Source organism: Eretmochelys imbricata, chromosome 2 (genome assembly GCF_965152235.1).
Source record: "Eretmochelys imbricata isolate rEreImb1 chromosome 2, rEreImb1.hap1, whole genome shotgun sequence".
Taxonomy (NCBI): Eukaryota; Metazoa; Chordata; order Testudines; family Cheloniidae; genus Eretmochelys; species Eretmochelys imbricata.
This window is the reverse complement of record NC_135573.1, coordinates 46,276,038-46,409,991: the sequence shown is the minus strand read 5'-3', so window position 1 is coordinate 46,409,991 and position 133,954 is coordinate 46,276,038. Positions and strand designations below refer to the sequence as shown.

Here is a 133,954-nt window from a genome sequence, read left to right as displayed (position 1 = left end):
ATTGTGACCCTAGGGGAAGCCAAGAGGAAGGTTCTGGTTGTGGACACTGGCTGAAAGAAGTTTGGGCTGTATGCAAAGAAGTTGTCCCCTGGTTTCAGTTCCTCCTGTGTTTGGAGGAACAGGACTTTGTACATTCCTTGTAAATAAACAAGACTGCACCAAATAAAATACCAGCCTCCACTATCAATTTCTACTCCCAAATGGAACATCCCCAGGGCCATGAAAATTTGACTTGCACTCAGGTTGAAAAGGGGTAATATTATTATAGGCATTACAGTTGCCTGAGGCTTCCAATTCGAAGACCCTGTTTTCAGTTGCTTATAGGTTTGCCATTTTAAATTTTTCAAGTTGAGTTTCGGTTTCAGGCCTAATTGATTTGGGAAATTTCAGCAAAAGCTGTTTCTGAGAACAAGGCTAGGGAAAATACATTTTGCCCATGTTCAAGTCTGGTGACCTTTTATTTGGCAAGCCCTAACACAGCCATACTTTGAAGCATATAGTTGATATTTGACAGAGAAATGGCGTTTGCTACAGGGATGTGTCTTTTGCAGTCCCCATGAAAATCTATCCAATTTTGGCCAAGTTATAAGCATTCAAAAATCACTGTTTGCACATGCTCAGTGGAGAGCTTTAAATTGTAGCATATTTCCCAGTACATTCCATCTGTACTGGGCATGCTCCAGCCTACGGTTGAACAGGACATTCTCTGTAATTGCAGCTCTGGGCTGCTGTGAACTATGCTATGGTCTGGGCAGCTGAACTGTGAGGAGGGAGAACATCTCTTTTGTGCTCTCAGGGACCAACTTGCTGGGACCAGGCAGCATGGAGGAGATAGCTGCTTGAATCAGACACAGAGGGGGCAAAAGTTCGACTTGTGGGGTGAGGGAAGTCCGTTGGGACATGAAGATAGTTGGGGGAGAGATGGGTACTGGAGTCTGGTGAAAGGGAGAGAAGGAGACTGTGACAGACAGGAAGATAAAAGGAAGAGGGAACTGGTAACCATTCTTTAGGAGACTATTTGAGATTGGATGGGGGGGGGCACTGGGACTGGGCATCAGTGGGGTGAGAGCAGAGGGGAGACAGATCTGATGGAGGAGGTGAGGGAAAGAACTAGGATTGACTGGGCAAAGACTGGGACAAGGAGTATTAGGAGTGGGATGACCCAGACTGGATCCCGGGGAGGAAATTTGGCCTTGGAGTCAGTGTGGATGGGAACGTGGGTAAGTGGAGCTACTAAAGGCCAGGGTGGGGAAGAGAGACAAATCTGATGAAAAGCCAAGAGGGGGGAAACTTGTACTGGCTGGGCAAAGAGACTGGGACTAGGAGTTGGGGAAGACTGGAATGAGAAATCTGGAGTGGTGAGACTAGGAGTTACTGGGCATGGAGACTGGAGCTGGGTAGGTGAGGAGAATGGGACTGGGTAGAGGAAAGACAAAACTGAGATAATGACAGTTTTGGGGGGATGTGCAGAAGGGATCATGCTTGGGAGGCAGGGAACAGGTAGAAGTCTATGCCCACTGGAGTATACTCCCTTCCATAACCTGGGATGGAACCCAAGAATTTTGAGTCTCACCATTCCTCCGATGTCAGCAAGTATCTGTGAAAGCCACTGGCAAAGCATCCCCTCCCCTTCTAGTGCTGGTCAATCTAAAGGATGACAACCTACTACCGCTAGCAGTTATTCCATTAGCTCACGTGGCAGAAGTCTGTGTGGGAGATTTAAAGGTTGTAACCCTGTGGATGAACCATGTGGAGATTAATACACTGCCATATGATAGATTTTCTTTATGGTTTACTTTTTGGCCGAGTGAAATGAGATCTGTCTGCAACAAAGTAACTTTTGAAGAATATGCCCTATCAAATTAGATGGGGGGTAATTTTTGGCTTGATAGCTAGGAGGGGTTTTTTTAAACTCCTTCTTGATTCTTGCTGGTTTATCCTGCCAGCAATATTACCTTGTGCTATACTATTAGTAAGTCAATGCCAAAATTCCTATCACTATAGTTATTAGAAAGATTGGGTCAAATTCTCAGCTGGTGAAAATCTGCATAGCTCCATTGAGTTTCAGTGAAGTTATGTTGATTTTTACACCAGCTGAAGACTTGTCTCTTTGTTTCTTAGCTGACAACACGCTGGATTTTTGATCAAATTACTGTGTAAGTAAAGATAAAATATCTAGAAAAGTATTCATAGAATATAGAATCATAGAATATCAGGGTTGGAAGGGACCTCAGGAGGTCATCCAGTCCAACCCCCTGCTCAAAGCAGGACCAATCCCCAACTAAATCATCCCAGCCAAGGCTTTCTCAAGCCTGACCTTAAAGACTTCTAAGGAAGGAGATTCCACCACCTCCCTAGGTAACGCATTCCAGTGTTTCACCACCCTCCTAGTGAAAAAGTTTTTCCTAATATCCAACCTAAACCTCCCCCACTGCAACTTGAGACCATTACTCCTCGTTCTGTCATCTGCTACCACTGAGAACAGCCTAGATCCATCCTCTTTGGAACCCCCTTTCAGGTAGTAGAAAGCAGCTATCAAATCCCCCTTCATTCTTCTCTTCCGCAGACTAAACAATCCCAGTTCCCTCAGCCTCTCCTCATAACTCATGTGTTCCAGCCCCCTAATCATTTTTGTTGCCCTCCACTGGACTCTTTCCAACTTGTCCACATCCTTCTTGTAGTGTGGGGCCCAAAACTGGACACAGTACTCCAGATGAGGCCTCACCAATGTTGAATAGAGGGGAATGATCACGTCCCTCGATCTGCTGGCAATGCCCCTACTTATACATCCCAAAATGCCATTGGCCTTCCTGGCAACAACGGCACACTGTTGACTCATATCCAGCTTCTCGTCCACTGTAACCCCTAGGTCCTCTTCTGCAGAACTGCTGCCTAGCCATTCGGTCCCTAGTCTGTAGCAGTGCATGCGATTCTTCCGTCCTAAGTCCAGGACTCTGCACTTGTCCTTCTTGAACCTCATCAGATTTCTTTTGGCTCAATCCTCTAATTGTCTAGGTCCCTCTGTATCCTATCCCTACCCTCCAACGTATCTACCTCTCCTCCCAGTTTAGTGTCATCTGCAAACTTGCTGAGGGTGCAATCCACACCATCCTCCAGATCATTAAGGAAGATATTGAACAAAACCAGCCTGAGGACCGACCCTTGGGGCACTCCACTTGATACCGGCTGCCAACTAGACATGGAGCCATTGATCACTACCTGTTGAGCCCGACAATCTAGCCAGCTTTCTATCCACCTTATAGTCCATTCATCCAGCCCATACTTCTTTAACTTGCTGGCAAGAATACTGTGGGAGACGGTGTCAAAAGCTTTGCTAAAGTCAAGGAACAACATGTCCACTGCTTTCCCCTCCTCCACAGAGCCAGTTATCTCGTCATAGAAGGCAATTAGATTAGTCAGGCATGACTTGCCCTTGGTGAATCCATGCTGACTGTTCCTGATCACTTTCCTCTCCTCTAAGTGCTTCAGAATTGATTCCTTGAGGACCTGCTCCATGATTTTTCCAGGGACTGAGGCGAGGCTGACTGGCCTGTAGTTCCCAGGATCCTCCTCCTTCCCTTTTTTAAAGATGGGCACTACATTAGCCTTTTTCCAGTCGTCAGGGACCTCCCCCGATCACCATGAGTTTTCAAAGATAACGGCCAATGGCTCTGCAATCACATCCGCCAATTCCTTTAGTACTCTCGGATGCAGCACATCCGACCCCATGGACTTGTGCTAGTCCAGTTTTTCTAAATAGTCCCGAACCACTTCTCTCTCCACAGAGGGCTGGTCACCTCCTCCCCATGCTGTGCTGCCCAGTGCAGCAGTCTGGGAGCTGACCTTGTTTGTGAAGACAGAGGCAAAAAAAGCATTGACTACATTAGCTTTTTCCACATCCTCTGTCTCTAGGTTGCCTCCCTCATTCAGTAAGGGGCCCACACTTTCCTTGACTTTCTTCTTGTTGCTAACATACCTGAAGAAACCCTTCTTGTTACTTTTAACATCTCTTGCTAGCTGCAACTCCAGGTGTGATTTGGCCTTCCTGATTTCACTCCTGCTTGCCCAAGCAATATTTTTGTATTCTTCCCTGGTCATTTGTCCAATCTTCCACTTCTTGTAAGCTTCTTTTTTGTGTTTAAGATCAGCAAGGATTTCACTGTTAAGCCAAGCTGGTCGCCTGCCATATTTACTATTCTTTCTACACATCGGGATGGTTTGTCCCTGTAACCTCAATAAGGATTCTTTAAAATACAGCCAGCTCTCCTGGACTCCTTTCCCCCTCATGTTATTCTCCCAGGGGATCTTGCCCATCAGTTCCCTGAGGTTGTCAAAGTCTGCTTTTCTGAAGTCCAGGGTCCGTATTCTGCTGCTCTCCTTTCTTCCTTGTGTCAGGATCCTGAACTTGATCATCTCATGGTCACTGCCTCCCAAGTTCCCATCCACTTTAGCTTCCCCTACTAATTCTTCCTGGTTTGTGAGCAGTAGGTCAAGAAGAGCTCTGCCCCTAGTTGGTTCCTCCAGCACTTGCACCAGGAAATTGTCCTCTTCACTTTCAAAAAACTTCCTATATTGTCTCTGCACTGCTGTATTGCTCTCCCAACAGATATCAGGGTGATTGAAGTCTCCCATAAGAACCAGGCCTGCGATCTAGTAACTTCCGTTAGTTGCCGGAAAAAAGCCTCGTCCACCTCATCCCCCTGGTCCGGAGGTCTATAGCAGACTCCCACCACGACATCACCCTTGTTGTTCACACTTCTAAACTTAATCCAGAGGCTCTCAGGTTTTTCTGCAGTTTCATACTTGAGCTCTGAGCAGTCATACTGCTCTCTTACATACAATGCAACTCCCCCACCTTTTCTGCCCTGCCTGTCCTTCCTCAACAGTTTATATCCATCCATGACAGTACTCCAGTCATGTGAGTTATCCCACCAAGTCTCTGTTATTCCAATCACATCATAATTCCTTGACTGTGCCAGGACTTCCAGTTCTCCCTGCTTGTTTCCCAGGCTTCTTGCATTTGTGTATAGGCACTTGAGATAACTTGCTGTTTGTCTTGCTTTCTTAGTATGAGGCAGGAGCCCTCCCCTTTCGCGCTCTCCTGCTCGTGCTTCCTCCCGGTATCCCACGTCTCCACTTACCTCAGGGCTTTGGTCTCCTTTCCCCGGTGAACCTAGTTTAAAGCCCTCCTCACTAGGTTAGCCAGTCTGCTTGTGAAGATGCTCTTCCCTCTCTTCGCTGGGTGGAGCCCATCTCTGCCTAGCACTCCTCTTGAAACACCATCCCATGGTCAAAGAATCCAACGCCTTCTCTCCGACACCACCTACATAGCCATTTGTTGACTTCCACAATTCGATGGTCTCTACCCAGGCCTTTTCCTTCCACGCAAAGGATGGATGAGAAGACCACTTGCACCTCAAACTCCTTTATCCTTCTTCCCAGAGCCATGTAGTCTGCAGTGATCCGCTCAAGGTCATTCTTGGCAATATCTTTGGTGCCCACGTGGAGAAGCAGGAAGGGGTAGCGATCCGAGGGCTTGATGAGTCTCGGCAGTCTCTCCGTCACATCGTGAATCCTAGCTCCTGGCAAGCAGCAGACTTCTCAGTTTTCCTGGTCGGGGAGGCAGATAGATGACTCAGTCCGCCTGAGGAGAGAGTCCCCGACCACCACCACTCACCTCCTCCTCTTGGGAGCGGTGGTCGTGGAACCCCCATCCCTAGGACAGTGCATCTCATGCCTTCCAATCAGCGGAGTCTCCTTCTGTTCCCTTCCCTCAGATGTATCATCTAGTCCATTCTCCACATTAGTACCTGTGGCGAGAACATGAAAACGGTTGATTACCTGTATCTGCGTTGCTGGTACATGGACGCTCCCCTTTCTTCTTCTGGAGGTCACATGCTGCCAAATTTCTTCACTATCCTCCTGTCCCCGCTGCGCAGCCTGCTCTGAATCGTCAGAACATTCTGCCCTTAGAAGCATATCCTGACATTTGTCCTGTAAAGGAAAACAAAACCTGGTACTTGCTTGAATCAGAAATACCATTCACTAAAAAATGCTTCTTCTCATGAAGAGAATGTGAAATTTATCTTGAGGGGTAGGGGAATCTATGAATATACAGCCATTTCCTGGCCTGGGCTTGTGCGGCTCTTGTTGGGAGGTGGTTGGGAATACTCGGGGTTATGTGACCTGGGTAGGGATGCTGGTGGTTCCTGTCTGGTGGATGTGGTGCATTGTGGGGTGGCTGCTGGATGGAGAGGGCATGTAGTTTTCACCATTTTCTCTGAGCTGAATATTGCCCATCAACTGCTATAACTATATTGAATCAGTGAATAAGTTAAATTGTGTAAATAAACTGCCCAGAATAAAGCAAACTTAGGCAACAATAAGAAAATGGTTGATTTGAATGGCTACATATTAATTATTTATTTTGTTGCTGTCCTCTCTCATTTAGAGAGATATTTGACCCTCTATCTGTAAGAGCATATGATGATAAGGTCTTGGTATAAGTGATAGAAATGGATGTACTGAAAAAAGTAGGGACCAACACAGCTATAACAACACTGAAAACAATATTGAAAAGTTGGAATTTCACAGAAGTAACTTGAATGCAGATCAGTTGAGTGAGTTTTATTGGATAGGTAAGACAGGTTTTAAGGCAGAGGGAGGACATATGGCTGATTTCCTAAGTTAGAACAATGAAATAAATATATTCAAGTACTCAACCAAAATCATGAACAGCTGACATTAAGTGGAAATTTACTCTGAGGAACGTATTAAGGAAGTCAGTTTAGGAACCACAGTAAGTCAGAACAGGTCAGATTGAGCAACTTTTGGAAGATAAAATTGCAAATATCTATAATAGCTTAAAAGTGACAAGAAAAAGTGAAGAAGTACTTGTGGCACCTTAGAGACTAACAAATTTATTTGAGCATAAGCTTTCGTGAGCTACAGCTCACTTCATCGGATGCATGAAAAGTGCATATTAACAATCAGCAAGAATGAGTAATCTAAATTGTAATTAATGACTCAGTTGTAATCAAATAAGTGAAATTCTAAACGGGACAATCAAGCAGAGTAACAAAAATAAAAATAAAAGGAGTACTTGTGGCACCTTAGAGACTAACCAGTTTATTTGAGCATGAGCTTTCGTGAGCTACAGCTCACTTCATCAGATACATACCGTGGAAACTGCAGCAGACTTTATATATACACAGAGAATATGAAACAATACCTCCTCCCACCCCACTGTCCTGCTGGTAATAGCTTATCTAAAGTAATCGTCAGGTTAGGCCATTTCCAGCACAAATCCAGGTTTTCTCACCCTCCACCCCCCCACACAAATTCACTCTCCTGCTGGTGATAGCCCATCCAAAGTGACAACTCTTTACACAATGTGCATGATAATGAAGTTAGGCCATTTCCTGCACAAATCCAAAATGGCCTAACTTCATTATCATGCACATTGTGTAAAGAGTTGTCACTTTGGATGGGCTATCACCAGCAGGAGAGTGAATTTGTGTGGGGGGGTGGAGGGTGAGAAAACCTGGATTTGTGCTGGAAATGGCCTAACCTGACGATTACTTTAGATAAGCTATTACCAGCAGGACAGTGGGGTGGGAGGAGGTATTGTTTCATATTCTCTGTGTATATATAAAGTCTGCTGCAGTTTCCACGGTATGTATCTGATGAAGTGAGCTGTAGCTCACGAAAGCTCATGCTCAAATAAACTGGTTAGTCTCTAAGGTGCCACAAGTACTCCTTTTCTTTTTGCGAATACAGACTAACACGGCTGTTACTCTGAAACCTGTCAAAAATAAAAATATTGCTTTTCTCCTTCCCTGCCATAGGGATTAGTTGCATCAGTTTTTAAATGTAGACTTGATAAAACAAGAGTGTCCAGTTCTGTGCTATGCCTGTGCTCACCTAATTCTGAGCTGCTCTAGTAGCCAAAATGGCCCACAGCATAAGTGAGAGCAGCCTCTGGCCACTCTAACTTACCTCAGCCCATCCGGAGCTGCCTTTGGGCTACAGTATAGCATGGAATTCACATCGTGCCATTCACTATAAGCTTCCCACTATCTCCCACAGTCTTGCTCCTTGCATATCACTCCACACTCAGCCCGCTCCACTAGCTGCAGCAGACTGGGATGTAATCATGGACCCACCTCCTTTCCACTTCTTCAGAGTGACTTACTCCCTCTGAGGGAGTAGCGGGCTTCACTCTGATCCCAGAATTCCTAGTAGTCAGGCCAAGCCAAATAGTGTCTCCAAGTCTTGGGATGGCTCATCCACGCAATCCATGGGGCCCAGCAACAAGACATAGTTCCTTGCTCCTCCCACAAAGTCCTCCAGGATCTCTCAGGGAGCTGGTGGGGTTCAGGGGGAGGAAGAGGAGGAAATGCTAGGGGGACCCATGCACTCCATCTCTACCAGGTCCCATCCCAGGGGTCATGGAGAGAGAGGCAAGAAATGGCTCATCTCTTCTGCCTGCAGTTACAGATCAGCCTCCACTATGCCACTCCCTCCTTTCCCTGTTTTCCTTTCAGTTTGGGGCACAGCCCCAACCTTCTCCTTGTACAGTCTCAGTGATTCAGAGCCCCAGCTCGGTGGGGGGGAGGGGAGGGAGGGCTGAAGGAGGGAGCTTTCCAGCTTACTCCTGGAGTCCAGTTGTTCCCCCTGGTCAGGGGGAACGGAAGCAGGGGCAGGCCGCCAGTCTCCCAGCTGAGTCTTCCCCTGTAAATTGCTCTGGTTCAGCAGTTACCACCTGCCTGCCTTCTTGCAGCCCATCTCTCCTTCACTCTTCTCCCCCCAAGCAGGTCCTCCATAGGGAGCACAGAATCATAGAAGTGTAGGACTGGAAGGGACCTCAAAAGGTGATCTAGTCCAGTCCCCTACACTCAAGGTAGGACTACATAATAACTGGACCATTCCTCACAGGTGTTTGTCTAACCTGTTCTTAAAACCTCTAATGATGGAGGTTCCACAACCTCCCTAGGCAATTTGTTCTAGTGCTTAACCACCCGGACAGTTAGGAAATCTTTTCTAATGTCCAAACTAAACATCCCCTGCTGCAATTTAAGCCCATTGCTTCTTGTCCTGTCCTCAGAGGTTAACGAGAACAATTTTTCACCCTCCTTCTTGTAACAACCTTTATTTACTTGAAAACTCTTATCATGCCCCGCCCCTCAATCTTTTCTTCTCCAGACAAAACAAACCCAATTTCTTCAATCTTTCCTCATAGGTCATGCTTTCTAGACCTTTAATCACTTTTGTTGCTCTCCTCTGGACTTTCTCCATTTTGTCCATCTTTCCTGAAATGTAGCGCCCAGAACTAGAAACAACATTGCAGCTGAGTCCTTATCAGCATGGAAGAGAGTGGAAGAATTACTTCTCATGTCTTGCTTACAACACTCCTGCTAATACATCCCAGAATGATGTTCTCTTTTTTTTTTTTTTTTTGCAACAGTGTTAAACTGTTGACACATTTAGCTTGTGATCCATTCTGAACACAGATCCCATTCCACAGTACTCCTTCCTAGGCAGTCATTTCCCATTTTGTACGTGTGCACCTGTTTGTTCCTTCTTAAATGGAGTACTTTGCATTTGTCCTTATTGAATTTCATCCTGTTTACTTTAGACCATTTCTCCAGTTTGTCCAGATCATTTTGAACTTTAATCCTATCCTTCAAAGCACTTGCAAACCCCTCCCAGCTTGGTATTGTCTGTAAACTTTATAAGTGTACTCTCTATGCCATTATCTAAATCATTTATGAAAATATTGAACAGAACTGGACGCATGACCAGTCCCTGTGGGACCCCACTCGATATGCTTAACTGCAAACCACTTCCAGCTTAACTGTAAACCACTGATAACTACTCTCTGGGAATGGTTTTTCAACCAGTTATGCACCCACCTTACAATAGCTCCATCTAGGTTGTACTTCCCTAATTTGTTTATGAGAAGGTCATGCAAGACAGTATCAAAAGCCTTATTAAAGTCAAAATATGTCATATCTACTGCTTCTCTCCTCCTCCCCCCCACCCCCCATCCTCAAGGCTTGTTTCCCTGTCAAATAAAGCTATTAGGTTGATTTGACATTATTTGTTTGTGACAAATTCATATTGACTGTTACTTATTGACCTTATTATCTTCTATATGTTTGCAAATTGATTGCTTGGTTCCTTGCTCCATTAGCATTGCAGGTACTGAAGTTAAGCTGTAATTCCCCGGGTTGTCTTTATTCCTCTTTTTATAGATGGGCACTATATTTGCTCTCATCCAGACCTCTGGAATCTCCTGTTTTCCTTGAGTTTTCAAATATAGTTGCTAATGGCTCAGATATCTCCTCAGGTCTCTAGCTAGTTTAATCTCATTTTGTGCCTTGGCCTTTCTTAATTTTGTCCCTACATGCTTGTGGTGTTTGCTTATAAGCATCCTTCATAATTTGACCTAGTTTCCACTTTTTGTAGGACTCCTTTTGGCGTTGGAGATCACTGAAGATCTCCTGGTTAAGTCAGGGTGGTCTCTTGCCATACTTCCTATGCTGCTGAGGGGCAGGGACCTTCTTGAGCCAATACCATTCCACCACTACTTTAACGTTAGTCTGGGGTCTGTAAAACCCATCACAGGGGTGCTAAAGGGAGCAGACCCTATGCTATCCTTAGTGTCGGTCTTGAAATTGTGCCTGACACTTGCATTCAGAGTCAAGTTGGGGAAAGGAAACTTCTTGCAATTTTTGCTGTCCCTACATACCCATGCAAGGACCTTGTCCAAAGTGAGCAAGCATGAGCTGTTTCAAACATTGGGTTTTCTGAGATTATGAAGCACTCAGTCCATTTATCTCCTCCAATTGCTCACTAACTAAATTAAAATTATAGTATGTAGTATTCAAAATGTGAGATTGCTTTTCAGAAAGAAAGGAATTAGTGTACTACCATTCCATTAACAATTTGGAGATATTGTGAGTATGTGTCCAGACTCCTGTAAACTTTATACCTACATTCCACATTTGCGCTATCTTATAGGTATGTATTGTTTTTTACTTATCCTCCTTGAAAAGCTAAAAGAAAAGGAGTACTTGTGGCACCTTAGAGACTAACCAATTTATTTGAGCATAAGCTTTCGTGAGCTACAGCTCACTTCATCGGATGCATACTGTGGAAAATACAAAAGACGTTTTTATACACACAAACCATGAAAAAATGGGTGATTATCACTACAAAAGGTTTTCTCTCCCCCCACCCCACTCTCCTGCTGGTAGCTTATGTAAAGTGATCACTCTCCTTACAATTTTCAGAGTAACAGCCGTGTTAGTCTGTATTCGCAAAAAGAAAAGGAGTCCTTGTGGCACCTTAGAGACTAACCAATTTATTTGAGCATGAGCTTTCGTGAGCTACAGCTCACTTCATCATCTGATGAAGTGAGCTGTAGCTCACGAAAGCTCATGCTCAAATAAATTGGTTAGTCTCTAAGGTGCCACAAGGACTCCTTTTCTTTCTCCTTACAATGTGTTTGATAATCAAGGTGGGCCATTTCCAGCACAATTAACTTAAGCTTGAATAGAGACTGGGAGTGGCTAAGTCATTATGCAAGGTAACCTATTTCCCCTTGTTTTTTCCTACTCCCCCCTTCCTCAGACGTTCTTGTTAAACCCTGGATTTGTGCTTAAAATGGCCCACCTTGATTATCATACACATTGTAAGGAGAGTGATCACTTTAGATAAGTTTCAGAGTAACAGCTGTGTTAGTCTGTATTCGCAAAAAGAAAAGGAGTACTTGTGGCACCTTAGAGACTAACCAATTTATTTAAGCACGAGCTTTCGTGAGCTACAGCTCACTTCATCGGATGCATCTGCATCCGATGAAGTGAGCTGTAGCTCACGAAAGCTCATGCTCAAATAAATTGGTTAGTCTCTAAGGTGCCACAAGTACTCCTTCACTTTAGATTAGCTATTACCAACAGGAGAGTGGGTTTTTTGGGGGGTGTGTGTGGGGGGCAGATGGCAAAAAAAAAATGAAAAATAAGCTGCTTAATAACGTGCAAAAAGAAAGAGTTCTTTGCGGGGATCAACAAACATGTAGACAAGGGGGATCCAGTGGACATAGTGCACTTAAATTTCCAGAAAGCCTTTGACAAGGTCCCTCATCAAAGGCTCTTATGTAAATTAAGTTGTCATGGGATAAAAGGGAAGATCCTTTCATGGATTGAGAACTGGTTAAAAGACAGGGAACAAAGAGTAGGAATAAATGGTAAATTTCAGAATGGAGAGGGTAAGTAGTGGTGTTCCCCAAGGGTCAGTTCTAGGACCAATCCTATTCAACTTATTCATAAATGGAGAAAGGGGTAAACAGGGAGGTGGCAAAGTTTGCAGATGATACTAAACTGCTCAAGATAGTTAAGACCAAAGCAGACTGTGAAGAACTTCAAAAAGATCTCACAAAACTAAGCGATTGGGCAACAAAATGGCAAATGAAATTTAATGTGGATAAATCTAAAGTAGTGCACATTGGAAAAAATAACCCCAACTATACATACAATATAGTGGGGGCTAATTTAGCTACAACTAATCAGGAGAAAGATCTTGGAGTCATCATGGATAGTTCTCTGAAGACGTCCACACAGTGTGCAGTGGCAGTCCAAAAAGCAAACGGGATGTTAGGAATCATTAAAAAAGGGATAGAGAATAAGATGGAGAATATCTTATTGCCCTTATATAAGTCCATGGTACATCCACATCTTGAATACTGCATATAGATGTGGTCCCCTCATCTAAAAAAAGTTATACTGGCATTAGAAAAGGTTCAGAAAGGGGCAACTAAAATGACTAGGGGTTTGGAACGGATCCCATATAAGGAGAGATTAAAGAGGCTAGGACTTTTCAGCTTGGAAAAGAGGAGACTAAGGGGGGATATGATAGAGGTATATATATAAAGTCATGAGTGGAGAAAGTGGAGAAAGTGAATAAGGAAAAGTTATTTACATGTTCCCATAATATAAGAACTAGGGGCCACCAAATGAAATTAATGGGCAGCAGGTTTAAAATAAATAAAAGGAAGTTCTTCTTCACACAGCGCACAGTCAACCTGTGGAACTCCTTGCCTGAGGAGGTTGTGAAGGCTAGAACTATAACAGGGTTTAAAAGAGAACTGGATAAATTCATGGAGGTTAAGTCCATTAATGGCTATTATCCAGGATGGATAAGGAATGGTGTCCCCAGCCTCTGTCAGAGGGTGGAGATGGATGGCAGGAGAGAGATCACTTGATCATTACCTGTTAGGTTCACTCCCTCTGGGGCACCTGGCATTGGCCACTGTTGGTAGACAGGATACTGGGGTGGATGAACCTTTGGTCTGACCCAGTATGGCCTTTCTTATATTCTTATGACAGAAGCAAAATAGAGATGTCTCAGATGCCTTTTATATCCTTTGCCATCAGCCTGGAAATTTACTGGCCCAAACAAAGCCCACAGACACAGTGTATGGAAAGTTACTGGCCCAAGATGGAGTCCAGGATCACATGAGCATATTACAAGTCCTTACTTGCTTTGCTGACTCATAGGGGCAGTCATCATCCATATTCTTTCTGAGGTGTCCACAGGAAAGGCTTACTGGATGGGATGAATTTCTTCAATTGCCCATTGTGAGATGACTGTCCTTAATGGGCCATCAACACATCGATTTACATCAGGGCTAGGCAGCTATCTACCTGGGGATATCACCCAGGCATAAAACACAGATATAGATACATAGCCAATATTCATAACTTCAGATACAAAGATGATACATGCATATAAACAAGATAATCATACTTAGAAATTCATAACTTTTCTATTGATACCTGACATGACATACTTTGTACAAGATTTATGGTCACCTTTCTTATACACAGCATCCCATTAGTCATCAAGGGTTCTAGTAAAAATCACATGCACCATCTGTTAGTGAGGCAAATCAGGAACTCATTGGTTTTGGTGGTGTTTTTCAGTGAAATAGACCTACTTTGACTATCTCCATGCTTCAACTTGATCCTTTCACTTTTGTTTATCTAATTTCACTGTCACTATATTACCCAAGCAGATATATTCCAAGAGTCATTTCGTGCTATCAGATCTTTTTTATTATTTCTCTTCAAGTTCTTCCAAATCTGCTTCTAGTTCCACAAAGTGAGACTCCCAAAATCCAGAAAAGCCACACACATAATGGACCAAAACTTGTTCATGTAACTAAACACAAAGGTTACAGTCACATAAAATGAGCAAGAAGTGGCACAGTACTTATTTTGCTCTGCAGTCTTCTGAACTATCTAGAGGATTTTCTGCAGGTGATAGGGTGAGAAATTACCTGTGATTCCAGATAGCTCCATATTGAATTCGCAAGTAATTGTGCAAAGATCTTATATGACAGTGACCATCAGCTAATGTGTCTGCAATGACTGAGGTTCTTCATGTTTCCATCTTCAAAATTATCACTACTCTTGCAGTGTACTGGTTTCATGTTATTTCAAAAAACATCTTCTGAGCTTAGTAAAGGTTTTCCTCCTTGGGTCTTATGTCTTATAGATTATCTATCTTAACTACACCCAGGTGCAGGAATTCTCCACCAGTGGAAGAAATTACATTCTGAAGTCTGATATTAAATGGTCCTGGTGAGAAAATATACAGTATTACAATAACACTTGAGCAGAAAATTTGACAGGGTTTTTTTTGTTTTTTAATGCAGCTCATAACATTTCCTTATAATAAACTGGCTGTAATGCAGAGGTAATAAAAGAGGAAAAGCACCTCTGCTAGAATGCATCAAATATCCTCTTAATGCAACAGAAAAGCTAATAGGACTCTTCTTTCGAAGGAATGACAGTGTTGGTGCCTGTTGGAATATTTTATTATATGGACCAAGGGAGGGAAATGAAGCAGTGGAGTCCTGTATCCAAATTTTGCTAAGAAGTTCATACACATAATCCCTAGTGCATAAAGTTGCATGAGGTATAACTGGAAAGAGATTGTGGTTCCTGGCTTCTACTACTGAAAAGTCTGCACTTGTTTCCAAAATCTAATACTTTGAAGTCACAATACACTGTATTTTGTCTCAAATATGATGTAAAGATGAGCAACTACATAGGAATCCACTGAACACAGCACATCCCATAGGATCTGCATTGCAAACTAATAGACACTGCTATTCTATTTACAGCAGTGAGAAAGGAACAATCAGACGTTCAGACTAATAATCCTTTAACACATGTGCCAGGAAATCAAACACACACACAGATTAAAAAAAGGATAAACTGTACTTTCGTGGACTGTGGAATAATCCTTTTATTTTCAGCCAGGAAAACATGTGCTGTACGTATTTATTTGTATCTAGTTTCTCAAAATTAACTTTTAAAAACATCTGACCAATGTTCTAAGTGCTTTGTAAAAAACATAACATTCTTGCTGTCATCACTGGACAAAAATGTTCAATAGGAATGTTGCTAAGCATATCAGCTCCATATCAAGCTCTGCTTCCTCTCCCAAAACACCTGTAAAAATAGGTGTGTAATTTGCAGCATGCCTAGAAGATCAACAAAGCTGTGCTATGCAAACTAGGGGAGAGGCAAAACAAAATAGTAGGTTCTAAAAGTGTACGAGTAAGGATATATGCAATAGCACTCAAGGGGCCAGCTACTGCCATCACTGCATAACAGCAGCTCCTATTGTCTTTTATTCAAAGATGCAAGCAATATAGGATTATTTTTAAATGTATACAGTGTTAAACTACAAACATGCAAGTAACCAACTTCAGTTACCATGTGGACTTGTTATTGTAATCTATGTAACCTCCTCCTTTGTTTATTGGTCTCACTTATTGTGTTACAGTTAGACATCAAGCTCTTTGCAGCAGGGGACATGTCTGTATTATTTGTTTGTGAAGCACCTAAAATACTTGGTCACTCAAATAATAATGTAGTAGTAACTAAGGTAATAAAGGTTTGTATAATATAGCAGCTGCAAAATCTGGCAAAGGTGGGTGACTACCACTCAAGAAGTGCAGGTATCTGGTATAATTAAACTCCTGGAGGGTAGTAATACTTTATTTGAATTTTAAAATTCCTTAAATCAAAGAAATACAATATTTTTAAAAAACTCTTTTGTGGCTGGCTGTCATTCTGGCTCCTGTTGACGTCTATTTGGCGAAAAAATAAGGTAAGGGTTTAAATAAATATTTACAGTTTTTAAAGCACTATAAAATATGCTTCCCCTTAACTTCATATCATTGATCCAATCTTCAGTTCTGTGAAATGGCTGCAGGTGGATGGCAGCTGAGAATGAGCAACTTTCATTTACCACTTTCCATTGTTGTTGTCTGGCACTCTCAATTCTCCCAGCTAGTTTGCAAAAATCATCTTTAGCTTAGCTTTAGAATCAGCTTAGCTTTGGGAACTAAAAGGCACCTAAAGTCCGCATTACTTTACCAGCGATTTTAAAACATGGGAATATCCTATTTCATTTCCCTTTTGGCTGGGTATAATGATTACTGGAAAAGCAAACTAACAAGTGCAGTTATTGCCAGTCCACTAGATCGTCCATTCAGATTTTCATTATTATTTTTCGCTGTATTTGTACTGCAGTAGTGCCTACAAGTCCCACTCAGAATCAGGACTCCAATAGGTTAGGAGCTGCACAGACACTAGGGTAGACATGGTTCCTGCTCCAAAGAACTTACCATTTAATTTGAAATGAAATGCTAACAATAGGTGTGAAGAAGGGGGAAAGGAGGAATAGTGTAATGACAAGAAGACCCCACAGATACTTTGGTAAACTACTGTGCAACTTGATTATTTCAAGTCTGAACGGTTATTTTAAAAGTAAATATATAAAACTAGTTATTCCTAACTGCCATATCATTTACTCATATTGCCTGGGTGATTTTTTTTCCTTTAGACTCAGTACAGCAGAGGTGCATATAAAAGAAATGAGTGGGACAAGAACTAGGGGCCAGGAAGATGTACTCTGAATGGATTAGAGGGGATGAAGAGTGGACGTGGGATGGCTAGAGATGAGGGAGGATGTTGTATATCATGATGCAATGTACTATAATAATAGGTAACAATATCTACGGTGTCCAGTTCCAGGTTCTTGTCCTCGTCTTCATGAGTGTATCCTCTTTGTCTTTTTCTATGACATTCCCTATGCTCCATCATATATGCCAGCCTTGACATGTTTATTTGTTTCTCAGTATGCTCTCTGTGCCTTCTTCCACTTTGTCCTCTGTGACAGGGTGGGGTGCAATCCAGACTAATGAGTAGCTGTGTCACCTCGCCCTGTAACCTGGGTGCCCTTTACGATGCCTTGCTGCTGTAGCCTCCAACCTGGACTGCTCACAAACAGCCTCCTGCATGTAAGTCACTCTCAGCTATGTCTGCGTGTGCTGCAGCCAGCCAGCCACACCTTGACTCTTACCAGCCTTGCTTATGCTGCAGGGTAACCCCAACACACACACACAATCCCAGATCTTCCCCCCAAAGTACCTGTGCTGCCCAGCTCTCTCCTGAGCATTACAACTATATTAAGTCCATTATTCCTTTAGTTATCCAGACACGTCAGTTTAAACACACTGGATTAGATCAAACAAATTTATTAACTACAAAGATTTTAAGTGAATAAGCATAAAAGTTGGAAATGGTTACAAGAAAAATAAAGATAAACTGCTTGCGGGTGCCTAGCTTAATAAACTGTATTAGATTCGGAGCAAAGTTTTCTCAGCACATGCTTTCAGCAGTCTTACTGACCAAATGAGTTAAGTCAAGATCCCTTTCCCCAAGTTCAAGGGCTGCTTCCTTTGTCTTTTCAGGTGCAGAGAATCCAGTGGGCAGAGGGGGTTGTGTGTCTGTCTCTACTTTTTATAATATTGTTCCCCTCTGAGAAGCATTTCCATCTCTCCCGCCGCCCCGCGCCCACAGCAGCAGAAAGCAGGAGCAGTCTGGCCAAGGGGCTGCTGAGAGCAAACACACATTGAGTTCCGGGAGATGTCTGAAGGCCCCTCCCCCAGCCTAAGGGGAGAAGTGACTAAACCCAAGGTTCAAATGATTTTGGGGGACAACTAATAAGAAAACAGGGACAGGAGTGAGGTCATAGGGCCATAAGCAGGGAACTGGATGGGGACACCAAGCAGAGAACCTCGGACAGTGCCCACTGCTACTCAAAGGTTCTAGGAAGCCAGCGGTCATGGCCCAGAGGAACTCTGCCTGGATGCATGATTGAAGGGAGGAGCAGAAATAAGCCCCACAGTCAGAGAGCATCTCCCCACCCAGCATCCTCCTCCTGGTCTTATAGATGGACACTTTGGAGGAAGTTGACAGCAACTATGTGGGGCGATAGATAGGGTGTGCATAAATCAGGAGGTGTGGGGCAAAGTTCAGCCAGAACCTAAGGAGATGGTTCTGGAGGAGCTGAAAAGGAGTTGCAACCTGGCATACTCCAGGTGGATGTGTGCCAGGGTCTCCTTGCTGCTGCAGATGGAGCAGATAATAAGGCCACAGGCAGGCTGCGTGGAAGGGAACTCCATGCTGTTTCTGTGCTAAAATGTGGATTTTTGCGCCTGCCCTTTTGCCTGCCAAAGAATGGCCACTTAGTAGGTGATGGTCCATCAGCCTTGTTTACACCTTGCTGGGGCATCATCTTGCCCTTTGTCTCTGAGGAACTGATTTGGCCAATCCCCAGACTTATCTGGAAAACATATTTTTAGTCATGATCTCAGCTTATGTTTATAACTTCACATATAACAGTGCTATGTGCATTGCGCCATGATATTACTGATGCGCAAATTGAGTTTTTAAGTGGTATCTTACAAGGCATACCTTGTAGAAACATTATTACAATAGGGTGTGAACATAGAGGTATATTCTGTCACACAACCCTGGAACACCTGAGTCAGTCCATAACCTGACCCAGAAAAAGAGAGTGAGACCCTGGGGGCAAGAAACTGAAGGAGGGGGCATGAGACTGGCTGTGAGCTAATCCCCAGGTGGGTGACAAGGAGGCACCACAGCAGTGAGCAGTGAATCCCATGATATACCCCACCTTTCCTCTCTGTTTTTTGTTTGTTTGTTTGTTTTTTGGTTAGGTTTCCACCCTGTAAATGTTTATGCATAGGATTAACCTTAAGGACAAGGACAATGTCGTCTTTTTTTGCGTGTGTCTGAGCAGAGCCTAGCATATTGTGGGCACTGAGAGAAACAAGTAATACATGATGATATTATAATAACCTCATTGGTATCATTCTGTAACATTTAAATACATTTAAGGAAAATCATTATTAGCAACCTCAAACACTGAAAAATAATGAACCCCAAGCCCCTGAAATTGACTTTAAAATCTCAAGACTTTTTTAAAAAAAAAAAACTAGAGTTTTTTATTTGCCTTATGATTTTTGAGCATTTGACTTGCACTTCAATAACTCTTTCAAGCTTTTCTCAGCAACCAGGAGGGCTAGAAACTGACTGTTACTTTTGAATGAAAGCTGAGATTCTCATGTAATCACTTTGTCTCAAGCAGCTGGGGCTTTAAGTAAAACTTCAAGATTCATGATAAAATAACAAGTGTTAGCAATAGTGGTAAAAGAAGGTCCTGCTGCTTAAAAGATATTCAATTTATAGGACTCATTTATTTTCAAATAAAAATAACTTAAAAATAGAGGGCCAAATCCTGAAGTCCTTATTTGGACAAAACTCTGAAGTCCACAGTAAAGATTTCAGGAATTGGCCCATAAAATAATGTATATTTGTACATTAATGTATAAACTAACACACTTCTGGCTATTACTATTTTACTACTAAAGGCTTTTAATTTTTTTTTACTATTTTTATATACTATTTAAATGATTGTTTAGAGGATAAGACCTTTTTCTGCATAAGCAATCAAAGACATGTGTCAGGTGTATAAAATGAGGGCTTTATCCTTGTTCTATTAAAGTCAAAGGGAATTTTCCCATTAATTTCAGGTAGATCAGGATTTGGCCCTTGGGCCCAGATCCAGCACTACGCTCTACATGGGTGGACCTCTGCACTTGGACAGACTTCCATTGATTCCAAGGCGTTTCCCTGAGGACACATGGTGACACCAGTGCAGAGTGAAGGTGGTTTATGGATTCCTGTTGTTTTAAAACTCATGACATTGGCTTATTTTTAATCAGTTCACCCTCAAATAAATTGTAAAATGTCATGTTTACAAAAATAGGAAGCTTGTGAAGCTTGTAGGTGTAGGCCTTCACCTCAGACGATCCCTCTCTATGAAACTGGAAAACTCAGGAGATCTTATCTCAAGGTCTTGGTCTCACCAAAATGTCTTCAAGTAGTTTATATATAGTAAATACATCTGCCTCTCATTCGACAGCTATTCTTGCTCTCTCTCTTGTCTATAGTACGTATACAGTGTGTTCCACTTTGTTCCCAGGGCAGGGATGATACTAAATGACCATCCTTGAGCATCAAGATTTATCAAGATAAAACATGCATTTAATGGGATCATACCCTAAGAGAGTTATAAACTGTCCCAGTTTTAAAAGTAGGGGACATGTAACTTGTTACAGTGTGATTCTGTAACAATTACTTTATTATATCCACTATATTGTGACTGGATATGACACAGTTTCTTGTCTCACTCTGATAGAATACAGGAGCCTGATCCTACTTGTATTTTTGCCAACCAAAGAACTGCATATTGATAAAAGAATACCTTTTAAAGTTATACCATTTATTAGTTTTCCTAATGGCTCAAGATCTAGTTAACATTTAGTTAATCTGATTGATTGGCACACATTCTACTGAATGCAATTCCTTTTTGTTTCATTTTGGAGAGTGATTGCGGCTAATGTGAAAGAGCTGACCATTAAAGTGTTACTTTCACCAAGAAATCAGCGCTTCAACAGCTGGTAAAATGAATTACATTAGTAAGTGCTTCCTTCCCTTAATCCCTCTCCCCTTTACTGTTTCTACATCATTCTTATTTTTGAGGTTGAGTATGTATATAGATAATTAAAAGATGTAGCTATTTTGTTCTCTGTGTACTGTGTACTACATTTTTAAATATAGACACCTAGCTTCCTGACCAGAGAAGCTATAAGGCAGCTGCCATCTTGTATTGCAGTTGACATGCGGAATGTTACAGTGAATCACTGTCTTTCTCATGCATATTGTATATACATTTCTCCCTTAATCTACAATAAAAGTAATTTAGAATGAGAAGCACATATATTGCTCTGTATATAAGAGCATTGAGCTGAATCTATTGTTAGATTTCTCCTACTATGAGAAAACATTAAACAAGACCATATCCTTCATCAAAAGTGATATTAATTTTAACCATACCCTGTGAGGATCCTAGAGTGGGTGGCTAACTGGACAGGGATCTTGCAGTTGGATTAGAGTAATCCAAATATTTAGAGAAATATACTGAACATTCTTTACAAAATATTTATGCTCTATTTATTTCTAAAAATAACCCTGAGCATGATGTCAACTGGCATAGTTTGATGGTAGAGCAATGCAGAAAATATAAATTAAAGATACAAAAAGGTATAGTGACTGACATTGTGAATAACACATCATAATGTTTCACAGGATAAACATAAAGGGAAAATCAGACAGCATGAGGATATAAAATGATTTAAAATGTAAAGGGGCAGACATAGATTTTGAGTGCTCTTATAATCCATTACAAACTACACAAACTCTAAGTATTAAGTGACTTATTGGATTTAAACTATACTCCTAGTATTGATGAAAAAATGATCTGAAGATAATGTTTATAAACTTACAAAGTCTCTTTGTAGAGCAATTTAACGTAACTGGAGAACTATCCAAGCACACATTTCATAACACAGTTAAATGTTTTTATATTGTTGTTTTGATGCAGATAAAGTATGGAAGGTTCTTTTAAAGGTCATATTGGAAAAGTGTGTAATTACAATCTGAAATAAATCTCCCTGGCAAAATATATATCTGAACGTATAATTTGCATATTGTATCTGTATTACACATATAATAATTGGTGAGGAGGTAACAGCTTGAAGAGACAGAGCAAGAATATCCAGAATTTATTCACAAGGCAGATTATAGTTTAGGAAACTGTGTCTATTAAAGATAAAATAGGACATAATCCCTACTTCTCAAAATGCTTATTACTCACATCCATAATGAGGATGACTTTTACATGCCGAAAGATCCCACAGCATTTCACAAGTCTAAATTGCAAAACAAACTACGGACAGGGAATGCTTCCTCCACCACTGAAACGTGGTTATCTTAGGGGCTAAATGAGGCAACTGTTTAACAACTGATGATAACAGTTTAGTATAATGTGAGAATACCACATCCAACTGAAAATGTCAGGAGAAATTTCAATAGGCAGACTTCAACTGTATGACCTCTATGCCTCACTTTTGATCCACCCATTATTGACTGCCTGGAGTCAACTGACTAGCAGACATTTCTAGCTGGGTGGCATACAGGAAACTAACACCAGAGAGAACCTGAAGTGAGGCTGCCAGGTAGGGAGAAGTGTTTTGAGAGCTTGTTGGTGTTTGCCACATACATTATTTGGGTGATACAACCACTACTTGTGGGAATGATGTGGATCGTGATTGTGATCTTTGACTTTTTCCTCAATGTGGAGGTCCATTGACGGTGAAAATTCTGCTGCATTGGGAACCTCACCCATTTCTTTCAGATGATTACCTTGTCACAGTCATCCAAAGTAGTACAGACTCCTAACTGAACTTCTCTTGAAATTGATCTGGTGACTGCTCACTTGCTACTTAGAACAGGAGAAAGGATATCAGTCAGATCCACCTTATCTTTACTAGTATGCCAAAGAATATTATTCAAGGTCTTTATATTATTTTAGAAAGCACTTCATAATCCAATTCCCAAGTATATTCACAGCTACTTCTCACCCTATTTCCCTGCCTGGCAGTTAGCATTGAATGGAGATGGTCCCAGGCAGGACTTCACTTTTATAATATATAAACAACTGGATTCCTTTCTTCATTTTCTGCATTTAACATAGCAAAATTATTAAAACACATTTACTCAGGCCATTTCTCTCTTGGTTCCATTAGAAAGGAAAACCACCCTGATTTCCCAATTTTAAATAACATCAACACTTGCTATCAGCTACATAATTCTGTTATGGACTACATTTTCTTGCTGTGTATTAACTCTGGCAATTAATGGGCTCTGAGACTCCTGCTGTGAGTGTCTTTTGAAATGTAAACATACCCTCTGTCACTTTCATTTTTCTCTGTGTTCTTTCTCACCTTCACCCCTATCTGGTAACAACACCCAGTCAAACCCTCCACCCACCTGGTGCTCGTTTCCGGGCAGACTCTATTAGGACATGTCTACACTACAAAATTAGGTCAACATAATTTAAGTTGATATACAGCCACCCCAGTAATTAATTTGATCTTTAATGTCCACAGTGGCGTGCTTGCACTGATTTAACTGACAGCGTGGGACATTGTGGGGACACCGACAGCCAGAGCTCCAATGCCGAGACTGACAGCTGGAGCCCCACTGCCTAGGCTCTCCTTCCCCCATACCTCAATCCCTCACCGAGAGGCTGCCCAGGCTCTGACTTGGGCTCCCCTTCCCTCAAATCCCTCATTGGGAGGCAGCTCAGGTTTGGGCTCTCCGTCCCCAACTTCAATCCCTCACCAGGAGGTGGCCGCTAAATCCAGCCCTGGGTGCACAGGATAGTGCCACTTTCAGAGACACAATGCTAGATTAGATGCATGAATGGTCTGATTGTTACTATTCATTTCTATAGCAGTAGCGCCCATAAATCCCTATATACATCAGAACCCCATTGTGCTAGGTTCTGTAGTGTGTGAGAAACAAATGGATGGAAAAGTGATTCCTCCATCTGTTGTATCTATCTTAAACTTGGATAGTAAACTCTTTGGACAAATACTCTTTTTTTCTTGTGTGTTTGGACAGCATGTACCACAACGGGGCACTGAGGCTATGTCTATTCTGAAACTGGGAATGTGCCTTTGTGATAAATGAAGTATGTGTGGGGGGGTGGGGGGGTAGCTCCCTTTGATGGACACCCAGCCAGCCAGTTAGCTGTAAAATCCCTCTTAGTAGCTGTTCTCTTCTTGCTTTACCTATAAAGGGTTAAAATGTCCCCCAGGTAAAGAAAAAAAAAGTGGGCAACTGACCAAAAGACTCAGTGGGAAGGCTGGAACTTTTTAAAATTGGGAAAGAAACTTTCCCTTTCTCTGCTGTTCTCTCTGGGCTGAAGAGATGGGCAGCAGGAATGCTGGGTAAAGTTTGAACCAGATATGAAAACCATCAGATCATATCTAGAACTACTTTTAACAACCCAGTGTAAGTATGTAAGTACATTAGGAATGTTTAGGAAGACACGATTAGGTTTATTTCTGTTTATTTGTTATGGCTTGTGGACCCCTCTGTGCTAACACCAGATGCTTTTGTTTGTTTGTTACCTTTAAGCTAACCCCCAAGAAAGCTATTTTGGGTGCTTAATTTTTGGAATTTCTCTTTTAAAATCTAGCAAAAGTCTAAGTTACAGATGTATTTTCTTCCTTTTTGTTTTTAATAAATTTTTGTTTTTAATAACATTTTACCTTTTTTTAAGAACATATATTGGCATTAGAAAAGGGCAACTAAAATGATTAGGGGTTTGGAACGGGTCCCATATGAGGAGAGACTAAAGAGGCTAGGACTTTTCAGCTTGGAAAAGAAGAGATTCAGGGGGGATATGATAGAGGTATATAAAATCATGAGTGGAGAAAGTGAATAAGGAAAAGCTGTTTACTTGTTCCCATAATATAAGAACTAGAGGCCACCAAATGAAATGATGGGCAGCAGGTTTAAAACAAATAAAAGGAAGTTCTTCTTCACGCAGCGTACAGTCAACCTGTGGAACTCCTTGCCTGAGGAGGTTGTGAAGGCTAGGACTATAACAGGGTTTAAAAGAGAACTGGATAAATTCATGGAGTCCATTAATGGCTATTATCCAGGATGGGTAAGGAATGGTGTCCCCAGCCTCTGTTTGTCAGAGGGTGGAGATGGATGGCAGGAGAGAGATCACTTGATCATTACCTGTTAGGTTCACTACCTCTGGGGCACCTGGCATTGGCCACTGTCAGTAGACAGGATACTGGGCTGGATGGACCTTTGGTCTGACCCAGTATGGCCATTCTTATATTCTAACAGGATTGGATTTTTGGTGTCCTAAGAGATTTGTGCATGTTGTTTGATTAGCTGGTAGCAACAGCTAATTTCCTTTGTTTTCTTTCTCAGCTCTTTCCCGGCGTGGGTTGTGTGTGTGTGTGAAAGGGCTTGAGGGTACTCCACAGGGAGGAATTCCCAAGTGCTCCTTCCTGGGTCCAATGGGGTTTTTTGCATTTGGGTGGTGGCAGCATTTACCAAGCCAAGGTCAGAGAAAAGCTGTAATGTTGGGAGTCTAATACAAGCCTGGAGTGACCAGTATTAATTTTTAAAATCCTTGCGGGCCCCCACCTTCTGCACTCAAAGTGACAGAGTGGGGATTCAGCCTTGACAGCCTCCCAGCTCAGGTAGACCAGGTTGTGCTAGCTCTGCTCAAGTTAGCACACTAAAAAATACCAGCATGGACCTTGTGGCTCAGGCTAGCCACCTGAACTATGACCCAGTGTGGTGGGCTCAGAGTTGGTGGCTAGCTCAGGCTGCAGTCTCCACACTGCTATTGTTAGCAGGGCAGCTCAAGCAGAGTAAGAGTGAACCTGTCCGCCCAGGCTATGACGCACATTCCCAGCTGCCGTGCACACATACCCTGCTAAGGATCCTGAACTCTACCATGCTACTAATAATAGAGAGAACCAGAGGACTAATAAGATCACATGGTTACATAGGTTAACCCTGTGCAAAACATTTTGGTTCAGAAATGGTTCCAAATGATATGGGACAAAATCCAGTAGTTAAAAGTGTGGGTTCCACTCAAGACAGTCCAACAGGACCATGGTTGCCAACCCTCCAGGATTGTCCTGGAGTCTCCAGGAATTAAAGATTATGTCATGGGATGAAACCTCCTGAAATACATCCAACCATAACTGGCAACCCTAAGCAGGGCCCAAAGAATTGGTCAGCCATGCACAGGCCAGGAATACAGACTTTCTGTAGCCCCATCACAGCTCACAGAAATCTGGTGGGTCACACATTAGGCACTGTAATTTCAATGTTTTTATATCAACATTGGTGTTTCACGACATAAGCGTTTGGTTGTAGGAAGAAACTTCTCCCATAGGTGGGATATTTCATAACTGTGCATTATGCAGTGTCTTGCATCCTTCTCTCAAGTAACTGATGCAGGCCGCTGGTGGAAGCAGAATGCTGGACTACCTGGGTTCCTGGCCTGATGAGGTACAGTCATTGCAATGCTCCTATCTTTGGATGCCAAGGTCCTAACAAAGTTACTATCTGTGGGCTGTGTGAAGAAGGGTATTCCTGCTGGTGACAGGATATGGGGGTGTTACAACCTGTGTGGTGCGGGGAGCAATGGGGGAATTGTCTATTTTGGGGGGGGACAGGGCTGTTAATGGTGTTACCGTCTATGGGAAAAAGGCAATGGAGGTGCTGTCTAGGGGAGGGTGGGATAAGAGTTAGGGGGTGCTGCTGTCTCTGAGGGGTCACAGAGGGGTTGTTTTCTAGGGGCAGGAGTTGCTCTGTGGGGGATGAGAGGGGTGTTGCTGTTTGGCGGAAGGAAGAAGGAAGGTGCTATGGGGGTGTTGTGTTTGGGGGCAGGGCGGGAGAAGGGGCTATGGGGGTGTTGCTGTTTGGGGTCAGGGCAGGAGAAGGGGCTATGGGGTGTTGCTGTTTGGGTCAGGGTGGAAGAAGGGGCTACAGGGGTGTTGCTATTTGGGGGTGGGGCAGAAGAAGGGGCTACAGGGGTGTTACTATTTGGGAGTGGGGCAGAAAAAGGGGCTACAGGGGTGTTACTATTTGGGGGTGGGGCAGAAGAAGGGGCTATGGGGTTGTTGCTGTTTTGGGGTAGGGTGTAATAAGGGGCTGTGGGGGTGTTGCTGTTTGGGAGCGGGGTGGAAGAAGGGGCTATGGAGGTGTTGCTATTTGGGGGCGGGACGGAAGAAGGGGCCACGGGGGTGTTGCTATTTGGGGGTGGGGCAGAAGAAGGGGCTACAGGGGTGTTGCTATTTGGGGGTGGGGCAGAAGAAGGGGCTATGGGGGTGTTGCTGTTTTGGGGTAGGGTGTAATAAGGGGCTGTGAGGGTGTTGCTGTTTGGGGGCGGGGTGGAAGAAGGGGCTATTAAGGTGTTGCTGTTTGGGGGCGGGGCGGAAGAAGGGGCTATGGAGGTGTTGCTGTTTGGCTGCGGGGCGGAAGAAGGGGCCACGGGGGTGTTGCTATTTGGGGGTGGGGCGGAAGAGGGGGCCATAGGGGTGTTGCTGTTTGGGGGCGGGGTGCAAAAGAAGGGGCTAGGGGGGAGTTGCTCCCAAGGGGGTTGGCAGGGAGAGGGCCTGGGGCGTGTTGCTGTCTGGAGCCAAGGTGGGAGAAGGGCTGGGGCTGTGACGGGTCGTAAGGACGAGCTCGCCCGGGGCTGTGGGACCGGGGCCGTTCACACGCACAGGCCGGGATGCTCAATACCCATGTTCCGGGTCTCCATCACTTCTCCCATCCTGACCCCGCTCCGCCGCTGCGGCCCGGGATCAGGCTCTGTCTCCCCGCCCGGCGGCCCGGACCTGCTCCCGCTCCGCAGCGTGTCCCTAGCGGAGACGGCGGCAGTCCCCGCCCCCGCCGAAGCGTGCCCCCTTCCCCCGCGGGTTCCGGCTCCTCCCCCGCGTGACCTGAGGCCGCCGGGTGGGGAGGAGGCACCGAGCCAGCCGGGCCCCAGTGCGGCGGCGGCGGCAGCGGGAGGAGGCGAAGCAGCGCCGCGCAGCCCGGACCCGCCGCCGCTCGGCTCAGCCGCCAGCCGGCTCCCCGCGCCCGCCCGCTCATGCCGGTGTGGTGCTGCCGCTGCTCCCTGGCCCGCCACTTCAGGTGAATCCCCACCGTGGGGTGGGGGGGGCCCGCCGGTCTGTGGGGCAGGGCGCCCGCCCCCGCGCGGAAGCCGCCCGCTGAGCCCCGCTGCTGGGTGAGAGAGAGGCCGGCGGGATGGCGGGGGCGCGGTGATGGGGAGCGTGAGGGGGACACGCGGGGAGAGATGTTGAGGTCGCGAGGGCAGTGGCCGTGGTGGGGGGTGGGGAAGTGGGATCCCCGGGGAAATGGCCGTGATGTGGGTAGGGGTGCACGGGCGGGGGGTTGCGAAGGGAATGGCCGTGGTGGGGGTAGGGATGTGGGTGGGGGGGTCACCAGGGGAACAGCTATGATGGTGATGGAGGGGTGGGACGTTGGGGTCAGGATGGGCTGTGATGAGAGTAGTGGTGGGGGGGCAGGATGGTGGGGTCATGAAGAGAATGGCTCTGATGGGGGTAGTCTGGGGGGGGGGAAGGTGAGGTTGCGAAGGGAATGACCGTCTCGCAGGTAGGGGACAGGGAGATGGGGTTGTGACAGGAATGGCTGTGATGTGGGTAGGGGCAGGGAGGTGAAGGAACAGGGATGGAGTATGAGCCAAATAGGGGTGGGAGGAGACAGGAATAGGGGGCAATGGAAGAATGTTGGGGAGATAGGATTTGGGAACCATGGCTGTGTCTGGGTGTGGTTCGGGGTGGGGCAGAGACAGGTGTGTATTAATGGGGGTAAAAGGCCATCTGTCCAGTAGCCAGCCTATGTTAGTACTGACTCCATCCTCTGGCTCTTCTGGTTGTGGAATCACACATGCTTATATGTGCACAAAAATGGGGATGGCTAAGATTGTGTGCAGAAAATAATTGCATGCTATTTTTAAGGATGCAAATTCAGAGTATTTTGCTGAATATTTGGATCTCTTTGTAATTTTTTAACCATAAAATGTTTTTGGTTTTTTTAGGGAGCTATTATTTGTATGTCCACCCCCACTCCTATTTTGTCTTGTATATATGGAAAAATATATCTAGTAGTTAAAGCATAGGACTGGGAGTCAGGAGATCTAGTTTCTGTTCCTGAATGTGCCACAGAAATTGTGTGATTGGACAAATCACTTAAACTCACTAGCTCTGTTTGCACTGAACTTTATTCTCAAGCTTCTCTCCATTGTAACTTCACTGGTGCTAGCAGTGGTGAGCGCATTAGTGTAGACTGACTGCTGATGTTTATACAGCCCTGTCATTTAACCTTGTTCAAGAGCATGTCTAGACGGTGAGAGATTGTAAGAAAAAGCTCGATTTAGACAAGGCTGTAGTGCCTTTGGCTCAGTGTGCTCAAGGTTTTGGTGCATTTACTTAACTGTAAAGTAGGTATTATAATAATTACTGTGGGTGTTGGAAAAATTAATGTACGGTATGCTTGTAATCTTTAAATTTTGAATAGACTGAGACATTTAGAAATCCTGCTATAAATAAACATTTGTTTACTTATTACTTTAGCACTTTAGATTAAAAGTAAAAGAATGGAAAGGTGGAAAAAAATTATACTAGTCACTACTTATGCTGTTTGTATACTTCTATTTCAACTTGGACAGTGAAAATCAGTGAAGTAGTTTTCACATTTGTTGATTCTCCCTTTTATTTCTGGGTTTTTAGTACTGCAGTGTCTGGGTTTCAAACACTGGATGGGATTTTTTTTTAATAACTATTTTCAGTGGATGTTTGTTTAAAAACATTTTTATTGGTGCTAAAGTTTTTAAAAGCTTGTTTTTACAAAATTTAAATTTGAGCCTATATTTAAGTGGAGAATAAAACCTGTATTTTATCTCCCACCCAAGGTTGGGCTTAGCAGAAGTATTTTTCTAAAAATTGTACTGGAATAGGAATAATTTAAAACTGGAAATTATCTATTGAAGAAAGGGGTGGCTTAAATTAAGTTTTCACTATTTTAAAATTTATAGCGATGTGTAAGACATCCTTCTGACAAAACCATGCCGTGTCCAGTTAAATGATAGATGTTACAGAAGAATTTGATATTATTTGGTCTGGAAAAAAATCTTGATTTATATTTTATATTATTTATATGTAATCTAACTTTTTCCTTGACTACTTTTCTGCATTAATAACTAAAAAATAAAAAAAAAACCCTAAAAGTATTAGCTTTCAATAAATAAGGAAACTAATTTTAAATTTGATTATCTGAAAAAAACATACTACTGGTTGCCTTTGTTATGAACATGATAACATTATTTGGCCCTGACTCTGTAACTGACAAACCATTGTGCCCACTTGTAGTTATGCAGGATAAGAGCCATAGTCATGTTAGCAAATCCCCCTCACCCCCGAAGTTGTCTACCAAGGCTACAATGATATATGTAAACCTTGTTACAGAAAAATTGTTTTGGGATTTGCGTTCATATTTTGCCTAAGATTAGAAAGGAGATGGCATTAGTTACTCCGTAGTTAAGATCTCATTGAGATTTGCACTTAAAGTAGAACTAAATTTGCTGTTTCACATTGTAATGGTTAAACTTAGTCTCCAGACCTGACACGATAACTCTTCAGAGAACAAAGTAATTTTCTATGTAATATTTTAGTCAAATATACTAACTTAAGTAGAGGATACACTTTTAATTGGTCCACTTTTGAATTTATCATGTTTTCTTCACATTTCTTTTGGTACCTCTAGCTAAACATTCATAGTCCCTACAAACTCCAAATGTGTCTTTTATGTTCAAATAACACGACAGACCAGTCACAGATCACTTTTGAAATTTTATAATTAATCACATCATTAATTTCTTTTAATCAGGCTTTTGAGCCTTTGGAGTTGACTGATCATATCCATCAGCTACTTCTGATATCTGAGGTAGGGCTGAAAGGGAGAGAGAGGAAGCTGGGTGTGAGTGGGGATGTGAGGAGACAGGCATAGCAAGAAAGGCTTTGGGGATTCTAAGGGGTTGAATGAAATTTTGCAGAGAGAAGGTCAGCAGGAATGCTTTGAATTTGGTTTTATTTGTTAGGTCGGAATTGGAGTTTCTGCATATTATGTGTGTGTGTAGGTTTATTATGTGTATGGTTGGCATTAGGGCTACATGTTGGTTGCTCGAGATGTGGATGGAGATGTATGGAGTGTGGTTGGCTGCAGTTAGCTGAGCAGGGGGACTGATGAGTGGAGTATAGGTAATAAGTTGTTTAGCTGCTTTCTTTTTCTTTTCATGGTTTGTGCTGGTGCACTCCTACAGTCTTAACTCAAAGTTAACAAAGATTTTTTCTATAGGATATAAATTAAAAGTTGGATTCAGTTAAATATTTAAAGAACAGTGCTTTTAGTTTAATTTTAATGTACTGTTCTGTGTTACCTGGCTGATAAAGGACCAAGAAAAAACACATCTTAAATAGTTTCTATCATGGGATAAACACAGTGAATATATGGTGTTGCATCCTACTAATGAAGAATCCACATCATCAAGGACACCGCAGTCCTTCTGTTTTGGCTGGGAACTTAGAACTTCAACCCAAATGGTATAGTGCAGTATATTTGAATCTTAGAGAAGAGTATCTGTATACAAGATACTGCTGCCTAACTAAGGAATATGTTATGCACTTCACATGCGCACAAACACATCTTGGTAACACCTTATTACTTCTAACATTATGGATGCCAAAAACATAATAGGGGAGACAAAGGATAGTTAGATTTAAAGAGACACTGCTGGCTGATTTAGGCCCACAATTTAGATGCGTGAAAACAAGTTCTTGCATCATTTAAAATAAGTAAAATATTCTCATGGTTTTCCTTTTAAATATTCCAATGTAAAGTTATTTTTTAAACTGAGTCTGCAACAGTGCTTGGAAATCAAACTTTGCAGCACTATGCAAGTTCATTTGAGAACAAATATGCCCTTGGAGGAGGAGTGGGATGAAACTAATCTATTTTTATGTTCCAAGCTGAATGAAATGCAAAAAAGCATTTTTTTTTTAAGGAAGCAAATAACTATCATCACGGTAGGCTAGTGATACTATAACAGTAATTGTCAATTATAGTAGACTCAGTAAGACAGTGAAGCTCTTTACTCTAGGTTTCTGGGGAAAATAGGTGGAGAGGCATTTACTAGCATTGTTCAGCCATGCTGGAAGAAAGACAGGAGACAATGGATATGGTTTAATTAGTCAGCAACTTCATTCACTTAAAATATCTGGGAGTACCCACCTGATTGGGAACAGGTATCATGTTTATAGATGATAAATGTCTGACCCTAAGCTTTGGCATTGCTGAAAGCCTAGTAGGCAGTCATTGCCAAGAAGCAAATATTTATTACATTTGAGGTATTAAAACGGTGTGGGGAAAGCAATAGTTTAAATCACTAGATTTATTATCAGACACTGAATTTGAATGAGACACACATTAGATTATATTCTGCAGGTCCTTTTCTTTTGCTGCCTGTATCCTTTTGTGGGCTTTTTTGGAGGAAATGGTTTTTTTGCCCATTATTGTAGCAAAGAAGCAATATTCAGTGTGGGAAAAGCTATACTGAAGAATAAAATTCTGTAAATGAACTGATTAGTGTTTGTTTTACTTTTGCGTAATGCAATCAGAGTTTTTTTTATCAATTTGACAGTTTTAAGGCAATGATCCAATAGTGACTTAATTTTTGAAGAATGTGATATAATGCTCAACTGATGTTTTTTCTCCAATAGAAATTACAGTGGCCCTGAAAGCGAGGGACAACTGTTGAGCTCCTTAGTGCAGCATTTTGGTGACAGCCTTGGGAGGAAAGATAAAAGAATGCCCTTACTAGAAGAAACCACTCTGACTGGGGACCCGCTCCTGACTGTGCCAATAGTGATAATAGGTGAGTTATTTCCAGAGATTATTTTGTGTTCTCTGGCACTACCATTACTTTTTAAGAACCAGGAATGCAAATCCATTTATAATTAAATAACTTGGTGTTGCCGAATGATAACCCATCTCCAAGGTGAAGGCGTTTATTATATGGATACAATTAGTACAGTTTACTGTATTACCATCAAGTTGTCTTTAAGTCAAATGACTGGTTATCATTGAAATGTATTTGAACTGAAAATGCTTATTTTACTGGAAGATGTTGAGACAGCAGTGTTTGGGAGTGGATGATGAATTTGTTGGCAGATATCAGATTTGAGTGCAAGTAGAGATTTAGGCCCCAATTCTGCAATCTGATATACTTGAGCACACACTTATGTCTGCATGAAGTCCTGCTTATGTCATTAGAACCGGACATGGGGAAGGCTTTGTTTGAAAGGATTAGACTGGAAGATGCAAACATTACAGTTAGGCAATTTGTGTACAGTACAGTTAGACTTACAATGTCTCAGTAACTGTATCAGGGTGGATTAATTTAAATCAAAATCAATTATTTAACTCACTGTAATCATCATTTAAATCAGCAAGCAGGAATCAATTAAAATTGATTTTTAATTATCTTTTGCATTTTACTTTTTACTTATTTTCCTAAACAAATAGGATTTTGATTTTGATTTTCATTGGTTAATAACCATAAAACATGGTTTTGCAACTAAAAATTGCCGCTACACTAAATGTGATCTTTCTTTTTGCAAGGAAGATATACTATATCTATAGACCTCTATAGACATTTAAATAATTATATAGCTTAACTTACATTTATTCAGATTCCTCATTTTTACATTTTTTATTATATTAGAAAATGGTGAATAATGCATTTCTTATTTACTAGCTGATTAATTTTTTTTACTTGTGATTTATGTCACACTCTAGGGTGGAAATTTGAATTCAATTAAAAATGCCAAAACAACATTTTAAGTTAGTTAAAATAACTACTTTACACGTGCTGTATACATAAGAAAAAAGCTATCAAAAAGCTTATCAAAACATGTTTTGCATTTAAAACTAACTGATTTATTAAACCAGGAAAGTAATATCTGCAGTTAGTGAATTCAGCTGTTTCTTGTCATCATGTCCTTTGATACTTCAGAACTAGTAGAACTCATCCTCTCACACCTAGTTTTTATTACTAGATTGGAAGAGAAAACCAGCTTTCCTGTTTTGTCAACATCTGTTGGTTTTTAGCTTTGAACTATCATGGAACTCAACTAGCTGAAAGAAATGAAATGAAGAAAATATTCTCTCTGCACCTACAGAAGAGTCTACAGCTATCAAAAGCTGTTTTAGCACTTCAGCAGACTGTGGTTCCATGTGCTTAGCCAGTAACTTCAACCTGTTGGTTTGACTTTCTTCAAAACTTTGGCAGAAAACATATACTGCGTAGTTTTTTGTATCTAGTTTAAATTTTAAAAATTCAATATGTGTTTGGATTAAAAACAATTCAGTGATTTAAAATATTCTGAACTGTATTTATTCATATGTTTTTATGAAACAGCAATCACTGTAGTGTCTGGGGTGCCGTAGCAATTAAAATCATCACACCATAAAACTGATTCTTCACCAAGATAATCAGTTAAAGTTGTTAAACTGTTTTATCAAGTCTACAGTTTATTAAAGGGTTGTACTATAAAGATTGCCGAATGACAAACTGCCAGAGGAAATAAATTCTTCAGGAGTGGATCCTGTGGATATGACCACACTGCAATAAAACACCTGTGGCTGGCCTGTGTCAGCTGACTCGGGCTATGGGGTTGTACAGTTGCAGTGTAGATGTCCGAGCTCGGGCTGTAGCTTGGGTTCTGGGATCCTCCCCACCTGCTGAATTGTCAAAGCAAGGTGCTGAACTCTATTTCATCTGATGCATCATTATTAGGCAAACATAGTGCCCATAATAATATGTTAACCTGGAGATGACAGAGGCATCTGTTGTTGTGGTGAGTTTCATGCCTTACAGGAAGAGATAGTGTCCTGGCATTCTGCCAGTCATGGTCCAGGACTGCCATATGGTTCCCGATTCAAAACTTGCACTGGTTTTCAATAATTGTGTATTTTGAAAGTATCTGTGCTAAGTACTGCTGCTGCCTTCAGAACTCCTCTACTTGCCCACATCAGATGCAGCATCCATGACTTCTTCTAGTGAAAAATAAACGTTTTTATCCCAAATATGTCCGAACACTTCTTTTAATCATATATTTTAGAACTGGAAATCTTATAACTTGATCCCCTCAGTGGACAGCCTATTATCTCTAATATGCACCTGTTGCAAGTAAGATTTCTTAAAATAAATAAATAAATAAATAATACTTTGGTAAGACAGAATAAAAGAATGGCAAGTTTGTTCACTGCATTTCATCTTGATCTTTCTCCAAGTGCCTTTATGCTTTCTCCCATGCTGCCTCTTGTGACTGAAATGATGTCCCTCATCATGTATGCCGTGTAATCTCCCTGTTTTCCTTCCCATCCCTCATTCATTGCCCATCTTTCTATTAGCTTCCCAATGTTAGGACATGTCTACACTTGCCATTTAAAGTGCAAAAAGTCCCTTTTTTGCGCAAAAACCATGGGAGTGTCTACACTTGCCAATGACTTTTTGCGGTGATACTCAGAAGTTTCACCGCAAACCAAAACCACCTCCACGAGAGGCGTACAGTTCTTACTGGTGATACTTTTGCAGTAATGTGCAATGAAGACATGTTCTTCCTGTTTACAAAGCTTTTAGCCTCCGGAGGATATTCCACAGTGCCTAGGTGACCACTCTGGCCAGCGGCTCTGCTGCTCTGATGCCAGGTAAACAGACATCCACCCCTCCCCCTGTAAAGCCCTGGGAACTTTGAAACTCCACTTCCTGTTTTCTTGGCAAGTGCTCACTTATCTGGCCAGGTGACAATGGCTGTTCCAGGGGGCAAATGATCCCCTGCTTGGAGCAATGCTGAGCTAATGCAGCTGATCAGTATTTGGGGAGAAGAGGCTGTGCAGGGACTCAGGATGCCTCGCAGTCACGCCCCCCTTCCCTCAAGACATATCCTCAAAATGGAGAGAGCTGGACTGTGGGACAGCTGCCCTCCGTACGCTGCTCTCATCCCTGATGGAAGTGCTGCAATCTGATGCCTGTGGAAGTAAGTGAGAACACAAACCAGTGCCTTTCTTTTCCTGAAAGAAAAGGAGTACTTGTGGCACCTTAGAGACTAACCAATTTATTTGAGCATAAGCTTTCGTGAGCTACAGCTCACTCTGAAACTTTTCTTTTACTGGTTCCCTATCACTGGTGAAACTGATTACACTTGCAGAGTTTTTGTGCTGACATAGGCTTAGTGTCTTCCCAGTGCATAAATTTAGTAATAAAACGACTAACATGATGTGTTCGTTATGCAATTATCTTGACCTTATATTGTCCTTTCCTTAACCTACCCTTGCATAATGATAGGTTTCAGAGTAGCAGCCGTGTTAGTCTGTATTCACAAAAAGAAAAGAAGTACTTGTGGCACCTTAGAGACTAACCAATTTATTTGAGCATAAGCTTTCGTGAGCTACAGCTCACTTCTGTAGCTCACGAAAGCTTATGCTCAAATAAATTGGTTAGTCTCTAAGGTGCCACAAGTACTCTTTTCTTTAATCTACCCTGACCTTTGTCTGTCATCTTTCCCTATCTTATGTGTAATTTAGGACTTGATCCTACAAATCCTTATTCATGCAGATAGTCCTTGTTCAGATAAATTGTGCTGTTGGGACTTGGAGAGATATTTTAGGGTAACTTACTTGAAGTTACTAATTTTTTATTCTTTGCTGCCACAGTATTAGCAGTGCTTTGTGTTCACAGTTTTGTATCCAGGAATTGGTTTTTCTATTTGGCATTTATTAAGTAGAAGAAAGGTAAAGAAAAAGGGGAAAACTCAGAAGATGAAACAAAGCTTCATTTACCAAAATCCCTCTTGTTGTAAAAAGTGTTTTACTGGGGAAAAATCTTTCAATAAATGTTTCTAAAATATCGGTAAAGGGACACCATCAATTTGAAAACTTTGCACCTACTTTCATTAAAAGTGACATCAAAGATTACTACTGCTGAGCGATGGACAAAGTCTAAGACAAATACGAAAGAGAATTAATCAGAACAGGTGGGGGTAGGTTTACCTTTTTGATAATTGAATTTAACATACACACCTCTAAAAGCCAATATAAATATAAGTGAGGCAATATTTCTCCTCCTTCAGATTGGCAATAGAGATGGTTCGCCACTCTGAGAGAAGCCAATGTCTATACTCTATCCTATTCTGTTCCCTCCCAATCTCTTGGGGATCAGGAACACTTTTGAATTTGATTTATTTGAACAAGTTTCTGCAAATGCCAAAGTTCAAGATAGTCCTGTCCTCCCCCCAAATCTCAGATACTTTCTGTGCTAAACAAACACCTTAGCTTTTGAACTCAGTCTGTTTTGCCCAGAATGCAGTTCATTCTCCTGTAAACACAAGTTCCCTTAAATTCTGATTCAAAAAACAATTTTTGCAATAAACAGTTTTTACATTCATTGGTTCACAAAGCTGGCTATTTGCACGACAGTGTCTTAATTTATTATAATGAGGGTTCTTTTGTCATAGATTGCTGTTGACCAAGACCCACTTCTGCCATTATGCAATCAGCCAATATTTATATAACTAGACAAAGGGGTGGTTGAAGTTTAAAATTAAAATGTATGTTATTTATTTATACAACAGTAATATCTAGATGCCCCAGTGAGGATCAGGGCCCCATTTTGAAAGGCACTGTACAAAAATGTGATTCCTGCCCTGAAGAGCTTACAATCTAAAAACATATTTTTAAGAAAACATTTGGTCAGAAAATCATCCGAGGCCCATCTATATAACAATGTTAATAAAGTCAGGGGGCCCAGTTGTGTTATGTTGTGCACAGGACTTCGTTTTCCCTGTAATTGGTTAAATCTTTGACCCAGTCATGGGGACATTCTTGTAGTGTAGCTGAAACCTCAGTGTGTCTCTGTAACTAGGTTTATTATTATTATTTATAGGCCTGTACTACTGATCTTCTATTGCTGTCAGTTACTCCATTAGTTTAAGTGGCAGAGGTCTGTGCAGTGGATCTAAATGTGAAGCACTTGAATATTATAATGAGTGTCATATAAATGCCCATGAGGAAACTAATAATTCTGTCTTCAGAGTAAAGTATGAATAATGTGCAGTAAATAAGGCCAATATTGAACAATGAGGATAAAACAAAATATTGAATAGTTGCTCATTAAATGAGCACCATCCATCCTGTATACTAGATGAGGCAGGGATGCTGTGGAAAAAATAATATGTAATCATGTAATTAGAGAATATATCAAATGCATGGGGGACCAAATTAAGGTTGCATAGGCAACTGTAATTCTGGCTTCTCATAACTTTTGAGGGTTGACTTTGCAAACTTAGTAACATTCTTCTAACATATTTCTATGTGTATTATGCTACAGTAATGTTTAGATGACAATCAAATCAAGGTCCTGTAGTGCTGGGCACTGGCGATGCATGTAGTAGATGACTGGCTCTGATGTTTAACTTGGTTACAGAGACACTTAAATCCCATCCACTTTGCAATTTTCTCTCCTATTGTAACCACTTCTCAAACAACTCTGTTCTAATCAGTTCTGCTGATTCTACTAGTTATAGTATTGGCAGGGCAGTAATGTCTTATAAATCAGCTTGAAAGGTGATGCAATTGAACTTGCATTTGAGACCTTTATTTTGATATTGTCACATTTTGTGGTGAGCTCCTTTTCTACTCTTTTTCAAACCAGTTCATATTTGTTGTCACTAAGGGCATGGCTACACTTGCAGATGTAGAGCGCTTTGAGTTAAACCAGCCTTCATAGAGCGCAGTAGGGAAAGTACTGCAGTCTGTCCACACTGACAGCTTCAAGCGCACTGGAGTGGCCACTTTTGTGGCACTTGCAGTGGCATTGGGAGCGGTGCATGATGGGCAGCTATCACAGTATGCAAGTGGCTGCAACGTGCTTTTCAAATGGGGTGGGGTGGAGTGTGACAGGGAGTGTGTTGTGTGTATGGAGGGGGAGAGAGTGGGTTTTTGGGGGGCTGAGAGCATGTCAGCATGCTGTCTTGTAAGTTCAGACAGCAGCAGACCTCCCCTCGCTCCTCTGCCTCTCTCTCTCACACACAGCATTCCGCACTAATGGTTGCTTTGTCTCGGAGCAGATAAGCAGCCAGCTATCAGAAACGGAGCTTTCAAAGGGCATTCCTACAGCCAATTCCAAACAATAACAAGAGTGGCCACTTGACTTACGGGGATTATGGGACGTTTCCGGAGGCTGATCAGAGCGCAGTAAAGCAACACCTCGTTCACACTGGCCCCACGGCACTCCAGCGAGAGCGCAGCAAACGTTATTCCACTCACCGAGGTGGAGTACCAGCAGCACTGTAGCTGCGGAGTCAGAACGCTCTATGTGCCTTGCCAGTGTGGACGGGTAGTGAGCTAGTGCACCCAGGGCTCCTTTATTGCGTTGTAACTTGCAAGTTTGTAGCCAAGCCCTAAATGGCTTTGCTAACCATAGAAAGAAGGGCAAGTAGACAAAATTCACCGTCTATCAAATTCCATTGCCAGATGGGATATATATTGTGTTATAGTTTGAGTGACCGAGTTTTTTATTTTAATCAGTCCTATATTGACCTATGCTGACATACTTCTGGTTTTAGATTTTCATAAGCTTGTGCTTTATCAGGAGTTCCCTCCACCCCAAAAAAAGTTTGAGACTGGCTTAAATATCATGTTTGTACTCCTACTCTTCTCTTTTTAACCAACTATTCTCCCCTACCACCCAAAAAGCATTCTGCTGGGTTGTTTTTGAAAAGGTCCCTAGTGCTAGGATTTATTGTAATGTGAAGATTTTAGACTGTAAGCTTTTCTGAGTAGGGATAGTATGCTATATGCATAGCACATTTTGGGACATTGCTACAATATAATCATTTTGCTACTTCTGTGGTAATAAGACTTCTTAAAATGTTTGTTAAAACGTTTTAACTTTTGTTTTTAATAGGGAATGGACCTTCAGGAATTTGTCTTTCTTACATGCTGTCTGGGTATAGGCCATATTTGTCTCCTGAAGCTGTACATCCAAATCCCATTTTGCATAGTAAATTAGAAGAAGCTAGACCTCTCTCTATTGTTGACCAAGTAAGTTTTCACTAACACTTCATCCAATTGTTTTCCTTTAACAAACCAAACTAGTAAACACTTTGTTTCCTTTTATGAGCTTCTTAAGATACTTTATAATAATTTAAGATATGTAATGTCATTGGCATGCTCTTAACCTGCAAAGAACTCAAGACCTACACTATTACTCCTTGAGGGAGGCATGGTATAAGCATAGTATTTGGAGCCAGCAACTCCCATTGTGGCCTTGAGCAAGTCACCTGATCTCTCTCCCTTCATTTTTCTCACCTGTAAAATGAGGATCATATTTGTAAAGCAGTTTAAATGTGTACAGTGCTAAATAAGTGATAACTATTAATACAGAAATTTAAGAAGGCTACTCTATGGGGATCCAGCATACTTTTTCCAGTCACAGTTAAAATATTTAACAAGTTGTTAATCAACATTCAGCATTTTCACTTGCACAAAAATAACACTGAATTTACTGGGCTAATTTCAGTTATGCTGTAAAATTATTCATCTCAAAGTAGGTGCTGTTTACGTCTTCTAATTTATAGTCTGAGTTTAATTTAATGATGATAAGCACTATGTCCATCAGTAAGTAAGTGACTGGGCTCTTAGTCATGTACTGTTATGTACATTTCACTGTAAGAGTGTATTTAATCATCTAATGTAGGGAGGGAGAAATAATCTGGGTAGAGGAAAGAAAATAGGAAGATTTGAATTATGAAGTAGTTTGTTTTTAGCATCACTCAGGTACCAACTTTGTAGGCCTCAATGACTCCAGGTTTGATTTTGGCAGGAAAGCAATTTGTCTTTGCTGCTGGCTATAAATGCTGCGTATGCATCTGTGACTTTGCACCCCCCTCCCCACCCTGTTCCCCCCCCCCCCCCCCCCCCGAGTTTTGTCCGGATTTTGGAGAATAAAATGTCTCCTTGCCTTGTCAACAAAATTGTGTCTAAAGTCTTAGTTTTTCTTTTTTGGTTAGTTGAAAAGTCCTTTGCTAAGCTGATGTTTCTGGCTTTGAAGACATAGCAGTTAGGTGGATGCTGAAAAAGGAATATAAATATTTGTAGGATGCAGGGGTGAAAGTAACATTAAGTACGTATTGGTACGGGGGCCCGGCCTCAGGTGGAAGGGGTGGGGCCGGGGATCGGCCCAGGCTCCGGCCGCTGCTGTGGTAGCAGTGACGGTGGCCGGGAGCCCCGGGCCCTTTTAAATTGCCAGCCCTGGGGCAGCTGCCCCTATTGCCCCCCCGCACCCCGGCAGCCCGGGGCATGCAAAAGGCGTAAAGACGTTAAAGCACTGCCGTGGTAGCCCTTTAATGCCGGCTGTGTACAGGCTGGTATCGGCGGCAACTTCTTACCAGTAGGAAGTTTTATAAAATGTCTGTTAAAGGAAAACTACATTGTAAAATAGTTTCTAATTAATCTGAAAAGTCTAGTAAAAAAGAATAAATAGTATTGAAATAAATTTGGGAATAGCCATTCATACAGGACGCTGACCTCTTGACGTGATAGAAGTCATCTAGTCCCACCCCTCGACAGCGGGGGAGTAAGTATAACCACACAATGATGGAGTGTGATATAGGGAACCTGTTCATTTTATGGTAACCTCCATTTTTAAAAAATATGGCTGACTTGTCCTTTTACTAATAGGACTTAATTTACAACAACTTTTAAACTTACCAGTTTTCCATATGCTCAAATAATGAGTACAATCCTAATTTATGTTGTTAGAGTCAGACTCTTCCTGGGAATGCAAACCATCTCTAATTAAGAGGAACTGTCCTTTATCTTTTTTAAAAGTATCAATCTATTTTGTCCTGCTAAAAAGTTTTCCTAGTGACATGTATTTCAGTAGAGTTAAAAGGTGTCTCCCTGTTTTTCTTTCTCAAATGTCTGTATTGATAGTTTTCAAATATTGGCAGGTATTGATGTATTAAAAAGTGAGCTCCTATTGAGAGAGACAGTAACACCTTTCACAGTTATGGCGATACTGAAACAGTGACAGGTACTGTATCTAAAATTGCTTTGAATATACCATTATAGTAAATATTTTAACTAAAGTATAACTAATTACTGCAGTTTTCCTTAAGTTTGATATTTCAGTAGTGATTTCCAGTTGAAATTCTGTCTGCACATGAAAACTATACTGTATGATAACAGTTGCAACAACAAGGAAATCTTTCTTCTTAATATAGGATTTAGAATACTTGTCAGAAGGTCTTGAAGGACGTTCTTCCAATCCAGTTGCAGTACTTTTTGATACACTGCTTCATCCAGATGCTGACTTTGGCTATGATTACCCACCTGTTCTGCACTGGAAGCTAGAACAGCATCATTATATCCCACATATAGTGCTTGGCAAAGGACCACCTGGTGGAGCTTGGCATGTGAGTAAACTTTTCATTTATACGGGCATAAGCTTTCATGGGTAAAAAACCCACTTCTTCAGATGCATCTGCCATGCATCTGAAGAAGTGGGTTTTTTACCCATGAAAGCTTATGCCCAAAGAAATCTGTTATTCTTTAAGTTGCCACCGGACTCCTCATTGTTTTTGTGGATACAGACTAACACAGCTACCCCTTTGATACTTTTCATTTATATTCCTCTAACTTGATGGGTTTGTATTTGAGGGTTTTCTTAGGATGGGGTTGGTATGTAGATGTTAATGGGAATTGCAGCTTCAGCCTTTTGACCTATCCAAAGCCCGAATTCTTTGACAAGACCGAAAATGAAGGCCTAAAATATATTCAGGAAATTTAAAATGCTGCGGGATTCATTTGCTAGCATAAATAACTCTGTTACTTCAGTTTCATGATTCTTTTTTTTTTTTTTTGATGTAAATAATGGTCAGCAGTAAAAGTTAGGGGACACTACATTTTTGTGGAACATAGATAAATTTGAGACTGAAATGAGAGCATTTGAGAGGTTTTGTTGCAGGTACACAGCAGCTCTACAGGCCCCATTACACCTGCGTGTGAACGTATTAAAATGGAAGTGTTCCTAGTATGTTTCCATATTTTTATGCTTCACTGCCAGACTACACACAGCATTTTGATTAATAAAAAACAACTACATTGCTGACCTAACTGTTGCAAGTCTGATTCCGAATTTTACTACCAATATCCCGGGATTCTGTATTCTGTCTGCGTCTTGTAATAGACGAGTAATTTACAAAAAAAATTCTGTAATTTTAAAAGGATATAATCCTTTTAGGTTAAATCCCATGTTTGGTGGTTGCTGGTTATTTTTAACTGTTAGAAAAGGCAAGTGGTGTTGGGGTTTTTTTTTCAAATGGTAAACATATCAAATGGATTTTAATGTATCCATGCCCTTGTAGCTTTGTGAACCCAAACAGCATGGTACTAATACATTAGAATCAGAAAGTGAAACTGTCCTTTTAGTTTTCAGTCTTGACAGAATCCTCTTTATGCATTATTAGAATTCAGTTTTGATTCACTATACTTCATGTCCATGACACAGTAGATTAGTCTTGGACTTTTTAATTTTTTTATGTTTAACAGTTAAAAAAAAAAGCTGTTATGAGGATCTTTGAAAACGCCTACTGTAAAGGGCAGCCCTAGCTTTTATGGAGGATGCTTTCTGTGTCATCAGTAAGGCTACATTTTAGTCTCGGGTATTTTTAATAAAAGTCATGGACCGGTCATGGGCAGTAAACAAAAATTCACAGACCATGACCCACCTGTGACTTGTACTATACTCCTGACTAAATCTTGGGCGTGCTGTAGATGCACTTGGGGGGCTGTGGATGCTGGGGGGTGGGGAGAAGGGCAGTTCAGAGTGGGTGGCCCAGGGGTTTGCATGGGGGGGGGCAGCCTGGGAAGCGTTGGCTGGGGTGGCAGCATGGGGCACCACAAGTGCACAGGGGGTGATCAGAGGAGCTAGTGCTGGGGGCAGGGGGAGGAGGGTTGGCAGGGCTGGCAGGTTTCCTACCCAGCTTCTCAAAAGCGGCGATCTGTCCCTCCCTACGCTCCTAGCTCCACGTGCTGCCAGCTCCGCAGCCCCCATTGTCCGGGAACTGCGGCCAATGGAAGCTGTGGAGGCAGTGCCTGCGGGCGGAGGCAGCACGCAGAGCTACCAGTTGAGGGAGGGACATGTTGCTGCTTCCAGGGAGCTCCCCCAAGGTAAGTGCCACCCTGAACCCCCTCCCATACTCCTGCTGCTGTGGGGGTGGTATGGCCTGAGATTGCCCCAGCAGCAGTCAGTGTGATTGGCCCAGGAGCTGCTCGGGCAGCCCCAACTGCTTCAGAAATCATAAAGGAAACGGAAAGTCAAGGAATCCGTGACCTCCCTGACAAAGTCACAGCCTTAGTCATCAGTAGATGGCAAGGACTGCAGCAGATGGAAGAAGCAATATAGGCTACCTAAAGACAAGGCTGTGGCTGATGCTTGTTCCACTACCACTGTCATAATTTCAGGTAGCTGCACCTCTGGCCCCCTCGGTGATCTGCTCAAGGAATGCCCCCTTAGGTGCTGGGCCTCTAACAGTCACCTCTCTCTGGGCAGGGCCCTACATTCCTCTCCCTCCAGACCAGGGCTTTAGATTGAAGCCCCTGGCAATTCAGTGATTATCCCAGCAGGTCTGACCCAGCTGAGCATCTGCAGTTTCACACTTGCTCTCTCAAGGGTGAAGACACTGGTTCACCAGTGACCAAACAGCCTTATGCAGAGCACAGTATGTTTATTTTTAGGACAGAAGCATTACAGAGAAAACCTATCCTAAGCAACAAAAAGTCTAAATGCGTGCTTCAGCTTACTAGGTATCTCTCATCTTTTCTGTAGAGACCTTATCAGTTCTTCAAACCCTTCAGCGGAGTTTTTTCCCCTCTTGGTTAAAAAGTCACGTCAGTTTGCTGGATCAAAATGCACCCCTTCCCCCAGTCAGTTCATGCTGGCTTTTTATACCACAAGGTCTTTCTTTGTTTCCTGGGTCTCTTCAACCTGATCTGTATCAGTATATGCAATTCACCCCACGGGGTGGTACTTCTCTTGATTTATTTACCTGTCCCAGGATCTGCAGTAATTCCCCCTCACCTTGATTCTAGTTCCTAGATCAGGAATGGGCTTTTTGCCCAAGGGCCACATCTGGGTATGGAAATTGTATGGCAGTCCATGAATGCTCCTGAAATTGGGGTTGGGGTGCAGGAGGGGGTGAGAGCTCCGGCTGGGGGTGCGTGCTCTGGGGTGGGGCCAGAAATGAGGAGTTCAGGGTGCGGGAGGGGGCTCCGGGCTAGGGTAGGGGGTTGCGCATGGGGGGAGGGGTGAGAGCTCTGGCTGGGGGTGCGGGCTCTGGGGTGGGGCTGAGGATAAGGCGTTTGGGGTGCAGGAGGGTGCTCTGGGCTGGGACCCAGGGGTTCGAAGGGCGGGAGGGGGATCAGGGCTGGGGCAGAGGGTTGGGGTGCATGGGGGGAGCTCCGGAGTACAGGCTCCTGGCGGCGCTTATCTCAGGTGGTTCCCAGAAGCAGTGGCATGTCCCCCCTCTGACTCCTACTTGGAGGCGCAGCCAGGCAGATCTGCTGCGTGCTGTCCTGTCCGCAGGCACTGCCCCTGCAGCTCCCATTGGCCCCGGTTCCCAGCCAATGGGCGCTGCGGGGGCGGTGCTGGGAGGGGGGGGACAGCTTGCTGAGTGGAGGGCCCCTGGCTGCCCCTACACATAGGAGCTGGAGAGGGGACATGCTGCCGCTTCCGGGAGCCGTGCGGAGCAGTCCCAACCCTGATCGAAGCGAGGCAAGTCCCAGACCCTGCTTCCCAGCGGGAGCTTGAGACCAGATTAAAATGGCTGGCGGCCCGGATGCAGCTCACAGGCCATACTTAGCTCACCCCTGCCCTAGATAGAGCTTGGTAACCCTCCCCAGCCAGCCAGCATGCATTGCCTGGCTTACAGAGGTATAGATAACATTTATAAATTTGATACAGTACTCTCAAACATATACCTATGTTTGTCATATCTGTTAGAGAGATCATCAAAACTTTTTATAACCTAGATCACTAATAGAGTAAATGTCTTGCTGACCACTTCCCTGCTCACGTGCTGTGATATGACCCACTTCCTCTTCCGCTAGCAATTGCAAAACATTCCTAGGTCAGCTATAGCAATTTCTTATTTTACTAACATTACTTTTACATGTATTTCATATACATTTTTTATATCTCTGTAATGCAGTTTAGCAGCTAGAAACAATAAGAGCGTCAGCCCATGCAAACAGCCAGCTCTTCATAAACCACAAGCAGCTCCAGACCACTTGTGTCCACAGATCACAGTTTAGGAACTACTGCTAGCAGCAACCTAATTGCTCAGGGCAGATAAAATTGATGGGCTGATATTTCGTTATCATTGATTGTGGTAACCTGTTCATTATCAGACTTGTAGCACTCTGTTTATTCTGAATTCTGTGCCAGGAAGCAAATTTTAACAGAAGAGGAACAAGAAATGCTCAACTTTAGTTCAACAGGGAACTTGCCTGCTGGCTATATTATTTTGCTAGTAAATATGGCTTGATAACTTTTATTTTATTAAGACTGTTTTCCATATCTCACCTCATTTTTTTTAGAATACTGTAGAACCCATTAACTAATTAATCTGTTGTTTACATTCAGGGATGCGATGGTGTTCTTGTGTCTAAGCAACATAGCAAATTTCATGCATGTGTACACACCACCAACCATCAATTCAGTACTCTCTCCACCCAAGGTGATCTTGTGATCACAGCTAAAATCATGGAATGGTTAACAAAGAATTTGAAGTTAAAAATATAATTCATGCCGGTCAGCATGGTTTTATGGAAGGTAGATCTTGCCAAACAAACCTGTTGTCTTTTTTTTTTTTTTTTTTTTAAAAACAAGATTACAGGTCTTGTTGATATAGTATACTTGGATTTCTCCAAGGCATTTGACTTAATACCATGTGACATTTTGATTTAAAAATATGCATGATATGAAACTAACAGGACACACATTAGATGGATTACAAACTGGCTCACTGATAAATCTCAATGTGTAGTTTTTATTGGAGTCATCAGTGATGGACCCTGTTTCTAACCAGGTTCTCCAGGGAACTGTTCTTAGTTCATAGCTATCTAATATTTTATCAGTGATCTAAACGATGATATAAAATCTTTGGCGGTTAGGTTTGCAGAAGACACACACATTAGTGGAGTACTAAATAATGAGAAGGGCATGTTACTGTTACAGAGTGAGCTGAATTGCCTGGTTAAATAGTCACAATCCAATAAAATAAAATATATGTTAAGGTACTACAAGGTACTACACCTGGGAACAAAGAATGCAGGCTATGCCCAGAGGATGGGAGACTGTGTCTTGGAAAGCAGTGACTTGGAAAAGCTTTTAGGAGGGTCATTGTAGATAATCGCCTCAATATGAGATCTCAGTAAAATGCTCTGGTGAAAAGGGCTAATGTGATTTTTGGACATATAAAAAGGGGGCTATCAAGTACAAAAAGGGAAGCGTTCTTGCCTTTGTGCACAGCATTGGTTAATTCTGGTGTCTGCGCTTCAAGAAGGATGTGGAAATACTGGAAAGAGTTCAAAGAAGGGCCACAAAAATAATCGAGGGACTAGAAAGCGAGATTTAGGATATAAAGTTAAAGGTGTTCAACCTATTCATCTTATCTCACTCTGTCTAGGTACTTATGTGTGGAAAATGTATCTAATAATGTGGGAGGCTTTTCAAACCTGCTGACTAAGGCATAACAAAGATCCAATGGCTGGAAGTTGTAATTAGACAGATTCAGTGTTGAAATAAGATGCATTTTCCTGGCAGTAAAAGTGTTTGAATATCAGGACATCTTACTGGGAAGGTGGTGGACTCAGGATTGCTTGAAGTCTTTAAAATGAGATTAGATATCTTTCTAAAATACATGCTTTAATCCATCTTCTGGGACGAATTCTATGGCCTAAGTATGCAGGGGGTCAGCCTGGACGGTTGTGGTGGTTCCTTCTGGTATTGGAGTCTGAATCCTTCTTTTCATTCTCTCCCTTCATGGGCCATAGGGAGAACGGGAGCTCTGCATTGCCCTTAATATGCTCATAATATTTACAGCTCTATATTAAGACTGAGTATAATCAAGTCCCTGGCTTCAGTCATTCACCTGCAGGGATCAGGAGGGAATTTTCCCCCCCTAATGCACAGTTAGCCAAATTAAATATTCTGGGTTGGGGCTGGTTTTTTTGTTTGCCCCCTCTTAAGCATCAGGGATTGGCTCAAGCTGGGACAGGACATCAAATGGTGTGAACCAGTGCCTTGAACAACAGGGGAGGGGAGGGGCCGGGGACGAGCCTCCCGGGCAAGGAGCTCAGGGGCTGGGCAGGAGCATCCCGTGGGCCATAGTTTGCCCACCTCTGATCTAAACTCTAATGATGGTAGTGCCTTACATTGTTTCTTCTTTGCTTATTTGGGATCTGTTTCTCAAAACACTCATCCTTTTATGGAGGGCACTGTAGAAGTGCAAAAGGTTATTACGCCTAAATGTGGACTCACTTATCTTCATTAGCCACCACTTTAATTAATTTCAACTTTCATGATCTTATTTTTGTAAATAAAGTGGAAATATCTGTTGAAAACGATCTTACAAAATGGTAACCCTTGGCAATAGTATGTATGTAGGAGGAGCAGTGCGGTTGAAAGGGAAGACAAGGTGCTTGTTTTTTCAGGGACATCCTTAAACAGTTTTGTAACACCTTTCTCGCATCCTAACATTATAAAAGTTGCTGTTTCTACCCCGTTGTTTTGATGTATCCGTATATTTATCCATAACGGCCAAGCCACATCTGTCTCATAAATTCATTGCATATATTTCTCCACTGTTCCTCCATTCTAAAACACATTGAGTCCTTGCACACTTCCTGATTAAGGATTGTGCAGGTTAGACACTAAAAAGATGATTTTGCTTCCCAGAGCCATGCAATACACTTTCTTCAATGGGGCAAATAAAAATATATGTAGAACACTTTTCCAACTGAGTAATGCTCTGAAGCTGATCTCTCTCAAGTACGCAGAAGGGAGAGTCCATCTTCCAATGTCATTCTATAAGATTGCCATGTAGAACTGATTTTTATCTCATTCTGTTTATCTGAGAGGTTTCTTATTTTTTAGTATTTGTATTACAGTAGCATCTAGAAGCCCCATCTGATGTTGAGGGCCCCAGCGTGCTACGCATTGTACAAACACATAGTAAAAGACAAGCTCTACCCCCAAGGCGCTTACAACCTTAATACGCAAGATAGATAAATGGTGGGAGGGGAAACAGAGGCTTCTCTGCTAGTCCTCTGTATTTCCACAGTTTCTTCTGAATCTTATCATGTTCAACACATCTAATGCTCCACCCTTTTAGGTAATAGGATCCCTTTTTATACTTGGCCATTATTTTCTGTTGATTTTTTTTGCTGTAATATTTTTTTCCTTGTATGTATATCCTGTACAGAGTCTGATTAGCACCCATTGAAAGTTTTTTTTCTGTTGATTTTGATGGGAGTAGGATGAGGTTTACAGTTTGTAATCCAGTTTCCCTCATCGTTAGGAACCCAAATTTCCCCTTAACTGTGGGACTTCTGACCTTATCCACTGTATTGAGCCTGTTAATTGTCTTAGTCATTAAAGTTTTGAACATGTGATATATTGTAGTGGTGCTCTCTACCACCCCCCTTTTGTTTTCCACCTGTCCTTTGCTTGGTGGATAACAGGCACTACTTACCTAAAGATTTAGGACTTTGTTTTCCATATTTTATTGGCCTCCCAGCACTTGTTGTTTTTCTTACTTTTATTCCATGCTTGCAATACGTTGCTTTTATTTTCCTTTCCAGGTATACTTTCCTCATCTGTAATTCGTCTGCTTTTCTCCATTAAATTTATCAAAGTTTATCACCCCATGATCAGACTGCATACTTTATTTCCTAATTGTACTATGAAATCTTGTTTTATTTGCAGTCCACGTACTGATACATCATCATCCTTTTTATTTCTGGATAAGTGCAGTGGAACCACTTTAATAATGTTTAGAATAAATGTATTCATATAAAAAAATTATTAAAATTGACCTGATTCATTTAGTTTGATTTTTTTTCCCCCCTCCCGTAGACTATGGAAGATTCTATATTGACAATCAGTTTTGGAGACTGGATGGAGTTACCAGGACTGAAGTTTAAGGATTGGGCAGCTAGTAAACGCAGGTAAAGACACTTAAGTTTTTTAAAGTGATAGATGCAGAAAATGTGACTGCAGTAAATAGAACATTTTTTTAAAAAAATTGACAACTGCTAGATAATAGTTTTAATAATTACAGTGGCACTTCTCCTTCCTTGAGTGCCTTAGACAATAGTACACTTTATTTAACAAAGTGGAAACTTGTCATTATAGTTTCGCCTGAAAATTTTTTTCATTATAAACTTGTGTACATAAAGCAAATTGGTAAACTTGCTTTGTATTTAATCTTGTTATTCAAGGTCTCTGACTGAAAGTTTTTAACAAGTGCACTTGTTTTCTCCTGCTATTATGCCAAAAATGAAATTAGTCACTCTTGTCTTTTTCTTTTAAACCTCTCTTTGTCTCAGAAGTTTACATAATGGAATTTCAGGGCCACTTTAAAGTGGATCTGAGCAGTTGTTCCAAACAAATATATTAGTTACTAGTGCCCATTATAAAATATGAGCCAAATGATATATTTAAAAAATGGATTGGATTTTGTAGACATTTCTGAAGCATCAATCATCCCAATGCTTAAGTGATTCATATAGTATTTGGAGTAGTTACACTGTGCTGTTTAAAATCCTCATCTTAAAAATTGAACCTTAATATAGTACTATCTTAAACAACATCTACAGCCTTGTTTTTTAATTAAAGAGCACTTTCTAGCACACTTAATTCATGCTATGCTTATAAACAAGTCCTACAAGTGCTACTGTGTTAAAGTGCTTACTACTATGAAATCAATGCAGTTACTCATGGGAATAAACACTGCACAGTTGTGTTTTCAGGATTGGGCTCATAGATAGAACATGTAAGAATTATTAATTGTGATGATAAATCTGTTTGAAGAGGTTTTAAGGAAAGATTTGAAGAAAGAGAGTGATGAGGAAAAGGAGACTTATAGTTATAGAAGGCAGCATGAAAGAGCACAAAAGAGTGGGAATAAGAACTGAACGTAGGACTAAGAGTTGGAAAGAGCATAAGAAGCAGAAGAGGGAATGGTAGGGGAAGGGGATACCAAGAGAAATTAGATCAGCTGTGTAGGTGGGGGGAAAACTTTGGTGGGGGCTAATAGGTGAGGCTGAGAAGCTTGAATTTAATACACCGTAAGATAGATAGGGCCCTACCAAATTCACGGCCACAAAAAACGCATCACGGACCATGAAGTCTGGTCTCCCCCATGAAATCTGGTCTTTTGTGTGCTTTAACCTTACACTATACCAATTTCACGTTGGAGACCAGAATTTCTCAAATTGAGGGTCCTGACCAAAAAGGGAGTTGCAGGGGAGTCACAGGTTATTTTAGGGGGGATTGTGGCACTGCTGGGCGGCCGGAGAGTGGCGACTGTTGGCTGGGTGCCCACTTCTGAAGGCAGTGCCACGCCAGCAGCTGCGCAGAAGTAAGTGTGGCAATAGCATACCATGCCACCCTTACTTCTGTGCTGCTGCCTTCACAGCTGGGCGGTCGGAGAGTGGCAGCTGCTGACTGAGCAGCACAGAAGTAAGGGTGGCAATACCATACCATGCCATCCTTACTTCTGTGTTGCTGCTGGCGGCAGCTCTGCCTTCAGAGTTCCCGGCCAGCTGCCGCCGCTTTCCATTTGCCCTGCTCTGAAGAAGCGCAGAAGTAAGGGTGGTAGTACCACAACCCCTCCCACAATAACCTTGCAACCCCTCCCCCCACAACTCCTTTTTGAGTCTGGACCCCTATAATTATAACACTGTGAAATTTCAGATTTAAATAGTTGAAATCATTAAATTTACTATTTTAAAAATCTTATGACTGTGAAATTGACCAAAATGTACTGTGACTTTGGTAGGGCCCTAATTATTAAAAACAGCAGCAAAAGGTTGGGTTCACACAGAATGACGAAGATTAAAAAGAAATATTGAACAATTGCCATTCAATGAGCACCATTCATCTTGTATACTGAGTGAGGCAGTGGTTGTGTGGAAAAAATAAAATAATAGAATCTTTAATTACATCATGCAGATGCAGAAGATGACAAATTATGGTTGCTTGAGAAACCTTATTTTTGGCATTTTTAACTTTTGTATGCTTGAGATTGCAACTTTAAAGTTCTTCTAGTGTAGGTGTTCGGGTTTTTTTTTCTTTCCCTTGTAATTAACTATATACATGGATCCTAAGAGAGCCTTCATAAAGATACCTGAATACTTTTTCTTGGATGAGGGAGAAGTTAGTCCTAGAAACCAAATAATCTGAGACAGATTGGTGTGCAAGTGTAGCCTGTGAGTCCACAGTTCTTGAGTTCTAACCTCTGACTTACATAGCTCTGCCCCTGACTTACATAGCCACACACTGAGTAACAATGTCAATTTCCTCATAAAATTGAGCTAATACTTGCCTTCCTACCTACTGCAGGTGTTGTAAGGATTGGTTAGTGTTTGTACGACACTATGAGGAGATAAAATTAACCCTTTCGTAGTGCACTAGTTTTAAGAACTTTTACCAGTGGGGTAAGCGCAGGATTATGTTACACTGACTGAGGGCTCAACACTGCGCAGAGAAAAATGCAGCTTTTGGCCTGAGCCATTATGTTCTTAGTTAAATCAAAATCTCTCAATTTAAATAAACGTGGAAAATAAATATATATATGACAAAAGCAGACTGTGAAGAACTTCAAAAAGATCTCACAAAACTAAGTGATTGGGCAACAAAATGGCAAATGAAATTTAATGTGGATAAATGTAAAGTAATGCACATTGGAAAAAATAACCCCAACTATACATACAATATGATGGGGGCTAATTTAGCTACAATTAATCAAGAGAAAGTTCTTGGAGTCATCGTGAATAGTTCTCTGAAGACGTCAACGCCCTTATATAAATCCATGGTATGCCCACATCTTGAATACTGTATACAGATGTGGTCCCCTCATCTCAAAAAAGTTATACTGGCATTAGAAAAGGTTCAGAAAGGGGCAACTAAAATGATTAGGGGTTTGGAACAGGTCCCATATGAGGAGAGATTAAAGAGGCTAGGACTTTTCATCTTGGAAAAGAGGAGACTAAGGGGGGATATGATAGAGGTATATAAAGTCATGAGTGATGTAGAGAAAATGAATAAGGAAAAGTTTTACTTGTTCCCATAATATAAGAACTAGAGGCCACCAAATGAAATTAATGGGCAGCAGGTTTAAAACAATTAAAAGGAAGTTCTTCTTCACTTAGCGCACAGTCAGCCTGTGGAACTCCTTGCCTGAGGAGGTTGTGAAGGTTAGGACTATAACAGGGTTTAAAAGAGAACTGGATAAATTCATGGAGGTTAAGTCCATTAATGGCTATTAGCCAGGATGGATAAGGGATGGTGTCCCTAGCCTCTGTTTGTCAGAGGGTGGAGATGGATGGCAGGAGAGAGATCACTTGATCATTACCTGTTAGGTTCACTCCCTCTGGGGCACCTGGCATTGGCCACTGTCAGTAGACAGGATACTGGGGTGGATGAACCTTTGATCTGACCCAATATGGCCATTCTTATGGTCTTATGTTCTTTATATATTTTATGCAAAACACTACCCTTAATGCACAGTTAGGGTTGAGAAATCAGGTGCTCAAGTCAGAGTTTAGGTTGAAAGCTTAACCAGCTCTGACATCTGGTATTTAGGCTTTAAAATGTAATCTTATAAATTGTCTTAACATATAACAAACTGGAATTTATATAGTTTTATAGCACAGCCTTCAAATTTGATTTGAAGTCTTAATGAGATCTACAAAACGTACCAAGTTGGAAGAAAATAATTTCAGTGATGTTAAAAATTATGAACTGAGTTTGCTGTTCTCTTGTTTCAGATGATCTAATGACTAATTTTTAATTTACTCAAAAAAAGCCATGAAAATTTCAAGTTGCTGACCATCTTTAAAATTAAAGAACTAATTTTCTTCAAACTTGACTTGTCTTGTATACCAGAAATCAAAAGTTGTATGCAGTGTTGTTGTAGCCATGTCAGTCCCAGGATATTAGAGAGAGAGAGAAGGTGGGTGAGGAAGAAATATTTCCACGGCTACAATTATCAACACCCCCCACAACACACCTTTCAAGATCCATGGGTCCTACACATGCATATCATGGGTGGTATATATCATCCAGTGCAGTCAATGCCTCAATAACAACCATGTGGGTGAAACCAGACAATCACTACACTCTCGAATGAACTCTCACAGGAAAATGATAAAACTACCCTGTCATCTGTGCGTGAACACATTTCACAAGTTGATCATTCTGTCTGACCTGTCAGCCTGCATCCTCAAAGGAAACCTCTACAACACTTTCAAAAGATGATCCTGGGAGGTTAAATTCATAATTTTGCTAAACACTAAAAATCCTGTTCTCAGTAAAGACACTGGATTTATAGCTTTTTACAACAATGTGTAACCCACTAATTCCCCTTTTTGTCCTATGACTACAGGGGTGTTAACAGACAACTTCACATTGAATAGTCCCTTAGAATATGTGCTAACTACTTATGCTAAAGTATCTGTTCAGTCTTGAGACTGGTCTGCATTGCCACTTAAGTCATTGTAAGTTACGTCCCTCGGGGGTGAGAAAAAATCACCCCTCTGCATGACGTAGCTTACGTTGACCCAACGCGGTATCTACACCGTGCTATGTCAGCGGGAGATGCTCTCCTGCTGACTTGCCTTTCAGGGAGGTGGAGTACTGAAGTCAATGGGAGAGCGCTCTACCATTGACTTATTGTGTCTTCACCAGACCCATTAAATTGATGTTGCTGCATCGATCACAGCAGTGCTGATCTAGCGTGCCAGTGTAGAGAAGCCTTTGTATTTAGCTGTGACATTCTCAGTACCTTTCCTAGACATGAAGACGAGCTCTGTATAGCTCAAGAGCTTGTCTCTCTCACCAACAGAAGTGAGTCTAATAAAAGATATTACCTCACCCACTTGTCTCTCAGACATCAAAAGAGCAGTTTACAGTCTTGTCTTCAAACTCCATACAATAAAACATATTGAACTCAGTGTAGTTATGTTGAGAGTGAAGGTCTGAGTCAATCCTGCTTAAATTTGAATGTGTACATTCAATATTTCAAATGTGATGTTTGACCCATCCATTGGAGCATAAATGTTAACTGGAAGCCTTTTGTTTTTGTTTCAGAAGTATAAAGAGTGACAGAGTTATGCCAGAAGAAATAGCTTGTTATTATAAACAGTATGTTAAAGTCATGGGCCTCCAGAAGAACTTCAGAGACAATGCTTACATAACATCTGTTTCAAGACTTTACCGAGAACAGGATGACGAAGATGAAAGCCAAGTGAGTGAAGATATTTCAACACAGCATTTGCAAATGGAAAAGGAAGATGTACAGTCATCACTGATCAAGAGAAATTGGGAAGTCAGAGGTTATCAGAGAACAACAGATGGCTCTCAGGTGCCCTTCTGCCTCTTTGCTGAGAATGTGGCTCTTGCGACTGGAACTTTTGATTCTCCTGGCCGACTACAGGTTGAAGGAGAAGAATTTCCTTTTGTGTTTCATTCCATGTCTGACTTTGGAGCTGCCATCAGCAAAGGAAAACTACGTGGGAAAGTAGACCCTGTCTTAATCGTGGGTGCTGGACTCTCAGCAGCTGACGCAGTACTGTGTGCTTACAACAATAACATCCCTGTAATTCATGTTTTTCGTAGAAGGGTTACTGATCCAAGTTTAATTTTCAAACAGCTGCCTAAAAAGCTTTATCCTGAATACCATAAGGTCTATCATATGATGTGTACTCAGTCACATGCTGTGGACTCTAATCTGCATTCTGCTTACACCAGTTTTCCTGAGCACCGTGTACTTTCCTTCAAGCCAGACATGAAATGTGTCCTACAGAGTGCCTCTGGATTGAAGAAAATCTTCAAGTTCTCCGTAGCCTTAGTACTGATAGGTTCTCACCCTAATTTGTTCTTTCTAAAGGACCATGGTCAGGGGATAGGTCATAGCCCAAACCAGCCAATCACATGCAAGGGTAATCCTATTGAGATTGATCCATATACTTACGAGTGCACTAAGGAAGCCAATCTTTTTGCATTAGGCCCACTGGTTGGAGACAATTTTGTACGGTTTTTAAAAGGAGGTGCACTGGGCATTGCACGATGTTTGGCTACAAGACAAAAGAAGAAACATCAACTAATTGTTGAAAGAGGCGGCGGTGGGGATGGGGTCCCCTAAAACATGCGGTCATATAAACTTTCATATATGGAATTGCAGGCATACTCTAACAAGCAACACATTGACAGCTAAATTCATTAGTAGCCTCTTTTTTGTTATGTATACAAGTCATGCTTGTATTGCCTGGTAGAGGATGCTGACGCTACACTACTTCACCCCTTTCAAAAGACGGAAGTGTGGTCTGCTGTTTTAAGTGCTCTGTCCCCCAACTGGAATTTCTTCCAGATAGACAGCAAATGAGACTAACTTACATTGACTTGCCTGTGGTCTCTTGCTCCAAGGAAAGAGCACACTTACGCTCTGGAAAGAGAATGTCTGCCCAAGCACTGCCTTTTCTTCTTAGTATTTCACCACGCAAAATATACTCATCGTGAAAGTATAAATCAAAGTTAAGTTGTAAGAGCAGAAAGCTTTCCTTATGATGATCTTTGGTCTCAAAGCAAGTGTGTGTATTTTGAACAAGGATTATATTTATTTTGCCATAGTAATACTGGCATTTGTATAAACGTTTATTTAGCCCTTAGTAAAGCAGTCTTTACAAGAAATGAAGAGGATTTCTACAAGTAGAAAAAGATTGGCTTAACAGTTAAACCAGATCCATCATAATTTGGTACTGGGATAAAAGAGAGAACAGCATTCCTTTAAGCTTAGTTGCTAATTTGACAATCCACTAATGTTTTTGTCAAGTGTATGCCTACACTTCCATAAGTGCATAAGGACCATAATATAGGGATTTTATAGAGATCTATTCTCTATTACACTGCTATGTAACTTTCCAAGAATATTCTGGTTTACAGTAAAATAATAAAGTGCTGATGTAAGTGCTCTTACGACAGTGTCAAGATAGTGAATACCTAATTTACTTTTGAAAAAAAATCTGTTTGAAAAGGAAATATTGTTGAGAAGTAACTGTAAAACCTGTAAACAATTTTTCTCACAATACCGCTAAAGAAGACTGAATAGGATCTCTTATCAGGTGGAGATAGAGAGCAGACACTCCCATCTTCCCTTACTAAGTCCAAGCACTGGCTCCTGCTCTTTTCTAAGGTAATGCTTAACATTACAACTAGGATGTCTCTAACCACTCATATTTCTTTTTTAAAAGCCATGGTCTAAAACTGTCACCATACACAAATGACTGAGCCTGTATAGAAATGTTCTTGGAAAATCATCATTCTCTGCTTATGGGAGTGACAAGGATGCAAACTCAAGATTGCAAATGGGCACATACTAAATTTCACACTTCTGGTCTCTCTAAGGTGACACCTAGAGCAGAGGTGGGCAAACTATGGCCCATGGGACCCTCCTGCCCGGCCCTTCAGCTCCCGGCCGGGGAGACTAGCCCCTGGCCTTTCCCCTGCAGCCTCAGCGTGCCGTGCCATGAGTGCTCTGGCCTGCCGCTCTTGTTGGGCAGCGTGGCTGGCTCCGGCTGGGCGGCAGGGCTGTGAGCTCCTGCTGCTCTGAGCAGCATGGTAAGGGGACAGGGAGCGGGGGAGTTGGATAAGGGAAAGGGGTCCCGGGGGCAGTCAGGGAGCAGGGGGCGTCCTGAGGAGGTGGATAGGGGTTGGGGCAGTCAGGAGACAGGGCAGTTGGATGGGTGGAGGTTCAGGGGGTGGTGGTCAGGGGACGGGGAACAGGGCCAGGTTGGCTAGGGCGTGGGAGTCCCGGGGGGCCTGTTTGGGGGTGGGGGTGTGGATAGGGTTCGGGGCAGTTAGGGGACAGGGAGCAGCGGGGTGGGGTCCCATGGGGTGGTTAGGGGCAGGGATCCCGGGACGGGGCGGTCAGGGGACAAGGAGCAGGAGGGGTTAGATGGGTCGGGGGTTCTGAGGGGGGCATTCGGGGGCAGATAGGGGGTGGGACAAGGCTTTTGGGTAGGCACAGCCCTCCATACATTTTCGCAACCCCAATGTGGCACTCAGGCCAAAAAGTTTACCCATCCCTGACCCAGAGTCTCAAGCCCAAGTATTTAGATAAACTGCTATAGACACAACCCAATGTTACTCACTGTAGCTGGGGCAAACAATAAACTGAAAGTTTCTAAATAATAATTTTCAGAACTAGTTAAGTACTCGTGTGTACCCTCTTTGGATAGGTGTTCAGTTTTAGTTTAATCCATTACCAGGCACTTTAACTCAAATCTAATGTGGTAGAAGACATGTTGTCTAATTCAGTTCATTAGTGTCTGCTCTTAAGTGTATTGTGGAGTATATGATGATAGTTTTGGACTAAAAAGGCCTTTATGTACATGAATAAAATGAAGCTCGAACCCCAAAAAGATCACAATGATGGACAAGATATAAGAACCTGACCAGAATACAGAAAAGACCCTTGATAACTTACACTTCAAGACTGTATAATGGGTGATATACATATTCTGTGATCCCAACCATGTGCCTCTTGAGTTGCATTAATTTAGTAATACGCACAAATAGATTGGATAGTGTCCAGTCTGTCTGTGCTTACTAATAAACTTGGGGCTTGATCCTGCAAACCTTTAGGCTTGTTAGTATAGTTACGTAGGATCTGGACTTTTGCGTAAGGGAAGTGAGGGAAAAGTGAGGCACAGGCATTCAAACCATAGTATTTTCAATTGAAGGCTAAGGAATCTACATTTTAAAAACCTAGTTGTGTAGTTTACAAACTTAAGCAATTTATAAAATTCAATAGCATAAACAATGTAAATAAAACAAGGCAAAATTTTTAAATAATTGCTTTTGTTCCCAGTCATGCCCACATGATTTGAATTTAGCCATTTCTTGTTTCATTAGAATTTCCATAAACTATTAACTACTTTTTGTATCTAGAAAACAAAGAGCTATGTGAATAATTGGTTTCAATTGGTGTGTTTTTTGCATAAGCAGACACAGTAGACAAGTATAATCTTTCCCCATCATTTTAGCAGAACTTGTGTAACTATAGTTTAAAACTTATACCTAATTCATAGTTATCTAATTAAGAGATTTTGATTTTATTACATAAGTCGCATACATTAGGTATGAGCTAAAGATTTTATTAAAGAACCTAATTGCGCTTGTAACAAACTTGCAATACTTTTGCATGGCGGTGAGGCAAATCCAAAATTGGAGGTGTTTCAGACATTTATGGTAGATAACTTACAAAATAACATTACAGATTATAAAAAGCATTCCCATCATTCATGCACAAATTTGATTTTTCATGTACTTCTAGTTTAATAATTAAATGGGACAAAGGGACTGACTTAATCACAAAAGCAAAAAAATGTAGAAGACAGACTAGTCCCATCTTTAGCTGCAGCAGCTACTTAGATATTATAAACACTTAATATGATGACAAGAGTTAATTGCAGAGCTTTTTACTGAGGGTCTTATATTGGTATCCATTGCTCTAGGTTTGCAGCACCTCCCAAAGAGTTAGCAGTGATCTCTTCCATTCCTGCCAGTGTTCCTAAGCATTCAACTAAGGTTTGAGTGCAGGTCAATAGGCTGGACAGAGCAGCAGTATTCAGTATGCATGTCTAGAATTTGAAGAATAAATGTTACCTCGCCAGTGTGTAAATAAGCCTTTTTACTGGTTGACGCAGTACTGAGAAATCTTCCCTTTTATGCTAGGAGCTGCTAGTTTTATATTTGCAACTGGCTTTTTTTCACCCGATGAAAAAGCTGTCAACTGTCAATTATGCAGACTAATATTTGGTATTTTCAGAAGACCTGGACTTATTTTACAAATTGATAATAAAATTGCAGTTAACTAAGGTAGCACTAACCTGGATTGTGCAGCAATGCAATTTATATTTTAATGGTTGCCTTTGGTTCAGAAATAGGTTATAATCCAAAGCAATACTGAGTATATCGCCAGGCTAAATTATAGCCATGAAGTTTTTAAAATAATTTGATCCCTGAAAGTATCTTGGAGTTCAACCTCAGAATTGCCATACCAGACCTGACTAATAGTGCACTTACTACGTGCCTGTTTAACAGTGGTAATTGTTTAAAGAAAGGCACTTGTGTAATAATAAACCATGGGGGGAGTTTCTTTTGGGGTCTAGCAGATTGGCTTATAACTTGAAACGTGAGGTCTGACATGTGGCTAAAGCTTTTATACTAGAGAGTAATTGCAGAATTCTTTATTCAGCTACAATACGTAATCTTCTCTTGAATCTTACCAAGGTGTTCACCTAAGGCACTGAGTTCCACAGGTTGGTGTGTTACATTATAAATGTTGTGCCCACTAATCCTGACTGAATTGCACCCTCTTTCTCTACAGACCAGTAGCAGTTCATGTGCTTTGAAGGGAATGCTGGACCTACTCACCTGGCAACCCACTAGAAGAGTTCATCCGAAGTTGTAGAAAATTTAAATCCTAAATGTAATCGTTCAACCCAGCTTTGAGATTAGTTTTGTTTGGTTTTTTTAGACCTGTCACCCTAAGGGGAGATAATGGAATCTATTTACTGGGAACCTGCTCTAAGATAAGTAAACTGAATACAGCTGGATAGGATGATTTAGTGTAATCATAACTGGAAGAAAGACAATTGGCATTCTTCTCGATGGTCTTCACTGATGGCAAGAAATGAGTAGTGAGGAACAATAGGGAGAGAAAGTAGGAAAGATGACCTAGGAAAGATTCCCCTATGACCCTGGAGGGTTTAAATTGGGACCAGAGACTGGAGTATCGCCCTCCTGAAGGAGGTCTCTGCAGATGCTTGCAAACTGAGTTTGTAGATCTGGCAAAAGTGGAGAGACTACTATAGTGCAGCCTTACATCGCTCTCCCTACTAAGGCTGAAGTTCTGACCAGCATGTGGCCATGCTCCATGCAAATAAGCCTAGATGTCTTTGGATGCTGCATTTCTGGAAGCCTTGCATTTTCTATTATGTAACAGTGAATCCATCTGGTTCCTGAAGCTGCAAAAGACTTGTTAAACTTTGTATTTAAAACAAAAAACAACGTGAAAGAGTTTCTCGGTACTACTTGTGGCTGTTTTTGAACTGAGCTGACAAATGGGAGCACATTACCTCAACTGGGGAGAGAAGGAGCATTTGGAATAAAACTGGGAGACTGTTTAAGAACTGTTTTGCCTTCCTGAAAGAGGAAAAAGTGTCTTACTTGAAAGAGCTATACTATCTGGGACTCTAAAGTGATGGCAACTGAAATATGTTTTGACAGAGAAAGCAAGGCTTTGTTGACATTAGCATTCAAATGGAGTCCAAGTAATGGTCTTGAAGATGTCATTCTGGTCCTTGCAGGGGAAATTGTGAGAAGGGCTTTAAGAGGTTTGGCAAGTTTGAGGATGATAGAGGCCAAGGAAGATCTGGATTTAAAACACTGAGGGCAGAAAGTTGCACCTTCAAGGAGTTAAAGCTGAGACCTATGGACAGATCTTCATGCAACAGTTGAATAGTAGCCAGCATCCCTGGGGCTATTCTTTATTCCTCCCCTTAGAAAAATTTCTTTGTGCCAAGACTTTCTTTCTAGATGAGTGCAATGTAAAGATAATTTGTCCAGAATATCTCAAGTCAGATAACAGCTTAGAGACAGAGGGAGAAATATTAAGCCCAGGTCAGAGGGGAAGCGGTGAGACCAAAAAGGAGGCCTACCATAGCTGATATATGCTACTAGAATTACTGTCCCATCCACCTTTATTTTTGTACTGTGTTGTGTCTTGGAGGAATGTGGAAAATGCATAGCAAAGATTGTGACCACTGATGTGACAGAATATGCATCCCAGAGGAATCTGAGTTCTCTCTGGAAAAATATTAATCCCTTTAGCTTTTTGTCAGCTTGCAGACAGGTCTGCCTGGGGCTGCGCTAGCTCTGTCTGGAGTAGAAGACCCATTCCATTTGGCTTATTGATTGCCTATGGAGCCAGTTTGTGTTGATGATGCTTGAGAGTGGTTAAGGACAGAGATGAAAGACGAGGGGTAAAATTTTCAAAAGCACCTACATAGATAAGGGCTTTGAAGGTAAGAACCAAATGTTTGTCTTCGATATAGTGGAAAAAGGGGAGCCAGAGGAAGGATTTGAAGCATAGTGCCAGGATCAACTAGGAAACAGCTTGGCAGCAGTGTTCTGAATGGACCCAAGGTGGGTGTAGTTAGAGTTAGAGAGGAGGTGGTTCCAATAGTCAAGTCATGATATGAGATTAAACAAGAGGTTTGACAATCTGAACAAGGAAAAGGTTGGTTCTTAAAGATATTGAAATGCAGAAATTTCAAGATTTGAATATAGCTTGATTACAAGGGTTCAGAGAGGGAAGTGTCGAAAGTCTTGGATGTTGGCAGGAACAATGGAGCTCGGTCTTTGCCATGTTCAATTTAAGTTACCAGATCAGCCAAGACAGTGATTCTCAATCTTTCCAGACTACTATACCCCTTTAAGAGTCTGATTTGTCTTGCATAACCTCAAGTTTCATCTCACTTAAAAACTACTTGCTTACAAAATCAGACATAAAAATACAAAGTGTCACTGCACACTATTACTGAAAAATTGCTCACTTTCTCATTTCTACCATACAATTATAAACTTGGAATATAAATATTGTACTAACATTTCAGTGTATATTGTACAGAGCAGTATAAACAAATAATTCTGACATTTTAGTTTGTACTGACTTCACTAATGCTTTTTATGTAGCCTGTTGTAAAACTAGGCAAATATCTAGATGAGTTAATGTACCTCCTGCATACCTCTGAGTACCGACAGGGGCACACGTACCGCTGGTTGAGTACTACTGAGCCAAGATGTGGAATAGGTCCTGAGTAGTGAGGCACATATTTGAGTCATAAGCACAAAGATGGTGGTCAGAGCCTATGAAAGTGGGTAAGACTGCCTAGACATTTCATCCAGGCTGTGGAGCACAAAGGACAGATATGTGGAAAACAGCTACTGAAAGAGAGGGGAAGGGGAAGAAAGACCCAGCAAACAACATGCTGAAGGGAATAAACATAGTAGCAAAGGAGAGCCATGGAAGCCAATGGCTAACAGGATTTCAAATACTAGATGGTCATAAAGTGTCAAAAGGAGAGTGAAGCTTCCTTTGTCCAGGAAGAGGACAGTGGAATGAAGAGGGTAGAAGATGGGTATTTCAGGAAATGATTGAAAATGCAGTTGACTCAGTTTGGGAGTTTGGGCAATAATTGGAAAGGCAAGTGAGGTCAAGGTTGTGGTGTTTAAGATGGAGACTAAAGGATGCTTATATTGTGCAGGGAAGAAAAGTGAGAATGGAGCCAAAGAGGGTGAGAAGTGGGATGGGATGGGGTCCCGGGAGCAGATGAAAAGGCTAGAGAACAGCCAAGAAACCTTAGTGGTAGCAAGTGGGTGATAAGGGCCTGCTGGCGATCATGTCTAAGACCTGAGATACCTGCCAGACCGCATGGAGAGGTGGAGGGGAAGTGCAGCACAAGCACTAGACTGCCTGAGGAGGGATGGGGGAGAGCACAAACAGTTTTGAAATTTTTTGATGACGCACTGTCTGCTGGTCATCGAAGCACTCACCTAGGATGTGGGAGAACTGCGTTCAAAAAACTGCTCCAGAGCACATCCCGCTTCCCAGGTGACTGCTGGGCTAGGACTCTCTCCTATTGGAGCAGTTCTACTGTATATGTTATTAAATATTCATTGGAGCAGGGACTTGAATCTGAGTCTCCCACATCCCAAGTGAGTGCCCTTACCAATGGGCTATAGTCAGTCTCTCTCTGTGACCTAATGAATATTTATTTATACAAGAACAGCTCTTGACATGAGAGATTGAGACTCACTTCAGAATAACCTATAGCCTGGTGGTTAGGGCATTCACCTGGCTTCAAGTTCCTGCTCTGAATTATGCATGCTTCCAGTTGTCTTTAGTGACTGGTTAAGTGTGCTCAGAGCCTATGGGATCAGGCCCTGGTAGCAAGATAGCTTTGAGAATCCTGCTTTGGAGCTCAACTTGAGTTAAGAGTCCAATCCACAATGTGGTGTCAGCATTTAGGCTCCTACTAGGTTAGATGGCAGGTGACTGGGGCCTTTGCAGAATACCAATGGTGCCTAAAATTTTGGACTTGGGTATCTAAATGCCTTTGTGAATCTGGGCCATTAGCCCTGTTTCACAGGTAGGGAAACTGAGGCACAGAGCAATGAATGGACTTGACCAAGGTCCCCTAGCAGGTCAGGGGCAGAGCTGAGATATCCTGACTACCACTGTTCCCACTGATAACCTTTTCTTCATCACCTCAACTTTGTCAAGAATAATTATTCTCTCTCTTCCTTGGTTCACAAGCATCCCCCTTCCCATACAGAGAATGAGGTTGTCGTCTTGTGGCTTTTGGAGGACTTCTGCTTATTTTTCTTGGACAGAGCCCCTTTCTGTTTGGACAAGGAGTCAAGAAATGGCATTTCTCCTCATTCGAAGATAAGTAACCTGTGCAGAAGGAAACTTTCCCAGAAGAGGAATAGAAAAAGGGATGAATGCTCATTACAGCCACAAAATAAATCAGTAAAATCAGGCTCCCTGAACATGCAGAGCTACTGGCAGGTTGAGCAATTCTTAGCATTCTCTTCAACGTGCTTGAGCTGTATCTGTCCTGAGGAAGATGTGTGCAAGCCATTTGTAAATGATGGAGATGTGTGTGTAAAAAAAAAAAAAAAAAGCCTTCTCAATTTCATCACGTACCTTTTTCCTCACCATGTGAAAGAGCTGTGTCTTCTTTATAAGCCAAATACTGCGGCCACATATGAGTACATTTACACATGGGAATAGTTCCCTTAACAAGTGCTTTAACTTGAAGCACTAGGGCCTATACATTATATACTTTTAATTTGTTAGTAGTGCTTACTGAGATTATAGAAATAGAGGTGAAGTGGGTTTTGAAAAGATTCCTAGTGCCTATGATGACTTAACACAAATGGTCCCAATAAATAGGTAAGCACGTTTTGATTCTTTGTATTATTTCAAACTCATTGATACAACTCTTATTCCTACTGGAACAGAACAAATGATGAAAGTTTAAAAATGGATATTTGAGGTGATCTGATTTCATTGAAGTTTTGTTTAAAATGAATATTTTCATTATAAAACAGTACAGTAACTTCACTTATTAATTTGGTACATGCCAATACTGAAAAGCTCAGGCTCTCCTCAGCTTTGAAGACACCAACTTTGAAAATAGCAGCAGACTGTTTAACAATTTGAGAAGTCAAGGATTTATGTTAGGCCTTCACCCCAACTAGTGAATGAGAGATCTAAGAGCCAGACTCGTAGGGTATACTGTATTCATAATGGCTCATCACATAACTGCCACTCTTGTGAGAGCACTGACTATTGCTGACAAAGTTATATATTGGAATCTAGATCAAGCCTGTTACGAAAAAGCAGTATCTGGGTGTTTAAAAAAAACCTCTGACTACTTGCCATGTAAAAATAAATGTATGTTTGATAGCTGGCTACATACAACAGCTGTAACGTACATTGATCATTTCAAGGTGGCAGTAACCATCTTGCTAACACATGGAATCTCTCTTATTGGACCAATGTCTGTTGGTGAGAGACAAGGTTTTGAGCTACACAGAACTCTGTGAAAGAAGCAAAACTTTGTGTAGCTCAAAAGCTTGTCTTTTATTGGACCAACTTCTGTTGGTGAAAGAGATTACCTCACCCCCACCTCTCATGGCTACAACAACACTGTAAACTACCTACAGTGGTTTAAAACAAACAAACAAATTCCCCTTAAACTTAAGGTAACTTAACTTCAGCACCTGTATGCATTTCTGCAACAGAACTGGCTCTGTTATTTAAAGTGAAATTTTGTAAGCCTCTTTTAATGTGATGCAAGGTTTTATTTTAAATGTTACCTATGACTCTGTCCATATTAGGTTTGAAATAGTAGCCACAGCAGTAAGTATCATTGTGGAGGGCAGAATTCTAAAACTTTCCTGCCCACTATAGACAGGGATTTTATTCTGACACCTATGTTATCCAACTGGTAAACAGCATTGTTGTTAGTATGCTCAGAATAAAATCTCTCTCCACACCAGGTGAAGGAAAGCTCATCTAGAACGTGCTAGCCATGATTTGACTTGTGGTTAACAGGTCTGGTTAACTTTTTATTCACATGGTGCACAGCATTAGATGTATTCAAAGAAACTTAAGAGGTCTGTGGATGGCAGCAGCATTCTGAAGACTGCCCAACTTATTCAGAGTCAGAAAATGAGGTTACTGCCCCCCACCATGTCTGTTTTATGTAGTTTATGTATTTGTGCTTTGAGCCCTATTGTACAGCAAATTATTACTGTTATACAAAAAGCTAAACAAATTAACCGGGTCTTTTTTCAGAACAATAGAGTAATAGCAGAAGTGTATCTCAAACCAACAGAAGAAAGCTTGAAGTGAAGCCGTAAATATCTAGAAAGTTGTACTATAGCACTGCTTTAAAGCAAATGAGTTTAAAGTCTTGAAACCAGAAATGTGGACTCTCTAAATGCCACAACAATGTAAAACTGGTTCTGTTTTCCTTTAATAAAAGCAGGACTTAAAACTACTCTTACAGGTAATTTAGACTTCCCATATATGTTGTACACTGGAACCAGCAACCAGGGTATCAAGATTTTGCTGTAGGTTCATTGTAAATTCTCTTGAATTTATCTTCTCCTTTTCACATTAGGATCATATCTGCAGTAAGAGGGGGGAAAAATGTTATAAGTAAACAGATACCAACTATTTATTTCAGATATTCAAAGCTAAAATGTTTGATTTAAACAGTTAAAAGTTGACATTTCCTTTTCTGATAGGGTCAGGAGTACCCTCTACTCCCACCTAAGTCAACAGATGTTGAGGACGTTCAGCCTCTTGCAGCACTGTTTTTTATTGCCAGTAAAATAAAGAGAGTTACACCTGAACTGTGTGCCATTTCTAGAATTTGTGAGTAGTTTTTGTTAAAGGTAACTTACTACCTTCTGGGATTTTTAGATGCTTTAATATTGCAATCAAATGAAAATCTGTAGACACATTTCACCATGAAAGCTATTTCTTGCTGCAAGAATTTTCATAGGCTAATACTGAAAGGACTTCCTCTCAATAACAATGAAGTTACTGACAGTGACCATGTCATATGGTACAGCTCAGTTCAGGGAAGCATTTACCAATCCCTTCCACTTCTCCTCCCACACTTGATTCTTCTCCAGCTCCTTCCTACCACTTGATCTTTTAATGAACTTTTTTGATAGGGTACAAAATGATTAACTAGTGCCCAGGAATGTGTTTATACTTTGAATTCAAACCCTGTCCTTTTTTCTCTCCAGGCCTGCCTCCCACCCCCAGCCCAAAACACACACAAAAACCCCTTCTTTGCTTCTAACCTGCTTTGTTTTCACAGATAAATAGGTTACAGCCGCAACCAAATGATCAGACAGTTTTACTTCCCTTAAATCGGATTCTATTTACTCCGCTTTCTTTTCTCTCTCAGACAGGAAAATGTCACAACTTGCGACCCAATTTACATCACCACTTAGCAATGACCTGTAATACATTTCAAGTTGTTTCTTGGCAACTCATTTATCCTTTTTGGGGAAACAATGAACTGTGAATAACTATCACAGAATGCATCCTGTTAATACACTAAAAATTTGGAAAGGCTCCTTACATGTTTGAATATGCTATAATTCTTTACACTGCAAATCACTAGTTCAGCTGGTGAATTACAAATGTGTTCTGTAATAGAGTACAGGCTTTTTTTAAAAAAAAGAAATCACATTTTGTTTAAATTAGACATAACTGATGGCAATTCAAGTCCCACAGCTACTTCTAGTTCCCTCAGATAGGGAAACTAAAGATACTGCATATACCTTCTGGCTGAGTGAAGCAGGATGTTTGACTATTTCTGCACTACGCCACTTTTAGCTACAGGGCTGTTGCTACAGCCATGTTGCCTAAAGGCCCGCAGTGTAGCCGCTGTTTGTCGGCTCCCCTGCCACCAAAGCACTGTTCACACCAGCATTTGTCGTCGACAAAACTTTTGTCTTGGGGGCGGGGGGGGGGGGGGGGGGGGGGAGAGAGGGGTTTAATACCTCTGAAAGACACAAGTTTTGTCATTCAGTTGCCAGTGAAGACATAGCCCTATGCTCAACTTGATGGCATTTCTCTGCTTGTCTGGCTGGCTATAATGCTGTATGCAGGAGTGTTGTAGCTGTGTTGGTCCCAGGATGTTAGAGAGACAAGGTGGGTGACATAATATCTTTTATTTACACGACAGCTAACGTTGGCATGATTTATGGCACTTGAGGGGGTGAATAAATCACCCCCCTGAGCAACATAAGTTACACTGACATAAGCGCTAGTGTGGATAATGCTATGTCAATGGAAGAGCGTCTCCTGCTGACATAACTACCATCGCTCGGCTGGAGTAGTAAAGCTGACAGGAGACCTATTGCCTGTCAGCTTAAGAATGGCTACACTAGTAGAGAGTACAAACTGTCTAGTGCAGCGGTTCTCAAACTATAGGTCAGGACCCCATTTTAATAGGGTCACCAGGGCTGGCATTAGACTTGCTCAGACCCCGGCTGAAGCCCAAGCCCCAGCCCAAGCCCCACTGCCCGGGACTGAAGCTGAAGCCTGAAGGCTTCAGCCCTGGGCAGTGTGGATCAGGCTTCAGCTTCAGCCCTGTGTGGCAGGGCTCAGGTTACAGCTCCCACCATCCAGGGCTGAAAGCCCTCTGGCTTTGGCTTCAACCCCCTTAGGCTTCAGTCCCCCTTCTTGGGATCGTGTAATTTTTGTTGTCAGAAGGCAGTTACAGTGCAATGAAATTTGAGAACCTCTGTTCTAGTGTAGCTGTATGCTGGGACATAAAGAAGGGGGAGGGCCAACCCTCAAATAAGCAACTGAATCAACTGGAAAAAAACAAAAAACCTCCTGCCATTTGGGAGTTCTAAAAGTGAGGCTTAATTTTACTTAGAAATCCTGTCAGCCACGGCCAGGGCAGTTGCTCCCCTACCAGGGGAGAAGGGATCCCACTGCAGCCTCCCAGGCCTTGAGAGGGTGAAGAACCCTGGTGAGGAGGGTGGGGACACTGTATTGATGGTGGGTTCTGAGCAGATGGGGTGAGTGCTGGGAGGGTGAACTGAGGGTGGTGGGGGTCGCTGGGGTACAGGTGCTGAACTGACAGAGGTGGTGTTGATGGGGACTGGAGGACTGAATTGGGGGGGTTGGGTGGGGAGAGTACTGATTGGGGACTGGAGGACAGGATTAACTGCTGAGCAGGAGACAGGCAGATGTGGAGGTGAGAGCTCCTGCAGCAGGGCCAAAATCACCTTATCCCGTACAGGTGGGAGAGTGGACAACACTAATTGTCACATGCACACACCCTGGGGATCAAGAGACTGACTTAAAATATGCAATATAATTTTTTTTTAAAAATAAAGTCATGATTTTTGAAGGTCTGACTCGATGTTTCATCTCTGGAAGTTCGCAATACTACATAGTTGCTATTGGGGAATTTAGTGCTCCTGATGAGGTACACATGAATATAATGCTGTAATTGTTTGACTGCTGCATCCGATCAATTCCAAACTCCCAGGGAATGTTCTAGGCAGCAATGGGCCTATTGAGCATGGTGAAAATTGGGAAGGAAAAATGGGTGACACTCAGAGGCCCTTGCATATGGTTATAGACCCAGCAACTTCAACCACTTCTGTAATTCTCTAGAGATCAAACTGGCTGACTGCAGCCACTGTTCAGCATAACATCAATTGCACCCCTCATCTCTGCCCATCCTCCCAAGAGAGTTTAACATGTTGACATTGTGAATGATCTATTATCTCCTAAGATGGGTACAACACTACAAACTATTAACTCCCAGACAGAAAAAAAAAACAAAACAAAATAAGGGTGAGTGGGAAGAAGGTGCAGAGTCTTTGACAGGGGGACCAGATGTGGTAGCTAGAGAGTACACAGAAACGCTAGCATATGGTATTGGGGTGGGAGGAGCATGCAGAGGCCACAAAATGAGGGAGAGGATTACAGGGAGTCCCTGAAAGAAAGAGATGGAACACAGCGAGCTCCTGGGATGGAATGGAGAGATGCAAGGAGCCCTGGGCATATGCAATGAATTCAGACCACAGAAACTACGAAGTGTGAGACAAGACCTGGCATGCTCTGTGGAGTGGAGCTTTTCTTTCTAGCTAGCCTTGATCTCTGAGTGCTGCTTGACTGATTCTGCTGAACACATCTTCAAATGCTATTCTCACAGAAACCTGCAGCTGCTAATACTACATGACACTGAACCTGCTCCCACTGAAGTCATGCAGGATCAAGGCCATGATCAGGATATGTCCAGTAGCAGCAGGTTGCAGCGTGTCTAAAATTGAAATGTTTGTGTTACAAGTTTCCACCACACAAAAGATTTACATAAATACAGTAAATATTAAAACTAAATATCAAAAGCAGCATGAAAATAAATTGGAGCCTAGGTAGAATTCTATGAAGGGTGTTTTTATAAAGGCAACAACAAATGTATTCCAGCATGTTTGATGATAAAAATGGTGGCATTCTTTGAGATTTGTGCTCTTATTACTACCCCACTTCACAACAAATATTCTATGGTAAGCAGCGTTCTTTAATTCAGTTTTGCAATAATACTTGTAGACTAAGCACAAGATTTAATCTCACATCCTGGGCCCTACCAAATTCAGGGTCCATTTTGGTCAATTTCACAGACAAAGGATTTAAAAAATCGTAAATTTCATGATTTCAGCTATTTAAAACTGAAATTTCACCCTGTTGTAATTGTAGGGGTCCTGACCCAAAAAGGAGGGGGAGGGGGGGTCGCAGTACTGCTACCCTTACCTCTGCACTGCTGCTGATGGTGGTACTGCCTTCAGAGCTGGGCATCTGGAGACCGGCGGCTGCTGGCCAGGAGCCCAGCTCTGAAGGTAGTAGCACCATCAGCAGCAGCGCAGAAGTAAGGAGGGCCTGGTATGGTATTGCCACCCTTACTTCTGCGCTGCTTCTGGCGAGGCGCTGCCTTCGGAGCTTGGTGTCCGTCCAACAGCTGCCTTTCTCCGGCCGCCGAGCTCTAAAGGCAGTGCAGAAGTAAAGGCAGCAACACCGCAAGCCCCTAAAATAATCTTGTGACCCGCCCCCCCCACAACTCCCTTTTGGGTCAGGACCTCAATTTGAGAAACACTGATTTTCCCCATGAAATCTGTATAGTACAGGGTAAAAGCTCACAAAAGACCAGATTTCACGGCTGTGAATTTGTTAGGGCCCCACTCATATCATATTCTACTGCCCTGGCATTTCTATTCTTTTTTACAGAGGAGTTTGGATTCTGCAAACTGTGATTTTTGCATAATTTTTTCAACTGTAGAATTAAACAATCAGAGCTGGAATTTTTCTGGGTTCTTCCACCCCTAGTTAAAAGTTCCAACAGTAGCAGGTTTAAGGAGCAATGAAAAATTAATTCTTTCTAAACAATCAACTTGTTAGAGTGACTCTTGTGATTACTGAAAAAAAGAGCTCTAGCAATAATTACAGAACACTTCATTCCACGTTACAATCTATACATACACATACAAGTAAACTATATAGTTTACAATACATATCATACAATTTGCAAAGGTTGGAACGGCACAGAACAATACAGTGACTTTTAAAGAGAAAAACTGAATAAAGAGAAAGACTGCCTCAGGGTGGGCTTCCATTTTTGTTTATTATTAGAGATTAGGTTAGGAGTCACATGCCTAGGAAAAGAAGATGTAGAGAGGCAGAGAACGAACTGGTCAAGGAATGGTGTGGAAGAAGAATCTAATGTCCTCGCTAAAGAAGGCAGACAGGGAAGGAGAAGTAAAAGTAAAATGAGGTTATCAGCAGAAAACTGGTAAAGAAGGTTTATGAAAGAGAAGGTGTTTTACACAGGGTAGATTTAGAAGTGTACAAGATACAGCAGCATATCAATGTCTTGAGCCAGGATAAGAGGTGTCACCTCACTCCTGTGGCTTGGGCCCTGCCCCAAACAGAGGGATTCTGTGACTTGTAGTCCTGTCAGGAGCCACAGAACCATGGGAACTGTAGGCTTCTAACAGCATGCTGGGTATAAAAAGGCCTGCTTTATTCTGGAGAGAGAGAGAGAGAGCGGGAAGATGGCAGGACCTGCTGAGAGTCTTCTACCAAAAAGGAAACAAGGGAAGCGCAGTACTGATCTTTTCATGGAGAAAGGGCTGAAGCCTGGAAATGAAAGGGGCAAAGGCCCATTTAGGATCCCTGTGTGTAAAGGTGAGAGCCCCTCTGTGAAAAGTGCAGAGGGTCCCCCCCATACTCTGATTACAGCACAATAACCCAAGCAATCTGTTTTTATTTTGGACGAGTTTTGTTTATGCAGGGAAGGGGAGTCTCTGGTTCAGCCAGAGCAAAACCTTCCAACCAATAGGGAGACAGGCACTGGCAAACTCTGATGGCAGGAAGGCAAGCTGCATCCTCACAAATAGGAAAGTGATTCTTGATTCAAACTTAATGCCCCGGTTCCTGGAATTATAGGCTAAAGTGGTGTTTATAAGAGGGAGATGAAGCGGCAGCAATTCTATCTGAGAAGGCTCTAATTACCAATAAGACTAGTAGTTTTGAATGTTACATTAAAAGGAGTTATGTACGGCCCAGGAACTGATGAAGTTTAAGGTATAAAGAGAGTTAGGAAAGAGCAGAAGAGGATGTCAATTTGGACACGTTCTACTCAGAAGTGGTATCAAGAAAGGAGACAGCCAATGGAGCATTAGCCATCATGGTTTAATTAGAAAACTGAAATTTGTCCAGAAAAGAAGTCAGCGATATATAACATATCAGATCTTTTAAAAGCACTAACAAAAAAATTCCTTACCTAAAGAGATCATCAGCAAGTGATTCCTCTCTTGCATGCCGATTCTGTTCCTGACAAAATAAAGTAAATCTCTTCAATATTGTTCATACTAACACAATAGTCCTGTACTGAGACATCTTTCTGTGAATACCTCACATACAATGCGTTTTACAGGATTGTCAGATTATGGTTTTCAATTCTTAAAGTAGGCCACAGTTACAGAAACCAATCTGAAAAATGATCGGACACCTGTGGGTATGTCTTCACTGTAGTTTTAGCCCTTGCTGTTACATGTTTTTGCCCAAACCACTCATCCACATACAAAACCCTCAAGCAAGTGTTTATTTGGACTTTGAATTTATGCTTGCGTGCATGGGTAGAGGTATGGATTAAAGCCAGATTGGTTGTTTAGCTCAAGCTAGAACTTGCCTACTTTGCACTGAAGGTGCAGGCAAGATCAGTTGAGAGCTGAAAGTCCTACAAAACCCTTTCCCACAATTTCCTCCAAAGGACCGAGACGTTCTCCCACAATTTACTGGGAAAGAATATTAGAGAGTTTCTGCATCAAAAGACCATTGGCTATGCCCCCAGACATGTATGGATGAGAGCAGAAATAATGAGGACACAGTAACAGAGGAACAGCTTTGTTGTGGGAATGCTCATACTCAGGCTAGGCTAACTCAAATGCTCAGACCCAGGTGGCAATTACCCCAGCTAACTGCACAGTGTAGCTGTCCTGTGTGTCAGACAAAAATGAAAGGGAGGGGAAAATATCCAGGCCTTTACATTACTTGTCATAACGGAACTTTCAAAAACAGGAATGTCTAACTAAAACTGCAACAAGCAGAAACCTATTAGTTGGTCAAAATTTTGAGTTTTGTCACAATTAGTTTTAAACTCTGGAACTAGTTCAGCAGTGGTGTGAAGGCAGACTCCTTTACACATGTCAAGTAGCTGTGAGTTAACATCACTTATGCCAAGGAGATGCAAGTTAAAGTAATGGATGACCTACTTCAGTTTACAACTACCTATACCTTCCTACTACGGAGCTTTCTCATGCAGTGCTATCATCCTTCAGCAACTGAGTTTGTACTGCACCAACTTTGAATTTGAGTAATTAAGTCTAGTCTAATACAGGTGATGAGTTATAGGGGTGTGTAAGTGGTATGTTGTGAGTCTACGTTAAAATCTATACTGTGTAAGTGTAACATGTACGCTTTGGTGGCGAAAAAGGAAGGGGCAAAAGAAGCTGCAAATTTCACCATTTTAAACTGTCCTCTGAGTTTGATCCCTTGTGTTGCTATAAAATTTTAAGAGTTGAGCCAGAGAAGTGCTGAACATCCACAACTAAAGACAATACAAGCTGCAGATCTTTAGCATCTCTCAGGGTTAGGCCAACACCCTGCACAGTACCTTTTTACGCAAACGATATTCTAAACTACTTTGAAAAATTTGCATAACAGCACACTCTCAAACTGTGGTTTGCTGACCTCTTCTAACCGGAGTTGCTTCTGTCATGGGAGTAAAGCATCTATGTCTGTTTTCAAGCGGCGATACTTTGTTAATTGGAATCTGGGTTATGATTAATTTTAGGTCTTCCAAAGGCTAAAATTAATCATGAGCTAGAGGGTGAGAGGGAAAAAAGAGTCAGAACCTCCCTGCTCTGCAGCTCATGTCCTTCTCATAGAAATTCAACAATGAGTAAATTTGTGGTGGATGCCAAATTAGGATAACAAGCACACAAGATGGCAAATTGCAAAGTGGCCAGGAGAGATTATGCAGTGCTATACTGCAAGATAAGATCTAGTGCTGAAATCAACTGGTAAAATCAAATCAGGCAGAGGAAATAAACAGCAAATACAAAAGTAGGAATGGAGTAAAAAAATCAAGAAGTCCCACCTATCACGTTCTCTCCTTAGTACTGTCTTATTACCTTTCCAATTAACCAAGTAATACTGATACCACAGGAAAGATATGGAACCTGGAGTGGGAGATTGGGATGGGATGTGGCCCATGAGAGGAGCTTTTTTTAAGAAGCAGCACACAAAATTAAAAAGTTGAGAACTGCTACAGCAACATATAAATTTCATAGAAATGGCAGGATGTTCTATAGTGAAAAACACAACCTTCAGTCTCCTGATTACAACATTCACATCTCATACATATTTTTCATCTGAATATCAACTGCATTCTAGTCTGTGAGCAGACCATCAGCAGTGCTGCACTGAGCGCCTTGAAAGCTGAGGTCACTGAGCTTGTTAATGTAAACATTTTCACTGCCATACTCAGAATTCATGCAGGGCTGAGCTTCAATAAAATGTTTATTTCACTCAGTCATGAAAATCACTTTCTCCTAGGTCAGTGCCTTTTACTTTACAGCAGTCTCCTCTGTACTAACAGTCTGAACAGATTTTAAAATGTTATTAAACATTTTATTAATATTACATATCAAATTTATCCAAAAGAATCAGTAGAGTGTCAGCCTTGTCAATGAACCCCTTTCGTTTATTTGGGTCACATCCCTAACATCTTTTTGGATGTGTTAAGTGGCAGATTCATTCCGCACATAGGCTCAACTTTTAGTACAGAGTTGCCCTATTCTTGGGAAGGACCACAGTTGTTTTGTTGCCTGGAAAGAATTCCTTACCTCCATTTCCTGCCTTAACCATTCTTCCAACTGTGAATTCTTTTTGGCATGGTGACCTATTAGATCTGATCCTCCAATAATGTGTGGAAGTTGTCCTGCTCCAGGATAAGGTACCTGTTGGACAAGAAACTTTTGCTGTTATAGTGCAGGCTGACAACCTTGTAAGACCAGAGTAGCCACCTCTAGTAAATTCACAGTGGCAGAACACCTTTCATCCAATCTGTCTAACAGTATCTATGCAATGAACAGTTCTACTTAAATAGCACACCACCTGCAAACTGCCAACTCTCCCCCAAAAGAAAGACTAGTTATATTTTCATTTGTTAAATTAATAAGCTAATACATTTAAAATGCATTTTGAAAACAAGAGAAACTGATATTTTAAGTTTCTAATCCAGTCTGATGTAGAGAAGAATTTGTAATGCAGAACCCAGCAAAACAGAAAGGATGATACTTTCAAAGATACTGCATGTCCTATTAAACAATTTTAAAATGCCACTTGGAACTATGGTAGGTACAATATTTTCATACAAATGTGATTTTCAAGATGACCATGTCCATTTAAAGGCATTTAAATTTTTTACTTAAATGTAATGTATTGCATATCTTAGATTACACTCCACTTTCTCTTTAAATTCTGGGCTGAAGCTATATTCCTACAATGAACACAAAGTTTTGTAAAAGTCACTCTCAGAACCCAATTGATTTTAGTTTTATAAGACATGCATTTTAGTAGTATGTTTTAGACATCCAAATTTTCAAAATGTAAAACTTCAAGCCAATATATGTTCTCAATATGTTATTTGAAAGTGACACAGTAAGCCTAAGAAGAGATACAACCTGACGTTATGATACTGTTCAAGATCACAGTATCATTTAATGAATCAGCCTGAGTAAGAACTGCACAAGCCTCCAGAAAGAACACAGGTCTCTAGGTAATCATGTGGTGGGAGCAGAGATGGCCTGTGCCTGCTGATGGGGGGACAGGGACGCAAGTGAGGGCAGCCAGCTTCAGTACTGCTACTGAGCATGCTCAGTCCATGTGAAGGTGCTCAGTACAAGCCAAGGAGCGAATATGGGGAGCACGTGACACCGCATGCCCCCCCCGGGTTGCCTCTGGGTGGAAGGTAACCTTCTCTGGTATCTGTCTGATAAATTAATACAAAAATAGCCACAGTATTTTGCTCTTCACCACAATGGTGACAGCAAGTTAATAAAATATAAGTGGAAGTAGAATCTCTAAGAATGCCTTTCATCTAATAACATTTCTTTTGTATTATGGCAGCACTTACATAGCTATTTCAAACAGTGCCATCTTGTGGCAGTTTAAAATATGCACTCACCTTTTTGAATTTCTTAAAGTTGTTCAGTTGCTCGTAATCGATTTGTGCAGCAACAAGACTATTTGGCCTTGGATGGCTAACAACCAGTGATCTAAATTCAGTCAACAAGAGTCTGCTGGGCAGATTGCTGGAGACATCTTGAAGTCTGTCAGTGTTCTTGTGAGAGGAAAAAGGGGAAAGGAGAACTTCAAGTTGTTCAGTAAACTAAGAGCCTATTTTAAGAGATCAGAGAATGTACACTTGACGGGTTAGAAATGGAAGGCAGATATTAGCTCAGAACAGTCTAGATAAAGCTTAAAATTTAAAACTAGATTTCTAGTAAAGTAAGGCCTGGTCTAAACTTAAGTGTTATCCCCACTCTGGGGAAACTCAGACCCAGGTGGTTCCTCTCCTTGCCGTGTGGTTTTGGGGGGGAAATTGCAGGAAGGAACCAGGTTTGGGTTTGGGTCTACACTGCAGCTGGAGATGTAGTTCCCAGCTCAGGTAGATGTACAAGCACTAGCTTTGATCAAGCTAGCATGCTAAAAATAACAGCGTAACCACTGCAGTGTGGACAACATCATGGGCTAGGCAAACTGTGGGGCACACCCAGAGGAACATTCGGGGGGCAAGTGGCAATGCCAGGCAGCTTGTGACAGCTCCATGCAGTGGGGCCTGGGCCAGCCCCCATGGAGGGAGGTGGGGAGAGAGAGCCACCTCCACCCAGACTCACCTCAGCGGGCCACCCACCTTGTGAGGAGACGGGGACAAACAGATTCCTCTAATGGTAAGGGGGTGGGCGACTGGAAAAGTTTTCACACCACTGGACTAGTCAACTGAATACGTACTTAGGGTCTCAGATGGGACTGTATTCTGGCACGTACTTTGTGATGCTGGCTGCACTGCTATTTTTAGCAAACTAGCTTGATCTACCCGAGTTTGAAATTAATCTCCAGCTGCTGTGTAGATGTACCCAGAGACTCCAGCCCATAGGAGCAGCTGCAGAAGCAGCCAAATCAGGGACCTTTGGACATTCAGAGAACCATCTACGGTTTGGACTGGACTTTCTCTGCCCTGTGCTGATTGGCTGTTTGCTTCAACCCTCTCAATCTCTTCATGTCATCTTCACTCCATACCTGCTCTCTTAACTTCTTCTCCCCTGCCCTGTCCCCCTTACCCCCTCTTTCTTTCAGTGCCCTTTCTTCCTTCATTCCCCCCGACCCCCATTTAGCTGATCTTCCAACCCCTCAAAATTATGGAACCAATATGACATTTGCTGCCATCATATTTTTACTTTGCTTGTGTGTTATACCCCTTCCCCCACCCTGTGTCTGTCTGGTCTATTCAGATTACAAAACTCTTTGGGACAGGAACTCCACTACTATTTGTACAGTGCCTAGCACAAGGAGGGCTTATTCTTGGCATATGATTACCATAATAAACACGATTAATAATAATATTTTAGTTAAGGGTGTGATTTATTCTACTGTAATAATTTTATGCCAGTGAAAGCCCTATTATGGACACAGTTACAATATATATCCAATATAAAGATGACTTCTACTGGTGTATTTATCTCCCTTCCCCTATGGTAATAATCTATATGGGATAAGCACTTTTATACCAATGTAACTGAATCCACACAAGAGAAGCTGGTGGTGTACCTGTACATCTTTGACTATATACTGATATAGTTAAAGTGGTACAATTTTTATGTTTAAATAAGCCCTCATTCATCAAACCCTCCTATGTCTACTGCACACATATGAACTTAGTTTTAAAAGCAAAAAACTGGTACATTTCCTTCACATTTCTCAGTATTAACTAATGCTAGGTATTCCTTACATTGACTAGTTTCTTACCAAAACTGATGATTCCTGCTTAATCTCAATTTTCTTCTTTGAAGTTGGAACAGTGCCAAGTTCGTTTTCTTGCTGTTTGACCAAACAATTTTAAAGAGCAGTCATTGTAAATGTAAATTATGATCACATGTTTTAAAAAAAATACCCTGGACATATACTTTAACAATGCGTTGTTCTCATAAAACCACTGTCCCTGGTTTGTTCAGATTACTTTTTTTAGTATAAGAAAACAAAGTGTTTTTCCTTACAAATTCATAATTCCTAAAATCCTACCAGTAAGGATTATGAAAATCACTGTAAGTTTTCAGGTATGAATGAAACTATTAGTTTTCTATTTTAAATTATATCCCAGAGCTCATGGTCAGGAAATAACTAGATGTAAGTGTCAATTTGGGAGCAATCTTGATTAGGATCAAGGCTAGTCTCCTCACAGCCTGTAGTTAAAGAAGGGAGAGCAGACTACTACACATCACAATTTTGCTCAATAACTAATAACTTCCTCTAAGGCTTTTCGTTTTCTGCTATAAAGGTGTGTTGACGTCACAAGTGGTGTTTGTTATGAAAAAATCCAGTGGGGAAGGTGCTAGTATCAACTCAGTGTTTTCTAAATTGTTTACTTGCAGTGGCCCAAGTGGTCAGATTAGATTAAAATTTTGTCTTTTATCAGAAGTCCCCTGTCATTTTTGGCTCAATACCAAATATGTTCTTTCACACCAGAAAACTAAAGTCTTGTCTACACTTTTACCTCAGCCACATGACCAGAATCTCAGTACAAATCAGACCTCAGATTCCAGATTTGCAACCTCAGATTCCAGAATGTGTGCAAAAACATTTATCTGACCTCTGAAAAGGGACACAAACAAAGAAGGATTCCAGGCCACAGTTATCAGGCAAGAACTTGTCTACCACATGAAGAATTAAGCTTATAATAAATTCTTTAGTTACTATAAGTGCGTTATGTCTAAAGAGTCTTGAGAAGTGCTCTCTTTCAGGTGAATGTCATCAGCTTCCTTTATTTCAACAAACAAGTAATTTTTGGTTCCACGATATAGGTGAAGTGAGGGGATTCTTTACTGTATAATGTGGAAAGTTATCTGATGCAAAGAAAAAATCCCATTATTATTTTTACCACACTTAGGCCAGGTCTACACTAGGTAATTTTCCCACCAGTGTAAATTAAGCTTCAGCAATTTGTGGTGTTTTTACCACCATGTCAATTAAACCTAATCCTTGCTCCCTTAACACCTCCAAATACACACACTTGTCCCCTATGCTTGTAATAATATCCTTCTCCCAAGCATCTTCTCCTGTCCTCCTCCAAGTAACTTATTTTTAATTAGACCAAACAGCCAGTGCCTTCTAGTCTTCCTCTAGGACTTTACTTCATTCTCAAATTTTAAAGAGTCAGTAATCACAAGCTCATAACCACACAATCAATCATGTCAGCCCTTATTTGTTATAACCCTTATTCCTCCGTTTGCCTGCTGTCATCACTCACATTGTCTAACTTTGATTATACACTCTTTGGGGTAAAAACTAGGGCAACCAGTTTTCCGATATTAGGGGCTGTCTTATATATGCAACTATATTTCCTTCTCCTTCCCCCTGGAGAAAAAAAAAAGTCACGATTTTTCACACTTGCTATCTGGTCACCTAAGAAAGAACAGTTTTATATTTCTACAAGTTTTGTGTAAATTTATGGTGCTGTATAAATGTGAAATAAGAACATTTAAAACTCTGGTTTCTTTCTGCAATCTGAAGATAAAAAAAGTTGTATAACCTGTGTGTCCAATATCTGTTGTTTAGCTAACGGTCACAGCATGCTAATCTGGGACCAGTTTTGTTGACACATTCTTGGCTTTTCCAAGTGGCATGCATTCAAAACTTCAGAATGTACCTCTAGAAAAGGAGTTTTCATTGGCGAGCAACATTAGTTAATTTACTATTGTGAATAAAAGTGTGGCTGATTTACTGTGGCAGCCCAACAAAGACTGATATATGGAGTCAGCATACAGAAGAGCATGTTTGGAAAAAAAATGGGACAGTGCTTTATTTTAGGAAAGAATCTCTGTGGCAAACAGAGGAATATTTCCAAAGGGGGAAAAAGAGAGAAGTCACAATAGCCGTTTACATTCAACCAAAATGTTTCAGACACTCATCACTTACAGTTCATAAACCTTTCTAAACCCATAAGGTTGGCTAAAATATTTAAGCTGCAATATACTTATAGTTTAAGAAAAATATTTAAGAAACTAACCCCATATCAGACCAGACTTCTGTCTATGCAGCCTAGTGTCTCAGTTTCACATATGAGGCTTAGCTATTTGAGAGATATTAGGCAAGAACGCTAAGAACACATAATGATCTGACAATATATCATCTTGCTGACGCCCAACACACAGGTACAGAAATTCTGCAGCTGGAAAGGAGCTTGACACAGTTTCTCCTGGGAATTCAGGAGCATAACAGTTAACAATAACTGCACACTGTACTAAAAAACCTTCTCTTCAGGACAGGAAAAGGTTTGGCTGTTCTGCTTATAAAGGCTATATTTCTTTAACAAGAGCAAATTGACAGCTTCAGAAAGCAAGCATGAAGCGTAAATAACTGATGCTAGTTTAAAGTTATAAAGTGCCTTCATCTGGGGAAATAAACTCTAAAAACACTACAGGATAGTGAAAAGAAAAGGAGTACTTGTGGCACCTTAGAGACTAACCAATTTATTTGAGCATAAGCTTTCGTGAGCTACAGCTCACTTCATCGGAAGCTCACGAAAGCTTACGCTCAAATAAATTGGTTAGTTTCTAAGGTGCCACAAGTACTCCTTTTCTTTTTGCGAATACAGACTAACATGGCTGTTACTCTGATACAGGATAGTGACTTCTAGAGAGCCAGGAAGTCTATATTTTAAGTCATCCATCACAACATTTACATAAAATCCCCAAACTACACCTACTGCTCGTTTATAATGGCATAAGAGCTAATACAATGCATTCAAATTGCTCAAAGCTGGTATCTGGTTCTTAAGCTGTATTTGTCTCTGTGCTAACAGTCTAATCTTGCAAGATGCTGCTGCACAGGCTCCTCCAATGACACTGCAACTTGCAGAATCAGGTCCATAACAAGTGATTAATAAAGAACGTTACTTACCAATATCCTATTGGCTTCTTCTTGAATTACATTTTCTTCTTCAGTCCTTTTCCCCTTGGTTTCCAAACGTCTTTTTTTCTGCATATTGGCTCCAGGCTCCTCATCATGATCCCCCATTTCAGCTTCCCAATCCAGCTCTTTGCTCCCAAACACAAGCTCTAGTGTAGCTGCATCCTCAGCTAAACCACCTAATTCTTTTCTTTTCTTTGATGCAGGCTTTTCACTGGAAACATTTTTAGTAACAGTTTTATCTTTCTCTGATTTGCTACTTTCTATTGCAAGCTTTAGGCTTGTGTCTACAGGTGAAAGGTTTGTTTTCAGGTCCAAGGTATATTGTTCCTTTTGAGTGTGTTCCACTTTACTTTTCCACATCAAGGAAGTTGTGGGTTGGGTTTGACTGGAAAGATGAGATGACTTTTCCTCCATCTTTGCCAGTTTAGGTACAGATGTTTCTCCCTCTTCAATCCTTTCCCTTAGCCAGAAAGAAACAAAGAATTTTTCAACATGATAAACTCAGTAAGTGAACAATGCACAATGACTGAATATGAATCCAAAAATCCACAAGTGATGATTTTCTTCATTTTGATTTTGTAATGTTGCTTAAGTGATTAGAGTACTTGGTTGTGTGCACTGTGCTTGGCTATATGTTGGGTGTCCGTGGGAGTTTGTTACAGAGATGAACCAGCTGTATGAGCGTTGCATAATATAAGTGGGAGTTAAGGCAATCTTTATTTATATACCTCAATTTATGATTTTCTGCATTTTTCATTATTGTGTTGGGATTTGAATCTGAGCAACCTTAGCATACACTTTTCTGTTTGGAGAAACTGATACCTAGAAATGGCCAGTTTAAAATAAAAAAAATGAACAGAGGAATTCAATTTCTTAGGGAGGTAGTAAAATCTACATTGGGAATAAAATGTATGCCCCTTGAACTAAAACAAATTACTTTCTAAAACAAAAATAGCACCATCTGACAATATGAAAAATACCCAGAAAAAAAGAATTTCCGTGAACATACCTTTTCTTTGGAGCTGCCTGGAAATAATTTTTAATGGAGTTAGACTCTTGCTGTGAAGCTCTCTCTCTATTTCTATTAACTCCTAAAATTTTAGAGGGAGAGAGGGGTTGACTTTTTTGGTCAACCCCAGGTGTTTTATGCATCTTGGGTAATACTGTCCCTGTATTTACATTGCCACTAGTGCTGGGAGTCTCCTTCACAGTGGTTATATTCTGTGAATACATTTTGTCTCTGCGATCCATTTTGGGAGTTTTCTCTCTCTTCTCTCCGCTTATCTCCATACTACACAAAAGGGAGAAAAAAATACTCAGTAAACACACAGGCAGTCATTGCAGAAACAGCATACACATTACAGAGCACCACAGTAATACAGCTGTACCTGTGGTATACAATGAACACTTATGGAAGCTATATAAATTAATATTAATACCTGCTATTAATATGACTAAATTATCTAGATAATTATGAAATTGCTTTATAATTCTGAACATGGTTAAAAGAGCCAATCAGATCTGCTGCATCACCAATTGCATCTTCTACTGTCAGACCTGATGCCCCAGCTGGCTTTCTTGCTATACCCTATCACTTCAAGGCAGAAGATGGACCACCGGGATAGTGACCACAGTTTACTATTGCAAGTTAGGGAGTGCCACATAAAATGTTGAGCCCCACTGACTATGGCAAGTCTATAACTGGCTCTAATAGCCTTATTTATAGACATCAACTTAGGAAACTATTTCAATGTGTACTTTACCATGTGTCCATCAGTTCTTCTGCTTCTGTGTCAGCTACATATGCTGTGTTATCACTTGTAGTAACAGGCATTATGGTCTCATCTACAGTCGAACTCTGAGAAAGGGTTGGATGCGGAATAGCTGATCCTGAACTAACCAGCTGTTTAGCTGCAAGTTGAACATACGGAACAATTAAAAAGTTAGCAGTCTTCCTGTGGCTCTGTGTATGTATAAGCCATTATTACAGTACTATTACTGTTAACTGATTTTAATTATAAATTCACAGAGATTCAATAGTTAACATACAACTCCAGGCAGCGTGCTGCTTGCCTGGAGCTAGAATTCAGGATGTGACCGAGCGTCTGAGGAGACTGATCAAGCCTCGCACCATTACCCCTTCCTACTTCTCCACGTGGGCACCAATGATACTACCAAGGATGACCTTCAGTGGTTCAGACTACGTGGCTCTGGGAAGAAGAATAAATGAATTTCAGGCACAAGTCATGTTCTCGTCCAACCTCCCTATTGAAGGAAAAGGCCCAGGTAGGGACCATCGAATTGTGGAAGTAAATGCATGGTTACGCAGGTGGTGTTGGAAAGAGGGCTCTGGATTCTCCAACCCATGGAATGTTGTTCCAGAAAGAAGGATTGCTAGGAAGAGATGGGATCCACCTAACGAAGAGAGAGAAGAGCATCTTCGCAGGCAGACTTGCTAACCTAGTGAGGAGGGCTTTAAACTAGGCTCACCAGGGGATGGTGACCTAAGCCCAGAGGTAAGTGGGGAAGTGGGATACTGGGAGGAAACACAAGGAGGAGGGTGCAACAGGTGAGGCCTCCTGATTCACATTGAGAAAATAGAATAATCGGCTAGCTATCTTAGGTGCCTCTACATGAACGCAAGAAGCCTGGGAAACAAGCAGGAAGAACGGACGTCCTGGCACAGTCAAGGAACTATGATGTGGTTGAATAACAGAGACTTGGTGGGGTAACTCGCATTACTGGAGCACTGTCATGGATGGGTATAAACTGTTCAGGAAGGACAGGCGGGGAGAAAAGGTGGAGGAGTTGCACTGTATGTAAGAGAGCAGTACGATTGCTCAGAGCTCCTGTATGAAACTGCATAAAAGCCTGTTGAGAGTCTTTGGATTAAGTTTAGAGGAGAGAGCATCAAGGGTGATGTCATGGTGGGCATCTGCAATAGACCATCAGACCAGGAGGATGAGGCAGACGAGGCTTTCTTCGGACAACTAACAGAAGTTTCCAGATCACAGGCCCTAGTTCTCATGGGGGACTTCAATCACCCTGACATCTGCTGGGAGAGCAATACAGCAGTGCACAGACAATCCAGGAAGTTTTGGGAGACTGCTGGGGACAACTTCCTGGTGCAAATGCTGGAGGAACCAACTAGGGGCTGTGCTCCTCTTGACCTGCTGCTCACAAACAGGGAAGAGTTGGTAGGGGAAGTAGAATTGGGTGGCAACCTGGGCAACAGTGACCATGAGATGGTTGAGTTCAGGATCCTGACAAAAGGAAGAAAGGAGAGCAGCAGAATACAGACCCTGGACTTCAAAAAAGCAGACTTTGACTCCCGCAGGTAACTGATGGGCAGGATGTCCCAGGAGGCTAATATGAGGGGGAAAAGGAGTCCAGGAGAGCTGGCTGTATTTTACAGAAGCCTTATTGAGGGTGCAGGAACAAACCATCCTGAATTGCGGAAAGAATAGCAAATATGGCAGGCAACCAGCTTGGCTTAACAGAGAAATCTTCAGTGAGCTTAAACATAAAAAGGAAGCTTACAAGAAGTGGAAACTTGGACAGATGACTAGGGAGGAGTATAAAAATACTGCTCGAGCATGCAGGGTGTAATCAGGAAGGCCAAAGCACAATTGGAGTTGCAGCTAGCCAGGGATGTGAAGGGTAACAAGAAGGGTTTCTACAGATATGTTAGCAACAAGAAGGTGGTCAGGGAAAGTGTGGGACCCTTACTGAATGGGGGAGGCAACCTAGTGACAGATGATGTGGAAAAAGCTCAAGTACTCAATACTTTTTTTGCCTCAGTCTTCACAGACAAGGTCAGCTCCCAGACTGCTGCACTGGGCAGCAGAGTATGGGGAGGAGGTGAGCAGCCCTCAGTGGTGAAAGAACAGGTTAAGAACTATTTAGAAAAGCTGGACATGCACAAGTCCATGGGTCTAGATCTAATGTATCTGAGGGTGCTGAGGGAGTCGACTGATGAGATTGCAAAGGCATTGGCCATTATCTTTGAAAACTCATGGCAATCGGGGCAGGTCCTGGACGACTGGAAAAAGGTGAATATATGGCCCATCTTTTAAAAAAGGAAGATGGAGAATCCGGGGAGCTACAGATTGGTCAGCCTCACCTCACCTCAGGCCCTGGAAAAATCATGGAGGAATCCTCAAGGAATCCATTTTGAAGCACTTGGAGGAGAGGAAGATGATCAGGAACAGTCAACATGGATTCACCAACGGCAAGTCATACCTGATATGATGAGATAATGGACTCTGTGGATATGGGGAAAGCGGTGGATGTGATAGATCTTGACTTTAGCAAAGCTTTTGATGCAATCTCCAACAGTTTTCTTGCCAGCAAGTTAAAAAAACGTATGGATTGGATGAATGGACTATAAGGTAGATGGAAAGCTGGCTAGATCATCGGGCTCAACGGGTAGTGATCAACGGCTCAATATCTACTTGGCAGCCAGTATCAAGTGGAGTTTCCCAGGGGTCAGTCCTAGGGCCGGTTTTGTTTAACCTCTTCATTAATGATCTGGATGATGGGATGAATTGCACCCTCAGCAAGATCGTGGATTACACTAAACTGGTGGGGAGAAGTAGATACACTGGAGGATAGGGATAGGGTCCAGCGTGACCTAGACTGATTGGGCCAAAAGAAATCTGATGAAGTTCAACAAGGACAAGTGCAGAGTCTGCACTCAGGAGGGAAGAATCCCAAGCACTACAGGCTGAGGACCGACTGGCTAAGCAGCAGTTCTGCAGAAAAGGACCTGGGGATTACAGTGAACGAGAAGCTGGAAATGAGTCAACAGTGTGCCTTAGTTGCCAAGAAGGTTAATGGCATATTGGGCTGCATTAGTAGGAGCATTGCCAGCAGATGGAGGGAAGTGATTATTCCCCTCTATTCAGCACTGGTGAGGCCACATCTGGAGTATTGCATCCAGTTTTGGGCACCCCAATACGGAAAGGATGTGGAAAAATTAAAGAGAGTCCAGCGGAGGGAAATGAAAATGATTAGGGGGTTGGGGCACATGATTTACAAGGAGAGGCTGAAGGAACTGGGATTATTTAGTCTGCAGAAGAGAAGAATGAGGGGGGATTTGATAGCAGCCTTCAACTACCTGAATACGGGTTCCAAAGAGGATGGAGTTAGGTTGTTCTCAGTGGTGGCAGATGACAAAACAAGAAGCAATGGTCTCAAGTTGCAATGCAGGAGGTCTAGGTTGGATATTAGGAAAAACTAGTTCACTAGGAGGGTGGTGAAGACCTGGAATGGGTTACCTAGAGAGGTGGTGGAATCTCATCCTTAGAGGTTTTTAAGGCCTGGCTGACAAAGCCGTGGCTGGAATGATTTAGTTGGGGTTGGTCCTGCTTTGAGCAGGGAGTTGGACTAGGTGACATCCTGAGGTCTCTTCCAACCCTAATCTTCTATGATTCAATGAACTTCAAGAACGAAATCCTAGGACTCTTTCTTGGTCAAAAATCCCACTGAAATTAAAGTCAATGAAAGTTTTGTTTGAGTAATGATGGACTGTAGGATTCTGGTCCACAGTATTCTCATCAATATAATAAATACTTTAATATTAAACTGTCATTGGTGCAGCACAAGACCCAGCAGTGCATATCATAAAACACAACATTCAAAAAACAAGAAATCTAAACTGATTATATGGTAGTTATTTTTTCAGGGTATTTATGGAACTCAGGATTACTACTATTTAACTTGCATCTAAAGTGCAAGAAGGGATCCTATGACAGAATACACCGGCTAAAGGAGAAATTTATTCCTAACCCCCGTCGATCATTGATTGACTTACACCATGAAGCAGGATGGTTTATAACCCTTAAACATTTTTATGCAAACATAAATGTGGATGTTTACCTTATCCATATAAATATTAAATCCTTTTTTGAATCCTACTAATTGTTTGCCTTTATTTAGTTTTAAATTTTTTGCTTCTCGTTTTGATCAGATGTCCCTTTATTGTTTCACATGAGACAGTAATAAGGAGCACGCAGTTTACATAGTGAATCTCATTTGTTACTTCACTCTATCGTGTCCTCACTTAATCACCTCTTCGGTGAATGAATCAGTACTAATCTTTATAATCTTTTCACATATGCAGTCTTCCAAGTCTCTAAATCATTTTTGTTGCCCACATTTCTGCTGTACCTTTTTTCTGATGAGATAACCAAAATTAAACACAGTACTCAAGGTGGGAGTATATCTTCAATTTTATATAATGGTATTATATTTTCAGTATTTTTTCTTCTATATCCTCCTCTTTTTGTGTGTGGGTGGGGTGGGGTGAGGTGGGGAGGTGGAAGAGAGAGTGGTGATTTGCTGCCATTGCACACTGAGCTATTTATAATCACGCACAGGTCTCTTTAGTGAGTGGCTACACTTTGTTTTGCTTTGTACTGCTGTGAAAAACAAGTTGACTCATGCTTACTTACAGTGCATGGTACTGAATGTTTGGGTAAGATAGCTTTTAGTGACATTTGAATTCTGGAATTGCTTCCTCCATTAGATTGTGAGTGTGATGACCTTCATGGCCTGGAACAAAGTCCATTTATTCAAGCATTTGCCTGATGGGATGAAGACTGTCTCTCTCTACTTACATAATTGACTATGGGACAAGTCTCATTAGGTTTTTTTAATACTAGTCAACTTATTTTGTATGGTTTGTAATATAATTTATGCACATATGTCCAGAGACAGGTGGTTGTTGTTTTTAAAGAAACATTACAATCAACCAACAAATCCTATTGGGCTGTGCCAGTTCTGTGTACCCCGCTTTCCCTCATGAATTTCCTGTTTCATCGTCAAGGAATATTGGTTTGTTTGTTTTTTCTAAAACTAGCTTATTTCTTTAAACTGACTTTTGTGCATTTTTCAACGCATGTAAGAATCAACAAGCCTCATCAGCAGGGGTTACTGATGGACTATCTGGTGCAAGGCAAGTGGGATGAAATCCTTGGCCCCACTGAAGCAAATGACAAAAATCACACTGATTTCAGTGGGGACAGGATTTCACCCTCACCCTTCAGTCTCGTTGCCTGAATGCACTCAAAATATACACCAATGAACCAGAAATACCCATCATTTTAGGACTTATTGCTTAATTTAAAAATTACATAGAAAAGCATGTAATTTAAACCTGTAAATACAGCTTAGGTTATTAACATGATACAAAGCACATACTATTTTAATCCCTTAAACCATGTCCCAGACTTGATGCCCTGCCCCCCACCCCTCCCAAAAAAACAAACACGTTTGGAAAACAGGAAAAACTTAAGATCTGTTCACATAGATTTAGACTCTTATTGCATTGGTGAATACAATGCAATATACGAGAGTATAAATTGGTTCAAAAATAATCAGGTAAATTCATGAAGGATAGGTCCCTCAATGGCTATTAGCTAAGATGGTTAGGGATGAAACCTCATGCTCTGGGTGTTCCTAAACCTCCAATCGCCAAAAGCATGTGACACTGGCGACTGTCAGAGACAGGATACTGGGCTAGATGGACCATTGATCTGACCCAGCATGGCTGTTCTTATGCTAATACTTGGAAACAAAACACCAAAAACCAAACCTGTGAAGTCTAGACCTTTCCCTATTATATTTTCAGGCCAACTAAACTATTACTGTTCTGAATTTTTATTTTAGATTTTTTAAAAGATTAATGCCTTTAAGTGCAAATAAGGAACTGCATTATAAATCCATTCATTTCTTATTATTTTTACTTTCTGCTGTTCATCCTTCATCTGTTTTGCGGTACTGTTCTCATTCCAAGGGTCCAGGATAGCATGGAATAAGCAGATTTACATACATGTTGTTCCTGTGTGCCATTTAAAAATGTGGATTTCAAAACATTCTTTTAATACATTTTTGTATATTCACTGCACAATATATCTGATTTTAAGTCAGTCTCTGCTTTTTTCTTTACATCTATAAATATGATTATCTTCGGTGCAAGAATTATAAAAACATTAAAGCAAAAAATACTATATGGAAAAAAGAAAAGAACATTTTATTTTAAAAACATATGTAGGCCTGAAAAGAGAACGGCCACTAGCTATTACTTGACCCTTTTGTATACAAAGACATATGTTGCCTCCTTTGCTTAAACTAAGATAATCAGCCATGACTAGGACTCTTAGGTTCTATGGTAATACAAATAATAAATACTACTAACAAAAAATAAAATACCTTCCTTCTTCCCCTCCCCCCAGCAGAGTAACAAAGTTTATAAAATTACCTATGCCAGGCTGGTTTTGAGGGTTGCAATATCTTTCCATAGACATGAAGATAACTGCTAATCCAATTTCTGCTTCTGGAATGGCTCTGAGATTATTGCTAGTAAAAATAAAACAGTTTTAGAAAATTAAGTACCAAAGATCATCAGCTTTTATATCCAAATACTCTGTTCTTTTATCCAAACATGTGCTTCTCAAACCATGTTCAAAGATGGAGTGGCAAATGGCAGAAATCCCATCATACAATACAAAATGCTTCATGCACCAACAGCAGGCTTAAGGGAAAGAATGTTAATGTATGAGCCTTGTAGGTGAGAACGTCAATGTCCCACTGCAGGTCCATTTTTAGTCCTAGTAATCTTGACAGTGCGCCTTTCCCTTCCTTACCTCAATCAGTTCAGATTTGGACACTTCGCCAAACTAATGTGCTTCCCCATAAAGTGTCCTCTAATTCACTGGGCAGGAGGAGAGTAGAAAAATAATATGAAAGACAAGTGCTTCTGACAAGATGTGACTTCTATGGAGGCACCTCTCTTCCATGCACACAGCCTCCCGTGAAACAAGACAGGTTCTCTAGTTTTCTTTCCTACGTGGGTGATCTGTGGGCCTAAATACTATTAACCTATTAGGTTCAGTTAAAGTTTTTTTTATCATAATTATTACCAATGTTATCCTCTATAAAACATATGACACAGCCTCTGCTCCTGGGATCTTATTTGTATTCGGTAAGAGTTTATTTGGAAAGTAGTTCCTATTCATCTGTTGAGAAATGCACTTGTGTTTCTTTAACCAATAGATTCTCTCTCCTATTTTTCACAATCCTTTTATTCATAGCTTTTTTTTTTTTAAATGGCAGAACCAAAAAAGGACTTGACTTTCCTTTTTATATTGTAGACAGAAAATAGTTGGTCAAGGGAAAAAGTAAACAGACATTTTAACTGAACAAAGTCCAATTAACTGTGGTACATTTGGATGTTCTTACACAAAATTCTCTATGAAGACCACAATCCTTTCCTCCCCAAAAAGTTTTAGTCAATATTTCATCAAATTATTGTAAGACTCTTGAGCAATATAAATAAACACACTCTCCAAAAAAAAAATCCCATCTTTAATCCGTACACAAAGAATTAACCCAAATTACTATACTAAAATTCTGAAATATCTATTGAAGTAAAAGAATATATTTCACCTTTGTAACACAGTCATAATGGAATTAATCCAATTTCTCACTGAGTCAGATACTGGGACCTGCGAGTTAGTTAATTCTGCATCAATGACACAGACTTCAGGAGCTACCAGTAAAGCAGTTTCTTTTCTTCTTTCTTGCAACACTTTTGCTTCTCCCCCTCCAAGAATAATTGCTGGACTCAGTTTCTTATGCTAAAAATCAAGAAAGAAAATGCAATTTAATGAACAGATTAAATTTAGTCAGATCCATTAGTTTTCTTTTTTACTGAAACAACAGTAATATTGAATATATCAGAACCTATTCTAGAATCAGAACTATATTAATTTGAGTAAATCTAGACCCAGTTGGAAATTTTCTGATGAAGTATTTTGTTGGAAAATGCCTGTTCGTCAAACCCAAATTGTTTCGAGAAAATGGTTCAGTTTGACAAACCATCAGCCCTGGGAGCCAGCTGGCCTGGGAACCCTGAAGCACTGGGGTACCCAGTCCCGAAGCAGTGGGCATGGTCTGTCTGCCCTGGAGCTGCAGACCCTGAGGGTACGTCTACACAGAGATAAGAGACCCATGGCACAGCTGAAGCTGCCCAGGTCATCTGACTCAGGCTCATGGGGCTAAAAATTGATGTGCAGACATCTGGGTTTGGACTGCCAACATCTACACAGCGATTTTTTAGCCCCGGAGCCCAAGCCCAAGTCAGCTGACCCAGGTCAGCTGCAAGTTTTTTAATCCCCTTTTAACCCCCCTTGTAGACATACTCTGGGAGACCTGGCAGCTATTGACTGAAATAGACACTCATGTCAGTTTCACCACTGCTAGTGAATAGTACCCAACAGCGGTGTTGCAACTGTCAAGAAGTTCCTTTCAGTCAGCAGCTGCCAGGCCCCAGGGAACATACCATGTGACAGTGTTCCCAAAATGAATTTTCTTCTGGATCTTCTGTTAGTGAGAGAACAAAACCAAATTTCAAAATTTGCAATTTCTCGCAAATTGGAAATCCTGAGTTTCAGCCAGCTTTAAGTAAAATGCACATGTGCTACTCCTGGGGGTATTCTGCACCAAAAAATTTAAAATTCCGCCCACATTTTAAAATTCTGGAAAATTCTGTAAATTGTATTTGTCAAAATAGCTTTACATAATCACACCAGTTTATATTATTTTGGTAATTTATTTAAAAATACCTGTCAGCAAGTATGACTGTAACAATACAGACACACACAAAAATTCCCCCAGGACTAGAGTTAAGGAAACCCCTATGACAACACAATTCCTGTTTCTCTGCCCCTCCACCCCATCCCCGAGCCTAGTCGGGATCCCAGACACCCACAACCCCTCCCCCGGAAGCCCAGCCACAGTGCCTCCTCCAGCCAATACACCCAAACCCCTCCAGACACCCCGAGCCCAGCTGTGGCCCTCCCAGGCGAGACAGCAGCCTCCTCCCGGCCAGGGATCCAGAGGGAGAAACAGCCTGATGCTTGGTCCCAGGCTCGCATGGAGTTTCCTGCACACCCCATCTCCTTCCCTCAGGGCATGCTGGGAACTGCAGCTGCCAGGAACCCTCTAACTTTCTCCCCCTCCCCTCCGGCAGCGTCTTCTGTGTGCGAGTTGGGCTCTGCTGGGTCCAGCAGCCCCTAATGGCGGCCAGCAAAACTGCAGCCCATTTTTGCAGGGGAAAGGAAATTCTGTGCGCACGTTAATTTCTGCAAAATTCTGCCCTGGGCAGTGGCACAGAATTCCCCCAGGAGTAATGTGCTTATGTACACGAGCTTATGCTACTAGTGCAAGTGATTATTCAAATCTCTATTAAGTATGTTTGGCATCGTAGAGACAATATCAAAAGAGACCATTGCAAGTTTTCTGATTCCTGCGCACCTCCCCGCCAGCTGCCATCATGTGTTCATCAGTATTTCTCTCATTATACCTTGTCTCAAACTGGGCCCTGATCCTGTGAAGAGATCTGCAAATGCAGACTTTTCTTTCCTGTGCAGAATTCAGTTATTTCAGTGAGAATCCACATGGGGTAATGATTTACACTTGCAGATTCCTTTGCAGGACTAGGGTCTCTGACTCTAAGATCCTGAGGTAAAAGGTAGGGTCTTATGTCTGTAAAGTGCCATGAACATTTATATTTCTCATTTGTTTAAAAAAGTAAGAGGCACATATCTACAATAGCACAGGTAGGCAACATCTGGGAGCAATTAAGATATTAGCCTTTAAACTCACTCACCCAGGTTTGCGATACTGTCATAAATATAAAGGGAAGGGTAAACCCCTTTGAAATCCCTCCTGGCCAGGGGAAAGCTCCTCTCACCTGTAAAGGGTTAAGAAGCTAAAGGTAACCTCGCTGGCACCTGACCAAAATGACCAATGAGGAGACAAGATACTTTCAAAAGCTGGGAGGAGGGAGAGAAACAAAGGGTCTGTGTGTCTGTCTGTATGCTGGGTCTTGGCAGGGGATAGACCAGGAATGGCGTCTTAGAACTTTTAGTAAGTAATCTAGCTAGGTATGTGTTAGATTATGATTTCTTTAAATGGCTGAGAAAAGAATTGTGCTGAATAGAATAACTATTTCTGTCTGTGTATCTTTTTTGTAACTTAAGGTTTTGCCTAGAGGGGTTCTCTATGTTTTTGAATCTAATTACCCTGTAAGATATCTACCATCCTGATTTTACAGGGGGGATTTCTTTATTTCTATTTACTTCTATTTTTTATTAAAAGTCTTCTTGTAAAAAACTGAATGCTTTTTCATTGTTCTCAGATCCAAGGGTTTGGGTCTGTGGTCACCTATGCAAATTGGTGAGGCTTTTTATCCAACATTTCCCAGGAAAGGGGGGGTGCAAGTGTTGGGAGGATTGTTCATTGTTCTTAAGATCCAAGGGTCTGGGTCTGTAGTCACCTAGGCAAATTGGTGAGGCTTTTTACCAAACCTTGTCCAGGAAGTGGGGTGCAGGGTTTTGGGAAGTATTTTGGGGGGAAAGACACGTCCAAACAGCTCTTCCCCAGTAACCAGTATTAGTTTGGTGGTGGTAGCGGCCAGTCCAAGGACAACGGGTGGAATATTTTGTACCTTGGGGAAGTTTTGACCTAAGCTGGTAAAGATAAGCTTAGGAGGTTTTTCATGCAGGTCCCCACATCTGTACCCTAGAGTTCAGAGTGGGGGAGGAACCTTGACAGATACAAAACCAAAAAATTAGTTTTTCACACCCAACAGAAGGCATTTTTAGTGACCAACCTAAATGGAATAGGTTAATCCTACTCTTCAAGTACAGATTTCAGCTGTGTATGTATTCAACTAAAACGGTTACAAAATGCAGCTTTTTATCCAGACTTCTGCAAGCAGAGATCCCTCTCTTTAAACAGAGACTGTCCAGTAGTTCATATGGGTAAAGGTGCTATAGTTTTAGGATACTCCACAGCAGATCAACTTGATATAAAACTGGCGAGCACAATTGTTTTTCTAATCTCAGAGGTCTCTGGACTTTCAGAGCATGCCAGTTGGAATCAGACATTCGTGGATTGTTTCCGTAGGTAAGGGAGATGACTCGATGTTTTAAATGAAAGTGAGTAAAATACACAGATTGAAAGGCTGAGGTCCAATTTCTGTTGATGGGGTAGGACAACGTCTCAAAATCAAGATCAGGTTTCACAGATGCTTGAACATCTGTGGCAGGCCCCCACAAAAGTTTCACTCCCTATTACATACCTTCTGAATGAGTGGAGTTTAAATACACTATCAACATACAAGGTGTTACATTTCAGTTCTAACTGGTGCATTATTACAAACAAAACTAATTTCATACATTTTCTGTTTCAAAGTATCTTTTAAATACTTTGATCAATATTGTCTTCTTGTACATCTTTGCAACCTAGAGACCAGTTACCTGTTTAGCACTTAGGAACAGAAAGGTTTTGCCTCTGAAGATCATTTTTCTTTCATGACGCACAGACAGATCCAATTTTTCAGGGCCAATAGCAGGCTCATCAACTGGAGGATAAAAACTACAATGAGGGGGGAAACAAAGTTATAAAATTCACATTTATATGTTTTATGCAGCTTTTACTGCAATTTATTTCTACTTTGTTTATTTCAAAAGAAATCTTTGAAGGCAGGACATCAAAATATATTGTAATTCTTTACTACTGTTATAACTACTTATAAAATGGGGAAAGGAGGGACTGGATCTTTCAAAGGATATATAACCGTATATGGAACCTCTCAATTCTGGATCAGTAGTTTGAGGCAGCAGCAATCTCAGCAGAAGCCCATATCTCAAGGATTCCTGCACAACCTACTCACTACTACAAGTGGTCCTTCTAAACAGGGATAAGGTACATGTATTTGAAGAGATGAAAAGCACGTACTAACACTGACTGTGCTACACATCTTTAAACAGCAATATGTGCATACACACACACACACACATTTTCATTAAGCAAAACAAAAAGAAGGTTATTCACCCTGTGCAGTAACTGAGGTTCTTTGAGATGGGTGTCCATGACGGTGCTCCACTTTAGATGAATCTGCGCCCTCGCACTTGTAATCAGATATTTTTAGTAGCAACACCTGGTTGGGTCACACATGTGCTGTCCCCATCTCGTGCCATCTCCGGGAGTTACATAGAATTGTGTGACCAACCCCCCCTTCTCAATCACAGTTTCTAACATAAAAACTCCAAAGTAGAGGGGAGAAAGATGGGCAGTGGAGCACCCACAGGGACAACCATCTCAAAGAACCTCAGTTACCGCACAGCGTGAGTAACCTTCTCTCTTTCGAGGAGTGTCCATGTGGGTGCTCCACTTTAAGTGACTGTAGAGCAGTGCCCCTCTCTGGAAGGGAGGGGCTTCAGAGTTGCAGTCTGGGCAGATGATAAAAGTCCCAGTATAGCATCTGATGTCGAGTCCAGCTATATGACATAGTGCTGTGTGAATGTATGGGCAGAGGCCCAAGTTGCTACTCTGCAGATGTCCACAATGGGCACATTGTTGAAGAAGGCTATCAATGTAGACAAAGCTCTGGTGGAGTGTGTGTGGGTCTGCCACAGAGTTTGTATCTGTTGTTAGCGATAGCAAAAGCCAATGCAGGTGGAGATCCATTTTGACAGCCTTTGGATATGGTGTCTCCCTTAGATTGTTCCATGATGGAAAGAAATAACTTTGGTGACTTTCTAAAAGACTCTGTCCTTTCAGTGTAAAATGCTAGCGTCCTTTGGACGTCCAGGGTATGAAGCATTGCTTCTTGTTTGTTCCCATGAGGTTTTGGGAAGAATGATGGGATATGGATGGGTTGATTCAAATGGAATGACTAAACTATTTTAGGTAGAAACTTGGGGTGTGGTCATAGGGTAAATTTGTGAAAAATATTGTGTGTGGGGGGTGTACCATGAAGGTCCCAGTTCTCCCACTCTTCAGGTGGATGTGATAATGACAAGGAAGGCATTGAGAAGTGAGCCTGTCACCAGTCATTCAAAAGGGGGCCCCATAATGCACCACAGCACCAGACTGAGGTCCCATGATGGAATGGGGGATCACATTTTAGGGTAGAGGTGGCAGAGACTGTTGAGGAAACCTTTGGTGGTAGGGTGAGCAAAGATTAGAACTCGTCCACTTGATGGTGGAATGCCGTGATTGCCACAAGGTATACTCTGATCCAGCTCATTGAAAGAGCTGATTTCTTGAGTTCCAGTATGTAATCCAATACCATTGGTAGAGGAAAAGTGGTTGCCATTGTTTGCTATTCTGGCACAATGTATGAAATCTTTTCCATTTGTGAAGGTAGGTATATTATGTAGTAGACCTTCTGCTGTTTAAAAGAAAGTTCCTTACCCCTCTAAAAAGGTCATTTCACTGTCTTGGAACCATGGGGTAGCCATGCCTTCAGGTGGAGTCTTGCTAGGTTCAGGTCGTAGACCAGCCTGCACCCTGAGACAGGAGATGAAGTGGAGTGCATGGTGGGCACGAAACAATCTTTAAGAAGTAAGGAAACTACATTTATTTATCTGGACTATGTGGGAGCTATCAAGAGGACTCAGGAGTTGTCAGTCCTTACTGTATGTATGATCCTGGCTAGGAGAGGGATCAGAGGAAAAGCATACAGTAGATGTGTATTTGCATTTGTAGCGACAGGCATTGCCAAGAGAACGGGTCCCAGTCCTGCTCTGGAGCAGAAGTATGGGCACTTCGTGTTCTGGGTTGTTGCAAAGAGGTCTATAGTTGGGAACCCCCAGCATCTGAATATGTTCAGCAGTGTTCATTTCCCTCTCATGGTCTTGTGAAAAGGTTCTGCTCAGTGCATCTGCTATGGTGTTTTGGCATTCTGGTAGGTAGGTGGCTGAGATGTCGACGTTGTGGCAGATGCACCAATACATTGCATAACTTCTGTGCATAGGAAGTGTGACCGTGCCCCTCCTTGGCACTTTATAGAAAACATACAAGCGATGCTATCCATCAGCATCTTTATGGCTTTGTCTCTGATCATGGGTAGGAAGCATGAGCATGCATTGCAGACTGCCCGAAGCGCAAGTAGATTTATGTGTAATGTTGCTTCCAATGGGGACCAATGCCCTTTAATCATATGGTTGCACAGGTGTGCCCCACAACTTAGCAGAGAGGCATCTGTTATAAGTATCACTGATGTGTGCGGGGGACGAAGGGGGTGCGAAGGGAACTCCTGTACAGATATTGTGTGGTTGAGTCCACCAATCTAGACAGTTTTTCACTTTGCTTGGCATTGTAAGACGCGTGTTTGTGTGTGGAATATATACTGTCCTGAGACAGCCTGGCAGGCATCACGTGTAGTCTGGCATGCTTGACAACAAATGTGTTTGCTGACATATGGCCTCATAGTCGGAGGCAGGTCCTGGCCAATGTCTGTATGATAGCTTGCATTATAGCAATTAGGTTGACTAGTGGTAAATCTGTGCTGGGGCAGACAGGCTATAGCTTCCAGAGAGTGGAGGTAGCCCTGATGAATTCCAATCTCTGCACAGGTGTGAATGTTGATTTTTATTGGTTTATCTGTAGATCTAGCTGTGTGAAAGAGAGCTGCTGTGCTTTGGGTAGCTTCTCGGCTCTCTTCTTGAGTCGAGGCTTTGAGAAAGCAGTCATCCAAATAGGGGAATATTATGATCCATTGTCTGCAGAGGTGAGCTGCTATCACTGTGAGGACTTTCAGTACCCATGAAGCCATAGACAAGCCGGAAGGAAGTACTTTGTATTGGTAGTGATCTTTGCCCAGAACAAATCTACCAAAACCTCCTATGTGAGGGATGCATCGTTATGTGGAAATGTGCATCCTGGAGGTCAAGAGCTGAGAACTAGTCCTGTTTCTAGTGCTGGAATTATCACTGCTAGCATGACCATCCTGAATCGCTGGGTCTTCACTAATTTGATGAGTCTTCTTAAGTTAAGAATGGGCCTCCATCCTCTGGTTATTTTCTGGGTTAGAAAGTAATGGGAACAGAAACTATTCCCTCTGTGTTGTGCTGGTACTGGTTCCACATTCCCCAGGCATATGAGACGTTTACCTCCTGTTGTAAATGTAGATGTTTGTGAGAAGTGTCCCTGAAGAGGGATGGGGAAGGAGGGTGGATAGGGGATAGAGGTAAATTGAATGTAATAACCAGTCTTGATAATCTCTAGCAGCCATTTGTCTGACGTGATGTTTTGCTACACTGGGTGGAATAGAGTCAGATGGTCTCTGAATGGGTGAATGGTGTCAGATGGTTCCAGCGACAGAAGATATGGGAGGTCCTCGACCAAACCCTCAAAACTGTTGTTTAGGAGGGAGGTTGTTGGGATGTCGAAGGCTGAGAAGGGAGTAGTCTCCATCTAGTAGGTCTCTGCCTCCACCTTTGCAGGTCATATTGCCTCTGAAGTTGGGTGTAGGGCACGAATCTTGCTCTTTGCACTAAGTAATACTTCCCGTTTTTTCTTTTGAGTAGGTGTGTAAATGCCCAAGGATCTGAAGGTTGCCCTGGAGTCCTTTAATTTGTGGAACGAGTCATCTGTCTTGGCTGAGAACAGCTTTGAGCCCTCCAATGAAAGATCCTCGGTGGTATATTGTATCTCTTTGGGGAACCCAGAGAGGTGGTGCCAGGAAGCTCATCACATGACTATGGTCATTGCGATGGAATGTGCTGCCGTGTCTTCTGAGTCCAGTGCGGCTTGCAAGGCTGTTCGAGCAAGAAGGTGGCCTTCCGAGGTGGTTGCTTTGAATTGCTCTTTGTTGTCCTCAAGTAGCAAATGAATAAATTTCAGACATTTTTGAATAATTTGTGTAGTTTTGTTTGGCCACCAATGCCTCATAATTGGCAATCCTAAATTGTAGGGTTGCTGACGAGCAGGCTTTACATCCAAAAAAGTTTAACTGCTTACAGTCCCTATGATATGGGATGGTTCTCAAGTGATGTTGTCTGCCCCTTTCATTCACACCACTACCACCAGAGTGTTTGGTGTGGGATGTGAGAACAAAATTCCATTCCCTTGGAAGGAACGTAATATGTTTTATCCGCCCTTTTATAGGTTGGTGGAATTGTTGCCCCTGTCTTGGCTGGGTCCATGAGAGCCTTGTTTATTGGTAGGGAAATCTTGGAAGAAGTTGAAGTCTGGAGGATGTCCACAACTTCCTCCAACAGAATCTCTAATGATACCTCAATCCTCTTAAACAGTTCCTAGAACTGTTTCAAGTTGTCCCCCATTGTGGGTGGTGGAGGCATAATGGCATCATCTGGAGAGGAGGATGAAAAATTGGTTCCTGGGGTGAAGTCTTGGTCCAAACTCTCCTCCAGTTCTTCAACTGCCTCTTCTGAAGGTTCAGCGGGTCCAGGTACAGAGGGGGATGGGGAATGTCTCACCCTCTCTCTGTATGAACTGTGAGGCTTCACATAGTGTTGTTGGTATGCTGCCCACGGGTCCCAATGAGGCCACTGTGGTGTGGGAATGGCATTAGTGGTGGCATCTCTGGGTGTCTGTACCATCCTTGAGTTTCAGTCTGGGGTGGTATTCATGATGTTCTGGTGGACCCAGTTTGGTAGCTGTGTGGATAGGCGAGGAACGATGAGAGGAGTACTTTTTCCCTTCATCATCTTCCTCACTGGATAAAGGAGGAGCTGATCTGGGTCATGCAGTAAGTTGGCATGGTACCGAGCGTGCTGGAGTAAGGTCGGTACCGAAGAGAGGAGATTCTGGTGCCAAGGATGCCAAAAGATCTTTATGGGGGAGAAACTGCAGCGGTACTGAGGAGGGTATTGTCGGCAGTACCGATGTCTTTATCGTGGTTGTTGGTGCTGAAGGTTGTGCTTTATGTGCAGTGGAGGCAGAAGGTGGCACCACAGACTGAAGCACTGTGGAGCTGCTCAGTGCCACATCTGAGAGTGGCTCCAGCAGTACTGAGGCAGGGATGGTAGGTTTCCCTTTAGTGCCTTTTTCCAAGCCAGCCTGCTTAGGGTCTTTGGCTCACATGGTACCAGATGGTCCCGCTATCTCAGAGGTGGATGGTCTTGGTGTGGTCAGCAACGATGGGGTCTGACAGGTCGGGGAACATCTCTTTTTGTCTGATTCCTGAGGAGGGGAGGTCGAAGTCCATTTCTTTGTTACCTTTTTAGCAAAGTGTTCCTTCCTCTGAGAGGGTGGCAGGGAAACTGTCAGATGCTGCCTTTGGGAACCGATGCCTGAGGGTGCGGGGGTTCCGTTAGAATAGTGTTTCTCCCATGAGGGAGGGTAACTATACTATACTAAATTCCTAAGTTACAAGAAATTTTAAGAACAAACAGGGAAGATTTAGGGTAGTAAACTAACTACTAATTAACTAACTAGTATTCAAAAGTTAAGATAGGCTAAAGATAAATCTCAGAGGCGCTGCCAAATGCTCCATTTCAAGCCAAGGGTGGTAGAGAAGGAACTGGGGCGGGGGTACGCAAAACACTATGTAACCACCATGTAACCACCAGAGTTGGCACGAGACGGAGACAGTACATGTGTGATGCAACCAGACACTGCTACTGAAAATCTTAGATTACAAGCGTAGGGGTGCAGATTCACCTAACGCGGAGCACCCACAGGGGCACATCTTGAAGAACTACCCATTTCCCCTGTTCTGGCCGGTGATAAAAGATGCTTCTCACATTAACATGTAGAGCAGAAAAACAGTTTTTCAGTGGCCCAATGGATAAACTGGATTCAGCATATTTATTTTACAGAGTCTAGTGGAATGCTAGTACAGATAGACACACGACTACTGCCCCCAAAAATCTACAATTTAGGTCCTAATCCTGGAAACATTTTAGCTTGTGCTCAACTTTAAGCACAAGTGGTCCCATTGTCTTCAGTAGGACTACTCACATGCTTACAGTTTAAGCACCAAAACGTAGGTATTTGCAGCATCAGGGCCTCATATCAGAGAATGACAGAACAAAGCACAGATCAATCAATAGCAGTTATTCCACACATGCATGTGCACAGCATAGTGAAGTAGATTTGGGTTTATATTCTACTCAAATGTCACTTCTTGAAAGCCCTGTATTAGAAGAGAGAGTTTAGAATTTATATAGATCAGGAGTAGTAGGTTTGCAGAACAAATTGCCAAGTGTAGCTCAGAACACAACTAACTGAACAGAAACAGAATTTAGTAGAGTAATGGACTTCGTGGGGGTACTTTCCTGTTTTCCTGCCATTGGCTGGAATTTACAAAGAAAGTGAGGTAAGTGGAAATTTTCATTTTCATCTTCAGGTAAGACACGAGTTGACTAATGAACTGGGATTTTTAATTACAAGTCAGTTCTGGTTTTTTCCCCTTCCCTTTTAGCCTAAATTACTCCTGGGGGAATTCTGCACCACTGCATGCATGCAGAATCCATGTTCCCTGCAGATTTCTTTGCTTCCTCACAGAAAAATAACTCTCTGACAGGGAAGCAAAGGGAAGCTGCAAGAGCGGTCACACGCCCCTCCCCAGCACCACAGGGGTGTTGTTTTGGGCACCCAGAGCAGCTGGCAAGAGGTAAATCACTGCTGGGGGGAGGGGGGTGTGCGATGCCCCGGCTTGTGGCTCCTACCTACTACCGGACTCAGCAAATAGTTCCAGCTGGGCTGGGGAAAATGGGATTTACTCTTCCCCTGAATGGATCAGCCAAGGTCAGGTCAGATCCACTCCCAGAAACCTTCGCTGGATGCAGAAAGCTCCGCACCCCCCCTCCGATACTTCCTGCCCCCATTGTTCCTCAGCCACACGGGGAGGGGTCACTGTATGGGAGCTGCTCCCCCACCGACTCCCTGCATCTGGACCCCCACGTGACACCCTGGCACCCCAATACTCACCAATGTCATGTAATTATGATATATTTTGTACAAAGTATGCCTTGTGAGGTATCATTCTAAAAGTCTTGATCTGCTAGACAGTAATATCTCATTGGATTGTATGTGTTATCATATGTGAAGTTATGAAGTTTGGCTATGTACGTGTTACTGAAACATGTTGTGAGGTTGAAAACACTCACAAGTAGCCTTTCAGGTACAACAGTAAAAAGGCCAAACAATGTGAATGGCTTATTGAAGAAATGCACACAAGCACAAGGATTACCCCAGGAACTGTGAAGAACAGAAACCTCACAGAGCTAGTACTACACAATGGGAACTGTTTGACCCAGGTCACAGCAAAAGAGCTTTCCAGCAAGTGGGAAGAAGATATAAAAGGGGGAAATGACATCATGATGGTACTTCACTCTCCCTACAACACCACACCTGGAAACACCTGAGAGGGAAGTGATGGTCCCAGGCTAAAGGGATTTCTAGCCTGTGTATGACAACCTGGGAAACCCAAGCTGCAAAGCCAAGGCAGCTTGTGCCTTAAGAATCTGACATCCTGTTTATCGCTCAAGGTGAAAATTTGCTAATTCATATCCTACTTTATCCAGTGTGTTAAGCTCAGTTTGAGGTTTTGTTTATTTACTAGGTAATCTGCTTTGATCTGTTTGCTATCACTTATAATCACTTAAAAAATCTATCCTTTGTAGTTAATAAACTCATTTTATATTTTAATCCAAACCAGAGTGTGTTTGACTAAGGTGTCTGGGGAAAACCTCAGCTTGGATACCACAAGTGTGCACGGTCCTCTTTACATTGAGGGAGAGGCAGATCGGGTGTTAAATTAATATACTCGCCAGATATGACCAGGGAAGGCCAGTACTGCTCTGGGGTCCTCGGCTGGGAGGCTGGTGGCTAGAGAGCCTGCATGTGACTGCAGCTGGGTGTGTCCCTACCTCTGTGAATGCTGGTGAAAGTGCAAGCTTGGAGGGCTTTTCAACTTGTCACAGCAGCACAGTGTGAGGGGGAGCCCAGGCTGGTGGGTCAGAGGGCTCAGTGGTACCCCAGTTCCAGGTGGCACCACAGGGGAACCCATCACACCCTACCCCTATACTCAGACCACTCCTCACTGAGCTCCCCACACTCAACCCCCCACCCCAACGAGTCCCATCCCACTGCATCTGGACCACACCAACCCTGCACCCAGAACCCACGCCACAGAGCCCGAACCAGCTGCACCTGGACCCCCCAATCCAGCATGCCCCACTCCCCCAGCCCCGCTGATTTCTCCCCGGACCTCCCCTGCTGAGCCCCAACCAGCTACACCTGGACCCCCACAAATTCCTCCCCACACACAGACCCCCAACTGAGCCACCCACACCCAGACTGCCCCACACAGAACCCTCTCACTCCCACCTGGGTCCCTCCACACTAAGCTCCTCCACCTTTGGATCCTGCCAGGCTGAGCCTGCCTGCCCACACCTGGTATAGAGGGGCAGGGCCCCGGGGTGTTTCTGAGGTACACCCGGCCCTTGCACTGTGTCAGGGTAAAGTGTAGCCTCAACACCAAACCCGTGTCATTAGGGGGTAGGGGGGAATGACTGCAGGGTGCTCCCCACTGCCATGCAGGAGCCTCCATATTTGCTGACAAAATTTGCAGAATTTTGAATAATTTTAAAATATTGCACACAGAATTTTTTAATTTTTTGGAGCAGAATTTCCTCAGGAGTACCTGATGTAATTTCACTCATGCTGGCTTTCTGATAGACTCCAGCTTCTGAACATTATGATTTTTCCTAGCCTAACGATCAGTGGAAAAGTGTTTCTCCCACAGGGCCTTTGGCACTGCCTAAGAACATTAATTAATATATACAGCCAAATCCCCCTCCTCCGTCTTTTTTGAGGTGTAGGAAGGAAGCAGATATGATATTTGTGAAAATTAAAAGGAGTTTTTGGAGATTTAACACAAGCAGCTGCTAAGTAAGTTTATAATAGCTCCCTGAAAATTACATCTTAAGGATCATCCATTCTGAGATACTGTAATTATTTTAAATATAGATCTGTTTATTATATGAGCTGTCTCATCTGCTTGATGCATAGGTATCTCTTTGAAAGCTAAATGATAGATACACTTCAGTGTCAATCATGTTTAGTGAAGTTCAATTCCACTGGGGGCTTTAACAGTTAACAAAAATGTTAGGAAGAGAAAATATCCGTCAAATTCTATTTTAGGAAGCATTTAATGTTCAATTATATTGTCACCTTTTAGCACATCTGTAGTTAGAATGGTCATTATGCACCCTGATTTTCAGAAGCAGATGCAGTGGCAACACACATTAACAGTAGCTTTACAGCTAGATAATGGAGTACCATTAATGTATACCAAATGTACAGGGGAGGGATAGCTCAGTGGTTTGAGCATTGGCCTGCTAAACCCATGGTTGAGAGCTCAATCCTTGAGGGGGCCATTTAGGGATCTGGGGCAAAAATTGGGGATAGTTCCTGCTTTGAGCAAGGGGTTGGACTAGATGACCTCCTGAGGTCCCTTCCAACCCTGATATTCTACGATACACTAATCACAGTTTACACTATCAATGGATTTCTTCTCATGTAGCAACTTAGTGATCTTGGACAACATCACCAGATCTCCTGGAAGGTCTGTAGCATACAGATCTGTCATCACTGTTTTTAAAAAGAAGAAAAGTTCTGCTCTAGGTCAGAGTACTACAGTATCTTGGTCATAATTTAGCTCTCTTAAGCTTTCATAGCTATTCAGTTGTAGGAGTGAGAAGGAAAAATTCTCAGGTATCAAGTATCTTTATTTTTAAATCTTTTGTAACTTAAAAGGAAATGAACTAATTATTCTGAATAATGACTGGGCTTGATGTGCCATTAAATTTTAAAAAGATAGGGATGGCCAGTAACTACTGCAATAAATTCTTCTCTGGCCACCAGTCCAGAACTAATACTTTGAAAAGTTTACTGGTCCAGAAATACTTGTATTACTCTGACAAAGTATTCTTAGCAATTTTCAAAACACAGTTCTTACATACAAACTGCAAGTTCACATAAGTTTACTATAATGCTTCTTCAATGATGCTATACTCCATTGAGAATTGTTTGATTTAACAGCAATTTTTCTTTAAAACATTACATTAATGATTAGCTTCAGACATATTAAGGCAAAAATTAAACCTCTCTTCCTGGCTTTCCAGCAGCCCTTCAACATCTAAAACAGTCTCCATTTATCTGAGACAACCAAAGAAAACCCCAAACAAAAACCTCAATCCCTCCACCCCCACCTTACCCTCCCAGTGATTTAATCTTGAGTCCATTACTCACAAATTTAAAAGAATATATGAAGGAAAAACAGGATTGCTTAACTATAGAAAATGAAAGATGGCTTCTCAAGGATCTTCTTCCAATAAGCATGTTAGAACTCAGCATACCTTATTTTTCTTATATCATAAATCCTAACCACTTCCATGTATTGTTTTGACTTTATTTTATATTGTCTTTAATTTCAGAGCATATCAAAGGTAACTAACACCCCTTCCACTTATGATGTTTAATGACAGACTATTAATGAGGCAAACATATTAGGTAAAAATTAGTAATAGAAGAACAGCACCTACAGTTACACTAGCTAGCATAAAATTACAAGATCTATTCATCTTCATGATTCAGAGTTATTGCCCATTTAAGATTAAACTTAACAAAGAAAAAAGGTTTATAAGAGCATCCATATGTGGAACTGTTCTAGAATAACTACAGCACTTTAAATTCATACCCTACCTTATTCCAGAATAACTTCTGTGTAAATAAGCCATGAAGTGCGTAATGCTTTTTGTCTGAAGCATTTGATATTAGCTGAAGGCAGAGGTACGAGAGCAGACTAAAATGGACCATTAGTCTTTTCTAGTCTGACACTATGTTCTTAAATTTCTAACAACGTGAAATATACATGACCAAATGACAATCTCAGATGCACAGGCATGAACTAAGTGTAATTTGTATTGGGTAGTCATGTGATACAGCCAAGTACGCGCCCTGTTGATCTTGTAAAATGAGGTACTCCACAGGCACATCATCTGGTTACATAAGATAAAAAGTGATTCTTCCATATGAGATCATGACCTAGCCCTTGTTATCTAGTGGCGTATTAATCTTATTTTAACTTCAGACAAAAGCACAAAAATTTGATATTTCAGGCAACTGAACATATTTGGGCTATTTCTGTTAATGACCAAAGCTTAAAATGAACCTAGTCTTACAAATTGAAAAAATGGTGAAAGAATAAGTTTTCAAATTGAGATAAGCTTTATATAATTATTTTAAAACAAGACAATTAGATTTTTCATGTATCTGTTCCCAAAAGAGTATACATGCTGCTTTGACTATATTACCATAGAGATCTCTATGGCAACCTCTGAAAATGAGGCCTAGGTAGAGCTAGTAGCATCTCTAAGCAGCTAATGAACACCAAGAACTCACATTTATATATTAAGATTTTTAACTCCTCCGGGTTCCAGGCAAGAATATTACCAGAATGTAAAATGTTTCAAATTAAGCAGTCTGCTGCAACTCAAATTATTGCAATCAAAACTTTTTTTGGTGCTACACTTTACTTCTTTCCACAGGGCAAGAAGGTGAATTACAAAAAAATACTGAATTGATCACAGCTTCTTTATATTAGTTGGAATTAGGACTTTTAATAAAAAAAGGTAAAAACCTCTCTATACTCTGGAAGACATAACTAGAACAATGCTATTATACATTAATTTATCTCTTTTATCGGGTAGTTATGTGCCATATAAATGCATATGTTACAACAAGTAGATGTCAGAATATCCTGAGGTGCTGAATAATACAGCGTATTGCATATGCAATAAGACATGGCAGTTACAGCTAAACAGGACAAGCTTATGGGGCTTCTCATGATAGGAGTAAATAAGTATTTATCTGTAATATAATGGTATAACTTCAGAAAATAGGTGCTGAAAAACAAAAATGTGAAAAGATGATTATCTAGCCCGCAAGTAATGTAAGTATTAAATTAAACAAAAACCCAGTTAAATGCAACTTTGTTGTACTGAAAACATGCCATTTACCTTTCCAGTTTTGGCAACTGCTGTTTGGATTGAATGGCTCTGATACATTCCACAAAGTACTCTGGCTTTATAATTGGTCGATTGCAAATCAAAGCGCAAATAGTCTGAAAAGAAGAAAGATTTATTACCACACTTAACAATTCAAGCACAATATGCTGTCACACAAAAAGCAGTATTGAAATCTAATATTTATATAAGGTCTCAAATGTGGAATGTGTGTTACCTAAGTGCATGATCATTCTACTCGGGCTAATGTAAACAAACAAAAAAACAAAGTTTTGTTCTTACACCCATCACTTATTCTTTATCATTGGAATTATGTTGACAAAAGCCATTAAATGGAATACCCTTTTTATTACTAACCTACCAGCGACAATCTTTAAAAAAAATTAGAAAAATGAATATCAGTGATGCTATACAAACAGACTTATTTCGCCACAAAAGAGCCATACATGCAAATTTACAAAATAGAATATTTAGATATCAAATGGCAGGTAAAATGACTGCTAACATCTCTTTTCTATGTAGTTGTTTGAAATTTCTAAGGCCTTGTCTACACTACAGTCTTATAGACAAAAGTTAGGTTTCACTGACAAAGCAGTGGAGGTGTAAACGCAACAATGGTCCTCCCACCAATTTAACTCTCCTGCTATGCCGATTTAATAAAACCACCCCGACAAGCAGCATACAGCTTTTTGCAACAACGTTGTAGACACTGCGCTTGCTTATGTCATTCTAAGTGGCCTCCAGGAGGTGTCCCACAATGCCCATCATGCTCACTCTGATAAGCAGTTTCTACTCTGCTGCTCTGCAGTCAGGTGCACAGGCATACACCCCTCCGCCTTTAAAGCTCTGAGAATACTTGAAATTCCACTTCCTGTTTGCTCAGCATGGACAGCTCACATCGCATCTTCCCAGCTGACCATGATGGCTTTCTGCAGCAAATGCGCTCCCACCTGGAGTATACCAAAGTTGTTGAATCTGTTGGGTCTGTGGGGAGGGAAGACTGTGCAAACACAGCTCCAATCCAGCTGTAGGAACTCTGACACCTACAAGCAGGTTGCTCGTGGCATGGATAAGAAGGGGCATAAAAGGGACAAACAGCAGGGCCGTGCTAAAATCAAGGAGCTCAGGCAGGCGTACCAGAGGGCAAGGGAGGCCAACCGTTGTTCTGGTGCGGCACTGAAAACATGCTATTTCTACAAGGAGCTGCACGCCATCCTCGCAGCAACCTATCCTTTATTGCCAGGAGCCCCATGGATACTTTGGGGGGAATGGAGGCAGTGGCCAGCGGAGTCAACCCCAAGGACAAAATAGTGGATGAGGAGGTTGGACAGGCAACAGGCTCATCTGTTGGCAAGGTGAGCCAATACCTCTTTTTGATTCTGGAAGGGTGTAGCCTGTCCCAGCAGTCCAGCTGTGGCATGCCTGAATTGGTAAGTAGTCTTTGTTTTTTGATAGTGCACGGTCATATGATGTAGAGATGTTCTTTATTTTGTTACATGGTGCATGTGGGAGAAGGGATCGAAATTAACAACACTAGATACTGTTTGCATCTGCTTCAATTCCCTTGTGTGGCTACGCAGTGGGGGCTCTGCAGAAAAGTTGGTTAATGCACACTGAGATCTCCCAGGAATCCTCCGTAGAGATCTCTAGGAAACTTTCCTGCAGATACTCTGCAATTCTCTGCCAATGGTTCCTTAGCAGAGCTGCTTTGTTTCTTTCCCCGTTATAGGAAACTTTGCAGTGCCAATCAGCAATTACTTCTGGAGTAAGTAAAACAGCACAAAGGCAAGAAGCATACAGACCTGGTCTGAAGCCGTACGCATGCAGGAGATGCACCCTTGCATCTTCGGTTACCCTCAGTAGTGTGATTTCAGTTTTGTTAGACTCTAAGGTGACAAGTACTCCTCCTCCTTTTTAGTATTCATAAGATTGTCCCTAGGCACTTGTACTGATCCCCTTCTGAAACTACCCAGACCCGTTGTCCCATCTTGCACCACCACCCGCGGTCCGAACTCCCCATGTTTAATGTTTGACTGTGCTGCATGCTTGCCAAAGGAAAGTGAGAAAGACATATATGTAACTTTTAATTGAAGACTCTGAGTGCACAAACAATAATGACTCCGTGTATTGTTTCTTTTGCTTCTGCAGATGTGCCCTTGAGGGCCAGCTTCTACACACCAGCAGAGTGCCTCCGTCAGATACGGAGGCGAACGAGGAGAAAGGAGGACATGTTTGTGAAGTGCTGCAATTGTCAGATCAGGCAAATAGCGAGAACAGAGAATAAATGAAAAACCAGAAATGGATAGCCAGAAAGAAGACGGGGCAGGAGCGGATAATAGAGGGTTGGGAGCGATGATAAAGCTTATGGATAAGGCCATAACAAATTCACGTCTATTTTTATCAATTTCACGGCCAGACAGCTTTAAAATTGGTCAATTTCACATCTTCACAATCCGAATCCACCACTTGGTGCTTGTTTTCAGAGCCCAGCAGCAACGCTCCACCATGTGCAGCTGTTCCGTGAATGCCAACATCAATCTTGAATTGTTTCTTTCCACAGAACACAGTGGGACAGGCACCATGGATTCCAGTTCAGTTTCTTAGGTCATGACATACTGAAGAATCAGCCGCATTGTGTTCGTAATGTTTATCACAAGACTGGTGAGCAGTGTAGGATCCATGCTTTCAGGCAGAGATGGTGGGTGAAAAGTTTACAAGGACAGTTTAAAAAATGGCGTGAAACGTAGTCGAAGGCCCTTGGAATTATAGGACGGAGAAAACTGCATCATGGGACAGTGAGCCCACCCCCGTAATGTACTGCAATCCCAGAATTCCTAGAAGGAGACTGTGGTGATTTGCACAGTGGGATAGCTACCCAGAGTGCACTGCTCTCTCTGTTGGTGCTAGAACACCAACTGAGGACACGCTCCATTGACACAAGGAGCATTGTGTGAACCTGCACAAGCAATGTAATTACAGTGGTTTATGACAGTCAATGGAAGTTGACTTAACGCTGTAGTGTACACATGACCTAAGTTGATTGTGCTAGTTTTAGAAAAGAAAACTAACCTATCTTTTATTCTCTTCTTGATGTAGAGGTGAAACTAATAGGAAGTTATTAACATAGATCAAGTGAAGAACTGTACCCTCTTGTCAAAAAAAGAAAAAAAAATAGTTTACTAAACTCTGCCTCTTATCAGTGCTACATCTGCTCAGTATGTGGAAAGTGTCAGAGTTCTAAAGGGTATTCACTGTACAACTCTCATCCAAATAGTTTTAACTGAAGTTAAGTAGCTATCAACCCATTCAAACACCCTCAGTGAGATACCCAATGAATTTTAACTGTAGAAGTAGAAGTCCGCTGTCCAATCAACTTTAAAAGATAACCATTTAAAATATCCTCCATGTGGTTACCAAATATTTGTTTTTGTATGGTTAGAAATTTATACAATGAAAATAGAAGACTGTGACTTTACTTTCCACAGTTGGGGAAGTTTTGAAAAGTTGAGACTGGAAAACAAAAACCAAACCAAACAAAAACCAGATAACCACGCCATACAGATCCTGGAAATCATTCATTCTAGCACACTCACTGGCTAGAAGGACAAAAAGCGGTGGAAAAACAATATGATGAATGTTTAGCCAGCTCTAATAAGTAGCCTACACAACTGACTATAATCACAGGTTATCGAGGCCAAGGACTTGTTGAGTTTTGTGATACAGCATGGCCAAAGGGCAGCAGAAGAGTGTTAGAAGGGAGCTTTATTCCCTGTAGAGGGAAGAAAGTTTGCTATAGATTAATTAAAGCACCTGAAGCCAATTAGAGCAACTGAAGCCAGTCACATGATAAAAAACCCCTGCTTCAATCAGACAAGAGGAGGAGCTGAAGCAGAGTGGATTGGTGTTGAAGCAGAAAGCAGTTTGGAGGGAAGCGCTGCAGTGGGCTAATAAGACCAAGACCCTAGGTAAAAGGGCACCTGATTTGTGCAGAGGGAAGGTAGGAAGCCCCACAAGCTCAAGGGCAGGAGAGGGAAGTAGCCCAGGGGAAGGAACCGCTAGTTCAAGTGGTTTACTACTATCCCTAGAGCCCCTGGGCTGGGACCCAGACTAGAGGGCGGGCCCAGGTCCCTCCCTCTCCACTCCCCTCCTCTAGGACACTAGTGGGGCAGTTAATACCCCAGTTCAGGGGAAAGAAACGGTGCCACCTTCCCCTGAACTGGAAACAGAAGAAACAGAAGAGAAAGCGCGAGATCCATCATAGTAGTGCCGGCAATTTGCCAGTTTCAAAAAAAGACGGCCAGGGAACCCAACGGTCAATTCAAAGCCAAGCCACAGAGCTTCCACTTTGACAAACAACTGCATGCCATATTTGGTGAAGTCTCCACCGCCATGGATACTTCCGAGGAGCCAGAGCTACATGCCCCGGTGCAAACAGCAAGGATGAGGATAGGGAACATCTGACCAGGGGGTCCAGCTGTGCTGCAAGCCAGGACCTGTTTGAGACTCCACTGCAAAGTCAGTCCTGGCAGTCAAGCATGGGTAAATCTGATGCCGGGGAAAGAACGTCAGGTAAGTGTATAAATGTATTTCCCATTACACTCATTCACAGTTATCAATTTTTCATTAATTTACTCATACTAAAAGTAGTAATGGTATAACAAAGAGGTAGCATTGTTATCTGCTTTTCATTCCCCAGAAGAGTGAGATGAGGAGAGTTGGAGTATGTGTCATGTGGAGCAATTTATTTATGTACACAGAGATGTCCTTTGAATCCTCCTGAGGGAACCAAATGAAACTTTCATGGAGGTACTCTGCAATCCTCCTCCCAAGGTTTCTAGTGATGGCAGCCTTATTTCTTCCTCCGCAGCAAGACACTTCCCCACACCAGTCAGCAATAACTTTGGCAGGCACCACTGCAGTAAACAGGCTAGCAGCATACAGACCCAGGCAACTTCAAGATGCCATGAGCAGCTGTGATCTCTCTTCCTTTGTTACCCTCAGGATAACAGTTAACAATCACCCCCACCTCGTGGAAAATGGTGCCAGCATTCAGTGCCATAGCCCTATACTCAATTTCATGCAACTGAGCAACGTCTTCCTCATTTTCCTCATCCCTTGAAGGCCATCCTCACCCCGGCTGGTACTGTGAGTGGTACTGCACAAAAGCTCTCTGAAGCAGAAGTGTCAACAAGCATATCGTATGTGAAACTTTAGGAGAACAAAGGAAGGGAGTTCTGAACCTTTAACTTTTGCTTTTCATTGTTACTATACTAACAATGGTACCTCTGTTTTATCTGCAGCTGCTGCAGCCCCCTCCGCACCTGCGAAACACCCGAGTCAGACAAGGAGAAAAAACAAGAGGACTCCAGATAACGTGTTCAGCGAGATCCTGCAAGGCAGTGCTGCATTGGGCTGGAGGGTGAGTATTTCAGACTGGAGAAGGAAAGAGTGGACAGGAGACAGACCCAAGAGGCCCATCAGGAAATGCAGAGGGAGATGCACCAGGACATAATGGGGCTTCACTGTCAGCAAATACAGATGCTGCAGACTCTTGTGGGCCTAGAGGTTCAACAATAGGCTCGCCTCCCTTTGCAGTCCATGGAGAATTCCAGTACAGTAACTGCATATATCCCCCTCAACATTCCAAATGGCCGCAGCAGCTCCCCCTACCACTCCACACCAGGGGACCCTCAGTACAATCACAGCTTCACATACACATACAGGAACTGTGGCTCTCAGAGGTCAGTGTAACTAAAATGAACATACATGTTCTTTCCCCTTGTTAAGTTCTGTTCCATTCATTTATTAAGTTTTTAATGTATTTGCTTTTAAATTGCAGAGATTTTTCTACACGCTGGTTCTGTTACTCAAAATTCTATTCCTCGGGAAATAATTCATCTTTATTAATTCATAATATATGCTGCAGAATGTCTAGCAGCACCGAAAGTACCCACTTACTTGTTCTTGTACAGTGTGACAGAACTCATAGGATCACAGATAAACAGTTTAATAGTTATAAATAGTTATTAACAGTTTAATAGTTATAAATGTAGTTGAATCTTTGCCTTGGTGCTGTTGAGATGGCTGGTACATTGCTTCATGAGCCATGGGAGCAAGGAGTAGGCTGAATCCCTCAGGATCACTACTCATCAATATCACCAATGGTAATCCGCCAGCCATGAAAGAAAGTCCCTGATTGCAGCTTTCTGAACAGTCCTGTGTTCTTAAAGAGACAAGCATCATGTCCTTCCTTTACCAGCCAAGACTGATGTCAGTGAAGTGTCCCAATAATCCAACAATGCTTGCATAACCATGGAAAAGTAGCCCTTTCTGTTGAAATACTCTGGGGCAAGTTGGGCTGGTGCCAAAATAGGGATATTCATACTACCTATCACTCCACTGCAGTTTGGGAACTCCCTTGCTGAAAATCCATTCACTATGTCCTGCATGTTGCCGAGAGTCATGGTCCTGCATAATAGACAATTAATGGCCCTGCACACTTGTCTCATAATAGCCCAGTGGATTTTCCAACTCCAAAATGCTACCAGTGAATGGGAAATCAATCTGGTGTTGCAAGTTTCCACAGTGCAGTCACCACTCATTTCTCCATGGTAAGTGCAGCTCTCGTCCGGTGTCTATGAGAGGGAGGATTGGGGTAACGTCGGCATACAGATCCAGGAATGTGGCCTTGCACATCCAAAAGTTGCAGTCACTGCTCTCATCCCAAACCTGCATTATGAGGCAATCCCACCAGTCAGAACTCATTTCTCAGGCCCAGGGTAATGCTTCACCATTTGCAGCTGCTCTGAATAACCGTGAATTTTTTCTCTCTATTTCCCACAGCAATTTGTCCTCCACAAAATCATCATGTTCCCCACTGATGCAGTTCTTATTGAAGCTCTGCAAATACAATAGCAGAAGACTGTGCATCCTGTGTTTGCAACACACATGACAACTGTGCAGAGCAGTGCATCTTCTGTCAGAGATGGCGGAGAGCGAGAAGGGATGCACGGGTTTGCAGGATTTTTAAAGGCTCAAAAATTATGGTATATGGATGACATTATGGGATGGAGACAGTTGCATGCTGGGAACTTCACCCTTTGTTCCCAGTCACCCCTGCACAACTCATTTCTACCCCACCATGCATTGCCAAAATGTGCCAAAAGACAGTGTGCTGGACAGCGGCAAGTTGCACCCTGGGATACCTAACTATGGCGCATTGCACTATGCATCAACACAAGCACTCCTTGTGAGTACACACAGTACAGACGCAAAGAGCCAAATATACAAACATACGAGTGTATGCAAATACAATAGCTTTATGCCAAAGTAACCTGAGTCAGCCAAACTTTGTAGTGTAGCATGGTCTTATCCAAATGTCTAATGAAAGCATCCAGAGTTACATTACATAGGATTTTCATACAAACTAGAAAGGACCTAAATTCTCATGTTTGAGGATAGAAACTAACCTCTAACTACAAGTTAGGAGGAAACTCTCCCCTTCCCCCCGCCGCCGCCCCCATGGCCCGATTATTCCATAACCATTTACTACAGGGTTTCTTGCACTTCCTCTAAAGTATCCAGTTCTGGCTTCTATCAGACATTAAGGATAATGAATGTTATGGACTGCAACCCTAAGAGTATGATATAGTAACTCCTATGTTCCTCTGATTCCTACTTAAGTGGTCTGCTTCTTTTGCATTTTCAAATACCATAGCAAACAGAAAAAATAAAGCCCAGAAAAATACATCATGCACAAAAGTGGACAATTGCAAAATATTTTAACTGCTAAACAGTTCAGACTCTTCTGATTTTAGTTAAGTGTTCATATTGAGTTTGTTTTTAAGGACTCTTTACTTGAAAACAATCATTTTCCTGGGTGTAAACCTGGCCTAACTAAAGTCAAGGAGAGTTTTGCCACTGACTTCAATAGCGTGCTAAGATTTCAGCCCATACATTTTCATATTGAAGTCACAAAATGTATTAACATACAGAAATTCAACCTACCTTAACAGTAACTTTCACTGATATCATGACAAGATGAGTACATTCTTCTGACCAATCATTCACAACAAGGCCTCCAAGCTGCAGAATAGCTTGATTTAAAGCAGTTTTCCCAGAAACCTCTAAACACGAGGAGCAGACAATCAAAGGTTCATATTCTACTCTGCAAGGAACAAATTACAGAAGAGAATTGTCTAAATTAGGGCTGTCAAGCGATTAAAAAAAATTGTGATTAATCATGCGATTAAAAAAATTAATCATGCTGTTAAACAATAACAGAATACCATTTATGTAAATCTTTTTGGATGTCTTCTACATTCTCAAATATACTGATTTCAAGAAGAACACAGAATACAAAGTGTACAGTGATCACTTTATATTTGTTTTTTATTACAAAATATTTGCACTGTTAAAAAACAAAAGAAATAGCATTTTTCAATTCCCCCATTACAAGTACTGTAGTGCAATCTCTTTATCATGAAAGTTGAACTTACAAATGTAGAATTATGTACAAAAAATAACTGCATTCAAAAATAAAACAATGTAAAACTTTAGAGTCTACAAGTCCACTCACTCCTACTTCTTGTTCAGCCAATTGCTCAAACAAATTTTGTTTACATTTGCAGGTGATAATGCTGCCTGCATCTTGTTTACAATGTCACCTGAAAGTGAGAACAGGCATTCGCATGGTACTGTTGTAGCCTGCGTTACAAGATATTTACGTGCCAGATGTAATAAAGATTCCTATGTCCCTTCATGTTTTAACCACCATATCAGAACACGTGTGTCCATGTCTGCTCAATAACGATCCAAAGCAGTGCAGACCCATGCATGTTCATTTTCATCATCTGAGTCAGATGCCACCAGCAGAGGGTTGATTTTCTTTTTTGGTGTTTTGGTAGTTTCCACCATGGAGTGTTGCTCTTTTAAGACTTCTAAAAGCACGCTCCACACATCGTCCCTCTCAGATTTTGGAAGGCACTTCAGATTCTTAAACCTTGGATCCAGAGCTGTAGCTATCTTTAGAAAGCTCACGTTGGTACCTTCTTTGCATTTTGTCAAATCTGCAGTGAAAGTGTTATTAAAACGAAAGTGCTCGGTCATTATCCGACACTGCTCTAACATGAAATATCTGGCAGAATTTGGGTGAAACAGAGCAGGAGACAAAATTCTCCCCTAAGGAGTTCAGTCCCAAATTTAATTAAAACGTTTATTTTTTTTTTTTTTAAACAAGCGTCACCAGCATGGAAGCATGTCCTCTGGAATGGTGTCCAAAGCATGAAGGGACATACGAATGTTTAGCATATCTGGCAAGCAAATATCTTGCAAGGCCAGCGACAAAAGTGCCATGCAAATGCCTGCTCTCACTTTTAGGTGACATTGTAAATAAGAAGAGGGCAGCATTATCTCCTGTAAATGTAAACAAACTTGTTTGTCTTAGCAATTGGCTGAACAAGAAGTAAGACCGAATGGACTTGTAGGCTCTGAAGTTTTACATGGTTTTGTTTTTGAGTGCAGTTACATAGCAAAAAAAATTTACATTTGTAAAATTGCACTTTCACGATAGAAATTGCACTGCACTCCTGTACTTGTGTGAGGTGAATTGAAAAATACTATTTCTTTATCATTTTTACAGTATATTTGTAATAAAAATTATATAAAGTGAGCACTGTATACTTTGTATTCTGTGTTAGAATTGAAATCAATATAGTTGAAAATGTAGAAAAACATACAAAAATATTTATAATAAATTTCAATTGGTATTCTATTTAATGGTGCGATTAAAACTGTGATTAATTGCAATTTTTTAAACTGCAATAAATTGTTTTGAGTTAATCATGTAAGTTAACTGCGATTAATCAACAGTCCTAGTCTAAACAGTTAAAGTGAAACATTATAGGCAGATGGAGCTGTCTGAAACCTGGAATTCCTGTCTGAAACATTCCTGTCTGGAGCCCCCGCAGGCAGCAAGCTGGGCAGCCCAGGGAGTCTGGAAGTCAGGCAGTTCAGGGAGCAGAAACTCCAAAGGTTCCCACTGCCAAGGAGCTGGGGGAGCCTGAAAGCCCTGGGAATCCTTACTCCAAGGCAGCCCTCCTAATTGGCTACCCTGAAGACAAGGAGACTGGAAGTTCAGGAAGGAAATTTATGTGGATCTTTTAAGGTCTAATAGCATCAACAAAATATGCCAAGTATACTGAATAGGACAGTTGATTAAAGAAAATACATACATAACTAACAAATGTCAAAGTAAAATTCAAGTTAAAATAGATGTTGCTTCTTTTAAAGCAGTGGTTCTCAACCAGGGTACTTGTACCCCGGGGGTACACAGAAGTCTTCCAGGGGGTACATCAACTCATCTAGATATTTGCCTAGTTTTACAACAGGCTACATAAAATGCACTAGCAGTCAGTACGAATTAAAATTTCATACAATTACTTGTTTATACTGCTCTATATACTATACACTGAAATATAAGTACAATATTTATATCCCAATTGATTTATTTTATAACGATATGGTAAAAATGAGAAAGTAAGCACATTTGCAGTAATAGTGTGCTGTGTCACTTATATTTTTGTGTCTGATTTTGTAAGCAAGTAGTTTTTAAGTGAGGTGAAATTTAGGGGTTCACAAGACAAATCAGACTCCTGAAAGAGGTACAGTGGTCTGGAAAGGTTGAAAGTCACTGTTTTAAAGAATGTACTAATTTTGTTCACCCTAAGTTTAAATTTACACTGGTTAAGAACCCTTCATTCCCATTAAGTGTGAAATATATTTTTTTTTAAATTTGTTACAAGTTCAATTTTCTGTCCATTCCCTTTACATTTCCAGCACCGCTTCCTCTCTCTCCTGTTAGTGTAAAAAAATCCTTCTATACAGCTCCTCTAATCTGAATCTGCATCACTCTTCCTCATCAAGTCTCCCATCCCTTAAATCTTGCCTGAGAAACCCACACTTTCTTCTTTGGCTTTGACTCAATTTCCCCCTCTGCTGCTCTATTAAAGAATCATATAGTAATGTAAGGGCTTTATCCCCTCATTGGTGCTGGCACTAGGGGTGCTGCAGCACCCCGGCTTGAAGTGGTTTCCATTATATAAAGGGTTTACAGTTTCGTTCAATGGCTCTCAGCACCCCAACTATAAAAATTATTCCAGCACCACTGCCTCCACAGTAGGAAGATAAAACCCTGGAACTGGGAGGAGGATTGGAAGGAAGGTAGAAAGGAAGTCCCAATGCCACAAGAAATACATCTCCATCTTCAAAATGCTAGGATTTTTGCAGGCAAATTATTGTGGATCCTGTCAGCATTAACTTTCCTGAGGGAGAGAAGAAAGCAGTAGAGTTCTGCAGTGTGGGGAGAGGAATTCTTAGTATGTCTGCTCCTGACAGCTGGAAGGCTAATAGCTATTAGAGCAGGGGTGGGCAAACTCTTCGGCCTGAGAGCCACATCTGGGTGGGGGATTTGCATGCAGGGCCATGAATTTAGGGCTGGGGCAGGGGGTTGGGGTGCAGGAGGGAGTGTGGGGTGTGGGAGGGGGCAGTGGTGCAGGGAGGGAGTGCAGGAGGGGCTCAGGGCAGGGGGTTGGGGTGCAGGAGGTGTGCGGGGTGTGGCGGGGGCTCAGGGCAGGGGGTTGGCGTACTAGCAGGGGACTCAGGGCAGGGGGTTGGGGTGCAGGGTGAAGGAGGGGTTTAGGGTGCGGGCACAAGCCCAGGTCCACTAACCTGGACCGGCTCGGGGGTGGCAGCGGTGGACACCGGGGCCAGGGCAGGCTCCCTGCCTGCCGAGGCCCCAGCCCCATGCCGCTCCAGGAAGTGGCCGTCACCACATCCTTGAGGCCCCTGGGGGAGTGGGGGACAGAGGGCTGAATGCGCTCCCCTTGCCTGTGGGTACCTCCCCCGAAGCTCCCATTGGCCAGGAATGGGAGCTTCGGGAAAGGTACCCACAGGCAAGGGCAGCGCAATCAGCCCTCTGCCCCTCTTCCCCCAGGGGCCTCAGGGATGTGGTGCTGGCTGCTTCCCGGAGTGGAGCAGGGTCCATGGCGCCACAGGGTGGCAATCCCGCTGGCAGGATCCAAAGCCCTGAGGGGCCGGATCTGGCCCGCAGGCCATAGCTTGCCCACCGCTGTATTAGAGAGATACAAGATTGTTACACAAATGTGGCTGTGTCTCTGAATGTCGTTTGCAGTGTTGCAGCTTTGTTGGTCCCAGGATATAAGAAAGACAAGGTATATGAAGTGATATAAGCTTGTCCCTTCCATCACCAGAAGTTGGTCCAATAAAAGGTACTACCTTACCTACCTTGTCTCTCTGAATATCTTGATATATTAGCTAGTTTAAGGGCTAATCTTCCTCCTCCTTCTATGGCAAGAGAGGGAGAATGAATTAGCAAATTTTTGCACGAAGATGTTCCTAGTTTCTTGTTCCCTCTGTCCTTTGTAGCAAAAAAGGGCAGATATGTCAAGCTGCACGAATTTCTGATGTAGCTTAGTTGCATACATTAATGGAACAATGACATCCAGTCATGAGAAAAAATATTATCAATAGCCAGCAATGGTTATCATCAGAAACTGGAGAGGTCGAACTATTGGATATTGTGCTGGGAATTATGCAGAATGATGCACTACTACTCATGTGGCACAATCCATAGTACAGGGCTATGGCGTATGAAAAGAGCTCTTCCAAATCTTTATGAACTGAGATAAAACCAACAGGCCCCTGTATGCTAAGTCATTGGTTTTCAAACTGGAAGGGGGGTGACGAGCACAAAAAGGTTATTGGGGGGAGGGGGAAACAAGCTGGGGTATAGGACCATGGCCAGCCGGGTGTCTAGGCAAGGTCAGGACAGTAGCTGGGAGAGCACACAGGGAGTCCTCAGGGGCAGGACTTGCAGCCCTGGCAGCAGCTTACTGCTCTCCCCCTCCTCCCCTTACAGATTACTGAGAACTCCCTGAGTGCTCTCCTCCCTGCTACCCTGTCTAGGACACCTGGCCAGCCGCAGCTCCACATATGTTAAACCCTCTGGAGCTTGAAGGACTGAGGGCAGGGGGGAGATAGGACCAGGCCTCCTCACCGTCTCTGTGACATGCTGCCATGGACTCCTCCAAAGACGGAGCCAGCTGGATCCTAGGCCTCCGCACCCTCTCTGTGACATGCTGCCATGGACTCCTCCAAAGATGGAGCCAGCTGGATCCTAGGCCCCCTCACCCTCTCTGTGACATGCTGCCATGGACTCCTCCAAAGACGGAGGCAGCTGGGTCCTACTTTCAACCTGGGCATGAGCCGCCCTCTTTCCTGAGTCACTTGCTGCCTCAGATAAATGGGAGTTGGCAAGGCTGTTGTGTGACACCCATGGGGGTCACAGCAAAAAAGTGCTTGGGAACCTTTGTGCTAAGACATCTCTTGAAAGTTTTATATTTTGAATACTGAGGTGTTGATTACTGCTACTAACTTATGCTTACTCTACAGTAATAAGTTATTTTCTTAAAAATTATTCTCCTCAACCTCTGAGGATAGGACAAGTAAGGGTCTTAAATTGCAGCAAGGGAGGTTTAGGTTGGCCATTCGGAAAAACTTCTTAACTGTCAGGGTGGTTAAGCACTGGAATAAATTGCTCTGGGACAGAGACGGGCAAACTACGGTCCACAGGACCTTCCTGTCCAGCCCCTGAGCTCCCGGCCAGGGAGGCTAGCCCCCGGCCCCTCCCCCACCATTCCCCCTCCGCCGCAGCTACGCCGCCGCGCGGGCAGTATGGCTGGCTCTGGCCAGGCAGTGCAGCTGCTAGTCCTGCTGCTCTGAGCAGCATGGTAAGGGGGTGGGGAGCGGGGGGGTTGGATAAGGGGCAAGGGGTCCTGGGGGGGCTGTCAGGGGACAGGGAGCAGAGATTGGATGGATGGGGCGGAGGTTCTGGGGGAGGTAGTCAGGGAATGCAGGGGGGGTTGGATAGGCGTGGGAGTCCCGGGGGGCCTGTCAGGATAGAGGTGTAGATAGGAGTCGGGGCAGTCAGAGGACTGGGAGCAGGGGGGGTTGGATAGGGGTGGGATCCCGGGGGCATTAGGGGCAGGGGTCCCGGGGTCGGGGGGAGTCAGGGGACAAGGAGCATGGGGGGTTGGATGGGTCGGGAGTTCTGAAGCGGGCAATCAGGGGGCAGGAAGTGGGAGGGGGCGGATAGGGGAAGGGGGCCACGCTGTTTGGGGAGGCACAGCCTTCCCTACCCGGCCCTCCATATAGTTTCGCAATCCCAATATGGCCCTCGAGCCAAAAAGTTTGCTCGCCCCTGCTTTGGGAGGTTGTTGAATTTCCATCATTGGAGATTTTTAATAGCAGGTTAGACAAACAGCTGTCAAGGATGGTCTAGTTATTACATAGTTCTGCCTTGAGTGCAGGGGACTGGACTAGATGATCTCTCGAGGTCCCTTCTAGTCCTATGATTCTATTTTCCAAGAGTGTATTGTACATTGTTCTTTGGCTTAAAATTGTTCCACTTTTTGGTGCTAAAGTCATGACTGAATATGGTTCTGTGATATTAGTTTCTGAAACGTTTCAAATATATTTGCTAAATGCGATACACTAAAGTAGCTTATTGTTATAAGAACTAAAGAGTGCTGTTCTGCTACAAACTAATGACACTGGTAGCAATGAGTCGGAGTAGGAGCCCAATTTAAGAGACAAAGCCAGCTTCCAACCTCCTTTAACACTGATTTAACAGTCATTAAAAAAAAAGTTATCAGTTACTTTATTTCTTCCTTGAGTATCACTGTATATTTATGAGGAAAATCACTGCCTTACCTCTTAAATCAAAGGCTGTGTAAGAGTGCAGCTCTGCAGCTTCCTTAGTTCCTTTCTCTCCACATCACTGACAGCGGAAGGAGACTCTGCCAAATTTCATCTCATGCCCCCAAATTTTATTCCTTTTGTAAAGGGTCATGGATGTTTTAGGAACAGTTTTCTTAAATAGGGTTTTCATTCTTTGTTTAGGCTAATTTTAGGACACTTAATGCTTATGATGCAGAGTCACTTATGGGCTAATCTTTTACCACAAAAGGTTTCAATGTCAATTCACAGGAAGAACCTTCTACTTGAAGGTTGAACACATATCACTTTATTTTCCTTCTTTACAGAAATTTATCACTATTTTCTCTATTCTTTTACCTCCTTAAGTACACCCTGACAGCTGCAATTTTATTTCAGCATTTCAGAATAAATCCAACTAGTTCTCACCTGAACTTGCTTTCAAAGACTCCAAAATTGACTCTATCACCAGACTTCAGAGTTCTGGAAGTACCATTCAAAACTTTTTCTCCATTAACAGAGGTGCCATACTTAGAGGTGTCTTTTATTATCAATTCAGGGACTGAGAGAGCTTGACTCTGAAAATGAATATAAATAGGTACTCAGAAAATTATCTTATATTGTTACAGAACAAGCAGCAGCAGATGTATAAAATGAAAACACTTATGAGATATTCATATTTCTGTCTTAAAAATATACAGTATATTGAGACAAATGTTAGCTATGCAGTTCAAAGTTTATCACCTCCTTTCCATTACAAACAATTGAGAAAAAAATCTCCATAACTACTTAAGAGAAGTAGTATTTTTTGCATTCAACTTTGTTTTACTATAATTCACTACCTCTGCCTTTTGTTATATGGTAGTCATGATACCAATGCATCTGTACCCATGTACCAATATCAGGATGTGCTATTATAGCTCAGAGTGATGTTGGGGTGCATTTCCTACCACTACAGATTTACTTTTTAGTAAATTTTTGTGTAACATTGCTCATTTTTTGCCTTCTCTGTGACCAGTCTAGAAGCTATGGAGAAATTTATATAGCTATTCTATTACCTTTAGAGTTTGTAGATATTCATAAGTATTTGTGTGGGTCAGAATTAAAGCCCTAGTTCTGCAACTCAATGCATGCAGGTGGACCCTGCATACATACAGAGCCCTGCTGACTTTAGTGGGCCTCTGTGCTACAGCTAGGGTCCACTATTGTGCATCAAATTACAGAAAGCCATTCTAAGGTTGCTGTGCAATGTTTTACATATGTGATATGTCACCAATGTGATAGTTACCAAATACACAAACCATAAACTTAATTGAATATTCACATTCAAATACCTTAATTGATCATTTTTGATCATTTTTACTCTTTACAATCCCCCCCAGGCATTGTAATGTTGGTATGTAATTTACATACGGATTATATTAATCACGGGAAATAACAAGAAAAATGTTTCTGTGTGGAACAAACCGTATCAAATTTTGCTCAGTTACATAAGTGAGACTCAACTACCTCAAGAAGTCAGCGGAAGGTTATGTCTACATAGCAAAGAAAAACCCACGGCTGGCCTGTCCAGCTGACTCGAGCTCATGGGGCTCGGGCTGCAGGGCTATTCCTTTGCTGTGTACACTTCCAGGCTTGGGCTCCCACCTTGCAGGGTCCTAGAGCTCGGGCTCCAGCCCAAGCCTGGAAGTCTACACAGCAATGAAACAAGCCCCACAGCCCGAGCTGGCTGCCATGGGCCAGCCACAGGTGTCTAGTTGCTGTGTAGACATACCCAAAGACACAAGCTTGGAATACAGAAAATGAAGTGAGTCACAATCAATACCAAACCTTACGAGGCCTGTCTATATGGGGAAATTTACTGACATAATTACACCAATATAACTCCCCATGTGGGCACAAGAGTATCCACAGGGGGAAATATACCGATATTATTACAGCAGTATAATTTTGTCAGTCAATTTCCCTGTGTAGAGAAGCCCTTAGAAATATTCAAGAAAAAGACAGCATGAGTCTACTGCCACCGTAAAATGTAGGTTTGTTGGAATAAGACTGGAAATGATTTCAGATTGAAGAGCATATATTAAAGGTGGGGGAGTATCCCTAAACCCAGTCAGTTTTAGGTCATATAGCCATAACTAGTAAAGTGGATACTTACAAGGTTAGTTTCAGGGTGGGTGACAGTCAGAACTGCATGACTTCGACTTATTGACTGATCATCCTGAATTAAAATTGCACAGTTCTTGCGTCCAACAACATATTCAGTACCAACCAAAAGTCGATATGGCTCTCCTGAGAACAACAAAATTTACAAATATTTAACAGCAGAAAAACATAAGTACTTGTGAGCCATTTAAAAGCTTTTGTTAATATATACCAAACTCAGTCCTGTAATCATAGAATCATAGAATATCAGGGTTGGAAGGGACCTCAGTAGGTCATCTAGTCCAACCCCCTGCTCAAAAGCAGGACCCATCCCCAATTAAATCATCCCAGCCAGGGCTTTGTCCAGCCTGACCTTAAAAACTTCTAAGGAAGGAGATTCCACCACCTCCCTAGGCAACGCATTCCAGTGTTTCACCACCCTCCTAGTGAAAAAGTTTTTCCTAGTATCCAACCTAAACCTCCCCCACTGCAACTTGAGACCATTACTCCTTGTCCTAGATGTATTGGGCAGGATTGGAAGTGCAATTCTATTTTACAGCTACATTTTTTCTTTCTCACTGGCTTCTGCACACTTGAGCTAGACTCACTGTTGTGAGGGAAAAAGTAGTTAATAGTTCTACGGCAATCTTCCAGAGAATGAAGTGCATCACAGTGCTAACTAAAAACAACTTGCAGTACTGCTTACAGGAAATGTACAGTACCACTTTTGGGAACCATTAAGTTTTATGTGAAGGAAAAAGTATAACATACTGCTATTCCAGAATATTACTCAGAAAGACAACGTACAAAAGAGATTCAGATGAAAAAATCCTACAACTTTTTAATTGAATGCTGGATGATCTACAAGAGAAATTAGATCATAGCTGGTAAATATCCACTCCACTTTGACTGACTGTTATATTCCACTCTTGGCATTTGTAATCTAGACAACATGATGGCACAATTGCATACATTTTGAGTGAACATGAAAAACATGTTCACCTATTTGCCAGTAGAAAGAAACTTTTCCTGATCAAGGTGGGTGAATAAAGGGGTAAAGCACCAATTTCTACAGAACACAAGCTTTCATTTAAGGAAAGAGTCACTTTATAGCCCTGAGCAGGTAACTTTCAAATATGAATAGCTGTGCAGTGCTGTCTTTCTGAATATAATAACAATAACAATAACAGTGCCTCTGCTGCTGCTCATCACTTCCCTAAGCAGCAGAATTACTAAAAAGATTCTACTCAGTTTCACTGCACTACTTAGAACCCTGTTGCCAGTATTAAAATTAACTCAAACACACTTACTCTGGGGTGGCTTGGGAAACTAAAAGCAGCAGCATTTAGAATCACAGAATTATAGAACTGGAAGGGACCTTGAGAGGTCATCTAGTCCAGTCCCCTGCACTTGTGGCAGGATTAAATATTATCTAGACCATCCCCGATAGGTGTTTGTCCAACCTGCTCTTAAAAATCCCCAATGATGGAGATTTCACAACCTCCGTGGGCACTTTATTCCAGTGCTTAACCACTCTGACAGTTAGGAAGTTTTTCCTAATGTCAAACCTAAACCACCCTCGCTGCAATTTAAGCTTCTTGTCCTATCCTCAGAGGTTAAGAACAATTTTTCTCCTTCCTCCTCCTTGTAACAACCTTTTATATCCTTGAAAATTGTTATGTCCCCTCTCAGTCTTCTCTTCTCCAGACTAAACAAACCCAGTTTTTTCAATCTTCCCTCATAGGTCATGTTTTCTAGATCTTTAATAATTTTTGTTGCTCTTCTCTGGACTTTTTCCAATTTGTCCACATCTTTGCTGAAATGTGGTGCCCAGAACTGGACACCATAATCCAGTTGAGGCCTAATCAGCGCAGAGTAGAACGGAAGAATTACTTCTCGTGTCTTGCTTACAATACTCCTGATAATACATCCCAGAATGATGTTCGCTTTTTTTTCCTCCCAACAGCGTTATACTGTTGACTCATATTTAGCTTGTGATCCACTATGACTCCCAGATCCCTTTCCGCGGTACTCCTTCTTAGGCAGTCATTTCCCATTTTGTATGTGTGCAACTGACTGTTCCTTCCTAAGTAGAGTACTTTGCATTTGTCCTTATTGAATTTCATCCTATTTACTTCAGACCATTTCTCCAGTTTGTCCAGATCATTTTGAATTTTAATCCTATCCTCCAAAGCACTTGCAACCCCTCCCAGCTTGGTATCATCCACAAGCTTTATAAGTGTGCTCTCTATGCCATTATCTAAATCACTGATGAAGATATTGAACAGAACTGGACCCAGAACTGATCCGTGCGGGACCCCACTCGTTATGCCCTTCCAGCATGACTGTGAACCACTGATTACTCACATGAGCAAGGATATACAGAAGTATGGTCTTCATTATTATTTTAAATGTTCACTCTCAGTCTGACATTGTGTCACATTTCAATGGGGAACAATTTTTTATGGTCAGGTTACAAGATCCTAAAAATGAGACTTGCTATAGTGATATTTAAATAAACAGGATTACTAACAGGCACTTAAGAGAAAAAGAATATTTTAGTTGTAGGCACTGACATTGTTCATAGGGGAGGAGGACCCCAAAAAAGAGATTGAGAGAGTAGAAACCCTCCCTTCTATATGTGATAGTAGCCAAGAAAATGAAGATTCTTCCTTCAAGAATGAGGACCTCCATCATAAAAAGAAAAGGAGTACTTGTGGCACCTTAGAGACTAACCAATTTAGACTGTACAGTATGCATCCGATGAAGTGAGCTGTAGCTCACGAAAGCTTATGCTCAAATAAATTGGTTAGTCTCTAAGGTGCCACAAGTACTCCTTTTCTTTTTGTGAATACAGACTAACACGGCTGCTACTCTGAAACCTATCATTATGCAAGGGTAGGTTAAGGAAAGGACAATATAAGGTCAAGATAATTGCATAACGAACACATCATGTTAGTCGTTTTATTACTAAATTTATGCACTGGGAAGACACTAAGCCTATGTCAGCACAAAAACTCTGCAAGTGTAATCAGTTTCACCAGTGATAGGGAACCAGTAAAAGAAAGGTTTCAGAGTGAGCTGTAGCTCACGAAAGCTTATGCTCAAATAAATTGGTTAGTCTCTAAGGTGCCACAAGTACTCCTTTTCTTTTTGCAAATACAGACTAACAAAGCTGTTACTCTGAGACCTCCATCATGTCAATCACCTTCCAACTGGAGCCTGACAGAAAAGATGAAGCCCAAATTGTACAGACAATGAAACTAAGGAAAAGAAGTGAAGTGACTTGCCAGTGCCAAAACTGCACCTAATCAGCCCAACACCTGCATGTATGCAATTCATATTGAAGATGCACAGGTGCAACTGAGAAAATGAGAGACCCCTATATTTATTCTCTAGATACTTTTAAGACTGCCAATTTGGGAATGACAGTACCTTATAAATGTATTTTATTGGTTTCTGGAAGATTGCAGAGCATCTCACATCCAAAACCCTTCAGTGCAATGAAATGTAAGATCTGAACTGCTAAGGACTCAATTGATAGGGCTAAAGAACATAGCTGACCTCAAGGCCATATAGTTCCAAGGATCAATCCTATAGGATTTGAGTCAGAATGTGTCCAAATTAAAGACAAGTCTTTCTTTCCTCTGCAATTTTAAGTTTCCTAATATCATTACATTCTTCCATAATCAGAGTTAGAATGCCAAGTTTTAATTACATCAGTGAATTACCAAGGACTTGAAGTTTAACAATTTTCTGGGGAACCTAAATTAAATTAATTTGGTTTCAGTCTCATTCCTAGTGGCAAGTTTTCACAACACATGTACCATCACCAAAGCAGATTCTAATTGTCTCCTTCATTGGCAATTTAAGTCCCAGTCTACACTTGTTGGTATAGCAAATAACGCTAGAGGAGTTCTGTTGCCAGTATGGTTTATACCTGTTCCCTGAATAAAATCTACAATAGTTTTTATTAGCATGGCTAGGTCAGTTAAGGGTTTAGGGCATGATTCTTTTTCCAGACTTCTAACTGACATAACTATGCCAGCAAAACTTTCTAGTGCAAACCAGACCTTGGTCAAGAAATCAAAGAACGAACAGGCATGAAGAATAAATGATCCCCTGAAAAATACCCTAGCCAGGTTAGGGATGAGGCATGCAAGAAAGACAGTTCCACTACACACAGGCACTGCAGCTACCCAGGCTGCATGTGTTCTGCAACTTGACGTTTCTGGAGCCTACATTCCTCCATCTACTTGATATCTTTTTCAAGCAATTAAAGTCAGATCATAGTGAGGAAAGAGGACGGACTGTTTTCTTCAAGAATTTATTTAAAAATGTAAAGTATTTTTTCTCCCCAAAACCTTTTCATATTTTAATTCAACTGAAGAAATTTACCCAGCCTATTTCACTGTATAACATGAAGTAAAACTTCTTTCTTGTAAATACAATTGCTGCCCTCAGTTAAACTATCAGCTAACTAAGCAGTATAACTGAGGCCACAAGACTGTGTTCTACATAAGTTTTAATCAAATTCTTGCACTGTCATTGTAGCCCAGGTAAAGTTCCTGCTCAGAGCAGACTCAAATGACACCGTGGTTAAAAAGAATAATTCTGGCAGTTGGCATACACTAGCTATATGTTGCTGATGTTATTTAATATATTAATGAAGTGGAAAAGTGGAAGAAATGCAAGGTGGCAAAATTTAAGATGGTCAAAGTAACTAAGAAGTTATTTTGGATGGGCAAGTATATAGATGATTAAGGAAGTCCAGAGGGCCCTGACAAAGGTGGATGGCAGAGAAAGTTTATTGTTGACACATACAAAGTAACACATATTGGAAGGAATAAATTTGAACCACTCATACAAAATACAGGGTTCTAAATTAACTTTACAAACCCAAACAAAAAGACGCATTGTGGACAACTCAAGGAAAACCTCCCCCAAACGCACAGCAGCAATCATAAATACAAACGAACTGTTAACCTGCATAAAGAATGACAGAAAATAACAACTGGAAATATTACATAAATCAATAGCACAACTCCATTTAGAATATTGTGATCAGTTCTGGTCACGTCATGTCAAAAAAAAAAAAAAGGCTTCAAAGAAGTGATGAAAATGATCAAAGGCACAAAAAGAATTTCATATTAAAAAACCTCAAGAGTAACTATTTAGGGATGAAAGAGACAAGGTGGGTGAGGTAATAATTACATTGCATATTTAAAGATGAGACATAAGAGGGGTCATAGAATAAATGGCAAAGAGAAAACAAATAGAAGTAAAAGGTATGTTTCTACATTCACTCCTATACACACCTTCACATAATAAAGGGGGCACTGAACAAAACTGAAAACGCAATCACATTAAAATGAGTAAACTATGTTTTTAAAGGAGACACATTTAGCCTGTCGAACTCATGGCCACATGCTATCGTTTAGGTTACAAAATCACGCGCTGGTACGGTTAGGAGACCATCCAGATTAGACCCAACTTAAAATCCTTATTTAAAGGGGACACAGACGCTGATTCTGCAGTGCACCAGAAGCTCGCAGCTGGAAGCCCCGCGGGCCGCTCACCCTGATGCACTGAATTGTAAGAAACAAATGCAGAAACAATTTGTATCCTGGGGGTGCTGAAAGCCCCAGAACCAAACTGAAAAGCCTGTCTATGATGGAAACCACTTGAACCCAAGGGGTGCTCCTGCACCCCTAGGTCTGGCACCTATGACTGAGGGGGTTGTTCCTGGCACTGCCCCCCGCCCCAGGACCCCTGAATCGGCGCCACCCCATTGCCCCACCCTCAGGCAACGTGCCCGCCGGCCTCGGTCCCAGTACGGATCCCACCGGGCAGCAGGGCCAGGTGGGAGTGGACAGGAGCCCAGAGGCCACGGGGCTGGGGGGTAGGGAACACGGCATTGCTGCCAGCCCTTACCTGGAGCAGGCGCGGGCCCTGCCGCTGGCACCAGCTTCCACATCCCCGGCGGGGGGGGGGAAGACCTCCTCAGCTGGCACCGTCCAGTCCACAATCCGCGGCCGTGTCCCGGGGCGCGCTCCCGCGCGGAGAGGACCAAGACTCGCTGAAGCACGGGGCTTGCAGCGCCACCTGTCGCCTGGGAGGGGAATAACGGCTACTTCGGCCGGCTGACTGCGCGCAGGCGCGGCGACTGGACGGACGCAGGTGGGGGCGGAAGAGGTTGCACTGCGGCCAGGCAGAGTATGGGTGGGGGTAGGGGAGGCTGCACTGTTGCCAGCTGGGAGTCCGGGCGTGGTTGGTGGTACAGTAACACATAACGTAATCTCATCAATCAGCAACTGCACTGTTGCCAGCTCAAGGTCAGGACAGTCGTGCGGGGAAGGAGGGGACGCTGCACTGCTTCCAGCTCACCTACCTTATTCAGGGTTATGAAGAGACTTGCTATAAATGATTCTTTGAATTAAGTATTGGAATTTCGAATATGATTATTACTATTAAAACACTTATGAGAGGGGCTCAAAGGTCTGGGCATGGATCCTTTCTCCTCTGCTCTGGGACACTAGTTTGAATTGCATCCATTAGCTAATGTCTGACTGGGTCTCTGATAGCACATATGCAATGAGGTTGGAGTTCCTGTCTAGTTCCTAGCAGTGAGGCATCCTGATCACAATACCAGCCTAACAATTTTTTTTTAATGTGAATGTTTATAAACAATACCAGAGCTTCCATCCAATGCATTGGGCAGCCTTGATAATCCTTATATATTGACATTTCAGTTTCCGCAAACCAAATCAACCCAATATCTACATAAATATAATAGAAATTAATAACCCCACCTACCCTGCATGTGCACAAACACACACAGAGACTATCCTCAGAGTCCCATCTCTACCAGCTCTACCCAACACCTTACATGCAACATTACAGGGGGGAAAGATGAGCCTTGCAGCACATTCTGAGTAACAAACTCAACTATCAGGGAGCTGGAGAGGACTTGTGTTCCCAGATCTGAGGTCCTATGGAAGAACATCCTGCCAACTGTCATTACTAGGCACAGACATGTAGTCTTGGGGGTAGGACAGACTGACAACCATTACAGGGGAATATCAACAAAGTACAGTGCACTCCTTTTATAAGAATCACATCCGTCCCAGATGATTTGATTCTTACAAGCGGAGAACAGGTTAGTATTGGAATGATTTTATCCCAGTGGTTTTGATCACTATACATGGTTGATTCTTCTATCAGTGATTCTGATAAATGGAGTGCACTTTAGTAAAAAACTTGGGGAAAGGGACATGCCCCGTTCATCCTCTTGCTCACCACCAGCCTATACTGTGCATTGTTGACTTTGCAACCTTTTTGGCAGCCTCAGCAGAGGCCCAGGATTGAATAGGCGTAGAGTATGACCTCTGACCTCTAGATCCTTCAGATCAGGGCAAAAACACACTCAGCTTGTCAGAGTCTGTTGTATCTTTTCTGTTGATAAATTTCAGAATTGTTCATTCAGCATATTTTACCAGCAATAAAATTCATTTTTTGTCTTTTCTAATATTGTTTGTCCTTACTGCTTTTTATCTTGTGAAAAGTCTTTTGTTATACTCTTATTATCGTATTTGCTTTAAATAAACAATTAAAATGTCATGGCCAAAAAGCACTTTACCACATTTAAAGCCATTACATATGGGGATTAAATAACATAAAGAAGGAAATATAGTTCTTATCTGAAATCTCAGCAAGTTTAGTACATGAAAGTAGAGTACTTTTGCTGCCTCACAACCCATTTCCCTTGCCAGGAAATTAATAAATACATTAAACAGGATTGGGTACAGAACCTTGAGGCACTCCACGGTTAATATTCTTGCCATGATGAAAATTAACCAACTACTCTATGCTTTCTGTCTCCTACACAGTTTTTGATCAATTAAAATGTTGCCTCTGCTACTACTTTTTTAGTGGACTCTCATATAGGACCTTATCAAAGGCCTTTTGTAAGTGTAAATAAATTATGTTGACTGCTTCTCTATCCACGACTTTGACACAGTCAAAGAATTCTAGTAGATTAGTGAGACGTGATTTTTTATTTTTAATTATTATTTCAATCACTTTTTCAGATACAGATGTAGGACATACTGGTCTACAATTCCCCTAGCGCATTTGCCACCCTCTAATCCTCCAGAACAGTGGGTGTTTTAAATGAGAATATGTATATTTGTGTTAACAGCTCATTTACTTCACCCTTAACTCTTTCAGAACTCTTGGATGTAACTCATCTGTCCCTGATGATTTATTACTTTTTAAAATATGCATTTATTTCAGCACCTCCTCTTCTGACACATCATTCTCAGAGAGTAACTCACCTTTTACCAGAAAAGAGCAGGTTCAGGATAGGAAGCTCTCCAACATTCTCTTCAGTGAACACTGATGCAAAGAAAGCATTTAGCTTCTCAGCAATGTCCTTATCTTCCTCAATGGCTTTAAGCCATTGTGATCCACTTTCAGAGGCTTCCTACTTTTGCTATATTTAAAGAATCATTTGTTGTTTGTTTTTACACCTTTAGCTGTTTACTCCTCAAAATCCTTCTTGTCCTCTTAGTTGTGGCTTGCTATGATTTATGCTGCTGTTTATTGGCTTCACTAGGTTCAGATATCCAAATTTAGAAGGATATCTGTTTGGCTTGAATAGTCTCTTAAACTTTCCCGTTTAGTAATATTAGTTTACTCCTGGGCTACTGAGACTCTATTTTTTGTTTCTTTGTTTGTTTTTTAAGTATTTTACTTTCTTTAGTTTTAACTTCAAGGACTTTTTTGACTGACTTCATTTTTTTGAAATCTCCTTTCTGAAATTTGGTGTCACTGTGTCACTTTTGGGTACCCTATTTGCTCCTTGGATGTTGGATCTAATTATTGTGTG

General features: G+C 42.0%; 2 protein-coding genes across 5 annotated transcripts; one reads left to right on the top strand and one right to left on the bottom strand.

Moving 5' to 3' along the window:
* Positions 1–27,912: 27,912 nt before the first annotated feature.
* OSGIN2 (oxidative stress induced growth inhibitor family member 2) lies at positions 27,913–57,220 on the top strand. Of its 2 annotated transcripts, none has more exons than XM_077810048.1 (6): positions 27,913–28,037; positions 32,702–32,856; positions 39,949–40,085; positions 42,269–42,460; positions 50,185–50,276; positions 55,426–57,220. In XM_077810048.1, exons 1-6 carry the CDS (start codon positions 27,994–27,996, stop codon positions 56,474–56,476), a joined length of 1,671 nt encoding a protein of 556 aa, XP_077666174.1. In that variant the 5' UTR covers positions 27,913–27,993; the 3' UTR covers positions 56,477–57,220. The 2 variants fall into 2 exon arrangements, with proteins under 2 accessions (XP_077666174.1, XP_077666173.1); XM_077810047.1 differs by having other exon boundaries at positions 55,423–57,220.
* A 2,011-nt stretch (positions 57,221–59,231) lies between these two features.
* On the bottom strand, positions 59,232–131,102 carry NBN (nibrin). Of its 3 annotated transcripts, XR_013345113.1 has the most exons (17): positions 130,999–131,102; positions 125,078–125,211; positions 123,349–123,497; positions 116,134–116,293; positions 108,121–108,224; positions 95,596–95,713; positions 91,718–91,908; positions 90,531–90,628; positions 84,031–84,178; positions 83,277–83,558; positions 82,256–82,727; positions 79,106–79,177; positions 77,265–77,420; positions 75,922–76,035; positions 74,765–74,896; positions 73,296–73,345; positions 59,232–67,102 (listed from the first exon to the last, which is right to left on the bottom strand). XR_013345113.1 is itself a non-coding variant. In XM_077810043.1 (16 exons), the coding sequence occupies exons 1-16, from the start codon at positions 131,039–131,041 to the stop codon at positions 67,072–67,074; spliced, it is 2,322 nt and encodes a 773-aa protein (XP_077666169.1). In that variant the 5' UTR covers positions 131,042–131,102; the 3' UTR covers positions 59,232–67,071. The 3 variants fall into 3 exon arrangements, 2 of the variants coding, with proteins under 2 accessions (XP_077666169.1, XP_077666170.1); XM_077810043.1 differs by lacking the exon at positions 74,765–74,896; XM_077810044.1 differs by lacking the exons at positions 74,765–74,896; positions 125,078–125,211; positions 130,999–131,102 and having other exon boundaries at positions 116,134–116,288; positions 123,349–123,432.
* Positions 131,103–133,954: the final 2,852 nt, after the last annotated feature.

Bases quoted from the DNA above. Each gene is read 5' to 3' on its own strand.
- OSGIN2 (XM_077810047.1), top strand. From the start codon at position 27,994: ATGCCGGTGTGGTGCTGCCGCTGCTCCCTGGCCCGCCACTTCAG. The intron at 28,038-32,701 runs GTGAATCCCCAC...TTTCTCCAATAG, and splicing joins TCCCTGGCCCGCCACTTCAG to AAATTACAGTGGCCCTGAAA. The intron at 42,461-50,184 runs GTGAGTAAACTT...CCCCTCCCGTAG, and splicing joins CACCTGGTGGAGCTTGGCAT to ACTATGGAAGATTCTATATT.
- NBN (XM_077810043.1), bottom strand. From the start codon at position 131,041: ATGTGGAAGCTGGTGCCAGCGGCAGGGCCCGCGCCTGCTCCAG. The intron at 95,714-108,120 runs GTAAATGGCATG...CCCTCATTGTAG, and splicing joins CAGTTGCCAAAACTGGAAAG to TTTTTATCCTCCAGTTGATG. The intron at 73,346-75,921 runs GTAAGGAATTCT...TTATTTTGTCAG, and splicing joins GGTTAAGGCAGGAAATGGAG to GAACAGAATCGGCATGCAAG.